The sequence below is a fragment of the Camellia sinensis genome, chromosome 12 (genome assembly GCF_055761805.1).
Source record: "Camellia sinensis isolate YWXY chromosome 12, ASM5576180v1, whole genome shotgun sequence".
NCBI lineage: Eukaryota > Viridiplantae > Streptophyta > Magnoliopsida > Ericales > Theaceae > Camellia > Camellia sinensis.
This window is the reverse complement of record NC_138972.1, coordinates 143,707,707-143,851,885: the sequence shown is the minus strand read 5'-3', so window position 1 is coordinate 143,851,885 and position 144,179 is coordinate 143,707,707. Positions and strand designations below refer to the sequence as shown.

Genomic DNA, 144,179 nt, shown 5'->3' with positions numbered 1-144,179 from the left:
ACAACTGACAGACAACTTTTTGGTCCCTTTGTAACCGTTTTAGTGCTCGCAGCACATTCCGCACGCTCAGGCACCTTGGCTTTTCTAGCCCTATTATCATCATCTACCTTCTCTTGTTCAAACCGCCTCAGTGTAGCTTCTTGTTCAACATCCGCTATATACACTTCGTTCTAATTCTGAGCAAAATTCTTTGCACTGGTGCTCTTCGGCGATACCTCCTGATTCCCGACCCTTCCAGCTGCTGTAGATCCTCTGATTTCTGACTGCCCCTGTTCTGGCTGCTGCTCTTCAACAACATCTGGCTCGTCGCTAAGCCACCCTGTAACCTCTGCTGATCCAGTGAAGTCAAACTAGTTGATGCTCGCATCTCCTGGATCTTTCTCATCAAAGAATTGAAGATCATCGATATCTCCCTCTAATTCTGCCAAGTCCTCAAACCATTGATTGGGCCCATCTCCCTGAACCATGCTGATTTCTGCCCCTACTGGCAACTCTACCCTCGGCTTATACTGATCTGCTGGTATGATGTAACCACTCGGGTTATATGCAAAGCTCCTAGATTTCTCAGACTCTGACTCATTATTCCCATCTTCTCCCAAGGTCTCGCCAGTTCTATCTCCAATGGTCACCGCCACTGGTTTAGGTTGGGTTTGGGAGATGCTCATCATGCACAAGTCTGTACTGTCAGGGATGAACACCTCCGGCTTGGGTAGATGGGAAGGGGTGATGTATATGCTTGGGTCATATGGAATGGCCATGGCTTGGATCAGGTTGATGTGTTTGGGTGGTGGGGCTTGGTTATGTCGTGGGAGGGATTTGTGGTGACATTGGGCTTTAGGGGAGGCGCTATCACCTTGTTGTCAATGAGTTCCTGGATCTCATGACGGAGTCTGAAGCATTGGTCGGTGTCATGACCATGCTGCTGGTGAAAGGCGCAGTATTTGGCTGGGTTGTGGGAAGCAGGAAGGGGATTGGGTAATGGGCGAGATTCCAGAGGTTTCAGATGTCCCTTCTTGATTAGGACCTTCAAGGCCGCGGAAAGAGGCATGTATAATGGGGTAAAAACCCTCTGGCCGCGGGGTGGGTATTTGGCAGGTTGTGGGGTAGTTCCGGATGCACTGGCAAAAGGGTTGGCAGTCTTGGGTGTGGTGGTGACCATGCTAACATCAGAAGGTCGTGCAGTCGCACTGCTACTTGTAGCTGCATTTGATCCTTGAGCAAAAACTCTCTTGGGCTGCTCCCTCTCCTGGTCAATCAGACCCTGTTTCATGGCGTCCTCAATCTGTACCCTAATCTCATGCAGGTCAGCAAAAGTAGGGAGGGGTTAGACGATCATTTTCTGCATCAGCTTAGGTTGGAGGTTGCGCACAACCGTCCGAATTTGATCTTTCTTCGCAGGCCTAGTGGTCATCATCGAGGCTTTAGCCCTCTAACGGGTTACAAAATCGGAGAAGCTCTCCTTCGGCTCTTGTCTGGTTGTCTCAAGATCTCGAGTGGTAATCTCGATCTGTGTATTGTAGGAGTATTGAGCTACAAAGGCCTCAGCCATCTCCTCCCAACTTCTCTTGACAGAGTCCTCCAGCTTAGCGTACCAGATGACCGCGATACCTGACAGGGTCCGGCCAAAGAGGGAAAGAGCTTTTGCAGTCTGGAGAGGCCCATTGCCCGTAGGATATCCGAGAACAACCGTAGATGTACCATGGGGTCTCTAGAACCATCAAAACGGTCTATGTGTGGCATCTTGAACCGATCTGGCAGAGTCACCGCTGAATCAGTATAGCCATTCTCTATGTCTGGAATGGAACTAACACCCTGAGCTTTTTTGAACAACTTCTCAAGCCTACTCATCTTCAGGGCAGTAGGGTCCATCTCAGACTCAAAAGGTGTATCTGTTGAGCCAGCTGGGGTTTTCGAGATCTGCGGTGGAGCTGGAGGCGGAGCCTGCCCTGCCGGGTCGTCCGTATCTTCTTGGACGTTGATCACATCCTCGACTATCGGAACTCTAGGTGGGGGAGGAGATGGATGCGAAGCAGATGCTTCGGCTTGCTGCTGTAGCCTGGCGATTAGCTCTGCCTGTTGGGCCACTACCTCTACTTGGCAGGCGGCCACTTCTGCTTGGCGGGCAGCATCCCGCTGTATGGCTTGCATAGTTTCCTGGAATTGACGCATCATTGCCTCCATGTCGGCCATACTGGACTGATCTGGCTGAACAACTGGTATAGCCCTCTCTGCCGAGAAAACGGAACCCTGAATTCGACTACTCACTGGTGGGGTAGACCAAGACCGCTGTTCTGATAATCACTATTCTGGTGAGCTGCGTCTAACTGACCTTCTCCTATTAACCGGGGTAAGGTAAACAACACTGCTTGTCCTCTACCAGATGCGGATCGCTGAAGTCTGCGACCTCTAACCCAGAGTGCTTGGGGGATATCTGCCTGGTTAGATGCAATTGTACTAAACTACCTAGCAAAAAGATAAATAAAGCATAATAAAAAAATAACTCAAAAAACGGACAGTATAACGGCTTAAAAAAGAGCAACACGTAGTTGGTACTTTGTGAGCTGAACACACTGTTCTCAAACACCGATCACTGCCCCCCAAAATCACTGCCTCAAATCTGATACCCTCAGGTAGAACTGATTCTCAAAACACTGATGCCCTCAAGCCTGATACCTAGACTTGCAAACTGATACATGCATTCCTGTAGAGACACACTCTAAAAGCACATAACAAGCAAGTGAGAGCCAAACACCCCTATGGTGGGGTAGGGTTTCCCTGTCCTAGTTTTGTCAGGAACTAGGGGTTCACTACGCAAGCAAACGGTTTCAAACAACCTACAATTGGGCGAGCAACCTGTCCTAGTTTGGAATGGTCTCTATGGATTCCGATATGCACTAGGTCGAATGGTCAAAAAGGGTGCCCCTGTAAAACCGGGGTTTGTGTGCCCATTGTGGCAGAGCCCGTAACCGGTTAGCCTTATGGCACGCTTTTCCAAGCAAGCCTTCGGCAAACTGTTCAGGAATAGCAGATGGCAAACACGGTGTCCTAGGCGCACCAATGCAAATGCAATGCAAAGAGACACATAAATGTAGACAAAACAACATATCATGAATCCGAGTCAAGTTCTCTAAATCCCCAACAGAGTCGCCAGAAACTGTAGCTCGCCCATTTCCGACCCCGCCTTTTGGAGAGGACGAAGATAGGCCTTCTACAGTTCGGACTCCTATCACGGTTCTGAATCTAATCCCACAAAGTGCAATGTGAGATTGATAAATCACTAAAGAGTCCAAATCCGGCAATTTGTTTTGAAAAATCATTTTTTAAGTTTGAAAAGTGCCAAACATGGACTGCTTTGCCAGATTTTAGAGTCGCTACCTAAATATTTATTTCTGGAAATTTAGGAAACCTTGACTCGTGCCTAAAGGCCACAGATCCGTCGTCACTAAAGTTGCCTAGGCTCGGGAACTTAGATACAAGCGGGAAAGGTCATCAAATGAAAGTACCCCCACTCGCCCGATCCAGAGGATCGACTTCTACTAACATGATATGTTATTTTGAAAACACATGTGTTCTTATTCCGGTTTATAAGTTAGTCTTTATTATGTGATGTACGCAACATACAAGTATAGATCAAGTCGTAGGAATTGGAACAAATTCAACTCGCGATTGACCTCAAAATGATGTGAATTTGCCACTCTCAAGTGTGCTTAGGAAAAAGAGATTTTGCCACCGCAGTTGGCTTTCAGAAAAAGGGTTTGCCACCGCAGTGGGCTTAGTAAAACATGGTTTTGCCACCTCAGTGGGCTTTGAGAAAATGGTTTGCCACCGCAGTGGGCTTAGTAAAAACATGGTTTTGCCACCTCAGTGGACTTTCGGAAAATGGTTTGGTTGAATTTGTCCCAATCCAAACAAAAGACCTCCATCCACAGGCATTCATCCAGTTATATCACATAAGCACATAGCCTCATAGTAGATATGCTAGCACTCACACTCATGCAGGGATGCTAAAGCGTAAAACATACCTAGTACTCCAAGCCAAAACAGAAACTAGTTAGTAATCATGCATGATCCTAGTTCACGTTAAAATGCCTAATGCAATGCATGCAAAATGCAACTAAAATAGGCTCAGCTATTCTAAGATGGCATGTGAAAATGCAACAATGAGCACGTATTCAAGTAGGAATTGAAATACAATGCGACTAGTATGATGTGCCGAGCCCAGTGCATGCAAAACGAATGCATGGATGCAAACATGAAGTATGCTAATTGAAATATGCCCTAATCTAACTAACAACAATAGTTAAATAAAAGGGGAAAAGAAAGACATGCATCACACACACGCACACTTATTACAACACTCGCGTCCACACGGGACGGATTAAAGTCCAATGTCCATGAAAAAATACTAATTATTACAGTCCCAAAAGAATAATTATTACAAATTAACTCAACAAACTGAATTACATAACCCAGAAAAACAAGATGTTGCAGCTCTGCCTTGGATCGGTGAAAGATGTATGTTTGATTGCGTCTTGCGAGGATCCACCATTGTGCCTCACATTGCCTCTGTTTGCATTGTTTTTTATCTCTAAAAACAAGTGCAGACCTCCAGGACACTCCTGCTCCACCTCAGGGAGAAATGGGGAGGTGGTCGGCCAAGAGGAATGGCCATCGACCATCTCTGAGCAACAAAAGGTGGCCGGTCGGCCTTCTATGTGGTCGGTCGGCCACTCCTCTTTGCCGGATCTGCTTTTTGCTGCAATAGAGCACTAACAGAGGCACAATAGCATATTCTCAAGGAAATGTATGTACGACCACACCCTTCATCATGGTTAAGACTCACAGGAGTGTGGTGCTCGACTCTTGGGCCACCAATCACGCATCTCAATGCATGATGGCCAAAGAGGTCGACTTGCATCAATTGATAGAAAAATGAGTGTATGCAAACAATACATGAGACTCAACAAGTTGGCCACCTTATCATGCCTAATCAAAGGTGTCAACAACCTAAAGAACACAGAGCATGCATGCACAATGCAATGCAACAAGCATGCCACAACATGCGATGCAACAAGCTACCACATGCGACAACATATTAAACATATGCCATGCAAGCACCATGAGCATGTCATATTATGCAAACCGTGAACTATTCAACAAGCATGCAACAATGTCATGTGATCAAGGATGCCTCAAAACAGTCCCTAAGCATGCCATAACAATGCCAAAAACATTCTTAAACACAAGTAATACATGCTAGAATGAAAGGGTAAAATGTCAAGTAGGCCAATAAGCATGATTTACACTACAAGTGCAAGAAGCAAATGAGGGATGCTCTAACCAACCCAAGACAGAGCTATAGCATGGCAAAACATGGACAAAATCTTCTCAGAGCTAAGCCAAAATATGCTAGAATGATGGTCTAAACACATGATACATATTAAGGCTAGAGAGAGGATTGCACTACAAGTACATGGAGCATGCAAGAGGTGTCCGAACCAATGCAAAATAGAGTTATGACATGCCAAAATACTACCAAAAACATGCTGAAGAGGAGCCAAATCATGCTAGAGAAACATGTCACTTTGGTGAGCCTCAAGTAGGATTACACTACAAGTATTAGAAGCATGCAAGGGGTGACCAAACCAAGCAAAAATAGGGTCAAGGCAGGTCTAAAAAGTCACAAAAACATGCTCAAACAAGGGCTCAAGAAGATGGAAACACATGCTCATTTGGTGAGCCATTAACACAAACCGGCAAAAGCAAGGGAGGGGGTACAACCCCCACCCATTTGGGACCTCAAAACCCCATCCCCACCACTGAAATTCCTCTGGAATTCAGTAGTTAAAGGGCCAAGAAAAGACCAGCTCGGAGGTCAACAAAAGTGGCCCAAAACAAGGCAAAGTAAAGCTTAAAAGGGGATAGATCACCCCCAACACCAAAATGACCTCAAACAAACATGTTAGGGACTTAAAAACAAGACTTTTTTTTAGTTGAGAGGTAAGTCTAAAACAGCATGCAAATATGGCAAAACAAGCTATGAAAACAAGGCTTAAAAGAGGTCAAAAGCTCACCCTTAAAGCACAGCAGCAACTTTGGGACCAAAAAAGGCTTCAAACCACCCCAAAAATCACCTCCAAGGACCTCAGCTCAATAAAGGGGGTAAAGAACTAGGTGTTTGTGTGCAAAAGTGCAAAGAAAATGTACTTTTGAGCACAAACAAGCCCTAAACCTTAGAGGGAGGCAGAAAATGTAAAGAGAGAGAGAGAGAGAGAGATTTTTTTGCTCAAAGTTCTATATCTCTTTTGTGTTATGTGAGAGAGCTTGATTGATATAGATATGTATTAATCTGTAGCTCCTCAGAACACCCACGTCCAGGTATGGGCTAGGGTATGGCCTAGAATGACAGCTATGCCAGCTGTCTACAGAGATATCTGTTAAAAGCCACACTTGGCCGACCGGCCATCAAAGTGGCCGACCGGCAGTCAAACTGGCCGGCCGGCCATCACATTTGGCCGATTGAACAAGCAAGGTGGCCGGTGGGCAGGAGGCTTGGCCGATGGGCGGGAGGTTTGGTCGACAGGCCATCTCCTTCCCTCAGAAACACATCCACAAGCTCTTGGTCTGCAACCAAGCACAAAACAGAGAAGTTAAGAGATTCTAAGGCAAGGCGCGCAGCCAAGACTTTTCGAAACTCAAAACAAACACAAGCATGGATAATCATCGCGTGTTCAAACGATGACGTCCAAGCCTTGAAGCTGGTCAAAAATGGGGTGTCTACAATTGGGTATCTGGTATTTTGCTTCAAAATTAGAAAATCTAACCTACTCAAGTTTTGCATAATGATGTGTCAATGACATGAAATTACAAGGACAATAGCAAGTGTTTATAGACATTCTATTTGTATATAATTACTCGAATTTTGTTTTGCTATAAGAGCCACAAAACTATGAAAACAAATTTTTATCTTATTTGTGCATGGGTGGAGAGAAGTCAACCGCTTGCTCAAATTCAAGGGAAAAAGTAAGAAATTAACATTGACACATTAGTGAAGAGAACAAGGCAAGTAACGTTGGTAATATGTAGTATAAATAAAAATAAAGTAAAATAATATTGATGATATGATTAATTGTACGTGTTAGGTTTTAGAAATTAACCAAAAGCAAGAATTAATATTATCCATAATGTTGGCCTTAATCAGCTCATATGTTGGAGTAACTCTCCTAAATAATTACTATATAATAATAGTACATTTGTGTTTGTGTGTGTGTGTGTATGTGTGTGTCCCAGGATTGAATGGAGAAAAAGACTCTTCAGATCCATAGAAGTGTCCCCATTGTCTTCTCACAAACATGCAAGTATTCAACACCATCAACCCATCCTGAAGCCTTTATATATTACCCAATTCCCAATCCCCATTTTGGCACTATAGTCTCTCTCTTTCTCCCTCTCATAACCAAGCTTTTGCATGGCTTCATATTGCGAAGAAGAGAATTGCAATGAGAGTAATAGTGGGGTGTTGTTGACATGGGTGGACCTTTGGGTGATAGTTTCATCAAATGGACATGGCAAAGGTAAAGGCAAAGGCAAAAGCAAAAGCAAGGGCAAAGATGGTACTAACCATAATAAATCGATCCTTAGAGGACTCACGGGTTATGGCCCGACCTAGTGAGGTCTTGGCTATTGTGGGTCCTTCTGGTTGTGGCAAGTCCACTCTTCTTGATGCCTTCTCTGGTATTCCCTACTTCTGTTTTCTTATTTACTTATTTTTTTCTTCATCTTAATCTTCTTCTTTTTTTTCACAATGCTATGTATTTAAATAAAAATAAAAATCTAAAACTTTTTGAGAATTTAAAATGTGGAGCTTGAATTTATTATGAATGTAACTCACGCCACATTAAATTTAACATTTGATTTGTATCAATTAAAAATAATTTTAAGTTTTAAATGTGCGAAACATTTTTCAAAATAAAATCTTGTGTTACTAACACAAGTTTAGTTGTCACCAAAACTACCAATCACTAGAAGTGGAGGTGGGCTAGGTTCAGGCCTAATACATAATAACATTGAAATAATTTCTCAAACTCGAGATTCGGCCTATACTTTATTCTTAAGCTTGTTTGAAAAAAAATTAAAAAATTTATGTTTATAACTAATATTGGGTGAAATTTTAAATAATTTGAGTACCTACTTAATGGTTAGTAATTTAAATTTTATAACTAATATTTTTACATGACTAATAATACATAACTTATGTTTCTAAAAAATTTAAAGTTAATGTAACATACACGAAATATGTATATATATATATATTATGTAATATAGTTTGTAACTAGATTGGACATTTTTTTTTTTGATCGGAAGAAATATTTCATTTAAGAAAGTCAAACAACACTTATAAGAGTCCATCTAACCCAAAATTTATACCAAACAACGTGAAAATAAAGCAAGAAGCACTAAGGAAGAAAGCTATGAAAATATTCAGACGTATATTTTGTGCTCGTGCTCGTACTACGAAGCAGAGCCGATCATAAAAGTTTGGCAATAGAGCATGTCCGAGATAAATCATAGATCCCAATCACAATGAGGGCAAGCTTAACAAATCTGCACATATGGACTCTAAGAAACCAAAAACCCAGAAACAGCAAACAAATGGTAGAAAAAAGAAAAGACAAAGGAAACAACTTAAGACTAAAATCAAACAACAAAACAAAAACAAACCCACAACCAAACAAAAACTAGCAGCGGCATCGGCGAATCCAATGATGGAGAACGGTGGGGAAGAGGCGGTGTAGGCACGGATCCGTGAAGGCCATTACCAGAGTGAATGGATGGGAGAGAAAAACACCTCACAAAAGAGGGAGAGGGTGGAAAGCCAAAGCTTCCAAGTTATTGGAAAGCAAAATAAGGAAACGAAACAGCAAAAGAGGGATAGGGGGAGGGGGGAGGAGGCCAGAGGCCACCGGAACCCCGTTCCCCACCGTCGGTGGCCACAAACTCTAAAAACCCTAGGGGAAGAAAAGTTAAGACATAGAAGCTCTCAACCTGGACTTGAAGCACTCTTTTTAGCCCAACTCACATTATAATCTGGCCTAAATATCATCCAATTCAGACATATGAGCTTAATTAAAGTATAATTTCAGACTTTATTCATGTCGGAAAAAAAAAAGATTTTATAAATTCAAAAAAGCTAGGTTCTAGATTTTAACATTCAGAAGTAGAAATAGATATAGATATGTGGTGGATATTGAATTGATGAAGATGGGATCTACCTATCTAAGCCATTAATGTGAAATTTTGGATAATTTCTGAAATTTCATGGCTGGGTCGGTATCATTATTGGCCATGTCCAACTCTAGCCACCATCGCAATGGATGGTGAGTCTGATTTGAGAGAGAGAGAGAGAGAGAGAGAGAGAGAGAGAGAGTGTGCAGCTATAATCCGGTTATTTATAGGTTTCTCTCTCTATTTATTGCAAGAAACAAAAGCTCTTCCTAATTGATAGTACTAGTTTTCTACTATTTTATTAAAAGCTTTGTAGGGAATAAAATTTGTGCTATGATTGTATAAAATGGGTTATGAATCAAATGTAGCCTTTGGCAATGCTTTGATTGATATTAGTGTTAAGTATGGGATTATTGGGTAATGCTCGTCTGATGTTTGATGAATTACCTATGAGAGATGTTGCTTCATGGGTATTCTACTAGTATTACCCTGAGAAAAAGTCAGCACTCAGGAAGGCCACTTCAGTTTGTTTGGGTTCTTTTGGGTGCTGCTTGCTAGGGCTGTTGTTGAGGTGGTGAAGGTGAGGTGAGGCAGGGAAGAGAAGGAACACAAGAAAGATGTTGAAGAGGGTAAAAAATAAAATGTTAGAGACTCTAAAAATTTTGCCAAAAAAATTTGGTAGAACTTTGGGGGTCTCTAGCATTACTTAAGTAAAAATGGGTAATTTATAAAATTTTAACTGGTCACTGAAATCTGCTAGTTCACTTGATGGTTGACTAACAGTTAGGGGACATTTGTTATTTGATTAGAAACAAGTTATCAAAATCGGAATCATAAATTGGTTCATTGAAGCGTTTAGAATTGGTTTGAAGCATTTTGAAAAAACTTTTCTTAGAAAGTATAGACAAAATATGTTTAAATTATAGTTAAAAATATGAAGAAATATTGTGAAAATGTGATTTAATTATTATTTATGTACTAAGAAGTTTTGGTTAACTTAGTTTGTATTGCGATCTAGTTTCCAAAATCCAAACTTTAAAAAGTCCTAAGGATTACATTTAGATACCAATTATAAAAATTAATAATGAAAAATCTACAAACCCAAAAATGTTGTGTATGATGTAGATTCAAATCTAGTCATACCTAAACTAAATCATGTCCAAACATTTCATTTTCTAAGCACTTTAAGTGTATATTTTTTCTTGATATGTAACATTGCTAAATTAATGATGTGTCCAAATTTTTCTAACCCCCTGCCATAGGGATATGGGGCAACAACCATCTTTTAAACACCTCCAACAAGTTGAATAGTCCAAAGCTCTGAAGAGGAAGATCCAATATGTTGCTTTTAGTTAACACTAATGTTATGTATTTAGAAATGAGCCCAAAATTATGATATAAATTAAACTTTGGTGTAATGTGAGTCACACTCAACATGAATTATATCAACACCTTTTAAATTCTGAGTATTTTTCAGGATATGTGACATTAGTGTTTAGTTAATTGATATTTTACTGACATGATTGGTTGCACCCTCCGAGCTATCCTTAGTGAGGATATAGGGGAAGGAATGCAAGACCCCAATAAAATTTTCCATAGTGTTAAAGAAACTAAGGCTCCAATATGGCTAGCTAGCTATAAGTCAGTTGAGAAAAAGTGTTTATTTTCATACCGAGGTCTCGTAAGCAAGCTGTTGTTTACGACCCTTAATTAGAACCTCTCCAGTTTGCCTTGTCTTGGACCCTAACCTCCCTGCAACAACAGATAGGATGATGTGCTCCTTATTAGAAGATGGGGGGAGGGGGGGGAGTAGGAGAAGGGGAAAAACAAATCATATTAAATCAAATAGACTAAGAAAAACAAACTACAGAAATAAACATTCAAATATTGTAGAAATTTAAGAAAACTAACTAGTTGAAAGAACAAAGTCAAAACCTTCTCTCTCTCTCTCTTGTCTCTTTCATTTCATAGTAGATCATTTGGGTATTTGTTTCTTCTTTTTTTTTCCTTTTCTCTATTTAATAAAAGAGCCTAAAATCTATTTAATTATTTGATTCTTTTTATTTTGGTTTCTTGGAAAATCCTTTTACTTATGTTTTCTTTTTTCTTTTTTTTGAATGCTTTTACATATGTTTTCTTGTCACTAGAGTTTTCTATCTAATTTCAAATCCAACATTAACTAATTTCTACTATAAAAGTCTTATCTACCTTTATTGATGAAATGTACAACTTTTACTATCAATTTTTCTATCGTGTACTATTATACTTTCACTTTACATGAAAAATCACATTTTCACAATATTTCTACATATTTTTAAGTACAATTTAAACATATTTTGTCTATACTTTCTAAGAAAAGTTTTTTCAAAATGCTTCAATCCGATTCTAAACGCTTCAACGAACCAATTTAGGATTCCGATTTTGATAACTTGTTTCTAATCAAATAACAAATGTCCCCTAGCTGTTAGTCAACCATCAAGTGAACTAGCAGATTTCAGTGACCAGTTAAAATTTTATAAATTACCCATTTTTACTTAAGTAATGCTAGAGACCCCCAAAGTTTTACCAAATTTTTGGAGTCTCTAACATTTTATTTTTTACCCTTTTCAACATCTTTCCTGTGTCCCTTTTCTTCCCTGCCTCACCTCACCTCACCTCACCTCACCTACCTCAACAACAGCCCTAACAAGCAGCACCCAAATGAACCCAAACAAACTAAAGTGGCCTTCCCGAGTGCTAACTTTTTCTCAGGGTAGTACTAGTAGAATACCCATGAAGCAACATCTCTCATAGGCAATTCATCAAACGCCAGACACTACGCCAAAATTGGGCTTTAGCGGCGGTTTTTTACCGCCGTTAAAGGCTGTAAAACCGCCGTTAAAGCCTTTAACGGCGGTATTAACGGCGGTTTCGCTACCGCCATTTATGCGCGTGTCGGAAAAAGTACAACCGTCATAAAAAGGTAAATTACCGTCGTTAAAAGTCGACCAAAAACGGCGGTTCTTTACCGCCGCAAATAGGTTCAAATTTTTCAAAACATAATTCTTTCTTCTTGCACTCCCCAAGTCTTGAACCCTCAACCTCTCATCCACCCACACCAACCACTCCACCACAGCCACTCTTCATGAAATATATTTCCTAAATAAATATTTAAACATTACTTTTACTTTATTGTAGATGGTCATGTTCAACCCTAGCCGCGCGTGGTCACCACTCACTGGAGCTTCGCCGGAGCTCGGCCGACAAAGACCGCCGTCATTAACGGCGGTAATGAGAGGGCTTTAGCGGCGGTTTCATTACCGCCGTTAAAGGGTCATTACTGGCGGTTTTGTTAACGGCGGTAACGAAAACCGCCATTAAAGATACATTAACGGCAGTATTAACGGCGGTTTCATTACCGCCGTTAATAGTATCTTTAAACGGCGGTAACGAAAACCGCCGTTAAAAAAACCGCCGTTAATGCCCTGTTTTGGGGTAGTGAGACGAGCATTACCCAATAATCTCATACTTAATACTAATATCAATCAAAGCATTGCCAAAGGCTACATTTGATTCATAACCCATTTTATATAATCATAGCACAAATTTTATTCCCTACAAAGCTTTTAATAAAATAGTAGAAAACTTGTACTATCAATTAGGAAGAGTTTTTGTTTCTTGCAATAAATAGAGAGAGAAACATGTAAATAACCGGATTATAGTTACAATCTCACTCTCTCTCAAATCGGACTCACCATACATTGCGATGGCGGCTAGAGTTGGACATGGCCAGTAATGATACCAACCCAGCCACGAAATTTCAGAAATTATCCAAAATTTCACATTAATGGCTCAGATAGGTAGATCCCACCTTCGTCAATTCAATCTCCCCCACATATCTATATCTATTTCTATTTCTGAATATTAAATTCTAGAACCAAGCTTTTTTGAATTTATAAAATCTTTTTTTTTTCCAACTTGAATAAAGTTTGAAATTATACTTTAATTAAGCTCATATGTCTGAATTTCATGATATTTAGGCCGGATTATAATGTGAGTTGGGCTAAAAATAGTGCTTCAAGTCCAAGTTGAGAGCTTCTCTTTCTAAACATTTCTTCCCCTAGGGTTTTTAGAGTTTGCGGCCGTCGGCGGTGGGGGAGGGGACTCCGGCAACCTCCGGCCTCCTCTCCCCTCCCCCTACCCCTCTTTTGCTCTTTCCTTTCCTACTTTGCTTTCCAATAACTTGGAAGCTTTGGCTTTCCACCCTCTCCCTCTTTTGTGAGGTGTTTCTTTCTCCTATCCATTCACTCCGAGAGTGGCCTTCACGGATCCACGCCTTCACCGCCTCTTTCCCGCCATCTTTCTCCATCGTCGGATTCGCCGACGCCGCTGTCGATTTTTGTTTGGTTGTGGGTTTGTTTATGTTTTGTTGTTTGATTTTAGTCTTAAGTTGTTTCCTTTGTCTTTTCTTTTTCCTACTGTTTGTTTGTTGTTTCTGGGTTTGTTTGGTTTGTTAGAGTTCATATGTGTGGATTTGTTAAGTTTGCCCTCATTGTGATTGGAATCTATGATTTATCTTGGACATGCTCTATTGCCGAACTTTTATGATCGGCTCTGCTTCGTAGTACGAGCACGAGCACAAAATATACGTCTGAATATTTTTATAGCTTTCTTCCTTAGTGCTTCTTGCTTTATTTTCACTTTGTTTGGTACAAGTTTTAGGTTAGATGGACCCTTATAAGTGCCGTTTGACTTTCTTAAATGAAATATTTTTTCCGATCAAAAAAGAAAAAAAAAAGTGCAGTCTAGTCACAAACTATATTACATAATATATATATATATATATATATGCATATACATATTTTGTGTATGTTACATTAACTTTAAATTTTTTATAAACATAAGTTATGTATTATTAGTCACGTAAAAATATTAGTTATAAAATTTAAATTACTAATCATTAAATAGGTACTCAAATTATTAAAAATTTCACTCAATTTTAGTTATAAGCATAAATGTTTTATTTTGTTTTCAAACAAGCTTAAGAATAAAGTATAGGCCGAATCTCGAGTTTGAGAAATTATTTCAATGTTATTATGTATTAGGCTTGAACCTAGCCCACCTCCACTCCTAGTGATTGGTAGTTTTGGTGACAACTAAACTTGTGTTAGTAACACAAGATTTTATTTTGAAAAATGTTTCGCACATTTAAAACTTAAAATTATTTTTAATTGATACAAATCAAATGTTAAATTTAATGTGACGTGAGTTACATTCATAATAAATTCAAGCTCCACATTTTAAATTCTCAACAATTTTTAGATTTTTATTTTTATTTAAATACATAGCATTGTGAAAAAAAAAAAAAATTAGGATGAAAAAAATAAGTAAATAAGAAAACAGAAGTAGGGAATACCAGAGAGGGCATCAAGAAGAGTGGACTTGCCATAACCAGAAGGTCCCACAACAGCCAAGACCTCACCAGGTCGGGCATAACCCGTGAGTCCTCTAAGGATCGATTTATTATGGTTAGTACCATCTTTGCCCTTGCTTTTACTTTTACTTTTACTTTTACTTTTGCCTTTGCCTTTTCCTTTGCCGTGTCCATTTGATGAAACTGTCACCCAAAGGTCCATCCATGTCAACAACACCCCACTATTACTCTCATTGCAGTTCTCTTCTTCGCTGTATGAAGCCATGCAAAAGCTTGGTTATGAGAGGGAGAAAGAGAGAGACTATGGGGATTGGGAGTTGGGTAATAAATAAAGGCTTCAGAAGGGGTTGATGGTGTTGAATACTTGCTTGTCTATGATAAGACAATGGGGACACTTCTATGGATCTAAAAAGTTTTTTTCTCCATTCAGTCCTGATATCAATGGTAGAGAGAGAGAGAGACACACACACACACACACACACACAGATGTACTATTATTATATGCTAAGTATTTAGGAGAGTTACTCCAACATATGAGCTGATTAAGGCCAACATTATGGATAATATTAATTCTTGCGTTTGGTTAATTTCTAAAACCTAACACGTACAATTAATCATATCATCAATATTATTTTACTTTATTTTTATTTATACTACATATTACCAACGTTACTTGCCTTGTTCTCTTCTTCACTAATGTGTCAATGTTAATTTCTTACTTTTTCCCTTGAATTTGAGCAAGGGGGTTGACTTCTCTCCACCCATGCATAATTAAGATAAAATTTGTTTTCATAGTTTTGTGGCTCTTATAGCAAAACAAAATTTGAGTAATTATATACAAATAGAATGTCTATGAACACTTGCTATTGTCCTTGTAATTTCATGTCATTGACACATCATTACGCAAAATTTGAGTAGGTTAGATTTTCTAATTCTAAAGCAAAAAACCAGATACCCAACATTTGTTGCTACTCAGGCATCAACTTGCCAAACCTCAAAATGTCATTCATATGACATAAAAGATAGAACTCAAATGACAACAAAAGGCACAATATAACTAAAACAACTCTCAGCATTAGAAACAGTAAACCCCTCTTCAAAAATTTTAAAAAAAAATGCAGGACTGGAGAACACAACCCAAAATTGAGCTTCGTGCATTAATGCTTCACTTCCAGGACTGCTTTATGCAGCAACTGATGGCTTAGGAGCAGCAGAAAGCTTGGATCTCCTCATTGCAAGGCTCTCACTACGTCGTTCCCGCTGCTCCTTCAGCCTGGTGGCAAGGAGTTTGTGGTACTCAGCTACTTCTTCCTTGGCCTTCGCGATTCTCTTCTTTTTCTTGCAATTCTTGCTCGCTTCCTCTGCAAAGTCAGTGGAGTTACCAGTCGCTGTATCTTTGGAGCCTTACTGCACTTCTTTCCTGTCCCAACCACACAAATAAAATCATTGGCATATTTTAGTAACAACAATTTTTTTCAAAAGTAAATATAAATTTTGGAATTTTTATTGATAAATCCCATTTAAAAGTGTTCTAACCCAAGAAGTCCATAAATGAATTTTTTAACCCACTTAGTCTCATTTATCCATATTTTTATTCCATAAATCCTTTTTCTTGATTTACACTATTTTCTTAGACTCTTATGCCCTTATATTTAATATTGATATTTAATGTTAATATTTAATGTTGATATTTAATATTGAGGGAGGAGACAGAAGGGAAAGGATCAAGGCATAGGGAATTTCATACACAAATTAAATAACATTGACGTTATTATTTTATATTATTATATAATGAGAATATATTTTTAATTGACAACACATTAAAAATAATGTAAACATTGTCCCTCATCTGATGTGAATATATTTTTAATTGACAACACATTAAAAATAATGTGAACATTCTCTCTCATCTGATGTGAACCTTAACATCACCTTTATCACAACGTCATCTGATGTAAACATTCACATTCACGTCATCTGATGTAAACATTCACATTCATGTCATCTAATATGAATATTCACGTCATCACATACAGTCATGTTTATATTCAAAGAAAATTGAGGCTTGTGGTTGTGTAATTTGATGCAATGCATGAACCTTAACATCACCATTATCACAACATCATCTGATGTGAACGTTTACATTCATGTCATCTAATGTGAACTTTATCACAACGTCATCTGATGTGAATATTTATATTCACGTTATCTGCACGTCATCTGATGTGAACATTTATATTCACGTCATTTAATGTGAACATTCATGTCATCACGTACAATCAACATTTGGATGCATGGGAACTATCAAAACATAATGACAATCAATAAAGAACCATGTTTAATTTTTTGTGTGTAATATGTATCAATATTAAATAGTGGTGTGTAGTTAATGCATTTTTTTGGAGTAAAAATATGGGGAATAGGAATGGTCATGGGAACGACCAAAACATAATGACAATTAACATTAAATATCAACATTAATGAGGGCAAGAGAGATTGAGGGTGTTTTGGTCTTCTTACCTCAAATAGGACCTAATGGAATAGTCAAAAAGAATATGGGTTAGATGGAATAAAACTCTTAGAAAGGGGATTTATCAAAAAAGCTCCCATAAATTTTTAGTAATATATTGGAAACATGATTGTTAGAGTCTTATGATTCACAATTCGATACGAATTTTCCAACCAAAACGATTTGATCAATGTTGTTGATTGAATCTTAAATTGAGTGCAGCTCTATTTGCATAATACATAAAATGAGGTTACTTTTGAACCCCCTCCCCCCTCCAAAAAAAAAAATCAAAAGAAAAGAAAAGAAAGATCAATTAGTTATATTAATACACATGCTTTAATATGTATATACAAATATACAATTCAGTTATATAAATATTTATTTTACTTTAAATATGACGTGTATTATATATATACAAAACTATATATTATGCTAAATAAATAATTTTAGCAAAACCAATCACAAGAAATCATTATCACCCCAATTTAAATGTTTTAGCTATATTCAATATTTGGAAATAGCACTTAAATGAAGAGCACCAACCAAACACCTTGACCCCTTACACTGAAAAGTAATAGAAATCAGGCAGCAAAATGAAAATGCCACCTCCCCTTTAGCTTTTTGTGTTTAATAACTAAAAAGGCAGGAAACAAGCGACTTTTACCAGATTTTGTAGTAAAGGTCTGGCGGCATGTGTTGACATATTTTCGGACATCATCCTCCTTGGAGAGGTTGAAGAGCTTTCGACTCTTTGATGCCCTCTCTGTACCTCTCATCCTGGGTTTCTCTACATCAGTTAATCCAGGCAGATCATTCTCACTGTTTTTCACTATAACCAAGTTCAAAATAGAGAGGTCCTTGCTGACGATGCAACCCCGAACAGATTTCCTCCTCCGGTCTCCTTTGCGCCTTCCATAACCACGAAAACATGCAGTGCCTGTCCAAATAAACATGACTTGAAATCAACTTGATAGAGCAAATGCTGCATTTGAATACAAGCTTATAGCTTAAATAAAAAGAAGCTTTTGAAGTCCCAAACCACCATAAGTTATGATGAATAAAGCCACCACAACCAAAATAAGAAAAAAAAAATCAATTCATGCATTTTGTGGCAGAAAATCAACCATGATAATGCAGTCATTACTTTTGCTAAGAAGGATTTCCAGCCCAACTAATGATAAAAAATAAAATAAAGATAAAAATAAAAGGCATCACCTGTATATTGTATAGTCACTAAGTCAGTGGGTACAAATTACAATTACTACATCTGATTAAACAAAGTGCCAAAATGCAATGTGGTGTCCAAATCCTACCTCAATGAATTTGGCCAGTTCACTTTTAGACACAAAAAATGGCCCAATTCACCCACCTCTATGAAGCAAGAGACGAACACGACCAGGAGTCAGTACTCCCTGTTTCATGGGGAATCCTTGCTTGTCACAACCACCCATGATCTTGAAAACATAACCCTTGAACTCCTATTGAAAATATATAACAAGGAAAGAAAAAATAAATAAAAACCCATCTTTTCAGCATATAAACATATTGCTAATGATAATTTTTTTTAAGCATATCAAAGAAGATTATCAATAACATAACTCTCCAAGCGAATCACCACTGACCTCTTGTGAGATCCTCTTGTCAAAGAAGGCACGGCTGTTCATTAAAAAGTCAGTCAACTATTTATTTTTATTTTTTTTTGATAAATAAGTTTGTCAACTATTGTTTGTTTCTCAGATATGCAAGCAGAACAGAATGCTTGTCTTGAAAGTCTAAAGATGAAACATAATGTCACGCCCCACTTTTTATTACTCGGAGTCATTACCAAATTCTTTAACTTAATTCAATTTACAATCTACCAGTTTACCAGGCGCTAGCTGGAAGGGTATGGTACCTTAGATTATCAGCGCGTCAGTTCTCCAGGCGCTAGCTGGAAGGGTATGATACCTCTGATTATAAGCGCTGAACACATAAGTGTGTGGAGTCCATCCCCTATCTTCTCACACACACTGGAGTACAACCCCTCTCTTCTCCCCAACCGGTATACAAATATAATGTAATTCAACATTTCATTACATATGATGTTCAATCAACAATGGTGTAATACATACACAACAATTCAACACAACCTTATCATCCTCCACCGATGACCAAAATCTCCAGATGCATGCATATTATACATCTATTAACAGACCCAACTAACATGAGAGTACAAAACTCAGCAACAACATGAACATGGTAGTTAAAGCTATACCCCACACAAGTGTGTTCAACATTCAAGATACAACATTCCAATTCTCTTATACTTGTTTCAAAATACCTTTCCCATTTCACAAAATGAATTCCACTTCCTTTGTTTTCACAAAAATCATTCCTATGGACAAAAGCCATACTTCATTTAAATTCACTACATTCTTTTCAAAGCCATTTCAAACTAATTATGCACATTAAGTCATAAACAATAAATTAGGGTCTTTCCTTCCTCTTTCTCAATATTGACCAAAAAGGCCCAATTAACATCAACAAACAACAATAACCACAATTAAGACTCAAAATACCTAAGTATTTGCCCAAAGATCTAAACCCCTCAATTAATCTATTAAATCAAATAAGAAAATTTAGGGTTTCCTCTCCTTTCAACAACCACAAGCTAATTAACACTCCAATTAGCCCAAACCACAACTAATGATAATAAACCCAAATTCAACAACCAACCCAAGGTTCAGTCCCATGATTTTCACAAATCCAACATGATACAATTTTTATGCAATACAAAAACTACCACATGTCTATCTATAGATGAAGTATTGAAAAGAAACAAGGAGAATCCCTACCTCAAAAGAGAACTCAAAAAGAGATGATGACCCGAAATCCAAGTGCTCCAAATCCACTATTTTTCAGATTAGAATGAAGCCCAAGCCGCCCTCTATCTTACTTACAAAGAACTTAAGATGGATTCACACTAGAAGTAGATGAAAACCTAGAAAGAAGATGAGTTTAGAGAGAGAGAAGTCGGACCTAGGGTTTGGAAACTAGAAGAGGATGAAAAGACCGATCAAAACCCGCTGCTGCCTATTTAAACTAGACAGGCTCGCTCGAGCGAAGACTTCGTCGCTCGAGCGACCAGACATAGGAAAGCCTCGCTCGATCGAAGAAACTCTCACTCGAGCTAAGAAACACTGCTCTCAGGTCTATACTAGACGCAAACGCTCGCTCGAGCGAAGAAACCCTGGCTCGAGCCACCAGACACAAAACTCAACCCTCGCTCGAGCGACCAAACTCTCGCTCGAGCAACCAATCCAAATTCTGGACAGTAACACCTGGTTTCCAAACCCAACCAATCTAAAACAAACCTGCCCAACACATCCGATAACTCAAAAAGAGAAAAAAAAGGATGACAACCACAATTATACATTGAGAGAATCCAGGGAACCTAAGTCCGGATACAACAACCAAAAGGAGAAAGACTGGGGTCGCTATACATAAACTTCCAAAACATCAATTCTCTTTTTGGATTAAGTCTATGTTGCAAAGATCTAGTTATAATATGTATCATCCATACAGCGAGTAGCACCCAACAATATTGAACCCATAATGTGACCTTTAAAATGCTTTTTGTTGGCATTTCATTCAAGATGAAGATACATCTTTACCTTTCATTGTTTGGAAGAATACAATATGCAAAACAAATAAGGAAAAGAAGCATAAGCATCAAGATTAATTATTGACCATTGCAGCCTCTAGTAACATACTTGACAAATGACTGCAAAATCCAGCATATTACAGATACAAAAAATATGTTTTTCTTCTCCACCAAGAACGGAGATAAAAAGTGCATAACATACAGAACGTGAAACCCCTCCATCATATATATATATATATATATATATATATATATATATTATATTCTAAGGCTTCATTTGGTTGTGGCTTAAAAGCCAACTTTATTGGTTAAAAAGTCCATTTTGCTAAAAATGTCTTAGGTCATTTGGCAAACCCATCTCTTGCCAAAAAGCCTACTTTTAACCATACTTAAAACTCTAAAAAGCCATTAGAAAGCCAAAAAAAAAAAAAAAAAAAAAAACAAACAAACAAACAAACAAACAAACAAACAAACAAACAAACCAAACAAACTAGCATTTTAGCATTAGTGTTTTTTTTTTTTTTTTTTTTTTGTGAGCTTATTTTTAGTGAATATGCCAGCTTTTCAACTAACTCCAAAGGAATACTTTTTTGGGTGGTGAATATCTCCAAAATACTGATACTTTAGTCTTCCTTTTTGGCTCCAAAGGAAGACCAGTATCAGTATCTTAACTTAGTAATTATCAAAAATCATAGGACTATCTATACATGCTTAGTAATAATAAAAAATACATGGGTAGACTTGTGCCGGGCCCCTACTGACCTTCCAAAAAGTCGCCATTTAATATTGTAGTTGCTTATTTGACACTAAACTACTACTGTGTTGCATTTGCTTGGGCAACATTACTCATGTATGATGTATTAACACAACACGCTCCCAAGATTCAACACTCACTTTCACATATTAAAATAACATACTTCTAATTAATAAAAGGCTTTAGATTATGCGTGTCTTAATTTTTGAGTTTTGCTGATTTTCTTAATTTTGTTCATGTAAGGGTTTTGACATTATAATCATAATTATATTGAATTTCATTCGCCTTAGGTGTAATTTTGTTAAAATTATAAATACATATATATGATTTAATAAATAAGACCAATTTAGGGGAACAAATGTAGAGTTGATTGTAAATCAAACATGTATCTTATGGATAAACATTGAAGTTTTCATTTTTATTATTACTTTTGGATACTAAACAAAAATTATGAATCATATATATAGCATGAATTTGAAGCTTACAGTTTCTTATCGTCATCGATTTCAAGCTTTTTCTAGCACCCAGTAGGTGGATTCACTATGTTGAACTGCAAGACCAAGAAAAAAAAACACAATTTAAAAAAAAAAAAAGAAAGAAAGAAAAAAAAGAGTGTGGGATAAGGGAAAGCTGAACTGAGTTATGTGAGAAGTGAAATTAGGATTTTTGGAAAATCAATCGAAGAACACCTTCATCTTGGATCGACCCATCTCGTTTTTCGCGATGACTAAGCATAGGCCAGGTATAGGGATAAACTTCGATCGGGTCAGGTATTTGGGTTAACGATCACATCACATCTATATGGGTTTGGTTTTGGCTCCAAATCCGAAAGGGCCCCCAAACAAACGTTTAGAAGGTCCTACCCTATTATGCAGGGATTCTATTTTGCACTTAAAAAGTCATTAAGGTTATATTTGGGATGTTGGTTTGACGTTATTTTAGTTATAAAAAGATAAAATAGGTTAAAAAGTTAACAAAATAAAATGTCACGTCTAAATCATAATTATTTTATTTTTTCTCGCACAAAAGTTAAAAAATTCATCCCAAATGAGACTTTTTAGCCTCAAGCTAAAATAGTCAAAAAAAAAAAATTTAAAAAATTATAAAGTCAATCCACATATCAAACGAATGCTAAGTACGTCTAATTTTTTAATACACCTTATTAGATTATTTAGGATTATAATTTATTCTTAGTACATCTTATTATTTTTTTTCTAAATTATGCTCCAAGGTGCACATAAATAATAAACAAATCAAAAATCCCGAAAAAACATTGGGAGCTCTAAATTAAGAGCTCTAATAGTTCTAATTGGTGTGTCAGTCCCATGTGATGTGATGTTTTGACCTTGATTTTTTTTTTCCCCGCATCATTAGTGCTCTTTTAGAGCTCCAAAATTAGAGGGGGGTATTATTTCTGAAATTACTTTGAAAAGCATGATGCCTCCACAATATCAATTAAGGTTTCATTTGGGAAGATGGGTTGGGTTTGGGGCTATTTTAGTAACAAAAAGACAAAATAGGGTTTTTAGCTAAATAAGACAAAGCATTACGTGCAACCCATAATCATTACATTCTTTCTCTCACAAAAAAGCCAAAAAACCCTTCCCAAACGAGATTTTTTAGGCACAGACTAAAATAGTCAAAAAACCAAAAAGCCAACTCACTTTCCAGACGAACCCTAAATCCATTAATATTAACTGTTGATATGGTAAATGGGGTCAAGGAGGTGAAGCCAAGGTCAGACATTTCAAAATTAAAAATTGAGGATACGTGGATACGGATCCAAATTTGGATACAGGTACGGGGATACATTAAATAGTTATTTTTTTTTAAAATATATTTATTATATGAAGATGAGTTAAAAAAAGTTAAGGAATAACAAATTTGTTAAAAACAATAACAAATAAAAATTATTTTAGGCATAAAATAAATTATATTATATATGATAAAATAAATTATTTTTATTTTAGGCATAAAAATTATATTATTTATGGTATATTATATTATACAATATTTTTTTGAGTGAATAAAATTATATAATAAGAATCCTATTATATATTATTATATTAATATCATTTATAAATAGAATGCAAAGAAGGAGAACAGAAAGAAAGAGAAGACGAAGTCAAAGAAGAAGAGAGAGAGAGTCACACACACACATACACACAGAGACCAAAGGGAAATCGAAGTCCTAGAGTCATTTTATGGGTGGAGTCAACTTCGCGATGTTGGTTTTCAGATCTCGTTCAATTCAGTCTAGTTCGCGACTAGGGTTTACCCTTCGATCTCACTTCGCAACTCGACTTGCTTTGCAAAGGTGAGTTTCAGCCCTCTCTCTCTCTATATATATATATCTCTTTCTCTCTCCATCTCTGAGTTTCAGTCGTATATGCCATCTTTCTTCCTCGTTTGCCGTATCCATTTTCTCCATGCCATATCCTGATTGTATCCCGTACCCATACCCGTGTCGTGTCAACACGGGTACTTCGTTGAATTTGATGAGTCCATGTAACATAGATGCCAAGTTAGGCACCTTCTTCAGATTCACATAAAGTCCTTAGGTTCGTGCCTTTTATTTGGCTCCATTTGTAGGCGTTAGGCTCAAGAAAGGCACGCTTTTTTAGATAATAAAAAAGTATCTTTATCTTTTATTTATTTTTCAATAGCCACTAATGGATATGTTTTATACCATATTTATAGTCTTTATACCAATAATTGTTTTTTTTTTTGGTTTTGTTTTGTTTTGTTTTTGTTTGTATTCTAGGTTCATAAGCTTATGTTTGATTACATGAAATCGATCTTTGTAATACTTAGCTTAATAATATGTTTAAAAAGTTTACAACTAACTTTTTCATTATTGCAATTTGCAAAATGGAAATAGTTATTTGCTTTCATGAATGCCTATACCAAAATTATCAATTGAAAATATTTGCATTTGTGTTGATTTGTCTAACTTTCTTAGTTGAGGTGTCAACAAAATTTCACCTTTTTCTGTTTCGGTACATATTTCAAATTGCTTTCATTTGCAAGCTCTGTTATTAGAATCTTATGATTCACGATTCGATTCGCAATTTTTGTAAAATCTATACGAATCTATGGGTGAATCTATTTTGGAAATGAATCTCTGGTGAATTGCACGGTTCACAATCGATTCACGATTCGATTCACTTTTTACTATTCATACAATTTTTGAAATTATTGTGTCTAACATATTTTTGACTTTTTTTTCCTCCATCTTTTTAGTAAAAATGACATAATGCAACTTCTAATAGCATTTAATACTAAAATAACCAACATATATACATATTTTTTGTTATTTTAGTGAACATTGGGTTTTTAGTGATCAATAGTTGTAATTATTATTACTTTGGAAATTGATAGTTTGTCTATTTGGTTATTATCTTTATTAAGAATGGTTGTCTAAAAAAGAAAAAAGATATGATGGTGATCTTACATAAGAACCTTTGCTAACTTTTTACCTATTAAACTACGTGATTATCATTCAAAATGACGTTTTTATTAATTTAAGTCTAAATATTTCATATTCACAAGATATATAACATCTAAATGTGTAGATATATGTTTTTAAGTAATTTAGAAAAAATGACTGAATCTTTATGATTCACGATTCAATTTGATTCGCTTCGCGATTTGGTACGAGACCATTTTGATTCTTGATAAGAATCCCGATTTGACAACTATGCTTGCAAGTGTATATTTAATATACATTCTTATGTCACGTGCACTTTACTTCTTTCATGCTCACGTTTTATGTTGTGCCTTTCACTTAGGCTTTGGGAGATTTTTGCACCTTAGTGCGTTGTGAGCCTTTAACAACTATGCCCTTACCCCACCCTTCCCCTTTAAATGCCAACGTATTGGAACATTGCGTCTGTGGAGTTTATGAACTAAATATTTCTGTGATCTATGGGAAAACTTTTGTCTTTTATTATATATACAGTTTTGTAGATTTTTCTTTTCATATTGCAAATGTTGTGCTCTCTCTAATGGTAAAAATTAGATTAGGTTTTAGGGTTGTTTTATATAACTTTCTTTGTTTTGATAATTGTGATTCATTCTTGTTATTTACTGTTTCCATCTTGATTTCAATGTTCTCTTTGCAGGATATAGCAAATACAGAGTTGGCTCCAACACATCCAATTCGGCTTGGATTGGCTCTTAACTTCTCTGTGTTTTACTATGAAATTTTGAATTTTCCTAATCGAGCATGCAGCCTTGCAAAACAGGTGAAGGAACATATCTTAGTCTTTATAGATAAAAAGAGGATATTAATAACTGAAATTTTAATTAATCAAGGTTCAATGTTAATTTGGGGAAGGACATGACGAGTTCACTTTTCTTTTGCACATTCTTTGACCTAAATTTAGTGATTAAACCTTCCATTCCAAATCAAACAATAAACTTAGTGATTAAACGCCAAAGAGAAATTAGACCCATAAATATACAGACATGTAAATTGAAATAAGTAGTTTCCTAGTTTTGGATAAAATCAATTATATTATCCCAATTAGAAAACAATGTTATAGCAAACAAAGATAACTCCCAGAGATTCACAACAAAGTTCAAAAAAAAAAAAAAAAAAAAAAAAAAAAAAAAAAAGAACCCATAAAAACATTAATGGTTTTTAGTGGGAGGGAGCACAAAGGGTAAATTTCTCTACAATACAAACTTAGCTACCAAATTTAGCATCAAAATTTCAATGCATCAAAATGAAAGAACGGAATCCACAAATTTGACAAACCAAATCAAATACACTGTAAATGAGAAACAAAATCCACCTATATTTATTATGTATAGCATTATAAATAAATGGGCAGTGAAAAGGTTATAATTTCAACCCCTATTAATGTGGGCCCCATTATTGTTGTTTCTAAGGAAAATAATAATAATAATAATGTGATAATAATTTCAACAATTTTGTTGCCTCAAATGCAAGAGAAGTAACCAAACAGCTAGTTTAAGCATTCTCATGCTAGTAGGGCCTGCAAATGAACAGAGCCGTTCATGAACAAGCCTGAGCTCGGCTTGGTAAGAGCTCGTTCGAACTCAGTTCGTTAATTTTTTTTGCCGTTCGAGCTCGAGCTCGAGCTCGTTCTCGTTAAATTTTTAATAAACAAGTCCAAACAGTCTAAAGCTCGGCTCGTTAGCTGGCTCGTTTAATATTTATTATTTATATATTAAATAATATAAAATTATGTATAAAAAATAAGAGAAATATGCTATTTATATATTAAAAAAATATAAATGTAAAAAATGCTTAGCTATAGATAGTATATTTATATAATAGTGGTAGTAGATATTATTATTTTAGTAAAATATGGACTTTTTTTAGTATGTTTATATATATTGTATATATATAATTGTATAATCAAAGTTTTAATTGTAACTTTAGTCTCACATGCAAGTATTAATTTATAAATTTTTTGGCTCGTTAAGGTTCGTGAACAGGCTCGAGCTCGAGTCGAGCCTAAGCCAACTCGGCTCGAGCTCGGTTCGTTCAATTTTTATTGAGCTCGAGCTCGAGTTCGTTAAAATCTTAATAAACAAGCCCAAACACACTAAAGTTCAGCTCGGCTCGGCTCGGCTCGTTTGCAGCCCTACATGCTAGCATTAATAAATCATTGCTAATTTAATATTCCTTTCATAATCAATTAAGAAAAGCTCCACAATTAGAATACAAAAGAAATTCTATATAGAATATCAAAAAAATCTTGCATATAATATCAAATGAAATCCTATATGAAATATCAAGACAGAGAACAATGAAGACAATTGGTTTCGAGATGACAACTTCTCTCTCTTCCATTTCCGATATGGCTCTCTCTTCTCTCTCATCTTTGTCTTCTCCGATCTGCTGTGTTCATGGGCACGAAAGTGCTTGTTCGGTTGTCTTTTGGAATTGATGGGCCAAAAGAAGTTGCATGGTTTTGAGCATTACCTTAGTCGAAATCGGATAAGTACTTCTCCACCCAAAGTAGATTGGTATGCGTAATAGTTCAATGATAAAATCGAACCAACTTGACTATAAAGTTAATCAAAGATATTTATATCATTTTTTTATTTGAAATATTAGGTAAGTTAATGTCTACATAGTATTTCAAAACTTCTGAATAATTATTAGTATAAAAAGTTAATCGGAGTTACTATTCACTGTATTATGAAATTTTCATTTGGTGAAATTTTTATTTTTATTTTTTTTAACTATAAATGGAAAAAATAGTTGGTATGTACTTTTTCCCCATAATAGTAGGATCAATTTTATTTTTATTTCTCTTCAAAATAAATTTTCACTGGCTCTAACCATCTATCACTATCCACAACTCTTAATAAGCTCGATCGATCTTTAGTGACCCTCTAGTTACTCCCATGACCTTTAGTAACCCTTAGGCTACATTCTCGCACCCTTCTATTCATCTTGTGACCTCTGACCACGTCCTCCAACCACTCGCACTTCTATCCACCCTCTACAACCAATCACTATTTTTAATAACTCACCAAACATGTATATATTTTTTATTTTGTTTTTATTTTCAAAATATTTGTTTCTTATTTCAAGTATAAATAAAGAAATAAATAACATCATAAAAGGAACTCCGAATTAATCTTACTATTGCCAAATTGCAATATCCTCACATGATAATTAGATTTTTGATCATTTGGGCGGTGATTGATTTGGTGGCATTATAGTGAATTGGGTGTTGGCAGAGTCCATTTGGTTTTAATAAAGCAATTTATGTGGCGTAGGAGGTAATTAATCTAGTGAGATTAATGGAAAGTGGGGTGAGTATGTAGTGGTTTGGCAGAGGGAAGAGAGATTGGGATGTCGGTGGGTTTGTGATGATGTGAGAGAAAATAAAGAGATGCAAAGTATTACTAGTAGTAGTGATAGTGATAGTGGTGGTGATGATGTTATGTGTGAAAATAAGGTGACGATAATTTTATAAGTTAAAAATACAGATAAAAAAGTTGAAAAAGAAGTGATTATAAAAAGTTATGTTTATCGAATCGATTTAATTTTTTTTATAAATGATATATATATAAATTACAAACTGAATAATTTGAATCATTCAAACGACATCTGTTGTTAATTTTATGAGCTCCTCAAGTATAAATTTAAACTTAAAATACCCGAGCCAAGTCAAAATCACCATTGTTTTTTGAACAACCATAAGCCCTAAATTTTGGGCCCAATTGGAGCTCCTATTTGACACGTTTTTTTTTTCAGTGGACATCTTCTTTTTGTTTGAAAATTTATTTTTAAATAAAATTATTTAATTTAAAAATTAACTTTCAAATTAAATTATTTGATTTGATTGTATTATTTGTTCAATTTTGATTTTTGAATAAAACACATTATCAACTTTCTAACTAAAAATTAAAAAATTAAATATGTGGACTGATATAATATAATATGTACCCCACCAACACAGGAAATAAATGATGAAAAAGAATAATTAATTAATTCAGTTAAAAAAATTGTCCATTCATTCTTCAACAATATTTCATTCTTTCACTCGCTGCATCTAAACCTTGATCGTGACTATCTCTCATTTGTTGATTGCAACCGATAAATAAAGAGTCACATAAATAACAATCAAATCATTTTAAACATCAAATCGCAGGAACATTCCATATATAATCTATAACATATATAAAAAGAAGGTAAGAGTGGTGTAACGCTGCTACTGGTTTCTTTGTTCAGTGTAAAGCTGATGCTGGTTTGGTGTAATGCCTTGTTTTACATCTACAACCGATTGACCAACCAATCGGAGGCCACCATCTCTCCCTTCTTGAATCTTGCACAAAACGCATGCACCGCTATCACCATTTCAAGAAGACCACAAGCAGCAGGAACCTTCAAGAGGGATAAGCTCATGACACAAGCGATAAGCTCTTTAGGAGTTGAGTGGTACGATCGGTGGAACGATGGAAGATCTTCAAGAGTTGCGTGGGTTTTCAAACTCATCACCGAAACAGAACCTTCAGTATATTTATGGGCATACATACTGAATTGTTGTATGTTCTATGAGCTGGAACAACCTGCAGAAACTGAGGTGTGTCTTCTTCTTTTTGTCCATTATGAAATTATTCCTAATTTGTCTATTTGGGTCTCTATTCTTGATCCTCTCAACTATTTAATTGTGTGTCCATCATGTGCTCGATCATATGCCAAAATGAAACATACACAGACATAGAGAGCGCTTCATCTCTTTTTGGTTTTCATACTATTTTCATTCTTGTTTTGCATATATTCTTTAGTAAAGAATTCTCTTCTTCTTATAAAGCAATCCAAGGAACAAAATTGATATTTCTATGGTTCTATCATTCTTAGTTGATAAGATGGGTAGTTATTAAATCATAAATATCTATATAAATTAGTGAAAGTTGGCAATGGCTCCAAGTTTTGATAAAGCCTTTTATGTATAGCGATCCCAGTTGTCCCTTTACTGTTCTGTTGTATTCCGGACTCGGTTCCGCAAAGTTGGTAGTGGTATCTATCTTGTTGTTGTCCTTTAATCCCACGTGATTGAGTTTTAGGATGTTTTGAGCAGGGTTGTTATAGGTTGGTTAGGCCTTGGTTTCAATTCCTTGTTGTCCAGTTTTTAGGCGATCCGCTCGAGCGGGTCTTCTTGCGCTCGAGCGGGGATTGCACACCTCCAATATTTCGTGTTCCTGCAAAACTTCTGCAGATGTGATTTTTACGCTCGAGCGGGTTTGTTTACGCTCGAGCGGTAGAGCTCAAGCGGGTTTGGTGGCACTCGAGCGGGTGGTACCTTCTGGGTATAAGTTCTAGGAGGAGGAAATTTACGCTCGAGCAGACTGGTTTTTGCGCTCGAGCGGAAGTGCTTTATTCTTGTGTCTTGGGGCTCGAGCGGGCGTTATTGCGCTCGAGCGTGTTCAGATTTTTGTTCTTGGCGCTCGAGCATTGTGTTCTCCGCTCGAGCGGGTCATACGTATATGAGTTATCCGCTGGGTGATTTTAAATCACTTTTTGCTTTTCTTTCTCTCCCCTACTTTTTCTAAAAACCCTTTTTGAGAGCCTCTCTCTAGAAACTCCCTTCTCTCTAGGGTTTGATCTAGTTAGAGTGTCCTTTTTCCCTTCGGCCTTTGTAAAAGTCGTGTTGATCGTCGAGGGCGTCGTTTTGATCCGAAAATCTTGGGCTTTGGAGCATTTTGGTTTTGGTCGCTTCTCCATCCAAGCTCTAACTTCGAGGTAGGGATAACCTACTCCTTCTTGTGAGCTTTGTCTTTAAATTTTAGTATTTTGAGATGTTGGGGTTGGTTTGGTAATTTTGAGAAAGTTTGGGGCTTTTGTGTAAATTTACAAAAGTTGGGGTTTTAGCTATATAAAACCTAGATGCCTGTTTGGCATGGAAAAATGAAATTAATGTTGAAACATTAATGAAAATGGAACCGAAGGGTTGTAATGTTAATTATGGAAAATGCCCTAATTACATTGATTGATTAATTTGTATAATTAATTGTTGGAAATGAGGGATTGATTTAAAAATGTGGAAATTGGAAAGAGAAGGGGTTAAAGGGTGTAGTTGGATCATTTATCACTCACCTAGTTGAAATGTTGATTTTATATCAATTGTTGCATTTATTTTCTGTATAGAAATAACTGCTTTGGGCTATCGGTGGAGGATAGTCTTGATTGTTGTAGACAATGCATGACGATTAGGCAAACTGAAACTAATCATTGGAATGTGTCATTGAGTATGACGGTTGAAAGAATACATTAAATTTATGTGTTGTGTGATGATGTGTATAATTATTGTTTATATGCATTGTGTTGTGTTGGAGCAGATAGGGGATGTACTCCACGGTTTAGGGGAAGATAAGGGATGGACCTCTAAACCGGATGTTGTTGGGAGGAGATAGGGGATGGACTCCATAGATAGAGCTCATATGCTTATCTATTAATGTGTTGGCAGAGCTCATATGCTTGTCATTGGAAGTGTGATAGTGCTCTTATGCATATCTATGGAAGTGATGATATAGCTTGTATGCTTATCTGTTGATGTGTGATATAGCTAGTATGCTTATCTATTATGAAATGGGAAAGTGCATAATATGAGTTATTGTCTCATATGAGTTGTTTGGCCAGGTTCTGAGCCATGGTTATAAATTGAGAATTTAAAAGAAATTGGAAAATGGGTTGTAACATGGACTTGTATGTCATGAAACTGCAAGGTGTGATAAGGGAAAGTATCAGTGTTGGCCATCTATCAACTGCTAATCTTTTAGTCATTGCTTATATTTGGTTTAGTGTATTTCTACTGGGCTGTGGCTCACCCTATATGGGAATATCATTTTCAGGTACAGGTAGCATGCCACCTCCAAGGACGTAGCTTGGGGGGACTAGAGGCAGGCGGACTTTTGTTGTTTTATTTCTTTGATGTATTACATGTATATTCAAGCCAAGGGCTTAATGTGTAAACGAGTTAGCACTCTTTTTTTGTAACCAAGTGTTAACTTGGAAAGCTGTAAGCCTTTAGGGCATTTGCTTTTGTTGTTAACATGTAATACTTTTGCTAATGGAACTCTGATGAATAGAAGAAAGTAGAGCTTTTATATATCAATGCATGTCTCTATTGATGGGTTTAATGTTATTACTTTGAGGGCATTACATTATGTGCAGAAGACAACAACAGTAAGGAATGGGGACTTCAATTTGGGGGCTACAAAAGAGGTTGTTGATTGGATTGGAAAGGTTGGTTCGTGAACCTTCTTTAATGGGTTTCTTTTTTTCTTTTTCTTTTTGATTTTTTATGGATAGTTGTTTTTCTATATGTTTTTGATGATATCAATGACTGGGGCTTTTTGGATTTTCATTTTATTTATTTATTCATTTTATATGAAATTTTTGGGGTTTTCTTCTAATGATGTTTAGTTTCTCTTCTCTTTGTTTTTGAATTAAATGTTGATTAGGGCTATCAGTAAATGTCTATATCTTTTTCAATTTGGGGTGTTCTTCTAATTATGGAGCATATCAAGGAGTTACTTGCCCACATAAATATATATATATATAGAGAGAGAGAGAAAGAGAGGGAGAGAGAACAACAATAAAACATGGGTTGGCAATGATTTGAATGTGAATATAATGATTCCAAAGTTTCAGTTTGGCTCAAGCACATCGACGAATTGGCAACGGCAATGGGAAGTGGAAAAACACAATTTGTGTACAGTGTTCCAGCTTCCCATCAACAAAAGATATAGACATCTAAATAAACTCCAAATTCAATTCCAAACCTATGAAGAATTCTGTCTCTTGTTTTAAAGTAGTTGGTGAAAAGTTTCTAGCAAAGCAACGACCTTCGATGTTAGCTCCAGGACTTTCAATAAGTTGGAATGATGACCATTTCTATTCTGTTGCCCTCTAAACAGAACAGGTGTTCCTGCAAAAATGAAAACATCACTCCAGAAATGGAAAGAAACAAAATCAACCATACAAATTGCAAAATTGTATTATTTTCTCTTTCGCACGTGGCTAACTATATCTATTAATGAAAGTCTAGCTAATAGACAAGTAAGCACAAGAAGACTACTGACATTTTATCAACCGGCGTGGAGAACACAAAAAGAAGAATTAGATGTATTTTAGCCAGCTATAAAAAGGCGGACAAATACAATTAACATAATCTGCAATAGCTAACTCAAAAGTAAAAAAGAGAAGAATCCCACGTAACCGATTTCAGGTTATGTGTGAAAGCAATAAAAAGAAGCCAAAAATCCAATCCAGTCCATTAAACACGTCATAGTTAATGATAGCCCCAACATGTAATTCAAAAACAAAGAGAAGACAAACTAAACATCATTGAAACAATTGAATGGTGAATGAGTGTCAAAAAAAAAAAAAAAAAAAAAGAGATGTTTTGATCATCACCCCAATTTCATTGTTGGATGGAAATGTTTCATGAAGACTTACATCATGTACCTACACCAATGGATATTGATTTTCACAAACTTTCAATACTAACAGATAAAGGCCTTTTCCATTTTTTTTCTCCTTCAACATATGTGTGAAGCACCATAACCATAACACCTACCATGATGATAAAGTGAAATGCTTATGGACCCCAAGCTTGACATGTTCTCATTCGGAAAAAATTTTAAAACAATTAAAAAAAAAACCTGGCTTTACGTGTTCCCAAGGCAAAGGGCAAGATTACTTTTGTTGTACTTGTTTCTTTTATTATTCAATTTGTGTTTGTTGCTGAATTTGCGAGTTTTCCTTTCTTTTGTTCAAAGTGGGTCCTCTACTCTATTAATGATTTTTCTTTCTTGATGAATTTGGAACTGGGTTAGAGTAGTTGTTTTTGTTTTGTCCTTCTTTAATCTTCTTGTTCTTCAAACTTTTGCATTTTTGTTGATTCTTTGAGTTTGGAACCTTTGAAATGAAGCAATGAAAATCAATTGTACACCATCAATTTTCCATATTATAAACTTATATTCAAGCGATATGAAATAATATTATTTGCCAAGATGCAAATAGACCAGTTCAGCATAATATCTAAAATATTATGACATGGGTTGTCTTGATTGGATTGGAAAGGTTGGTTCATGAGTCTTCTTTAATGGCTTTCTTTTCTTCTTTATGTTTTTTTATTTTTTATAGGTATTTATATTTTCTGCATACCTTTAAGCTCCTTTGTATGGATTTGCACTGATTAGATTGTTTTTTGCTTGTTTTCTGAGTGCAATCTTATATAATACTTTGTAGAAAATAATTTTTATTTTTTATTTTTTTTATTTTAAGAATAGAGCTGAATATGTTATGGAGTCGAGGCAAGACCTTAAAACAGGGAAGTAAAATGAATGTGATTTTTGTAGGTTACCAAAGACAGCTAACTATCATTTTCCACGATGACTTCATCATTTCTGAAGACTATATAAGCTCTTATATCTATTTTTTCTCATACGCAATTATTTTAGAAATTCTTGTGGTTAATTTTTGAAAAGATGCCAATTAATCAAATTTAGAATTGTGAATTTCAGGGTACTATATATGGGAAGAGGGTGACAGAACTATCACAACCCAACCCCAGAGCTTTGGGCTGGAATCGCAACTCACTAAATAATTCTAATTGTAACAAATTAAATTATGCCGGCAGAGGCTAAATGGAAGGAAGAAAATAATTAAACAGAAAATTTACTTCATTCTACTATTTCAATAAAAGAAAGTACATCTATAGGGTTTTTATTATTTTATTATTTAATGACCGGCCCTCAGTAACAACAAAAGGAAAAAGAAAAGAAAAACAAAATAACGTAACAGTATCAAATTCTTGTGCGGGTTCCATTACACGAGGACGTACGGCTACCCTACGAGGATTAGAAACTAGTTTTCTACACATAGAAGGCTTTATCAAAACTTGGAGCCATTGCAAACTTTCACTAATTTATATAGATATTTATGATTTAATAACTACCCATCTTATCAACTGAGAATGATAGAACCATAGAAATATCAATTTTGTTCCTTGGATTGCTTTATAAGAAGAAGAGAATTATTTACTAAAGAATGTATGCAAAACAAGAATGAAAAGAGTATGAAAACCAAAAAGAGATGAAGCGCTCTCTGTGTCTGTGTCTGTGTCTGTGTATGTTTCATTTTGGCATATGATCGAGCACATGGTGGACACACAATTAAACAATTGAGAGGATCAAGAATAGAGATCCAAATAGACAAATTAGGAATAATTTCATAATGGACAAAAAGAAGAAGACACACCTCAATTTCTGCAGGTTGTTCCAGCTCATAGAACATACAACAATTCAGTATGTATGCCCATAAATATACTGAAGGTTCTGTTTCGGTGATGAGTTTGAACACCCACGCAACTCTTGAAGATCTTCCATCGTTCCACTAATCGCACCACTCAACTCCTAAAGAGCTTATCGCTTGTGTCATGAGCTTATCCCTTCTTGAATGTTCCTGCTGCTTGTGGTCTTCCTAAAACGGTGATAGTGGTGCATGCGTTTTGTGCAAGATTCAAGAAGGGAGAGATGGTGGCCTCCGATTGGTTGGTCAATCGGTTGTAGATGTAAAACAAGGCATTACACCAAACCAACATCAGCTTTACACTAAACAAAGAAACCAGCAGCAGCGTTACACCACTCTTACCTTCTTTTTATATATGTTATAGATTATATATAGAATGTTCTTGCAATTTGATGTTTAAAATGATTTGATTGTTATTTATGTGACTCTTTATTTATCGGTTGCAATCAACAAATGAGAGATAGTCACGATCAAGGTTTAGATGTAGCGAGTGAAAGAATGAAATATTGTTGAAGAATGAATGGACAGTTTTTTTAACTGAATTAATTAATTATTCTTTTTCATCTTTTCTTTCCTGTGTTGGTGGGGTACATATTATATTATATAAGTCCACATATTTAGTTTTTTAATTTTTAGTTAGAAAGTTGATAATGTGTTTTATTCAAAAATCAAAATCGAACAAATAATACAATCAAATCAAATAATTTAATTTGAAAGTTAATTTTTAAATTAAATAATTTTATTTAAAAGTAAATTTTCAGACAAAAAGAAGATGTCCACTGAAGAAAAAAAAAAAAACGTGTCAAATAGGAGCTCCAATTGGGCCCAAAATTTAGGGCTTATGGTTGTTCAAAAAACAATGGTGATTTTGACTTGACTCGGGTATTTTAAGTTTAAATTTATACTTGAGGAGCCCATAAAATTAACTACAGATGTCATTTGAATGATTCAAATTATTCAGTTTGTAATTTATATATATATATATATATATATATATATATATATCATTTATAAAAAAATTAAATCGATTCGATAAACGTAACCTTTTACAATCACTTCTTTTTCAACTTTTTTATCTGTATTTTTAACTTATAAAATTATCGTCACCTTATTTTCACACATAACATCATCACCACCACTATCACTACTGCTATTAATACTTTGCATCTCTTTATTTTCTCTCACATCATCACAAACCCACTGACATCCCAATCTCTCTTCCCTCTGCCAAACCACTACATACTCACCCCACTTTCCATTCATCTCACTAGATTAATTACCTCCTACGCCACATAAATTGCTTTATTAAAACCAAATGGTCTCTGCCAACACCCAATTCACTATAATGCCACCAAATCAATCACCGCCCAAATGATCAAAAATCTAATTATCATGTGAGGATATTGCAATTTGGCAATAGTAAGATTAATTCGGAGTTCCTTTTATGATGTTGTTATTTATTTCTTTATTTATACTTGAAATAAGAAACAAATATTTTGAAAATAAAAACAAAATAAAAAGAATATACATGTTTGGTGAGTTATTAAAAATAGTGATTGGCTGTAGAGGGTGGGTAGAAGTGTGAGTGGTTGGAGGACGTGGTCAGAGGTCACAAGATGAATAGAAGGGTGCGAGAACGCAGCCTAAGGGTTACTAAAGGTCATGGGAGTAACTAGAGGGTCACTAAAGATCGATCGAGCTTATTAAGAGTTGTGGATAGTGATAGAAGGTTAGAGCTAGTGAAAATTTATTTTGAAAAGAAATAAAAATAAAATTGATCCCACTATTATGGGGAAAAAGTACATACCAACTATTTTTTCCATTTATAGTTAAAAAAAATAAAAATGAAAATTTCATAATACAGTGAATAGTAACTCCGATTAACCTTTTTTATTAATAATTATTCAGAAGTTTTGAAATACTATGTAGACATTAACTTACCTAATATTTCAAAAAAAAAAAATGATATAAATATCTTTGATTAACTTTATAGTCAAGTTGGTTCGATTTTGTCATTGAACTATTACTCAAACCGATCTACTTTGGTGGAGAAGTATTATCCGATTTCAAGGTAATGCTCAAAATCATGCACATCGGATATTTGGTTTGACGGGCGATTTTTAATCGAGTAATCATTTACCAATTCAGTTTTATGACTTTTGTCACTACACCTTGTCTCCTACAAAATCACGTTACCAAACACATAAACGGAATAACAATCTATGGAAAGAGAAAGATAAAGAGATGAATAGATTGCCTTGGAGAAAAAGATAGATGAGACCAATTGACTTTCTTAGGTAAAGTTGAATGAGAGATAGAAAAAAAGTAATTGAAGGAATAAAAAAGAAAGAAAGTAATAAAGGGATAAAAATCTAGGTGAATTAATTGAGAGAGAGGAATTATCATTATATAAAAATAAATAAAAAGACCCAAAGACTCTAATAAAGTCACACATCTGATCAAAAAAGAAAAAAGTCACACATGTTGGTAAAGAAGGAAAAATAATTATAATATTATTCCTCGCCTTGAGCCGCACCCTGGATAATCCCCGTACATATCAACAATGATAGACCCCCTTTTCTGAAATTATGTATAATATTATTCCCCGCCCTGACCCCCACCCTCTCTAATAAAGTCACACATCTGATCAAAAAAGAAAAAAGTCACATATGTTGGTAAATAAGGAAAAATAATTATAATATTATTCCCCGCCCTGAGCCCCACCCTGAATAATCCCCGAATCCCCGTACATATCAACAATGATAGACCCCCTTTTCTGAAATTAGGTATAATATTATTCCCCGCCCTGAGCCCCACCCTCTCTAATAAAGTCACACATCTGATCAAAAAAAAAAATCAAACATGTTGGTAAATAAGGAAAAATAATTATAATATTATTCCCCGCCCTGAGCCCCACCCTCTCTAATAAAGTCACATCTGATCAAAAAAGAAAAAAGTCACATATGTTGGTAAATAAGGAAAAATAATTATAATATTATTCCCCGCCCTGAGCCCCACCCTCTCTAATAAAGTCACATCTGATCAAAAAAAAAAAAAGTCACACATGTTGGTAAATAAGGAAAAATAATTATAATATTATTCCCCGTCCTGAGCCACACCCTGAATAATCCCCGAATCCTCGTACATATCAACAATGATAGACCTCCTTTTGCGAAATAATGTATAATATTATTCCCCACCCTCTCTAATAAAGTCACACATCTGATCAAAAAAGAAAAAAGTCAAATATGTTGGTAAATAAGGAAAAATAATTATAATATTATTCCCCGCCCTGAGCCCCACCCTGAATAATCCCCGAATCCCCGTACATATCAACAATGATAGACCCCCTTTTCCGAAATTATGTATAATATTACTCCCCGCCCTGAGCCCCACCCTGAATAATCCCCGAATCCCCGTACATATCAACAATGATAGACCCCCTTTTCCATAAACCCCCACAACCCCCAAACCACTCATGATGTGTGGGGCCCAAAGGGGGTCTCACTCATTTTCCCTTATATATATATGTTGTTTTTCCTATTCACTCATTCACTTCTCTTTTCTCTCTCTCTCTCTCTCTCTCTCTCTCTCTCTCTCTCTTCCACTGAGCCGAACCTCTTTCACTAAGATCTCTTCCTCCCTCCTCAACATCACTTGCCGCCATCTCCATCATCACCGCCGAACTCCGATACGCATTCCTCCACCAAGCAAATCGGACGATGGCGGTGGAGGGGACAAGATCCATGCGATGACGTCCTCTCTCTCTTCCATTTCCGATATGGCTCTCTCTCTTTTCTCTCATCCACCTCTTAGAAGTGGAACCAAACCTTATCTTAGATCCTGATAAGATAAAGTTGTTTAAACAAATAATAATGCATCAAGGGTGTGAAATACTAAATATGGATGATAGGCACATCTGCATTTGCACCCAGGATCCTGTTTGCAAGGGTTGCCATTTTGGGGGGCAGACTCTTTTGGAAAATAACAAATGGCACGAATGAGAAAGCAGCCAGCTGAGCTGGAAGACCAGGCAAGACATTCGGTGGAATCTCCGGATCACTAGAATTCAAAGAAATTATTGGAGAACCGGCTCGAATATCATCTTTGTCTTCTCCGATCTGTTGTGTTCATGGGCACGAAAGTGCTTGTTCGGTTGTCTGTTGGAATTGATGGGCCGAAAGAAGTTGTACTTGCTGTTAGATCTGAGGATGAATCTATCAGTGATGCTATTGATGAGCCAATCAATAGCATCACTGATAGATTCATCCTCAGAAGTTTCATTGCAACTTCTTTCGGCCCCTCAATTCCAAGAGACAACCGAAAAAGCACTTTCGTGCCTATGAACACAACAGATCATTATTTGTTATATTTTTTTTATTTATAATATATATATCAATTAAAAATAAAAAATAAATTATATAAATAAATTAAAAATATTATCAATAAAAATAATAACTAAGATAAAAATAATAAATATATTTAAAAATAACTATTTAACTCATCTTTATCTAATAAATATATTTTAAAAATAACTATTAATATATATATATATATATATATATATATATATATTACCGCTCCCCGAGACGCTCACAACCTAAGAAACTTCTATCCGCTCACTCTTTCTCGTCTCGCTCCTGTCCTTCCTTCCGCTTCGTGCAACTATGGTCTTGTGGGCTCATACGAAAAAATGTGTACTTCTGGAAGGGCTTGGTCCAAACCGACTTCTATTACATGTGGGCCTTTTATTTTTATATTTGTTTCGAGGATCTTTCTTGTACATATTTATAATGTACTAAAAAAATTATAATTAAAATACAAGGAAAAATGTGTTAAGATTGTTGTGAAGTTTTCTTAAACCTATTATTTGAAGGCATTTGTTATTCTCCGACTTTTAGAATTATGATTTGTTTTAATCTTTTCTTTTCTTGTCTTGTCCTTGCCATTTCTGTCGACAAATTTAAAATCCAAACATAAAAATAAAAATTAAATATTCTAAAATATACCCCTTCCTCAGTCATTGGGCATGTTATTTGCATCTTTATTCATCATTCAAAAGAAGTCCCAGAAAAGTATGAAGTCATTAATAGGTGTCAAGGAAGAAAATTCAAGATTTTCTTTCTAAATTGTTCATTATTTTTTAAAAGACTTTTGCTTAATGAATAAATTATACACGATTTTCCCATAAAACACTAAGTTTACGGACAGCCAATCGACCATCAACATATAAGCAAAACAATAGGCCCACCACAATAAAATATTCCATCCCACCACTATAAAATATTCCATCCCAATCCTTCACTCGCTTGCTTCTTTCCTCTTCGTTTGTTTAAAATACGACACTATCCATCATTCACCAAAACCCAACACCAATTCATTGGTTTAATTTGTTTAAATTACAACTTTGATGGTGATGATACGTTCAATTGGGGGTGATTTCAAACATGAAGATGCATCTGTGCAGTCAGCAGTCATGGGTTTTTTCATTTTATTGGTGTGTTGAAGATTGGGCTAAAGATTCAGCCGCGAACTACTCACATGGGTTGAGGGGGTGATTTGTTGGATATCACCCCATGTGAGGGGTGATTCCTTCACATGTGGGTGCACAAGCTTGCCAACCTACAAAGGTAAGTTGGCCATGTGAAGAACTATCTGAGTGTGAGTGAAAGTGTGAGTGAACAACTATATATAGAGAGGCTAAGGAGAGTTGACAGAGTGTGAGTGTGAGTGTGAGTGAACAACTATCTGAGTGTATTGTTTGTAATTCTTCCATTTCTCTCCATATAGTGAAATCCACTGCCCGTGGACGTAGGCGACTTGCCGAACCACGTTAAATCTCTTGTGTTATTGCTTGTTCGAGTTTCCTGGTGTGCCCCCAATCCACAACAATTGGTATCAAAGCTCGGGTGGTGAAAAATCAAATTTTTTCCAAAAGTGCCTAGATTTCGAAGTGCTCGAAATCAACTTTTGACCATACCAGGAGCAAGAACTCCAAGAGAAGAGTCCAGAAAAGCAAAATCCAAGCCCAGAAGTGGCTCCACGCGCTCTCACGCGCTGTCTGAAGAAGGTGAGTGAAGCCACTGTCCACACGCGCCGCCACGCGCTGTTTGACCACCAGCTCGTCATCACACTCGCACACACGCGCTCTCACGCGTGGCGCAAGGAAGAAGGTGACTGAGTAATGCGCGTGTAATCCACGCGCTAGCCACGTCAGTGCCTCACAGACGCCACGTCAGTGCCACGCAGACGCCACGTCAGCACCCACGTGTCAAACTGTCAACCACGTGTCAGACCACGTCATCGCTGAGCCGTTGACTGCGCCGAGCCGCCGTTGACCGCGCCGCCAAGCCGCCATTGACCGTGCCGCCAAGCCTTCGTTGACCGCGCCGTTGACCGCGCCGTTCCGGAGTAATTATCTGGTGCATCTCAGACGCACCAGATTCTGCAGATCTAAGGCGTCCAAACTGTTTTGGCCTGATCTAAGTCATTCGGAGTTCGTTTTTGACGATCCAATAGTGTTTTCCAACTATTTGGAGTATTCCGGACACATCCGTATAGTCTTTTTTTTGAATTGGAGTTTCTAAAAAAAACAAACAGTTTAATGGCAGAATCAACAGAGACCAGATCAACCGAGTCCAGATCAACCGAGTCCATAAGTAATCCATCGACTACAAGCCACTCTAGGCATTGAACCTCGGTGTCCCATGCTAAGTTCGAGGTAGAAAAGTTTGATGGAAGCAGCAACTTCAGTATGTGGAGATGCGAAGTTAAAGATATGCTTGTCCAGATGAACCTGCACTTCACTCTGGGAGACAAACCAGATGACCTGGACGGGATAGAATGGGAGAAGGTGAATCTCCTGGCCTGTAGTTCCATCCGACTTTGCCTTGCAAAAGAGGAGAAGTACGCCTTCACAGAATATGATATTGCGAAGAAGCTTTGGAAGGCGTTGGAAGATAAGTTCATGACAAAGAGCATTGAGAACCGGCTCTACTTGAAGAATAGGTTGTTTCGTTTCGACTACAAGAAAGGTATTTTGATGAACGAACACCTAAACAATTTCAACAAAATTCTCACCGATTTGAAGAGCTTGGATGATCATATTGGTGATGAAGATAAAGCACTGTTATTGTTGAATTCCTTACCTGACTCATATGATCATCTCACTACCACTTTACTGTACGGTAAAGAAAAGATCAAGTATGCAGATGTTGCAAACGCCTTGGTAAATAATGAGTTCAGAAGGAAAGATAAATCTACAAATAGGGACTCAGCATCCGAGGCATTGACAGTCAGAGGTAGAACAAATAACAAGAGATATACAGGGCGAGAAAAGTCTCGCTCAAAATCCAAAGGGAAATCATCGGATAGAAGACGTCTTGCAAAAGACGAGTGTGCTGCTTGTCGCCAGAAAGGGCATTGGGCAAAAGATTGTCCCAATAAAGACAAGAAAGAAGAAAAGGTAAACGTTGCTCGAGATGGAGATAATGGTGAAGGATCAGCCTTCACAGTTTCATTATATGGCCAGTCTGATTAATGGATTATAGATTCCGGATGTTCCTACCACATGTGTCCGAACAAGCAGTGGTTCTCGAGCTTACGAGAGTTCGATGAAGGAGTTGTGCTGATGGGCAACGACCAAGCTTGCCAGACAAAGGGGATTGGAACAATTCAACTGAAGATACATGATGGAACAATCAGAATTCTTGAAGATGTTCGGTATGTACCAGATCTAGCAAAGAATCTCATCTTAGTGGGAGTTTTAGACTCCAAAGGTTACATAATAACCATGGAATGTGGAGTCATCAAAGTTGTTCGAGGAGCATTTGTTGCAATGAAGGGTACTCGACAGGGAAATTTATATTTTCTAGACGGCTCTACAGTCACAGGGAGAGTGGCTGTCTCCACCAGCTCAGAAGATGATGTATCAGACACTTCCAGACTTTGGCACATGCGCCTAGGGCATGTCGGTGAGAAGGCTTTACAAGGATTGGTAAAGCAAGGCCTATTGAAAGGCGCCAAAACAGGGAAGCTTGAGTTCTGCGAGCATTGTGTACTGGGCAAGCAAACAAGATTCAAGTTTGGTACTGCTATTCATCGTACCAAAGGGATTCTAGACTACGTTCACACCGACGTATGGGGTCCTTCCAAGAATGCTTCGTTGGGAGGTAAACACTACTTTGTGTCATTCATTGATGATTTCTCAAGAAGAGTTTGGATTTACACGATGAAGCACAAAGATGAAGTCTTAGACATCTTTCTTATGTGGAAGAAGATGATTGAGACCTAGACAGGCAGAAAGATCAAGAAGCTCAGATCTGACAATGGTGGGGAATACACATCAGATCCCTTCTTAGAGGTTTGCCAGAATGCAGGGATAGTGAGACATTTCACAGTTCCTGGAACACCGCAGCAAAATGGAGTTGCAGAACGCATGAACCGCACTTTGGTGGAAAAAGTCCGGTGTATGCTGTCACATTCTGGATTGAGCAAGGCATTTTTGGGCGAGGCATTGAACTATGCTCGTCATCTTGTCAACAGACTACCTACTGCAGCACTAGATGGCAAGACTCCCATGGAGGTATGGTTAGGAGTGCCAGCTACTGATTATGATCAGCTACGTATCTTCGGATGTCCAGGTTATTTTCATGTTACAGAATCTAAGTTAGATCCAAGAGCCAAGAAAGCCATCTTCTTGGGCTTTAGTGACGGTGTCAAGGGATACAAACTCTAGTGCCCTGAATCAAAGAAAGTTGTCACCAAAAAAGACGTCACCTTTGATGAGTCTACAATGCTGACATAGCTAAATCCTCAACAGAATGAGGAAGCATCGAAGAAGTCAGTGCAGGTGGAGTTTGAGACTCCAGCAAAGACTAGTCAGCCAATCAACCATCCTGAAAAAGTCTCAGTGGATAGCTTTGAAAAGAGTTCAGATGAAAATGAAGATCCAGAGGCCCCACAACAATCAGAACCCATTGCAATCAGGAAAGGAAAAAGGGTTACTAAGCAACCCGGTTGGATGACCGATATGGTAGCCTATGCACTTCCAATCATTGAAGACAATGTTCCTTGCACTTTCAAAGAAGCCGTGCAGCATGCAGAAAGTGTCAATTGGAAGGAGGCTATGGATGAAGAGATCGGGTCACTTCACAAGAACCAGACTTGGGAGTTGGTGCAACTTGCGAAGGGCAAGAAAGCAATTGGGTGTAAATGGGTTTACACTAAGAAAGAAAGCATCCTAGGCAAAGACAACATCAGATTCAAAGTTAGATTGGTAGCTAAAGGCTATGCTCAGAAGGAAGGAATAGACTAAAATGAGGTATTCTCACCTGTTATGAAGCATACGTCTATTCGTATCTAGTTAGCTTTGGTTGCACAGTTTGATCTCGAGCTCGCCCAACTCGATGTCAAAACTGCCTTTTTACATGGAGATCTTGAAGAGGAGATATACATGTCCCAACCAGATGGTTTCAAAGTTGCTAGAAAAGAGAATTGGGCATGTAAGCTGAACAAATCGTTGTACGGATTGAAGCAATCCCCGAGACAATGGTACAAGAGATTTGATCGGTTCATGATAGAGAAAGAATACACAAGAAGTCAATTTGATCATTGTGTATATTTCCGCAAGCTTCCAGATGGGTTCTTCATCTATTTGCTCTTATATGTAGATGATATGTTAATTGCATCAAAGAGCAATGAGAAGATTGACAAACTCAAGGCACAGTTAGCAAGGGAGTTTAAAATGAAGGATTTGGGAGAAGCACAGAAAATTCTTGGCATGGAGATCAAGAGAGACAGAAAGAAGGGCACGGTTCATCTGACACAAACTCAATACTTGAAAAAGGTGTTAGACAGATTTGGCATAAATGGGAAAACAAAATCTGTGAGTACACCATTGGCCCCTCATTTCAAACTCAGTGCTTCGATGTCCCCACGCACAGAAGAAGAACGGAAGCATATGGCATAAGTTCCATATGCAAATGCAGTTGGTGCATTAATGTATGCTATGGTTTGTACAAGGCCTGACATCTCACATGCTGTGAGTATGGTAAGCAGGTATATGCATGATCCAGGAAAAGATCACTGGCAGGCTGTGAAATGGATCCTAAGGTACATACATGGCACAGTTAATCTGGGATTGAAGTTCAAGAGAGATAACCGACTTGGTCAGAATTTGGGTGGATATGTGGACTCAGATTATGCTGGTGACTTGGACAAACGCCGATCAACAACAGGGTATGTATTTACGCTTGCTAAAGGGCCGGTGAGTTGGAGGTCAACGCTTCAGTCAACGGTGGCTTTGTCTACTACAAAGGCAGAGTACAAGGCAGTGACAGAAGCCTTTAAGGAAGCTATTTGGCCACATGGGTTGATTGAAGACTTGGGTATTGTTTAGAAGCACGTTGAGGTGTACTGTGACAATCAGAGTGCCATTTGCTTGGCAAAGAACCAGGTTCATCATTCTCGAACCAAGCACATTGATGTCCATTTCCATTTTATCCAAGAAATTGTGAATGAAGGGGATATTCTGCTTCAAAAGATTAGTACTGCAGATAATCCGGCCGATATGCTCACAAAAGTGGTTTCTGGGATCAAGTTCTAACACTGTTTGGACTTGGTCAACATCTCTCGGAAATGAGCACCTTCGGGTGCATGGCAATGTTGATCGATCACTATGGGATCAAGTTCCAACACTATTTGGACTTGGTCAACATCTCTCGGAAATGAGCACCTTCGGGTGCATGGCAATGTTGATCGATCACTATGTAAGAGAATTCTCGCCAAGGTGGAGATTTGTTGAAGATTGGGCTAAAGATTCAGCCGCGAACTACTCACATGGGTTGAGGGAGTGATTTGTTGGATATCACCCCATGTGAGGGGTGATTCCTTCACATGTGAGTGCACAAGATATATATATATAAGGGAAAATGAGGAAATATAATATTATTCCCCGCCCTGAGCCCTACCCTCTCTAATAAAGTCACATCTGATCAGAAAAGAAAAAAAGTCACACATGTTGGTAAATAAAGAAAAATAATTATAATATTATTCCCCACCCTCTCTAATAAAGTCACACATCTGATCAAAAAAGAAAAAAGTCACACGTGTTGGTAAATAAGGAAAAACAATTATAATATTATTCCTCGCCCTGAGCCCCACCCTGAATAATCCCCAAATCCCAGTAAATATCAACAATGATAGACCCCTTTTTTCCGAAATTATGTATAATATTATTCCCCACCCTCTCTAATAAAGTTGCACATCTGATCAAAAAAGAAAAAAGTCAAACATGTTGATAAATAAGGAAAAATAATTATAATATTATTCCCTGCCCTGAGCCCCACCCTCTCTAATAAAGTCACACATCTGATCAAAAAAGAAAAAAGTCACATGTTGGTAAATAAGGAAAAATAATTATAATATTATTCCCTGCCCTGAGCCCCACCCTCTCTAATAAAGTCACACATCTGATCAAAAAAGAAAAAAGTTACACATGTTGGTAAATAAGGAAAAATAATTATAATATTATTCCCCACCCTGAGCCCCACCCTAAATAATCCCCGAATCCCTGTACATATCAACAATGATAGACCCCCTTTCCGAAATTATGTATAATATTATTCCCCGCCCTGAGCCCCACCCTGAATAATCCCCGAATCCCCGTACATATCAACAATGATAGACCCCCTTTTCCAAAAACCCCCCACAACCCCCAAACCACTCATGATGTGTGGGGCCCAAAGTGGGTCTCACTCATTTTCCCTTATATATATATTGCTATATGAGTGCGACCTCCCGCAGATGGGGGAATATAGTTGGTGGTTATTGGAGAGTCTGGGAGGTACTTTCTGCCCTCTTGGTTTACATTACTGCTTTTCATTATCTGTACACTGCACACACAGTACACTTTACATTCTGCACTTTGCACTTTGCTCTCAGCATTTTGCATTCCCTGTATATTCTGTATTCACATTCTGCACTCAGCATTCCGTATTCTGATGGCTATTGCCCTGTTTTCCACAGCTATGGGTTTTTGCATATTTTCCCACACTAGCCGCGGAGCTTGAGGTGGAGGTGTAGACACCCCATTTTTGACCGACCTTAAGACTCAGACGTCACTGATTGAGTGCTTAGTGATGTTGCATATTGTGCTCGTTCTGAGGTTGCGGAGTCTCGGCTGCGAGCCTTGTCTCCAAACTTCGGGGCTCTTTTGTACTTTGCCTCGGTTTGTGAACCAGGTTCTGTTTTCTCTGTTTTCTCTTCCCGAGGGGAGGGAGAGGTCTCGAAGACCATCTCTCAGTGGTCGTAGGCTACGTTTCATGGTCGTAGGCCATTTTTCCCGTTTGGAGCGCGGTTTCTGGTTTTTCGGAGCCGACGGCCGTGTGCCTCGGTTCGAGACCGCTTAACCACCTCCGTTTGCTCCAAATTTTGGCATGCATCTTATTTTCTCCCTTTTGAGGGACACTGTGGCTCGAGAGACCAACTTCGTGGTTGAACACCACTTTCGGTGCCTCGGGCTGCGCGCTTCGGCCCCCGAACCTCCATTTTGCATCGGTTTGAGTTCATTTTTGGCAGGGACTTCTGTTTCATTGTTAGGAAGGTCGTAGAAGGGTGAGAGGTCAGCAACTGTTCTGACAACCAGTTTTATTCCTCCATCGCCCTCCGTCGCCCGTTTTTCTCACTTGAAAGCCAATGTTGACCACCCTAAGGCCACTTTTTCTAGCCTTAAACCACATATTTGTGTTGTACACACTTGGGAGACCACCAATATCACATGGCCAGTAATTGTGTTTGACCCTTTTGAACCCCTCTAAAAAGTGGGCTTTTCTCTCTCGTGGTTTACTTTCTCCAGTTTTTGACCACATGGTTGTGTTGTGCACACATGGGAGGCCACCAATCTGGGGTGGCCGACCACTAATACTTCTTGAGCCTTTTCACCCTTGGCTGACCGACCATGGAGAGGGCCGGCCGGCCACCTGCAACTTAAATACCAGGCCGGCCTTGCTCCCCTCCTCTGGTACATTACAAATCTGTATTTTGTTTCCCCCCAGATTGTGTATCCGGGGGGCTGCACTTTTGGGGGGAAATTTGAAATCCGTTTCCCCCTCTTTTTTCCCACACTCTTACCTATATAACCAGCACCCCCAGCTGTGTTTTAAGGGTTAGAAAGTTTGGTTTAAGCCTCCTACATTGTATCTCTCTCTCTCTACACTCCAACCCTCAAAACCTCTCAAATCCTACATCCATTCTACTCCATCTCCAAGCCAACCAATCCACACTCCATTCCAGCAGCTTCAAGGCCATTTTCAGAGGTCAAGGGCTCCCAAACTTGGTCCAAGAGTTGTTGAAGCATTGGTCTTCAAGGGTAAGTCTTCTATCCCTCTCTTTGGCCCTATTTTTGCTCAATATATTAGCTCCTCTTGCTTGCATATTTGGGCTCCGACCCTAACTAAAAATAGTCATGTTTTAATGTCTTTTTCATGATTGATTAAGGGTCCTTCCATGTTTGAGGTCCCTAGCTACCACTTGCTTCTTTACCTCTCTTGTATGCCTCTTTCTTGCATAGTATTTTAGGCTCATTTGTAAACTGTTTTGAGCTTGGTCATAAACTGAAAAGTAGCTTATTTTGAGCCCTTCTTCAACATTGTTGAAGGGATCTTCACTGTTTGAGGCTTCATTTTGTCACTTGCCTCTTCATCCCTCTTTTGGCCTTATTTTTGCATGTTTTGATTAGCCCCTTGTTCTTGTGTTTTTGGGCTTTGGTCCGAACTGTAAATAGCCTTATCTTGACCCCCTATTCATGTTTGATCAAGAGACTTTTGCTGTTTGAAGCTCCCTTTTTTCTCTTTGTGTTTAAACCTCTTTTTAAGCCTTATTTTGCATAGTATTTTAAGCTTGCATGTGCACTGTTTTGGGTTTGGTCACTAACTGTAAAACACTATGTTTTGGGCCCCTCTTAAACTTTGTTGAAAGGCCCTCCTCTTTTTGAGGCCAGAAACCATCACTTGCTTCTTTGTCTCCCTTTTGGCCCATTTCTTGCACAATAGTTTAGCCATACTTGTGTTTGTTTTCGTGGCTTGTTGTAAACTGTAAAGTGCTTCATTTTGAGCCCCTCTTAAACTTTGTTGAAGGGATCTTGGCCATTTAGGGCCAGAAGATGCTACTTGCTTCATTATCTCTCTTTTGGGGCCATTTTCGCATGTTAACTTAGCCCTATTTTTGTTCACTTTTTGGCCTTGATTAAAACTATAAAATTTCTTGTTTTGGGACTATATTGATTCTGTCTTCACACTTCATGTTCAAATAATGCATGCTTTGCATAGCTATAGGTCATTCCATGTACCTAATTTCATGTTTCGGGTCTCATTCCATGTATCGGGTGCCATGTTTCCATGTTCTGGGGCTGTTTTGCATCATATTTTGTTACTGAAATTTGCATGCTAGTATGCCATATTTCATGCCTTGCCATGTCTTGTTAGAGTGGCATTTGGTGCCTTAGGGTCGATCCTCGGTTCGCGCGCACGCGGGCACGCATTTCGAGTTGTCTCATTTTCATCGTATGGCTACTGATGTGAGTGTGGCTGTGGTCCACTCATGTTGGTGTAAGTCCATTGCGCATTGTGTATGCCATTTCATTTTATAGCATTGTGTATGCTAGGTTGTATGTTAGCGCATTGTGTATGCCATGTTACCTCGTGCATCGTGTATGCCATTTCATAGCATTGTGCATGCTAGGTTGTATATTAGTTACATTCATACATGTCATGCATATTGCATTGTGTTTGGGATAGGAGTTAACCCGAGCACGGAAAACGAGGTACGTTTCGTACTCTGAGTGACGGAACGTATCTCAATTCCTGGTCACCGACACTCCGGATTATCCGTGATGAAGTCTAGGCTCTGTTGTGTTTTCATGTGCATTCATTCCATATTGAGTCATGCAATTCGACTCCCCGGCTATCATGCATCGAGATGTGTGATTGGTGGCACGAGGATCGAGGACTACACTCCCTGAAGAGTAGTCATGCATACATATGTGAAAATACTTTGCCATGCCCCTTTGTTGCTCTCTGTTGCAGCAAATCAAAAATCGGCAGCCTTCCGGAGCTTGGCACGCATTCCAAGAAAAATTGTAAACAGAGGCAAACCGAGGCATCGCAAGGGATTTCCGCACAAGGCAAATTCAAGCATGCATCATTCATCATCCGGAACAGAGCTGAGGCGGTCCACGGATTTGCGTGCAATTTATTGCTTTTCTAGATTAGTGTGTTAATTAATTAGGATTTTGTATTTATTCGGGATTGTATTATTTATTCATTTGGGACTGTATTATTCATTCGGACCCTCTGCGCGAGGGCAATGTTGTAATAAGTGTGTGTGATGTATGTCTTCCAACCCCACGTCTTTCTTCCTTTTATTTACCCGCTTATGATGGTTAGATTAGGGCATGTTTCAATTAGCATACAGTATGATAGCATGTTTGCATTCATTCATCTGTTTTGTATGCACCGTGCTTGGCGCATCATACTAACTACATTGTATTTTCAATTCCAAGTTGAATACATGTTAGCTGTAGCATTTCATATGCCATGTTTAGAATAGCCGAGCCTGCTATAGTTGTATTTTTGCATGTGTTGCATTAGGCATTTCTGTATAGTTAGGATCATGCATGGATTTCTAATCAGCTTCTGTTTTGGCTTGGAGTACTCAGTAAGTTTTATGCTTTAGCATCCTTGCATGCGTGTGAGTGACTGCCATGATAGCATGCTCACCATGAGACTAATTGCTTAGGTGATATATCTGCCTGAGTGCCTGTGGGTGAAGGTTGGGTTATTTGGATTGGAACAATTCATCAAATGTGTGTTTTAAGTCCACTAGATAGTGGCAAAATCATGTTTCCTAAGCCTACCTGAGGGTGGCAAATCCACGTCTTAGCCTACTTGCGGGTAGCACCATCAAACCATTTTTCAAACAAACAAACAAACATGAAATGTTTTGTTCTAATTCAGGTGCTCCAGTCTATACTTGAATGTTGTGCGCATCACATAGTAAATCTAGGCTAATAACCGGAATAAGAACGCATAATGTTTTCAAAAATAGATATCATGGTTAGTAGAGGCCGATCTTTGATCGGGCGAGCGGGGGTGCTCACGAAGTGACCTTCCCCAATCGTACCTAAGTTCCCGAGCCGAGGCAACTTTGGTGATGACGGACACGTGGCCTTAGGCAAACAAGTCAGGGTTTCCTAAATTTCTCCAAAATAAAACATTTAGGTGGCGACTCTATATCTGGCAAAGCAGTCCATGTTTGGCACTTCTTTCAAAATCTGTTTTCTCAAAACGATTTGTCGGATTTGGACTCTTTGGTTCAAATTTAGAACCATGACAATTTTAGAGTCCTGAACTGTAGTGACCCCAATGAACAGAACGGGACTCATCCCTCCCGGGGCGTTCGGGGACGTCTATAGTTTCTGGCGACTCTGTTGGGGACTTAGAGAACTTGACTCGAACTCATGATATATGGTGTTGACTACACTTATGTGTTTTTTTGCATTGCAGTTGCATTGGTGCACCTAGGACACCGTGTTTGCTATCTGCTATTCCTGAACGATTTGCCGGAGGCTTGTCTTGTCAAGGCATGACCATAAGGCTGACCGGTTGTGGGCTCTGCCAGTATGGGAACACAAACCTCGATTTTACCGGGGCACCCTTTTGACCATTCGACCTAGTGCATATTCAGAATCCGTAGTGACCATTCCAAGCTAGGACAGGTTGCTTACCCGATCGTAGGTTGTTTGAAACCGCTGCGTGCGTAGTGAAACCCTAGCTCCTGACAAAATAGGACAGGGAAACCCTACCCCAACATAGGGGTGTTTTGACTCTCACTTGTCTGTTATGTGCTTTTAGAGTGCGTCTCTATAGGAATGCATGTATCAGTCTACAAGTTTGGGCATCAGGCCTGCGGGCACCAATTCAGTACTTTGGGATTCAGTTCACCTGAGGGTATCAGTTTACGGGCAGAATTTTGGGCAGAATTCTGTAGGAGGCACAATCATTCAACTCTGCTCATATGGGTTATAGTGAAATCGGGCTGAGATGCTGCATGTTTTCTCTTTTACTAGGTAGTCTGGGAACCATAGCTTTAGAGGGCTCCAATATCCCCTGGGTACACCGAACTTGTGTTGATAGACTTTGTCGGGTCAGAGATTCAGTTCAAAGGCAATCAGTGTTCCTTTACCAGAGGCAGGGTGAAAAGGTCGGTCAGGCACAGACCACCAGTACAGCAGCTACCAGCTCAGTGGTCTTTGAACAGCCAGGTTGAGATTTCGGAGCCTACTGTAGACACAGGTATACCAGTTGCTCAGTTAGATCAGGACAATATGTCAGATCTGGAAGAGATGGTGCGCCAACTCCAAGATAGTATGAAAGCCATGCAGCAAGATGTTGTCCGTCAAGCGGAATTCACCAAGTAACAGGCTGTGGTCATAGCCCAACAGGCAGAGACAATTGCCAGGTTAGAGCAGCAAACTGGAATATCTACTTCACACCAGGCTCCCCCTCCACTAAGAGTTCCCATACTTGGGGAGGCAACCCACGTCCAGGATGATACGGACATTCCAAGCGGGCCAGCTCCGCCCCCGGTGCTACCCTAGCTGTCTAAAACACCCACCAACCTGCCAAACTCCCCCTTTGAGTCCGAGGTGGACCCCACAGCATTGAAGGTGAGCAAGCTTGAAAAGCTGTTCAAGAAATCTCAGGGCGTCAAGTCCATCCCGGACATCGAGGACGGGTATACCGACGCAGCTGTGACGCTGTCGGACAGATTTAAGATGCCATACATCGATCGATTTGATGGATCTGACGATCCCATAGTGCACCTCCGTTTGTTTTCGAACATACTAAGGCCGATGGGCCTCACCAGGCTGTAGAAACTTTCATTATTCGGCCGGACCCTGTCAGGTGTGGCCGCTATCTGGTATGCAAAATTAGAAGACGATGTCAAACGGAACTGGGATGAGATGGCCGAGGCCTTCGTCGCGCAGTACTCCTATAACATGCAAATCGAGGTCATAACCCGTGATCTTGAGACAACAAGGCAAGAGCCTAAGGAGAGTTTTTCTGATTTCGTAGCCCGCTAGAGGGCCAAGGCCTCAATGATGACCCTTAGGCCCACTGACAAAGATCAAATTCGGATGATTGTGCGCAATCTCCAGCCCAAGCTTATGCAGAAAATGATCGTTCTCCCCTTCCCCACCTTTTCAGACTTACATGAGATGGGAGTACAGATCGAGGACGCTATGAAGCAGGGCCTTCTTGACCAGGAGAAAGAGCAGCCCAGGAGGGCATTTTCCCGCAGTTCAAATGCGACCACCAGTGGTGATGCAGCTGCAAGATCTTCTGAAGTGGGCATGGTTACCACCTCCGCATCAAAAACAGCTACCCCATTCACCGGTGCGTCCGGAAGTAGCTCACAAAAAATCAAATACCCACCTCGAGTCAAGAGGGTTTTCACTCCACTTCATATGCCTTTGTCAAAGGCTGTAGAGGTCTTACTCCGAAAAGGACATCTGAAACCGTTGGAACAACGGCCCCTACCCGATCCTATCCCTGCAAAGCATGATCAGACTAAATACTGCGCCTACCATCAACAAACCGGTCATGACACCGACAGTTGCTTTCGTCTGCGCCATGATGTACAAGATCTGTTTGACAACGGGGTCATTATCGCACCAGGTCCTGCAAAGTCTATCGGCACTTGATCAGTGAACTTGCGGGGGATAATGTGATTATGTGATCGGGGAATGAACCAGCTGTGGCTGGCACTCAGTTTACCTCAAATGTGGCATGTGGCACGCACTGTTTTGAGCATTTGTGAATACTGGTTTTTGTAGCTTCTGACTTGGGTGTTGAGTCAGTTCTGTGGTTTTGTTTTGAGTCTGTCTCTTTGTTCTGAGTCGGTCTTTTGATTAAGGGTCTGCCTTGTTGTATCGAGTCAGTCCTGTTTTGTTAGAGTCGGGTGATTCTGGGGGTGTTTCTTCGGATATCACTATTTTGTTTTGTGTTTGTCCTTTTGTTTTCTTTTGAGTCTGTTTCTGTCAGGGAGCCAGTTGTGCCAACAGATTTGAATAAAACAGCAGTGATTTTCACACTCTTGTGTTTATTTCTACCTTACGCCAGTTGTGCCAGAAGGTTTGAATGAAACGGCGGTGCATTCCACCTGCTCTCTTGTGCCTTGAAATTATTGCATTGACCTAAGTTTTTCAAAACTTTTTTCGAACACTACGGTGAAAACAAAGAGGAAGGAATTCCTCGGGATTTGCAAAACTTTGATCAAATTGAGAGAAAGAGAGGCGTGCTAAGCCCTTAATGAATGAAATCATGTTTGTTAACGTGAGTACTGAGAAGGATCCTGGCTTGATCCAGATGAAGATCGGCAAGAATGCCAAACCCCAGAAGGGAGGAAAGAAAAAGACATTGTTGAAGGACAACCGAGTTCCTATCCACAAACACTAGGGGCAAATTCACCCTCCATTGGATGGACTCTTGCATCGTCAGCGAACAACAGCCATTCTCCTGGATTCAGATGACTTCGGGATCTCAAAACCATTTGACATGGACAAAGCTACACTTTTACCCTTGAGAGGCTCGCTGGGCCGAAAACCCGGAAGGGCGACCCAGGCAAAAGTTAGAGCAAGAAAAGAAGAAAAAGAACAAAAAAGAGAAAAGAACAAAAGAACAAAAAAGAAAGATGCAAAGAAAAGAACAAAAAAAAAAGAAAATCAAAAAAGAAATAGAAAAAAAATGAAAAGAATTGAAAAGAAAAGAAGAACATAGCTCGCAAGGTTGAAAACCCGCAAAGGGCGGCCTTGGCAAAAGTTAGAGCGCAAAAGGAGAGGTTAATACCAGAGTGTACCTTAACCCCGAACTACGTAAGGCTTGATTCCCATCTTTGGGATACGTAGGCAACGTCATTCTGAAGTCCAGCCGTAAAACACTTCAAATTCGATTGTGTCCATGTGATGGTTTTGGTCATCTTTGTCTTCTCTGTTTCTGAGAGTCTGGTTGTGTTCGTCGCTCTGAGGACTGACTACAATACGCTGCGGTGCTATCCAAACAAGGGGCAACTTTCCGTTGCCATGCAGTGTCCTTCAGACAAGGGGCAATTTTCCATTGCTATGGCTCCGAGGTTGTGCATCTCAAGAGTAGGTTCCATTCTTGTTGAGCAGTGGTCGTTTGCAAAAATAGTTTTTGAGAATTTTTACTGAAGTTAACTAATCTTCTCGAAAAGTACTCCATTTTTTAATCTTCTCAAAAATAGTCTTCTTTAATGGCTTTCTTTTCTTCTTTATGTTTTTTATTTTTTATAGGTATTTATATTTTCTGCATACCTTTAAGCTCCTATGTATGGATTTGCACTGATTAGATTGTTTTTTGCTTGTTTTCTGAGTGCAATCTTATATAATACTTTGTAGAAAATAATTTTTATTTTTTATTTTTTTTATTTTAAGAATAGAGCTGAATATGTTATGGAGTCGAGGCAAGACCTTAAAACAGGGAAGTAAAATGAATGTGACTTTTGTAGGTTACCAAAGACGGCTAACTATCATTTTCCACGATGACTTCATCATTTCTGAAGACTATATAAGCTCTTATATCTATTTTTTCTCATACGCAATTATTTTAGAAATTCTTGTGGTTAATTTTTGAAAAGATGCCAATTAATCAAATTTAGAATTGTGAATTTCAGGGTACTATATATGGGAAGAGGGTGACAGAACTATCACAACCCAACCCCAGGGCTTTGGGCTGGAATCGCAACTCACTAAATAATTCTAATTGTAACAAATTAAATTATGCCGGCAGAGGCAAAATGGAAGGAAGAAAATAATTAAACAGAAAATTTACTTCATTCTACTATTTCAATAAAAGAAAGTACATCTATAGGGTTTTTATTATTTTATTATTTAATGACCGGCCCTCAGTAACAACAAAAGGAAAAAGAAAAGAAAAACAAAATAACGTAATAGTATCAAATTCTTGTGCGGGTTCCACTACACGAGGACGTACGGCTACCCTACGAGGATTAGAAACTAGTTTTCTACACATGGAAGGCTTTATCAAAACTTGGAGCCATTGCAAACTTTCACTAATTTATATAGATATTTATGATTTAATAACTACCCATCTTATCAACTGAGAATGATAGAACCATAGAAATATCAATTTTGTTCCTTGGATTGCTTTATAAGAAGAAGAGAATTCTTTACTAAAGAATGTATGCAAAACAAGAATGAAAAGAGTATGAAAACCAAAAAGAGATGAAGCGCTCTCTGTGTCTGTGTCTGTGTCTGTGTATGTTTCATTTTGGCATATGATCGAGCACATGGTGGACACACAATTAAACAATTGAGAGGATCAAGAATAGAGATCCAAATAGACAAATTAGGAATAATTTCATAATGGACAAAAAGAAGAAGACACACCTCAATTTCTGCAGGTTGTTCCAGCTCATAGAACATACAACAATTCAGTATGTATGCCCATAAATATACTGAAGGTTCTGTTTCGGTGATGAGTTTGAACACCCACGCAACTCTTGAAGATCTTCCATCGTTCCACTAATCGCACCACTCAACTCCTAAAGAGCTTATCGCTTGTGTCATGAGCTTATCCCTTCTTGAATGTTCCTGCTGCTTGTGGTCTTCCTAAAACGGTGATAGTGGTGCATGCGTTTTGTGCAAGATTCAAGAAGGGAGAGATGGTGGCCTCCGATTGGTTGGTCAATCGGTTGTAGATGTAAAACAAGGCATTACACCAAACCAACATCAGCTTTACACTAAACAAAGAAACCAGCAGCAGCGTTACACCACTCTTACCTTCTTTTTATATATGTTATAGATTATATATAGAATGTTCTTGCAATTTGATGTTTAAAATGATTTGATTGTTATTTATGTGACTCTTTATTTATCGGTTGCAATCAACAAATGAGAGATAGTCACGATCAAGGTTTAGATGTAGCGAGTGAAAGAATGAAATATTGTTGAAGAATGAATGGACAGTTTTTTTAACTGAATTAATTAATTATTCTTTTTCATCTTTTCTTTCCTGTGTTGGTGGGGTACATATTATATTATATAAGTCCACATATTTAGTTTTTTAATTTTTAGTTAGAAAGTTGATAATGTGTTTTATTCAAAAATCAAAATCGAACAAATAATACAATCAAATCAAATAATTTAATTTGAAAGTTAATTTTTAAATTAAATAATTTTATTTAAAAGTAAATTTTCAGACAAAAAGAAGATGTCCACTGAAGAAAAAAAAAAAACATGTCAAATAGGAGCTCCAATTGGGCCCAAAATTTAGGGCTTATGGTTGTTCAAAAAACAATGGTGATTTTGACTTGACTCGGGTATTTTAAGTTTAAATTTATACTTGAGGAGCCCATAAAATTAACTACAGATGTCATTTGAATGATTCAAATTATTCAGTTTGTAATTTATATATATATATATATATATATATCATTTATAAAAAAATTAAATCGATTCGATAAACGTAACCTTTTACAATCACTTCTTTTTCAACTTTTTTATCTGTATTTTTAACTTATAAAATTATCGTCACCTTATTTTCACACATAACATCATCACCACCACTATCACTACTGCTATTAATACTTTGCATCTCTTTATTTTCTCTCACATCATCACAAACCCACTGACATCCCAATCTCTCTTCCCTCTGCCAAACCACTACATACTCACCCCACTTTCCATTCATCTCACTAGATTAATTACCTCCTACGCCACATAAATTGCTTTATTAAAACCAAATGGTCTCTGCCAACACCCAATTCACTATAATGCCACCAAATCAATCACCGCCCAAATGATCAAAAATCTAATTATCATGTGAGGATATTGCAATTTGGCAATAGTAAGATTAATTCGGAGTTCCTTTTATGATGTTGTTATTTATTTCTTTATTTATACTTGAAATAAGAAACAAATATTTTGAAAATAAAAACAAAATAAAAAGAATATACATGTTTGGTGAGTTATTAAAAATAGTGATTGGCTGTAGAGGGTGGGTAGAAGTGTGAGTGGTTGGAGGACGTGGTCAGAGGTCACAAGATGAATAGAAGGGTGCGAGAACGCAGCCTAAGGGTTACTAAAGGTCATGGGAGTAACTAGAGGGTCACTAAAGATCGATCGAGCTTATTAAGAGTTGTGGATAGTGATAGAAGGTTAGAGCTAGTGAAAATTTATTTTGAAAAGAAATAAAAATAAAATTGATCCCACTATTATGGGGAAAAAGTACATACCAACTATTTTTTCCATTTATAGTTAAAAAAAATAAAAATGAAAATTTCATAATACAGTGAATAGTAACTCCGATTAACCTTTTTTATTAATAATTATTCAGAAGTTTTGAAATACTATGTAGACATTAACTTACCTAATATTTCAAAAAAAAAATGATATAAATATCTTTGATTAACTTTATAGTCAAGTTGGTTCGATTTTGTCATTGAACTATTACTCAAACCGATCTACTTTGGTGGAGAAGTATTATCCGATTTCAAGGTAATGCTCAAAATCATGCACATCGGATATTTGGTTTGACGGGCGATTTTTAATCGAGTAATCATTTACCAATTCAGTTTTATGACTTTTGTCACTACACCTTGTCTCCTACAAAATCACGTTACCAAACACATAAACGGAATAACAATCTATGGAAAGAGAAAGATAAAGAGATGAATAGATTGCCTTGGAGAAAAAGATAGATGAGACCAATTGACTTTCTTAGGTAAAGTTGATTGAGAGATAGAAAAAAAGTAATTGAAGGAATAAAAAAGAAAGAAAGTAATAAAGGGATAAAAATCTAGGTGAATTAATTGAGAGAGAGGAATTATCATTATATAAAAATAAATAAAAAGACCCAAAGACTCTAATAAAGTCACACATCTGATCAAAAAAGAAAAAAGTCACACATGTTGGTAAAGAAGGAAAAATAATTATAATATTATTCCTCGCCTTGAGCCGCACCCTGGATAATCCCCGTACATATCAACAATGATAGACCCCCTTTTCTGAAATTATGTATAATATTATTCCCCGCCCTGACCCCCACCCTCTCTAATAAAGTCACACATCTGATCAAAAAAGAAAAAAGTCACACATGTTGGTAAATAAGGAAAAATAATTATAATATTATTCCCCGCCCTGAGCCCCACCCTGAATAATCCCCGAATCCCCGTACATATCAACAATGATAGACCCCCTTTTCTGAAATTAGGTATAATATTATTCCCCGCCCTGAGCCCCACCCTCTCTAATAAAGTCACACATCTGATCAAAAAAAAAAATCAAACATGTTGGTAAATAAGGAAAAATAATTATAATATTATTCCCCGCCCTGAGCCCCACCCTCTCTAATAAAGTCACATCTGATCAAAAAAGAAAAAAGTCACATATGTTGGTAAATAAGGAAAAATAATTATAATATTATTTCCCGCCCTGAGCCCCACCCTCTCTAATAAAGTCACATCTGATCAAAAAAAAAAAAAAGTCACACATGTTGGTAAATAAGGAAAAATAATTATAATATTATTCCCCGTCCTGAGCCACACCCTGAATAATCCCCGAATCCTCGTACATATCAATAATGATAGACCTCCTTTTGCGAAATAATGTATAATATTATTCCCCACCCTCTCTAATAAAGTCACACATCTGATCAAAAAAGAAAAAAGTCAAATATGTTGGTAAATAAGGAAAAATAATTATAATATTATTCCCCGCCCTGAGCCCCACCCTGAATAATCCCCGAATCCCCGTACATATCAACAATGATAGACCCCCTTTTCCGAAATTATGTATAATATTACTCCCCGCCCTGAGCCCCACCCTGAATAATCCCCGAATCCCCGTACATATCAACAATGATAGACCCCCTTTTCCATAAACCCCCACAACCCCCACAACCCCCAAACCACTCATGATGTGTGGGGCCCAAAGGGGGTCTCACTCATTTTCCCTTATATATATATGTTGTTTTTCCTATTCACTCATTCACTTCTCTTTTCTCTCTCTCTCTCTCTCTCTCTCTCTCTCTCTTCCACTGAGCCGAACCTCTTTCACTAAGATCTCTTCCTCCCTCCTCAACATCACTTGCCGCCATCTCCATCATCACCGCCGAACTCCGATACGCATTCCTCCACCAAGCAAATCGGACGATGGCGGTGGAGGGGACAAGATCCATGCGATGACGTCCTCTCTCTCTTCCATTTCCGATATGGCTCTCTCTCTTTTCTCTCATCCACCTCTTAGAAGTGGAACCAAACCTTATCTTAGATCCTGATAAGATAAAGTTGTTTAAACAAATAATAATGCATCAAGGGTGTGAAATACTAAATATGGATGATAGGCACATCTGCATTTGCACCCAGGATCCTGTTTGCAAGGGTTGCCATTTTGGGGGGCAGACTCTTTTGGAAAATAACAAATGGCACGAATGAGAAAGCAGCCAGCTGAGCTGGAAGACCAGGCAAGACATTCGGTGGAATCTCCGGATCACTAGAATTCAAAGAAATTATTGGAGAACCGGCTCGAATATCATCTTTGTCTTCTCCGATCTGTTGTGTTCATGGGCACGAAAGTGCTTGTTCGGTTGTCTGTTGGAATTGATGGGCCGAAAGAAGTTGTACTTGCTGTTAGATCTGAGGATGAATCTATCAGTGATGCTATTGATGAGCCAATCAATAGCATCACTGATAGATTCATCCTCAGAAGTTTCATTGCAACTTCTTTCGGCCCCTCAATTCCAAGAGACAACCGAAAAAGCACTTTCGTGCCTATGAACACAACAGATCATTATTTGTTATATTTTTTTTATTTATAATATATATATCAATTAAAAATAAAAAATAAATTATATAAATAAATTAAAAATATTATCAATAAAAATAATAACTAAGATAAAAATAATAAATATATTTAAAAATAACTATTTAACTCATCTTTATCTAATAAATATATTTTAAAAATAACTATTAATATATATATATATATATATATATATATTACCGCTCCCCGAGACGCTCACAACCTAAGAAACTTCTATCCGCTCACTCTTTCTCGTCTCGCTCCTGTCCTTCCTTCCGCTTCGTGCAACTATGGTCTTGTGGGCTCATACGAAAAAGTGTGTACTTCTGGAAGGGCTTGGTCCAAACCGACTTCTATTACATGTGGGCCTTTTATTTTTATATTTGTTTCGAGGATCTTTCTTGTACATATTTATAATGTACTAAAAAAATTATAATTAAAATACAAGGAAAAATGTGTTAAGATTGTTGTGAAGTTTTCTTAAACCTATTATTTGAAGGCATTTGTTATTCTCCGACTTTTAGAATTATGATTTGTTTTAATCTTTTCTTTTCTTGTCTTGTCCTTGCCATTTCTGTCGACAAATTTAAAATCCAAACATAAAAATAAAAATTAAATATTCTAAAATATACCCCTTCCTCAGTCATTGGGCATGTTATTTGCATCTTTATTCATCATTCAAAAGAAGTCCCAGAAAAGTATGAAGTCATTAATAGGTGTCAAGGAAGAAAATTCAAGATTTTCTTTCTAAATTGTTCATTATTTTTTAAAAGACTTTTGCTTAATGAATAAATTATACACGATTTTCCCATAAAACACTAAGTTTACGGACAGCCAATCGACCATCAACATATAAGCAAAACAATAGGCCCACCACAATAAAATATTCCATCCCACCACTATAAAATATTCCATCCCAATCCTTCACTCGCTTGCTTCTTTCCTCTTCGTTTGTTTAAAATACGACACTATCCATCATTCACCAAAACCCAACACCAATTCATTGGTTTAAAATGATTTGATTGTTATTTATGTGACTCTTTATTTATCGGTTGCAATCAACAAATGAGAGATAGTCACGATCAAGGTTTAGATGTAGCGAGTGAAAGAATGAAATATTGTTGAAGAATGAATGGACAGTTTTTTTAACTGAATTAATTAATTATTCTTTTTCATCATTTCTTTCCTGTGTTGGTGGGGTACATATTATATTATATAAGTCCACATATTTAATTTTTTAATTTTTAGTTAGAAAGTTGATAATGTGTTTTATTCAAAAATCAAAATCGAACAAATAATACAATCAAATCAAATAATTTAATTTGAAAGTTAATTTTTAAATTAAATAATTTTATTTAAAAATAAATTTTCAGACCAAAAGAAGATGTCCACTGGAAAAAAAAAAAGTGTCAAATAGGAGCTCCAATTGGGCCCAAAATTTAGGGCTTATGGTTGTTCAAAAAACAATGGTGATTTTGACTTGGCTCGGGTATTTTAAGTTTAAATTTATACTTGAGGAGCCCATAAAATTAACTACAGATGTCGTTTGAATGATTCAAATTATTCAGTTTGTAATTTATATATATATATATATATATATATATCATTTATAAAAAAATTAAATCGATTCGATAAACGTAACCTTTTACAATCACTTCTTTTTCAACTTTTTTATCTGTATTTTTAACTTATAAAATTATCGTCACCTTATTTTCACACATAACATCATCACCACCACTATCACTACTGCTATTAATACTTTGCATCTCTTTATTTTCTCTCACATCATCACAAACCCACTGACATCCCAATCTCTCTTCCCTCTGCCAAACCACTACATACTCACCCCACTTTCCATTCATCTCACTAGATTAATTACCTCCTACGCCACATAAATTGCTTTATTAAAACCAAATGGTCTCTGCCAACACCCAATTCACTATAATGCCACCAAATCAATCACCGTCCAAATGATCAAAAATCTAATTATCATGTGAGGATATTGCAATTTGGCAATAGTAAGATTAATTCGAAGTTCCTTTTATGATGTTGTTATTTATTTCTTTATTTATACTTGAAATAAGAAACAAATATTTTGAAAATAAAAACAAATAAAAAAAATATACATGTTTGGTGAGTTATTAAAAATAGTGATTGGCTGTAGAGGGTGGGTAGAAGTGTGAGTGGTTGGAGGACGTGGTCAGAGGTCACAAGATGAATAGAAGGGTGCGAGAACGCAGCCTAAGGGTTACTAAATGTCATGGGAGTAACTAGAGGGTCACTAAAGATCGATCGAGCTTATTAAGAGTTGTGGATAGTGATAGATGGTTAGAGCTAGTGAAAATTTATTTTGAAAAGAAATAAAAATAAAATTGATCCCACTATTATGGGGAAAAAGTACATACCAACTATTTTTTCCATTTATAGTTTAAAAAAATAAAAATGAAAATTTCATAATACAGTGAATAGTAACTCCGATTAACCTTTTATATTAATAATTATTCAAAAGTTTTGAAATACTATGTAGACATTAACTTACCTAATATTTCAAAAAAAAAAAATGATATAAATATCTTTGATTAACTTTATAGTCAAGTTGGTTCGATTTTATCATTGAACTATTACTCAAACCAATCTACTTTGGGTGGAGAAGTATTTATCCGATTTCAACTAAGGTAATGCTCAAAACCATGCATATCAGATATTTGGTCTGACCGGCGATTTTTAATCGAGTGATCATTTACCATTTCAGTTTTATGACTTTTGTCACTACACCTTGTCTCCTACAAAATCACGTTACCAAACACATAAACGGAATAACAATCTTTGGAAAGAGAAAGATAAAGAGATGAATAGATTGTCTTGGAGAAAAAGATAGATGAGACCAATTGACTTTCTTAGGTAAAGTTGATTGAGAGATAGAAAAAAAGTAATTGAAGGAATAAAAAAGAAAGAAAGTAATAAAGGGATAAAAATCTAGGTGAATTAATTAAGAGAGAGGAATTATCATTACATAAAAAAAAAATAAAAAGACCCAAAGACTCTCTAATAAAGTCACACATCTGATCAAAAAAAGAAAAAAGTCACACATGTTGGCAAACAAGGAAAAATAATTATAATATTATTCCCCGCCCTGAGCCCCACCCTGAATAATCCCCGTACATATCAACAATGATAGACCCCCTTTTCCGAAATTATGTATAATATTATTCCCCGCCCTGAGCCCCACCCTCTCTAATAAAGTCACACATCTTATCAAAAAAGAAAAAAGTCACACATGTTGGTAAATAAGGAAAAATAATTATAATATTATTCCCCGCCCTGAGCCCCACCCTGAATAATCCCCGAATCCCCGTACATATCAACAATGATAGACCCCCTTTTCTGAAATTATGTACAATATTATTCCCCGCCCTGAGCCCCACCCTCTCTAATAAAGTCACACTTCTGATCCAAAAAAAAAAAAATCAAACATGTTGGTAAATAAGGAAAAATAATTATAATATTATTCGCCGCCCTGAGCCCCACCCTCTCTAATAAAGTCACATCTGATCAAAAAGGAAAAAAGTCACATATGTTGGTAAATAAGGAAAAATAATTATAATATTATTCCCCGCCCTGAGCCCCACCCTCTCTAATAAAGTCACATCTGATCAAAAAAGAAAAAAAGTCACACATGTTGGTAAATAAGGAAAAATAATTATAATATTATTCCCCATCCTGAGCCCCACCCTGAATAATCCCCGAATCCCCGTACATATCAACAATGATAGACCTCCTTTTGCGAAATAATGTATAATATTATTCCCCACCCTCTCTAATAAAGTCACACATCTGATCAAAAAAGAAAAAAGTCAAATATGTTGGTAAATAAGGAAAAATAATTATAATATTATTCCCCGCCCTGAGCCCCACCCTCTCTAATAAAGTCACACATCTGATCAAAAAAGAAAAAAGTCACACATGTTGGTAAATAAGGAAAAATAATTATAATATTATTCCCCGCCCTGAGCCCCACCTGAATAATCCCTGAATCCCCGTACGTATCAACAATGATAGACCCCCTTTTCCGAAATTATGTATAATATTACTCCCCGCCCTGAGCCCCACCCTGAATAATCCCTGAATCCCCGTACATATCAACAATGATAGACCCCCTTTTCCATAAACCCCCACAACCCCCACAACCCCCAAACCACTCATGATGTGTGGGGCCCAAAGGGGGTCTCACTCATTTTCCCTTATATATATATATGTTGTTTTTCCTATTCACTCATTCACTTCTCTTTTCTCTCACTCTCTCTCTCTCTCTCTCTCTCTCTCTCTCTCTCTCTCTCTTCCACTGAGCCAAACCTCTTTCACTAAGATCTCTTCCTCCCTCCTCAACATCACTTGCCGCCATCTCCATCATCACCGCCGAACTCCGATACGCATTCCTCCACCAAGCAAATCGGACGATGGCGGTGGAGGGGACAAGTTCCATGCGATGACGTCCTCTCTCTCTTCCATTTCCGATATGGCTCTCTCTCTTTTCTCTCATCCACCTCTTAGAAGTGGAACCAAACCTTATCTTAGATCCTGATAAGAAAAAGTTGTTTAAACAAATAATAATGCATCAAGGGTGTGAAATACTAAATATGGATGATAGGCACATCTGCATTTGCACCCAGGATCCTGTTCGCAAGGGTTGCCATTTTGGGGGGCAGACTCTTTTGGAAAATAACAAATGGCACGAATGAGAAAGCAGCCAGCTGAGCTGGAAGACCAGGCAAGACATTCGGTGGAATCTCCGGATCAGTAGAATTCAAAGAAATTATTGGAGAACCGGCTCGAATATCATCTTTGTCTTCTCCGATCTGTTGTGTTCATGGGCACGAAAGTGCTTGTTCGGTTGTCTGTTGGAATTGATGGGCCGAAAGAAGTTGTACTTGCTGTTAGATCTGAGGATGAATCTATCAGTGATCAATAGCATCACTGATAGATTCATCCTCAGAAGTTTCATTGCAACTTCTTTCGGCCCCTCAATTCCAAGAGACAACCGAAAAAGCACTTTCGTGCCCATGAACACAACAGATCATTATTTGTTATATTTTTTTTATTTATAATATATATATCAATTAAAAATAAAAAAATAAATTATATAAATAAATTAAAAATATTATCAATAAAAATAATAACTAAGATAAAAATAATAAATATATTTAAAAATAACTATTTAACTCATCTTTATCTAATAAATATATTTTAAAAATAACTATTAATATATATATATATATATATATTACCGCTCCCCGAGACGCTCACAACCTAAGAAACTTCTATCCGCTCACTCTTTCTCGTCTCGCTCTTGTCCTTCCTTCCGCTTCGTGCAACTATGGTCTTGTGGGCACATACGAAAAAATGTGCACTTCTGGAAGGGCTTGGTCCAAACCGACTTCTATTACATGTGGGCCTTTTATTTTTATATTTGTTTCGAGGATCTTTCTTGTACATATTTATAATGTACTAAAAAAATTATAATTAAAATACAAGGAAAAATGTGTTAAGATTGTTGTGAAGTTCTCTTAAACCTATTATTTGAAGGCATTTGTTATTCTCCGACTTTTAGAATTATGATTTGTTTTAATCTTTTCTTTTCTTGTCTTGTCCTTGCCATTTCTGTCGACAAATTTAAAATCCAAACATAAAAATAAAAATTAAATATTCTAAAATATACCCCTTCCTCAGTCATTGGGCATGTTATTTGCATCTTCATTCATCATTCAAAAGAAGTCCCAGAAAAGTATGAAGTCATTAATAGGTGTCAAGGAAGAAAATTCAAGATTTTCTTTCTAAATTTTTCATTATTTTTTAAAAGACTTTTGCTTAATGAATAAATTATACACGATTTTCCCATAAAACACTAAGTTTACGGACAGCCAATCGACCATCAACATATAAGCAAAACAATAGGCCCACCACAATAAAATATTCCATCCCACTACTATAAAATATTCCATCCCAATCCTTCACTCACTTGCTCCTTTCCTCTTCGTTTGTTTAAAATACGACACTATCCATCATTCACCAAAACCCAACACCAATTCATTGGTTTAATTTGTTTAAATTACAACTTTGATGGTGATGATACGTTCAATTGGGGGTGATTTCAAACATGAAGATGCATCTGTGCAGTCAACAGTCATGGGTTTTTTCATTTTATTGGTGTGTTGAAGATTGGGCTAAAGATTCAGCCGCGAACTACTCACATGGGTTGAGGGGGTGATTTGTTGGATATCACCCCATGTGAGGGGTGATTCCTTCACATGTGGGTGCACAAGTTGGCCATGTGAAGAAAGCCACCGAAAGGAGAAGAAGTGGGCTGGTAGCCAGCTCACTTGAAAGCCTCTCCACCTGCATCTGTAATGTGTATATATAGAGAGGCTAAGGAGAGTTGACAGAGTGTGAGTGTGAGTGTGAGTGAACAACTATCTGAATGTATTGTTTGTAATTCTTCCATTTCTCTCCATATAGTGAAATCCACTGCCCGTGGACGTAGGCGACTTGCCGAACCACGTTAAATCTCTTGTGTTATTGCTTGTTTGAGTTTCCTGGTGTGCCCCCAATCCACAACAATTGGTATCAAAGCTCGGGTGGTGAAAAATCAAATTTTTTCCAAAAGTGCCTAGATTTCGAAGTGCTCGAAATCAACTTTTGACCATACCAGGAGCAAGAACTCCAAGAGAAGAGTCCAGAAAAGCAAAATCCAAGCCCAGAAGTGGCTCCACGCGCTCTCACGCGCCGTCTGAAGAAGGAGAGTGAAGCCACTGTCCACACGCGCCGCCACGCGCTGTTTGACCACCAGCTCGTCATCACACTCGCATACACGCGCTCTCACGCGCGGCGCAAGGAAGAAGGCGACTGAGTAATGCGCGTGTAATCCACGCGCCAGCCACGTCAGTGCCACACAGACGCCACGTCAGTGCCACGCAGACGCCACGTCAGCACCCACGTGTCAAACTGTCAACCACGTGTCAGACCACGTCATCGCTGAGCCGTTGACTGCGCCGAGCCGCCGTTGACCGCACCGCCAAGCCGCCATTGACCGTGCCGCCAAGCCTTCATTGACCGCGCCGTTGACCACGCCGTTCCGGAGTAATTATCTGGTGCATCTCAGACGCACCAGATTCTGCAGATCTAAGGCGTCCAAACTGTTTTGGCCTGATCTAAGTCATTCGGAGTTCGTTTTTGACGATCCAATAGTGTTTTCCAACTATTTGGAGTATTCCGGACACATCCGTATAGTCTTTTTTTTGAATCGAAGTTTCTAAAAAAAACAAACAGTTTAATGGCAGAATCAACAGAGACCAGATCAACCGAGTCCAGATCAACCGAGTCCATAAGTAATCCATCGACTACAAGCCACTCTAGGCATTGGACCTCGGTGTCCCATGCTAAGTTCGAGGTAGAAAAGTTTGATGGAAGCAGCAACTTCAGTATGTGGAGATGCGAAGTTAAAGATATGCTTGTCCAGATGAACCTGCACTTCACTCTGGAAGACAAACCAAATGACCTGGACGGGATAGAATGGGAGAAGGTGAATCTCCTGGCCTGTAGTTTCATCCGACTTTGCCTTGCAAAAGAGGAGAAGTATGCCTTCACAGAATATGATATTACGAAGAAGCTTTGGAAGGCGTTGGAAGATAAGTTCATGACAAAGAGCATTGAGAACCGGCTCTACTTGAAGAAGAGGTTGTTTCGTTTCGACTACAAGAAAGGTATTTTGATGAACGAACACCTAAACAATTTCAACAAAATTCTCACCGATTTGAAGAGCTTGGATGATCATATTGGTGATGAAGATAAAGCACTGTTATTGTTGAATTCTGTACCTGACTCATATGATCATCTCACTACCACTTTACGTACGGTAAAGAAAAGATCAAGTATGCAGATGTTGCAAACGCCTTGGTAAATAATGAGTTCAGAAGGAAAGATAAATCTGCAAATAGGGACTCAGCATCCGAGGCATTGACAGTCAGAGGTAGAACAAATAACAAGAGATATACAGGGCGAGAAAAGTCTCGCTCAAAATCCAGAGGGAAATCATCGGATAGAAGACGTCTTGCAAAAGACGAGTGTGCTGCTTGTCGCCAGAAAGGGCATTGGGCAAAAGATTGTCCCAATAAAGACAAGAAAGAAGAAAAGGTAAACGTTGCTCAAGATGGAGATAATGGTGAAGGATCAGCCTTCACAGTTTCATCATATGGCCAGTCTGATGAATGGATTATAGATTCCGGATGTTCCTACCACATGTGTCCGAACAAGCAGTGGTTCTCGAGCTTACAAGAGTTCGATGGAGGAGTTGTGCTGATGGGCAACGACCAAGCTTGCCAGACAATGGGGATTGGAACAATTCGACTGAAGATACATGATGGAACAATCAGAATTCTTGAAGATGTTCGGTATGTACCAGATCTAGCAAAGAATCTCATCTTAGTGGGAGTTTTAGACTCCAAAGGTTACATAATAACCATGGAATGTGGAGTCATCAAAGTTGTTCGAGGAGCATTTGTTGCAATGAAGGGTACTCGACAGGGAAATTTATATTTCCTAGACGGCTCTACAGTCACAGGGAGAGTGGCTGTCTCCACCAGCTCAGAAGATGATGTATCAGACACTTCCAGACTTTGGCACATGCGCCTAGGGCATGTCGGTGAGAAGGCTTTACAAGGATTGGTAAAGCAAGGCCTATTGAAAGGCGCCAAAACAGGGAAGCTTGAGTTCTGCGAGCATTGTGTACTGGGCAAGCAAACAAGATTCAAGTTTGGTACTGCTATTCATCGTACCAAAGGGATTCTAGACTACGTTCACACCGACGTATGGGGTCCTTCCAAGAATGCTTCGTTGGGAGGTAAACACTACTTTGTGTCATTCATTGATGATTTCTCAAGAAGAGTTTGGATTTACACAATGAAGCACAAAGATGAAGTCTTAGACATCTTTCTTATGTGGAAGAAGATGATTGAGACCTAGACAGGCAGAAAGATCAAGAAGCTCAGATCTGACAATGGTGGGGAATACACATCAGATCCCTTCTTAGAGGTTTGCCAGAATGCAGAGATAGTGAGACATTTCACAGTTCCTGGAACACCGCAGCAAAATGGAGTTGCAGAACGCATGAACCGCACTTTGGTGGAGAAAGTCCGGTGTATGCTGTCACATTCTGGATTGAGCAAGGCATTTTTGGGCGAGGCATTGAACTATGCTCGTCATCTTGTCAACAGACTACCTACTGCAGCACTAGATGGCAAGACTCCCATGGAGGTATGGTTAGGAGTGCCAGCTACTGATTATGATCAGCTACGTATCTTCGGATGTCCAGGTTATTTTCATGTTACAGAATCTAAGTTAGATCCAAGAGCCAAGAAAGCCATCTTCTTGGGCTTTAGTGACGGTGTCAAGGGATACAAACTCTAGTGCCCTGAATCAAAGAAAGTTGTCACCAAAAAAGACGTCACCTTTGATGAGTCTACAATGCTGACATAGCTAAATCCTCAACAGAATGAGGAAGCATCGAAGAAGTCAGTGCAGGTGGAGTTTGAGACTCCAGCAAAGACTAGTCAGCCAATCAACCATCCTGAAAAAGTCTCAGTGGATAGCTTTGAAAAGAGTTCAGATGAAAATGAAGATCCAGAGGCCCCACAACAATCAGAACCCATTGCAATCAGGAAAGGAAAAAGGGTTACTAAGCAACTCGGTTGGATGACCGATATGGTAGCCTATGCACTTCCAATCATTGAAGACAATGTTCCTTGTACTTTCAAAGAAGCCGTGCAGCATGCAGAAAGTGTCAATTGGAAGGAGGCTATGGATGAAGAGATCGGGTCACTTCACAAGAACCAGACTTGGGAGTTGGTGCAACTTGCGAAGGGCAAGAAAGCAATTGGGTGTAAATGGGTTTACACTAAGAAAGAAAGCATCCTAGGCAAAGACAACATCAGATTCAAAGCTAGATTGGTAGCTAAAGGCTATGCTCAGAAGGAAGGAATAGACTACAATGAGGTATTCTCACCTGTTATGAAGCATACGTCTATTCGTATCTAGTTAGCTTTGGTTGCACAGTTTGATCTCGAGCTCGCCCAACTCGATGTCAAAACTGCCTTTTTACATGGAGATCTTGAAAAGGAGATATACATGTCCCAACCAGATGGTTTCAAAGTTGCTAGAAAAGAGAATTAGGCTTGTAAGCTGAACAAATCGTTGTACGGATTGAAGCAATCCCCGAGACAATGGTACAAGAGATTTGATCGGTTCATGATAGAGAAAGAATACACAAGAAGTCAATTTGATCATTGTGTATATTTCCGCAAGCTTCCAGATGGGTTCTTCATCTATTTGCTCTTATATGTAGATGATATGTTAATTGCATCAAAGAGCAATGAGGAGATTGACAAACTCAAGGCACAGTTAGCAAGGGAGTTTGAAATGAAGGATTTGGGAGAAGCAAAGAAAATTCTTGGCATGGAGATCAAGAGAGACAGAAAGAAGGGCACGGTTCATCTGACACAAACTCAATACCTGAAAAAAGTGTTAGACAGATTTGGCATAAATGGGAAAACAAAAGCTATGAGTACACCATTGGCCCCTCATTTCAAACTCAGTGCTTCGATGTCTCCACGCACAGAAGAAAAACGGAAGCATATGGCACAAGTTCCATATACAAATGCAGTTGGTGCATTAATGTATGCTATGGTTTGTACAAGGCCTGACATCTCACATGCTGTGAGTATGGTAAGCAGGTATATGCATGATCTAGGAAAAGATCACTGGCAGGCTGTGAAATGGATCCTAAGGTACATACATGGCACAGTTAATCTGGGATTGAAGTTCAAGAGAGATAACCGACTTGGTCAGAATTTGGGTGGATATGTGGACTCAGATTATGCTGGTGACTTGGACAAACGCCGATCAACAACAGGGTATGTATTTACGCTTGCTAAAGGGCCGGTGAGTTGGAGGTCAACGCTTCAGTCAACGGTGGCTTTGTCTACTACAAAGGCAGAGTACAAGGCAATGACATAAGCCTTTAAGGAAGCTATTTGGCCACATGGGTTGATTGAAGACTTGGGTATTGTTTAGAAGCACGTTGAGGTGTACTGTGACAATCAGAGTGCCATTTGTTTGGCAAAGAACCAGGTTCATCATTCTCGAACCAAGCACATTGATGTCCATTTCCATTTCATCCGAGAAATTGTGAATCAAGGGGATATTCTGCTTCAAAAGATTAGTACTGCAGATAATCCGGCCGATATGCTCACAAAAGTGGTTTCTGGGATCAAGTTCCAACACTGTTTGGACTTGGTCAACATCTCTCGGAAATGAGCACCTTCGGGTGCATGGCAATGTTGATCGATCACTATGTTGGATAAGAGAATTCTCGCGAAGGTGGAGATTTGTTGAAGATTGGGCTAAAGATTCAACCGCGAACTACTCACATGGGTTGAGGGGGTGATTTGTTGGATATCACCCCATGTGAGGGGTGATTCCTTCACATGTGAGTGCACAAGCTTGCCAACCTACAAAGGTAAGTTGGCCATGTGAAGAAAGCCACCGAAAGGAGAAGAAGTGGGCTGGTAGCGAGCTCACTTGAAAGCCTCTCCACCTGCATCTGTAATGTGTATATATAGAGAGGCTAAGGAGAGTTGATAGAGTGTGAGTGTGAGTGAACAACTATCTGAGTGTATTGTTTGTAATTCTTCCATTTCTCTCCATATAGTGAAATCCACTGCCCGTGGACGTAGGCGACTTGCCGAACCACGTTAAATCTCTTGTGTTATTGCTTGTTTGAGTTTCCTGGTGTGGCCCGGATCCACAACATGGTGTCCATCAATGGCCATGAAGAATTTAGGTAGGGAATAATGTCACAACTTGGAAATTTTATCAAATAACTACAAATTTGATTCTAGATTGGTGTAAAATTTTGTAGAAATGTCTATAATTCGGTAGATAATTGTAAACATTTTCCATCATAAAGTGGTGGAAGAATCTAGATAGCGTTCATACTACTAGATCATTGATATTTGTAAATGTCTAGACTATTTGTAAACGTCTATAAATATGGGAGGCAATCATTTGATTATGATGGAAGAATCTAGATTGTTTCCACACCATATGTGAGGCATCATTTGGCCAAACTAACAAAGCAATTCTAAACTTGTGAATTCTATTAAAGTGTTTTTCTTTTGTGTACTCTTACTTTCAACTCAAACTCTACCTTCTTGTGATTTTACTACTCTCAATTCAAACTCTCTCTATCCACTTCTAACTCAAACTCTATACTATCTTGAAAGTCCATTAGGGGCAAGTATCTTCTAACTCAAACTCTATGCTATCTTGAAAGTCCATTAGGGGGTGAGTATCAAACCATGGCCCTTCATGGCCTAGTACACATATATTCACCTGTTTCTAGGATTCTCAAATCTGTTCACCTTAACTATGTTAGTTCCTTTTATAGTATATGTTTGTGTTCATATTTATTTTTTTTGCTCTTGATTATTGAGAAGATTGAAGAGAAAGAGATTTAAGATTTGGAATCGATAACTAACTAATAGCATCCTCAATAATTTAAGATTGCACGCAAGTAATTATTATTAATTTTGTACCCTAGTAGATGTGGCAGTTTTGAGGACTGATAGTTTTCTTTGCCATGTTTGAACAGCTTGTTACATAGACCTTCCTGACGTGTTTAGAGTGGGCTTTGTCATGGCGCTTATTAATGCTATAATCTGGGGCGTTGTTGGGGTTTCTGGTTTTTCTTGGGCCTATATTGATTCTTGACGATTTTCATGTAAATTAAAATAAATTTTCCTCCTATTGTACGATGTCCTTCTGTCTCGGGGCCGAAGCATTACTTTCAAAGAAAATTTTCCAATTTGTAGCTTTAACTTAACATTCAGAGGAGCTCATTTTCGACAGTATTCTAGTGAAATAATTCTCATTAAAATTTGAAAGATACATTATTTACTTTTTTTTATTTTTTATTTTTTTGGGGGGCGAATCAAATTTTTAACAAATTGTTGAAGATATATTTTGTGTCAAGTCTGTTTGGATACTTAAGCTTTAGCGGCATTGTTAGGTTGGTTCTTCCTATATATGGCCTTATTTGTTATTGCAGTAGTAATGAGATGATCATGGTGACTAATGTAGCAATGCTCTTGTACATTGTTAATGGAGATTTGATAAAAGTAGTTAATAAAAGGTTGAATTTCTTATTTGTGTAAAAGTCGCCCCCCCCTCTCTCTCTCTCTCTCTCTCTAAGACTAGTCAAAGTGGGGCAACTCTAAAGGAGTGAGTTGAGTAGTTTTGATGATCCCTCAACTCTAGCAGCCAACCCACAAGTCCATGGTGATTTCGCACGGGATCATGGGTTGCTCGAGCATTCCATAACCATGGCACCAACCCCGAAGGAGTCCCTAGTCCTTGCTTCCAACCTAGACAGGCCATACAATGTCAAAGTGCCATTTCAGAGTTGGAGCCTTGGCAAGGTAATATGACTATCGAGTGGGCAAGGTGAAGATGAGGCACATGGTGCGCAAGTGGGAAGTTACAAAGCGAAGATAGTGAGGCAACCCAATGGTCAGGAAGCGGGTGTTGTGAGGTGAGTAGATGGTCGCGGAATAAGAATGGTGCATAGCACTTGGGGAAGGGAAGGTTCATGAACCAATGTGAAGTGCTCAAGTGAGCATCTTCCAAGACAAGGCTTATGCCTTAAGGCTGTGGGGTCCACTCCTTACTGGTCGTATGACCAGTCGAAGAAATTCAAATACCTATATAATGTAAGAAATAGTAAAATTATAGGTAATGCTAAGGAATAGAATAAAAAAATTAACACGAGTTGAGATAGAGGGAAGGCATAGTAGTGTGTAGTTTGATAGAAATTGCAGGCGTATACAAAGCATACTACAAAACAATATTCATGTAACCAAGCCCAAAGAGTTGCGACAAGCATATGTTGAGTTAAGCAAGTAAACAATACACAAATCTTTCAAATGTTGCACAATACAACTAAAAGATCACCTAGTAGATAACCATAATATACAAATTCAACAAAGTGCTTGATGTCATCAACTAGATCTAACAAATAACAAATAGAAAAGCAAAAGCATACCAAGTAAGTAAAAATGTACTCCAGTATGACCAACTCCAAAACAAAGAGATTCCTTCATTATATTGACCAATTATTGTCTGCATAGAAAAAATGAGATGGTTATATTACCCCATAATAATAAATAAGCATGGTCACTTTGCAAATGTTGCTCACTCTAGTTCAGGATATTCAAATTTCTTCTAGGACATTTTAATTGTACAAACCATTTAATGTGACCAATTAGAAAATTCTAATCTTAATATATAAAAAAAAAAACTCCATATAAAACGCAATTACTTGAGCAATGAAACAACCCACTGACTCATTTTACAGTCTGTGTGTGACCCATTTTACAGTACATGTAAAACAACTCTAAAAATTACCAACTGCTCTTAACAACTAAAATGTAATAAACACTGATAATAAAACCATCCCATATCATACTAACCTATAAAAGACATAATTAGGACTCAAATTAAGCCTAAAATTCATTACAAAACAACATGGAAAGCATGTTCCATGTGTTATTCCTAATTTGCCCCTTTTCTTTGTACCATGCTGCACATCATGTTCCATCAATATTAATTGCAACTATCTGACTCTTCAATTTGGGCCTCATATATAACTAAATGCATCTTAGCTCCCAATAAATCCCAACAAATTAACTGAATACCAAATTAGAATATATGTTTGAGGAGAGTTTAAATGAAAATGACCTAACAACATAATACCAATACCTAGATAAGAACATAACATGTAGCTTAAAATTGATATCAAGTGCATTATCAAATAGTCAAGTTTGCAGATTTGTGGACAACAAAGGAATTAGTTAAGCCTACTCAACTCACAACTACATTACTAAAATATAATTTAAGCCTTTCTTCAACATTCTAAGATTGCCAATAGTTTTAAATATCATATCTACTGCATGTTGTCCATATGTATGACAAATACAAATAGATTCATAAACAATTCAATTTACATAACATGAAACATTCTGAAAATTAGAATACATCATAAGATAAAATAGCGAAGAAAGCAAACCGAAGCCTGCACGGAAGCAGTTTCCTTAAAACAGATTTCGCTGCCTCACGGGTCGAGTGCTTGAGGAATTCCAGCGTCTGTCTCCCAGCTACGGCAGAAGCACTCTCTATCTAGCTTAGCGAACAGAAATTGTGGCAGCACTCTCTCACTATAGGAATTTTCTGGCAAACCGGCTTGTGAAATGGAAGGAAAAATTTGTGTGTAGAGACTAGACAGGAGGGTCTCAGTTTATACATGTATAGGGGAGAGAGGAGGAGCCTCCAGCCTTTATGGTTGGTCAAATGCACCATTAACCTGCCTTTATGGCTGGTCACTAATGCACCATTAACCTCTACAATAATGTAGGAGTTACAAACAAATTATGCACAATAATCCCACTACCTTTTTCATGAAGTTAACTTCATGAGGCTATTTCTCATTCAATTCTCAATGGTTTTTGGTCATCCTTTTTTGTGGTGTAAAGATCTCATTGCAAAATATCTAGACCCACTTGGACCCAACTCAATAGATGGTTGGGACCCACTTTAATATTTAATTAAAGTCACCAAAAATCTATTTTTTCCAACAATCCCCCACATGAATAAAAATTGACCGAATGACTCAACAAACGGACACCGATCAATAATAATGACTCGGAGAGAGAGTACAACGGACTAACCCCGACATCAGAGAAGGTAGCTTTTGGCTTTGAACCTCTCCCAGTGAAAACCTATCGAGTTTACTGGCTAATCAGTGAATATGACATCTTGAACTGCTCTGCTGTTTATGTAAACTGAGACAATAGATCTCACACGGGAATTACTCCTACCACCATTTTGTTCTCACTGGTGTGCCCTGTATGGCCCCGAGCACTAGCCTGGTTCAGTGAGTGGTTTCAAAGAATTTTGGCCTTCCCAATTCTTCTAAAAGCGGCCCCACTTTACACTCACATAGGTGACCTACATAAGGTATTTCTCTATACCACGGTTGACTATTCACAACACTTAGGTCATTAAAAGCATCAGCTTAACCTCCCACCCCACAGGGTATCACTATATAAAGGAATAGGTAGGAGGATTACCTCCATAGTGACTCATCCGTTACACGCAATTAGGTTGTCCCTTTGAACCTAGATCTTGGGATCTCCAGTCAACTAGGTTGGGTTTTCCATTCCGGTAACATCACTAAAGGCCTTAACCCCATTCCTCTTGACGACGTTTCTATTAACTCTCGAGTTAACCTTTTGGTTAGCGGATCCGCAATGTCGTCCGTAGACTTTACATAGTCTAGAGAGACAACTTCATTAGAAAGTAATTGTCGTATGGAATTATGTCTACGACGGATATGTCTAGACTTTCCATTATACATATGACTCTGTGCCCGTCCAATCGCCGATTGGCTATCACAATGAATACAGATAGCAGGCACAGGCCTCGGCCAACATGGAATATCCTTAACGAACTGGCGAAGCCATTCAGCTTCTTCAGTTGCTTTATCCAAAGCAATAAACTCAAATTCCATCGTTGATCTCAATATACACATTTGCTTGGAAGATTTCCAAGATACGACTGCCCCTTCGAGGGTAAATGCATAACCACTGGTAGATTTGGAGTCCTTTATATCAGATATCCAATTAGCATCAATATACCCTTCTAGTACCGCTGGGTATCTGGTATAATACAGCCCATAATCCCGGGTGTAGCGTAGATAACCTAACACCCGCGCAATGCCTCTCCAACGAGTGGCATTTGGATTACTCATGTATCTACTAAGCCTACTAACAGAGTAGGCTATATCCGGCCTTGTACAACTCATCAGATACATCAAACTTCCAATGACCCGAGAATATTTTAGCTGAGAGCTTCTCTCACCATTATTCTTGGTCAAATGTAGACTTACGTCTACCAGTGTCCTAGACACACTTGTATATGATTTATCAAATTTTTCAAGTATCTTCTCGACATAATGAGATTGAGAAATTACAATACCATAAGCTGTTTTGGTAATCTTAACACCCAGAATTACATCTGTCAGGCCAATATCTTTCATGTCAAACTTGAATTTTAACACTCTCTTGGTAGTTCTAATCATTTCATCATTACTACCTATAATGAGCATATCATCAACATATAGACACAAAATGACATAACCTCTGTCAGTGTCTTTGACATAAACACACTTGTCACATTCGTTGATTCTAAACCCACTTGACAATAGTGCGTTGTCAAACTTCTCATGCCATTGTTCAGGCGCTTGCTTCAAATCATATAATGATTTGACAAGTTTGCAGACTTTCTTGCTTTGTCCTGGAGCTGAAAACCCTTCAGGTTGCTCCATGTAGATTTCTTCATTCAAATCTCCATTTAAGAAAGCTGTTTTTACATCCATCTGGTGTATCTCCAGATTGCGCAAAGCTGCTATCGCAATCACCATATGAATGGATGTTATCCTAGTTACAGGTGAATACGTATCAAAGTAATCCAGGCCTTCTCGTTGCTTGTACCCTTTGATAACGAGCCTAGCCTTATACTTATCAATTGACCCATCGGCCTTTATCTTCCTTTTATAAATCCACTTGTAGCGTAAAGGCTTACTACCTGGAGGTAAATCCACCAACTCCCAGGTGTGGTTCTGTAAGATGGAGTCAATCTCACTCTTAATTTCTTGAAGTCACAACTTCACAGAAAATTCAAGGTTCTCCCTCTCACATGTAAGTCAAGAAGTCCCTCTCACATGTAAGTCAAGAAGTCCGAACCAAAGGACTTTGCAATCCGAACCCTTTTACTCTTTCTTGGCTTATCTACTTCATTAGCTTGATCATTGACTTGATCATCTATATGATCATCTATGTGATCATTGTCACCTTCAACCTCTTTCATGGAACTCGGAACCCCTTCTTGGAGACAATGCAGTTTTGGATTCCATGATAGTATTCTTATGTATATCTGGAACAATAGATTTTACACACAAGAAAACGATATGCACTATTATATTGTGCATAACCGTCGAATACAAAGTCAACGGAATTTTTTTGGCTTATCTTAACCCTCTTAGGTTTAGGTATTACCACCTTTTGCGTAACACCCCCCACATTTGTAGAATTTATACAAAGGCTTTTGGCCTTTTCCAAAAATTCATACAGGGTCTTTAAACAATTCCTTGTATCACACTGATTATGAGACTCTCATAATCATATCACAGAAAACATATTCTCAGACCGTCATTAATCGAATTAGGTCTTTCTTGAATTCAAGGCACCAAAACAAGTTTGGTCCAACATATCACTCTGAAGCCAATAGTCTTACTACTAGGAAACACAAATCTAGTGTTCAATAGTCCACTATTCGGAACTTCATAACATGGCCAGTAGTCTTATCACTAGGAATCACTAATTTCTCAACATGTGGTCAGTAGACTTTCTACTACTAGGAATCATGATGTCTTAACCTGTGATCAGTAGTCACTTTACTACTTGGAATCACAACGTCCTGACATAGGATCAATACTCTTTCATTACTAGGAATCATCATGTCTTGACATATGATCAGTAATCTATTCATTACCAGGAACCACAATCTCATAACTGTGTGGCCATTGGTCTAACACCTTCTCGAAACTACCAGTTTTCTATCTTTGTGATCAGTGATCTTATACTCACTATGAGCCACTAAATTAAGAATATATTTGGAATTTCAAAAAATATATTCACCCACTCCATCGGGTTGTCTCATCTTTGCTTTCAAGCAAAGTTATATATCAATCATGTATACTATAATTGACACAAGGATAACATACTAATTGCCTCTGATAAATTCAAAGATATTATTATGCAATCTTATAATTTCCCTTAATCACACTTAATCTCTCTAGATCTTCCTTTAAGAACCTCGCAAGGCTTAAGGTTGTCAAGTAGAACAACATTTCTGTTTTCACCTCTTGAAACCATTTCCGAAAAATCACAACAGAATTTCACTTTCTATATTTTCATAAATTAAACTTAACACTAGAAAATCCCACAGTTGGAAATTTAATTCAAAACTAGTCTCACCACTTAACCTAGAATCGAACATGGTCAGGAATGTTCCCAGGAAGACTGGAGGGGTCACATCGATCCCACTTAAAACCCAGTTAACCTTTTGACAAAACTTTCAAGAGCATGTTGACTCCTAGTCCGTGAGAAACAATTTTTAGAATTAAATTTTCCAAGGGATAAACCAAGTTATAACAAACCAATTCCCAAGCAAATAAAATTTGCTACCAAAATTACACCGCTCATAAAAGTTAACCGGTACTCCCGAAACTGAGCCCATTATTCCTGAATAAAAATCAGAAATGTTTTAGCTAATGCTAAAATGTGGTTTCTTTTCTCAAAATCAAAACACTTTGGAACTAATCAGATTATAAACCAAATACTTTGGAAGTAATCAGATTATAACCAAAGATTTTCTCCAAACTTGGTTTACGACCACTTTGGGAATAAAAAGATTTAAACCCAAAGATTTTCTCTAACCACAAAGGTTTGAAACCAAATCCATCTTAGTTGTCATTTCTGAACAAATAAGAAATACTCTTTAGCCAAGGTTAACCACTTTGGTTTCTATTACAGAAAACCAAACCACTTTGGGAATAATTAATCCCAAAGATTTTCTCTAAACCCGAAGATTTATAATTTCTTTCTTTTCCCCTTTCCTTTCACTATAGTGAAACTATTACAAACTAGATATTAAAATTACTACAAATTGAAATGCAACTATTACAATTAAAAAATTGTCCAAATATGCAAAATCGGAATTCACAGTTGCACCTGGAATGGTCTGTTTACCCAGAATATTTAGGGGTCAAAACATAACTTCATAAACTTCCAAAGGCTAAATTGCAAATACCATAAGCTCCAATGATCAAATGACGTGTTGCTGACTGGTTTGCCACATGTCACTGACATGGCTGCTTACTAGGCTACTGACATCATATCTGAATCATGATGATGTCATCATTTGATAACAAAAACTAGCAAACTTTCCAATAACCGTGTGGGCTCATCCGGACTCCATTTGAGACGTTCTTTATATCGTTGGACAGCTTATAACGAGACGAATCTCCTGAAATTCTCAAAACAAACATTCTAACACTTCGTTTTTTTTCCCAAAATGTAATTAATCGCATTAAATCGAAATAGTTACCAAACTTTCAAAACAATATATGGAATAAATCCAAAATAAGACTCAACAGTAAAGTGAATATTTCAATTCACAGATATGTCCAAAAAACCTAAAAATCCAATCTTGTTCCTTATTCCACGCAAATTTAATCCTGTTCAAATCGCAAATTAGTATTTTTTGTTTTACAGTCCCAAATCCGATTCATGTGGATTTGTATTTTTGTTTCCAATTTTGTTCTTCCTGTAAAGAAAGTTAGTAGAAAAACACAACAAAATATAAAACAAATAATCTAAAGAAACTATAAAAGCAATAAATTAATTAAATAGCAAAACTAATTATGCTAGACAAGTTATAAAATTTATGACTCCCAAATAAATTACAAACTTTTGTAACTCTAAAATTAAATTAAAATTAATGTACAAGAGTTATAGAAAAATTATTACACCATTAAAATATAAATAAATGTAGCCAAGTTACAAAAAAAAAATTTAATAACTCCAAAATTAAATTTACAATTAATTTACACAATAAATATATAAATAAATTTGAACAATTAACATGCAAGAGTTCCATATAAAACTAAAACCTCAAAATTAAATTCATAATTTAATTTATACATTAACTATATAAACAAGTTACAAAAATTTGATAACTCCAAAACTTTAAACTGCAAAATTAATAGACTAGAGTTGCAAAGAATTTAATTTACACTAGTCATACAAGTGATTCTAACAATGCAAATATTCTAGAAAATATTTAACATGTCCAAAATTGCAACACTCGGAAGTATGCAAATTATATTATAAAATTAAAAACATGCAAATCATGATAAAATTATAAATTATGAGCATGCATTATACAGAACTATATACTACTCATATAATAAAATTATACTAGAACAAATAAAAACCAAATTCTACACAAATGCTAGAGATCTAGAAATAAAAGCAGTCTAATTAAACTTTGCATATATTAATCCACTTTCATAAAAACCAATGAACTAAAAACCAATTTTGGCTTTACAAGAATAAACCACTAGCATCCTAATCCTAAAAAAACCAGAACCAAGAACAAGCATATAAATATTTATATTAATTTAATATCATATTCATGCCTTTGAAACCAGTTTTAGTTGTTTTTTAAAACCCGGCCACACATCCTAATTATGAAGGTCATAGAAGCTACAGTTACCCTTACAAATGCTCCAGAAAATAGCATGCATATATGGTCTTTTCTTTTTTGTCCTGTTTTATTTTATTTTTTTTCCAATGACATAACATGAACCATTCAAACAGTGAGTAATTCCAAACCAGAAACAGTTTCAATTTGATTCAGTATTATGAACAGGCAGTGCACAAAATTTTTGAGGAACAAACATAATATTAAAGCAAACATGATAATGACCATCTACTCATGAAATAGCAGGTTTATGTATGCTACGAAATCTGCAGTGATGAACCACGTTCTGTATTTTTTTTTATTTAAAACAAATGACTACTAGCAGCAACTATTACATATGAATCTATGCATTAATTTGAAGGAATATAAAATCTGTTTTAAGCTTGTTGTCCATGTGTATGATAAATACAAATAGATTCATAAACAATTCAATTTACATAACATGAAACATGCTGAAAATTACAATACATCATAAGATAAAATAGCGAAGAAAGCAAACCGAAGCCTGCACGGAAGCAGTTTCCTTAAAACAGATTTCGCCGCCTCACGGGTCGAGTGCTTGAGGAATTCCGGCGTCTGTCTCCCAGGATACGACGGTCAAAAACCAGCTACGGCAGAAGCACTCTCTGTCTAGCTTAGCAAACAGAAATTGTGACAGCACTCTCTCACTATAGGAATTTTCTGGCAAACCGACTTGTGAAATGGAAGGAAAAATTTGTGTAGAGACTAGACAGGAGGGTCTCAATTTATACATGTATAGGGGAGAGAGGAGGAGCCTCCAGCCTTTATGGCTGGTCAAATGCACCATTAACCTGCCTTTATGGCTGGTCACTAATGGTCACTAACACACCATTAACCTCTGCAATAATGCAGGAGTTACAAACAAATTATGCACAATAATCCCACTACCTTTTTTATGAAGTTAAAGGCAATTTCTCATTCAATTCTTAATGATTTTTGGTCATCCTTTTTTGTGGTGTAAAGATCTCATTGCAAAATATCTAGACCTACTTGGACCCAACTCAATAGATGGTTGGGACCCACTTTTATATTTAATTAAACTCACCAAAAACCCATTTTTTCCAACACTGCCAAGCTATCGCTAATTAGTGAAATGAATTATGATCTAATAATGTATTGATTAAGGAATATTTTAGAGAAAGAGAGAGAGAGAGAGAGTACCGTCCAAATGTCGGCGGGGACGAGGATGATGATGGAGAGAGAGCAGAACCAGGTGTATCCAACCGTGAAAAGGACGTATCAAGGCACATATGGTCCAGCAAAGTATTTCAGAGTTAAAAGCACCATGCCCAGCGTTAGAGGCATCGATATCAGATAGAACACCACATCATTCTCTCTCTCTCTCTCTCTCTCTATTCTCTCCTTCCCTCTCTCTCTCTCTGTGTTCCTCAGGCAAGGGAAATTGAAGAATTGCAGCTGGGGTTAGGTTTTGAAGAAGAAGAAGAAAGCTTTAGCGTAAATGTGAATCAATTTGTGAAGAGAGAGAGAGAGAGAGAGAGAGAGGGATACCAGACCCGGTCAAGTGGAGCTCCAATTGCTGCTTTATTACTCTTTCTTTAAAGGAAAATGTTGTTGGTGCTAAATTTTTTATCAAACAAATGATTAAAGTTTCGTTTGGCAAGTGATTTTTTCATTTAAAAAGTTATTAAAAGAATTTAAAAGTTAATAATCTATATCAAAAAGTTTTTAAAAAAAAAATTTACTTTTTGTACATATTTTCGTAAAAAGACAAAAAATTATTCTAAACATATTAATTTTTTTATATCATATTTTAACTAAAAAGTCAAAAAATTACTAAAAAAATTTGTTCTCAAACGAGGCCTCTCATATAGGTGTCGGGTATCTTAGCATTACTCTTCTTTAAATTGGCCCCCACTGGCTTGAAAAAAATTGAATAGCTGGACTAATTATTTAGTAGGTCGAGAATTAATTACGTTTTTTTATTAAATATTATTTAAAAATTTATTAATTATTACTTTTTAACAGTAGCTTAAAAATTCTGTTAAAAAAATATTAGTAATTATAAATTTTAGTGACAATTTAAAAAAACATCGCAAAAAAAAGTTACTAATTTTAAACTTTTAGCGATAATTTGAAATTTTTGTCACAAAAAATCACTAATTGCAAGTTCTAATTACAATTTATAAAAATCGTAACAGAACAAAATCACTAATTATCAATTTGTAGCAATATATGTAAAAAATTGTCACAAAAAATTATTTTTAATAGTGATTTTACTATAATTTATTTTCAATAAGACTTATTGGGAATTAAGTCAACTATTATGACTTGTTAGTAATTTACCCAAAAAATTGTTATAATTTGAGAAAATAAAATAAATAAGAAAAATTACAACAACCAACAAAAAAAAAATCTAGATTTTATAAAACTTTAACTACTTTTTTTATTGTTTTAGTTTAAACTTTAAATTTTTAAAAAGACATCAATTTATAACCATCATTAAAGTAACAGTGTTACCTTAGACAATTTAATTAATTTTACAGGATTACTTTAGACAATTTAATTATTTTTTTGCCGATAGTGTTGATTTTACAGGATTACTTTAGACAATTTAATTATTTTTTGTCCATAGTGTTGATTGGCATGGCGTTAGTGGCTACGGACTAGGAAAAGATAGAGAGGGGGTGGCAGTGACTTCTGGAAGGGGAAGAGTATCAATGGATTGCTAACAAGGTTGGAGGGATGATAGTGGATTGGGATAGAGGATGAGTGGTGATGGACAACGGTATAGTTAAGTTGTATGTCAATAATGATTAAGGAAAAAATAGTTAAATTGTTTATATTGCCTATTTTTCATTAGTTATTACTAACAAATATAAATGAATGATTAGAATTAATACTATATTAAAAATTAAAGGTATATATTGAATCAATTAAAAAATTAGAATTCGATTTGTGGACCAAAGTCAAACCTTGAATTTTTTTTCCTCCCAAATAAATAATTTTGTTTTCTCACTATTATGTTTACATGAGTAAAAAACAAAAATATATGACATGAATGCCACTTATATACAATGGTAAATAGTTAACGAGTCTAACAGTACAGTTCTGTCCACAAATCACATAAAGGTTATGTGATCATTTACAAACGTTAAAAGAATAGACCGTACATGGCCCAAACTACAAGAGGTAAAGTGAAGTTTGCTCAAAAAAAATTTCACCCATATTTTTACTTTTTAAATATATTAAGATTAAGTGAAGCCAAAGATTAAAAAAAGCTGATTAAAACATTTTTAAAAAATCATTAAAAATATAAAAATCTAAATCAAAAACTAAGAGAAAACTGTTTCTAAAAATTGCAAACCAAACCGGATTTAGGCACTAATCATTAAACCACAAAAGTAAACACTCGTGCTCTCAAATTAAAAAACAATAATCACATCAAATCCTAGAGGCTCCAAACCAAATAGATAGAGGGTCCAAACAACTTCTCCAGTCAAAAACAAACAGAGGAGAAGTGGAATACTAGAATGAAAACGAATCAGTTTACTGCTTCTCCTCTTCGTGGTTGGGTGCTTCTTTGATCTCCTCTGCTCCATCATCCTATAAATAGGTCCAGTAATGCATGAGTTAAAACAATACATTGATACATAACCAAAAAGAATGAAATGTAAAAGGTACTAAACCTGCATGTCTGAGGTCCACAAAGTCAGATTATCACGAAGGAGTTGCATTATCAAAGTGCTGTCCTTGTACGAATCCTCTCCCAGTGTGTCCAACTCTGCAATGGCTTCATCAAAAGCCTGATGGAAATCGGATTACAATTAGAAACAGGCACTAGTTACTAATAAATTAAAAATAACTCATTCATTAACCAACTATAACAATAGAACTATCAAGAGGGCACCACAATTATGCTTGTAAGGAGCATTCGTCTAATTACTCTTTTTTGGGGCAGTTTCTCATTTGCTCACTAGTTTGGTTCATTAAAAAGAAGACTTCTGGTTCTTAAAGAGCCCCAGACAAAAGTCGCACAACAATGTTAGTTATACCCTAGGCCCACATTCATGAAATGAATCTAGTTAACTAGAATGAAGTACGGATTATAAAGTACAAATATGGCTACTTTTTAGCAGAGGACCCATATGTTGTCCCCGTATTTGGTAAGCATCTGAATTATACAAAAAGGGTCGCGATAAAATTCAGATCAAAGAATGTGCAAAAGAAAAGTGAACTCGTCATGTCCTTCCCCAAATTAACATTGAACCTTGATTAACAAAAATTTCAGTTATTAATATCCTCTTTTTATCTATAGAGACTAAGATATGTTCCTTTACCTGTTTTGCAAGGCTGCATGCTCGATCAGGAGAATTCAAAATTTCATAGTAAAATACAGAGAAGTTAAGAGCCAATCCAAGCCGAATTGGATGTGTTGGAGCCAACTCTGTATTTGCTATATCCTGCAAAGAGAACATTGAAATCAAGATGGAAACAGTAAATAACAAGAATGAATCACAATTATCAAAACAAAGAAAGTTATATAAAACAACCCTAAAACCTAATCTAACTTTTACCGTTAGAGAGAGCACAACATTTGCAATATAAAAAGAAAAATCTACAAAACTGCATATATAATAAAAGACAAAAGTTTTCCCATAGATCACAGAAATGTGTAGTTCATAAACTCCACAGACGCCATGCGCCAATACGTTGGCATTTAAAGGGGAAGGGTGGGGTAAGGGCATAGTTGTTAAAGGCTCACGGCGCACTAAGGTGAGAAAATCTCCCAAAGCCTAAGCGAAAGGCACAACATAAAATGTGAGCATGAAAGAAGTAAAGTGCATGTGACATAAGAATGTATATTATACATGCACTTGCAAGCATAGTTGTCAAATCGGGATTCGTATCGGGAATCAAAATGGTCTCGTACCAAATCGCGAAGCGAATCGAATCGAATCGTGAATTATAAAGATTCAGTCATTTTTTTTTAAATTACTTAAAAACATATATCTACACATTTAAATGTTATATATATCTTGTGAATATGAAATATTTAGACTTAAATTAATAAAAATGTTATTTTGAATGATAATCACATGGTTTAATAGGTAAAAAGTTAACAAATGTTATTATGTAAGGTCACCATCATATCATTTTTTTTTTTTTAGACAACCATTCTTAATAAAAATAATAACCAAATGGACAAACTATCAATTTCCAAAATAACAATAATTAACAACGGTATTGATCACTAAAAACCCCATGATCACTAAAATAACAACAAATTATGTATATATGTTGGTTATTTTAGTATTAAACGCTATTAGAAGTTGCATTATGTCATTTTTACTAAAAAGATGGAGGAAAAAAAAGTCGAAAATATGCCGGACACAATAATTTCAAAAATTGTATGAATAGTAAAAAGTGAATCGAATCGTGAATCGATTGTGAATCGTGCAACTCACTAGAGATTCACTTCCAAAATAGATTCACCCATAGATTCATATAGATTTTACAAAAATTGTGAATCGAATCGTGAATCATAAGATTCTGATAACGGAGCTTGCAAGTGAAAGCATTTTGAGATATGTAACCGAAACAGAAAAAGGAGAAATTTTGTTGACACATCAACTAAGAAAGTTAGACAAATCAACACAAATGTAAATATTTTGAATTGATAATTTTGGTATAGGCATTCACGAAAGCAAATAACCATTTCCATTTTGCAAATTGCAATAATGAAAAAGTTAGTTGTAAACTTTTTAAACATATTATTAAGCTAAGCATTTTACAAAGATCTATTTCATATAATCAAACATAAGCTTATGAACCTAGAATACAAAAACAAAAACAAAACAAAAACAAAACCAAAAAAAAAAAAAAAAAATTATTGGTATAAAGACTGTAAATATGGTATAAAACATATCCATTAGTGGCTATTGAAAAATAAATAAAAGATAAAGATACTTTTATATTATCTAAAAAAGTGTGCCTTTCTTGAGCCTAAAGCCTACAAATGGAGCCAAATAAAAGGCACGAACCTAAGGACTTTATGTGAATCTGAAGAAGGTGTCTAACTTGGCATCTATGTTACACGGACTCATCAGATTCGACGAAGTACCCATGTTGACACGACACGACACGATACGGGTATGGGTACGAGATACAGTCAGGATACGGCATGGAGAAAATGGATATGGCAAACGAGGAAGAAAGATGGTATATACGGCTGAAACTCAGAGATGGAGAGAGAAAGTGATAGAGAGGGAGAGAGAGGGCTGAAACTCACCTTTGCGAAGCATGTCGAGACACAAAGCAAGATCGAAGGGTAAACCCTAGTCGCGAACTAGACTGAATCGAAGGAGATCTGAAAACCAACATCGCGAAGTTGAATCCACCCAGAAAATGACTCTAGGACTTCGATTTCCCTTTGTTCTGTGTGTGTGTGTGTCTCTCTCTCTCTCTCTCTCTCTATCACCTTCTTTGACTTCGTCTTCTCCTCCTCTCTGTTCTCTTTCTCTGCATTCTATTTATAAATGATACTAATATAATAATATATAATAGTATTCTTATTATATAATATTATTCACTCAAAAAAAATATTGTATAATATAATATACCATAAATAATATAATTTTTATGTCTAAAATAAATAAATAAAATTTATTTTATCATATATAATATAATTTATTTTATACCTAAAATAATTTTTATTTGTTATTTATATTTTATTTGTTATTTTTTTAACAAATTTGTTATTCCTTTTTTTAAACCATCTTCATATAATAAATATATTTTAAAAAAAATAACTATTTAACGTATTCCCATACCCGTATCCAAATTTAGATCCATATCCACGTATCCTCAATTTTTAATTTTGAAATGTCCGACCTCTACATACACCCGCACCCGATACCTGCACCCGAGTCCATGTAACGTAGCTTGGCATAGAATAAGGCACTTTCTTTGATGCTTGCTAAGTAAGAGGGCATTTTTTGGATCCTAAGCATGCCTTTAGTGGTTAGTAGTGGATAGGATTTAGTTTTTTATTTTTATTTTATATATATATATAATTCTTATCCTAATGTTTCTAACAAAATATGAATTTCTTATCCCAATGTTTCCAACAAAATATGAATTTATTTAATTTCTATAGTGAAAAAAGATCCATATAACTAACCCCACCTAAATAGGTCTAAGACTTCGTTTCATATGATTTGGTTACCCTAATGTTCATATTCAAATTAAATTTTCAATTGAGCAGGTCAGTAGCACCAGCAATCAAAATGATTTGTGCTATATAGACACTTAAAATGTGTTGTGTAGTGTAACTATGTCATGCTTGGTCCTTGATTGTCAAACAAAAGGGGAGATCAGGTTCCTAGTTCACTTGGATACCTTTCAATGCCTAATATATAAACACTCTTCGTATTTACACTTCAAAGATCAAATCAAATCCTGTGCCTATCATTTTAAGATGAATTCGACATTCAGACATACATGACAATCTGACATGAGACGAGATTTATTTCAAAGCATCGAGGTTATTTGGTGGTCTTGGAGCAATGTTCTACACCATCCTTCACATAACACTCATCATCTTGTATATATAAAAAACACACACACACACAAAAGTCGTGAGTCCGTCTATTTTAGCCAACAAAAATCAAGTCAAGGCACCACAAGTAGGGGTGTGCATAATGTTGGACAATCTTCACTGTATTTAAAAGATTAAATTATGTTGTGTACAAAACAACAACAAGAATAAAAGAAATAGAGAAAATGAGAGAATTTGTTTGATTACAAAAATCAAACTCGAAATAATAATAAATAAATAAAACCACAGATTTTATTTTGTTACAAAAACAAAAATAAAATCTGATTAAATAAACAAATAAAAATAGAATAAAATTAAACAACTTACTTGGTTAATTTATTTGAATAACTTTTCTGATCAAGTCCAGTGTTTAACACTGTGTCCTTAAGACAGATTCGTCCTCTCCACGGTGCTTTCAGAATTCGGACGTCTATCTCCCAGGATGAAATGATCTACCACAAACAATAGCAGCACTACTAATTGTTTGCCTTACGAACACACTAAGTGTTTACACTCTTTCTTTCGGAAATAAAATGCAGCAAGATGAAGAATATAAATAGCAGAAGTGAAATACGAAATTTCTGAATGGAAAACATCAAATGAGGGTGGTCCTATTTATAGATGTGAAGGTGGCTCTTGGTTTTGAATTGAACAGGTATGTGGCTCTTGGTTTTGAATTGAACAGGTATGATACCTGTTGGTTTTGAATTCAAACAGATAGCAAAACGGGAAGGGCTCTGTTTGGATGAGCAATAAATCCAAAACCGTTTAATTCTGTTTGAAAACGGGAAGGGCTCTGTTTGGATAAGTAATAAATCCAAAACAGTTTAATTCTGTTTGAAAACGGGAAGGGCCCTGTTTGGATGAACAAAAAATCCAAACCAATTTAATTTGAATTCTGGATTTTATTTTAATAAAAAATAAAATTAAATTCAAATGTTTTTGGCCCAAAAAGATTAGAAGCCCAACCCAACCACACACCACGCACCCGCGCCCAAGCCCAGGCCGCCCGATCGGACGGACGGCGACGGCGGCGCGCGCGCGTGTGTGGTGATTTTTGGGTCCAATGGGTCTAGCCCATTTTGTCCATAACCTCTCCCTCTAAAACACTTGGGTACCCCTTGGGGCACACCCCAAGTATCTCACCCTAAGCCTTAGAAACCCTTTCAAAACTTCCTACCAAATCAATGTGGGACAAGCCAATTACAACCTTAAGGAATTTCCACCAAAACTTCATTTCCATGGAGCACACTTTGGCTTCAATTTCCCATTCATTCGGTAATGGTTTTGAGCAACCAAATATACCACGTGAATCACAACGCGGCATAGAACGCGTTACCACTTTGACCCGAGTAAATCGACACTCGGGGCCCACCTAAAAAATAGACCGAACTTAGGAAAAAATTCTGGTTTTATCCATAATTTTATAACCATTTCCAACAATCCTCCACATGAATGGAATTTGATGACAACGGAAATGCAACAATATGCAGACTTTAACGAAATAGTATAAGTTGAAAATATCTTGCATCAGGATAGGTAGTTTTCGGCTTTGAACCTTCCCTAGCGATAACCTATCGGACTTACTGGCTAACCAATGGACGCGATGCCTTGAATTGTTCAGCCGTTTGTGTAAGCCAAGACAATAGGTTTCACACAAAATATCTTCTAACACATCGTGGTTCTCACTGTTGTGTTCATTTTGGCCTTGAACGCACCTGGTTTTCATAAGTGTTTCTAGAGAATTTAGCCTCTTCATTCTCATAGAACCGGCCCCAGTTCAACACTCATATAGGTGATTCTTATTGTGAGTATCTCCTTATACTCGTCTTGATTTTATACCTTAATCAAGATATAAGTAATCATTAAAAGCAAAGCTTATCCTTATACCCCTGCAGACAACATATGTTGCAGATATCACTCTCATCATAGGAATGAGTAGGAAATTTAATCCCTTGGTGATTTCTGGCTAGCCATACATAACTTAGTTGTCCCTTTGAACTTAGTTCTTGGGATCTCCAGTCATATAAGTAGGGTTACCATTATGACGACTCTTATGTAATAGGCTTTAATCCCATCCCCTTCGATGAACTATACACTAGCTCTTTTGTCAAACCTTTTGTTAACGGATCCGCAATATTCTCTTTAGATTTTATATAATCTATTGAGATTATTCCATTTGACAATAATTGCCTTACGGTATTATGTCGACGACGAATATGTCGTGACTTACCGTTATACATGTGATTCTGTGCCCTGCCTATTGCAGATTGACTATCACAATGAATGCAAATAGCTGGCACAGGTTTTGGCCACATTGGAATGTCTTCTAAGAAGTGACGAAGCCATTCTGCTTCTTCACCTGCTTTGTCTAAAGCAATGAACTCGGATTCCATTGTGGATCGTGCGATGCAAGTTTGTTTCGTGGACTTCCAAGAAACAGCAGCGCCTCCTAGAGTAAAGACATATCCACTTGTGGATTTTGAATCTTTAGTATCCGATATCCAATTGGCATCACAATAACCTTCGAGTACTGCTGGATATCGAGTAAAGTTCAAACCATGATCACGAGTAAATCTTAGATATCTAAGAACTCGAATGATCGCTTTCCAATGGTCTTCTCCAGGGTTACTAGTGTGCCTACTCAATTTACTGATAGCATAAGCTATATCAGGACGAGTACAATTCATTAGGTACATTAGGCTTCCAATGATTTGGGAGTATTTTAACTGAGACACTGCATCACCTTTATTTTTCGATAAATAAAGACTGATGTCTACAGGTGTTCTAGCTAAATTCAAATCATCCTTGATAAATTTATCAAGAATTTTCTCAATATAATGAGATTGAGATAATGCATATCCGTCAGATGTTTTAGTAATTTTCATTCCTAATATAACATCTGCGACCCCATATCTTTCATATCAAATCTTTTGTTAAGCATCTGCTTAGTTGATTTGATCATGTTTTGACTGCTTCCAATGATAAGCATGTCATCCACATAAAGACAAACTATGACATATCCTTGGTCAGTGTTTTTAACATAGATGCATTTGTCACATTCGTTTATCTTAAACCCATTAGTAAGCATTGCATGATCAAATTTTTCATGCCATTGCTTAGGTGCTTGTTTTAATCCATAAAGGGATTTTACAAGTCGACAAACTTTCTTTTCTTGCCCTGATACTACAAACCCTTCGGGTTGTTCCATATAGATCTCTTCATTTAGATCACCGTTTAAGAAAGCTGTCTTAACATCCATTTGATGTATTTCTAAATTAAACAACGCTGCTATAGAAATAAGCATGCGAATGGATGTTATTCTTGTCACAGGGAAATATGTGTCAAAATAGTCCAGACTTTCCTTTTGTCTGTAACCTTTAACAACAAGTCTTGCTTTATACTTGTCAATTGAACCATCTGCTTTCATTTTTCTCTTGAATATCCATTTATATCCAAGAGGTTTAGAACCTGGTGGAAGATCCACCAATTTCCAAGTATGATTTTGCATAATGGATTCAATTTCATTATTAACAGCCTCTTTCCACAAAGGTGCTTCAGGACCTGTCATTGCTGCCTTAAAGCTTTGCGGTTCATTTTCTAACAAGTATGTCAGAAAATCTGGACCAAAGGATTTTGATGTTCTTGCTCTCTTACTTCGTCTAGGTTCATCATTAGTTAAATCCTGTTGGTCAAGACTATTACTAGTCTCTTGTGTTTGATTGTCATTAGTCTCTTGACTTTGTGTACAATCATAAGTTCTTTTCTGTGAACTTAATTCCTGTCCTTTCTTGTAAGGAAAGACATGTTCAAAAAACACAGCATTCCTTGACTCTATAATAGTGTTCACATTTATATCAGGTATATCTGATTTATAAGTCAGAAACCGATATGCACTACTATTCTGAGCATAACCAATAAACACACAATCTACTGTTTTTGGTCCAATCTTAGTCTTTTTAGGAACAGGTACTTCTACTTTTGCCAAACACCCCCAAACTTTTAAGTATTTGTAGGAAGGTGGTCGACCTTTCCACAATTCATAAGGAATGCTTTTGGTTTTCTTGTGAGGTATTCTATTAAGAACATAATTAGCAGACAATATTACTTCCCCCCACAAGTTCTGTGGTAAACCTGAACTTAGTAGCATGGCATTCATCATTTCTTTTAGGGTTCTATTCTTCCTTTCAGCAATTCCATTTTGCTGTGGAGAATAAGGGGCTGTAGTTTGGTGAATAATGCCATGTTGTGCACAAAATTCATTTAATGGTGCATCATATTCACCACCCCTATCACTTCTAACCATTTTAATGGTTTTACCAAGTTGATTTTCAACTTCTCTTTTGTAGAGTTTAAACATTTCTAAGGCTTCATCTTTACTTCTAAGTAAATAAACATAACAATATCTTGTGCAATCATCGATAAATGTTATGAAATACTTTTTGCCTCCTCTAGTTTGAATAAATTTTAAATCACATACATCAGTATGAATTAATTCTAGAGGTTCGATTTTCCTTTCAACCGATTTAAATGGAGCCTTAGTTAGTTTCGCTTCTATACAAATTTCACATTTATGATTAGGATTAATTTCAAACTTTGGTATATAATCTAAACCAATTAATCTACGCAAAGCATCAAAATTCACATGTCCTAATCTACCATGCCATAAATTTGACTCAAGAATAGAAACAAAAGATGTGTTATTCTTATTCATAGCAACTTTCGGTACAACTGTCATTACATTCAACTTAAAGAGACCATCACTCATGTATCCCTTACCAACATACATACCACTCTTTGTTAATACAAATTTATCAGACTCAAATACAAGCCTAAAACCATTTTTACTTAACAAAGACCCAGAAACTAAATTCTTCCGGATGTCAGGTACATGCAGTACGTTGTTGAGGGTCAGTTATTTCCTTGATGTCATCTTCAAGATCACTTTCCCTTGTCCAGCCACAGTAGAAGTAGAAGAATTTCCCATGAAAAGTTGTTCACCATTTGCTGCCTCATTGTAGGTAGTGAACATCTTCTTGTCCGCACATATATGACGAGTTGCTCCAGTGTCAACCCACCACTCTTTGGGATTTCCAACCAAGTTAGCCTCAGACACCACAGCAGAGAGGTTGATGTCATTCACTCCGTCAGAGATGTAATCCAATTCTGTTACATTGGCCTGATTGGTGGTCTTCTTACTTGTACTTCCATGATTCTTTTTAGGGCGGCGGCAGTCAGAAGCTCGATGTCCAGTTTTGCCACAGTTATAGCATTTTCCTTTGAACTTTGTAGAGACCCTAATTTTTGTAATTACCATTAAATCTCTAACCTTCAGTTTATTTCAATAAAGCCCTTGAATTTTTATTTAATTGTGTTTTAAACCCTAAAATCAGAAAGCATTGCGGAATAATTCAACTAAACCCTAATCGATCCCGGTAGATTAATAATCACCTTTAAAACCATATTATTAGTTATTAGACCCTATCATTAGATATTAATCACTCTAAAATTTTAATTCCCGATAATGCCGTTTTTGCTCGGTTTCTCGCATTTGTTTGCGCTTTAATTTAACGGGACCCGAATTTATTATTTTAACTATTTTCTAATGTTAGTATATTAATAACATATATCAAGGTTTCATAAATTTAGACTTGGTCCCTATACACTTTTATTTTATTTCATTCCAACCCTTAATTGTAATATCTTATTAATTAATGTACTTGTATTATATTATGTTTATAAATACAAATATCTCATACAAATATCATATATATATATATATATATATATATATGTATGTCTTGGAGCCCAAGTTGTTGACCATGTGATGGATAATAAGGGCCATAATTGCAACTTTGACAATTTGCACTTAGGGAACTTAGTCCCCAAGAAACCTTCCCAATCTTTTCTTTATATATATCTATATATGCACACTTCTCCCCCCTCATTATATACATTTTCAGCCATCTACTAGAGGAGTGAGAGAGAGTGATCTTGGAAAAAAAAGAGAGAGGGAGAGAGTGAGAGAGAAGAAGAGGAGAAGAAAAGGAAGAATTGTGTTAGTCTTGTACAACAAAGGTAAACATACAACACCTCTTCTCTCAAGTTCTCTTACCACTTGTTTTTCCCCTCCTAATACATGCTCTTTGTATATATATGTTGTAGTCTAGGCCTACACTCTTGTATAAGTGTGTATTAATCAGGAAATGGTATGCTTCACTTTCTTTCTTAAATTTCCAGCAGCAAATCTTTTCCCTCTCTTGAATTTATTTTCCCACCAAAACTCCATAAACTCAAAATCTGTTTTTATGGTACAATATTTGGTATGTCTAGAGTATGTGGTAATTTTTTGTAGGTCCTAAGGATGCGTTTTTATAACCTAAACAAATTTTCTAAGTTTGATACTCACAGAACCAGAAAAACAGTCAACTTTATCTATTTTTAGAAAATTCCAGAAAAATAATCTTGAGCCCAATTTTATGTCAAAATCTTAATCTTGGTGTTATATTTTAACTAAAATTTTTTTGAGCTCAAGAGAGCGAGGGGTTTGAGAGAAAAACCGATTTGCGTAACGGTCAACGAATCTGGACAGATCTTGGTAATTCTGAATTATCTTAAAATCTAAAATACCTATCCTACTTTCGTAAATTGAGTTTGAAACTAGACTTATTTATCTACCAACTCACATGAGGCCAGATACTTAGGGCCAATAAAAGTATTTTTTTTAAAATTATTTTCGAACTGGTTCAAAATCTGGAAATCTGGAAATTTGTGTTAATATGCTCTTATTTGGTTTGCAGCTCTTATATTCTATGTTTCTTGAATGTCTTAGTCTTGATATGTAATTTGTGATAAATTGTAAATTTTCTTTACCATGAATAAACTACTTCTTGTTTAGTTTGGATTCATAATTATACTGACCATGCTTTGCTATGACTGAGAACATAACGCACTTAATAAAGGGGAAATCAAATGGGATGGTAATGGGTTACGACCATTGCATTAAATTTTATGAGATAATGAACGATTGATTCAAGAGTATGATATAATGGAATGTATTCCATTTTTGTGAAGTCTTGCGCAAGTGTGTTTCCGAACCCTAACATGGCACGGAAGGTATTCTGGCTGCTTAACGGAAATGGGAGGCATAAGGGTGGCAGTGAGGGTCTCACACAAGGGGAGTATCCCTGGAAGCCCGTTTCCTTGGGGCAGACCGTGATGTCACCACTTGGGTATGTAACCTAGGTGCGTGGGCATCATTGGTAATTGTGCGGTAAGTGACGCACTGGTGGTCATGCGGTAAGCGACGCATTGGTATTGTATTAACCAAGGGGGAGTCCGAATTGCCCGTGGCCAGTGTTAGTGGTTGGGTAGGAACGGCATTCCACGGGGAGTTGCCTAGAACTAACTAAAATTGACTATTATTCATGAGAATTGAAATTTAATTATAAACTCTGCTTAATTATTGCTTTCATTGTATGTTATGATCATGCCGTTATGTTCTTGTGTATTTGGAATGGGAAAGGGGTCGGGGTGTGTGTGTTTACTGGGCATTCCAAGCTCATGGCGTTTTATGCCAGGTGAAGGCGAGTTTTACACCAAGAACTGAATCCCTAAAAGCTTTGTGGAACCGTGGCTACCTTAGAAATTAGATTGTATATTTCCTGTATTTTGGATAATCTTTTGTATCAAGGAACCGATATGTATTTAAAGACTTGAAGAATTTTATCTGTAACTATTATTAATATTTTATTTTAGTGTAATTATTTGCATTTTGTGCTTAAAAATGATGTGTACCCTCTAGTTAAACCCGGTGCATCGTTGTATTATATTATCAAAATTTGGGGCGTCACAAACTTCTTGCTACTATCGCCTTGTTTAGGACCATCTCCAGTAAACTTTCTCTTTTTGTTATGTGGTTTATGAACTTGTTCAACCACATTTGCCTTGGACTCAATGGGATTTTTCCCATTCCTCTTTTCAGCCTTTCGGTTATCTTCTTCAATTCTTAATCTTACAATCAATTCATCCATAGTCATCTCTTTGCGTTTATGTTTTAAATAATTTTTGAAATCTTTCCAAGCCGGTGGTAACTTTTCCACTAAAGCAGCGACTTGGAATGACTCGCTAAGAGACATACCTTCTGAATGAATATCATGCAAAATTATTTGAAAACTTTGAACTTGAGATATTACCGTTTGGGAGTCTACCATAACAAAGTCCAGAAATTTACCGACGACAAATTTCTTCGTGCCGGCATCTTCTGTCTTGTATTTCTTCTCCAAAGAATCCCACAATTCTTTTGCTGTTTTCAGAGGACTGTATACATTATACAGCATATTGTCAAGGCCATTTAGGATGTAGTTTCTGCACAGGAAATCTGAATGTTTCCAAGCATCTACAGCGGCAACAACTTGCCGATCACTTTCACCCTCTTTAAGTGCTGGAGCCTCTTCATGGAGAAACCGGGCCAAATTAAGAGTTGTAAGATAGAACAGCATCTTCTGCTGCCATCTCTTAAACTCAGTACCGTTAAATTTTTCCGGTTTTTCTCCATGATTGATTGGTACATGAACATGGTTCTGGATAGGGACCGATGTAGGTGTAACAATAGGAGTACCACTGCCAGATGCAGTTTCAGTTGTAGTAGCCATAATCTCTGATTACAAAAATCAGAAAATATTAAAACACAAATTAATTTTCTAGTTACTAAAACCAGAAAATAATTATAATAACAAAATAATTTTATTTTCCTTGTTACTAAAACTAGAAAAATAAAATATAACAAGAATTTTCTGTAATACCAAATAATATTCTGAATTGTTAATGACACCAGTATCGTACTACTAGTTGTTGTCAAAGAAAAGAGACAGTATATTACTACAATCTGTCAAATAGCATAAATCACTATTTGTTTTTCCAACCAGAATATTAATTTGAAAACACAGAAAATTAAATACAATGAAGATACCCAAAAAGGAATCTGTCTTAAGATTGTTGGACAATCTTCACTATATTTAAAAGATTAAATTCTGTTGTGTACAAAACAACAACAAGAATAAAAGAAATAGAGAAAATGAGAGAATTTGTTTGATTACAAAAATCAAACTCGAAATAATAATAAATAAATAAAACCACAGATTTTATTTTGTTACAAAAACAAAAATAAAATCTGATTAAATAAACAAATAAAAACAGAATAAAATTAAACAACTTACTTGGTTAATTTATTTGAATAACTTTTCTGATCAAGTCCAGTGTTTAACACTGTGTCCTTAAGACAGATTCGTCCTCTCCACGGTGCTTTCAGAATTCGGACGTCTATCTCCCAGGATGAAATGATCTACCACAAACAATAGCAGCACTACTAATTGTTTGCCTTACGAACACACTAAGTGTTTACACTCTTTCTTTCGGAAATAAAATGCAGCAAGATGAAGAATATAACTAGCAGAAGTGAAATACGAAATTTCTGAATGGAAAACATCAAATGAGGGTGGTCCTATTTATAGATGTGAAGGTGGCTCTTGGTTTTGAATTGAACAGGTATGTGGCTCTTGGTTTTGAATTGAACAAGTATGATACCTGTTGGTTTTGAATTCAAACAGATAGCAAAACGGGAAGGGCTCTGTTTGGATGAGCAATAAATCCAAAACCGTTTAATTCTATTTGAAAACGGGAAGGGCTCTGTTTGGATGAGCAATAAATCCAAAACAGTTTAATTCTGTTTGAAAACGGGAAGGGCCCTGTTTGGATGAACAAAAAATCCAAACCAATTTAATTTGAATTCTGGATTTTATTTTAATAAAAAATAAAATTAAATTCAAATGTTTTTGGCCCAAAAAGATTAGAAGCCCAACCCAACCACACACCACGCACCCGCGCCCAGCCCAACCCAACCCGCCCGACCGGACGGCGGCTGCGGCGCGCGCGCGTGTGTGGTGATTTTTGGGTCCAATGGGTCTAGCCCATTTTGTCCATAACCTCTCCCTCTAAAACACTTGGGTACCCCTTGGGGCACACTCCAAGTATCTCACCCTAAGCCTTATAAACCCTTTCAAAACTTCCCACCAAATCAATGTGGGACAAGCCAATTACAACCTTAAGGAATCTCCACCAAAACTCCATTTCCATGGAGCACACTTTGGCTTCAATTTCCCATTCATTCGGTAATGGTTTTGAGCAACCAAATATACCACGTGAATCACAACGCGGCATAGAACGCGTTACCACTTTGACTCGAGTAAATCGACACTCGGGGCCCACCTAAAAAATAGACCGAACTTAGGAAAAAATTCTGGTTTTATCCAGAATTTTATAACCATTTCCAACACATAATACCGCCGAAACCGCCAAAACCGCACCGAACCGCACCGCCAAGGCAAATTCGTTATTATTTGTCAATCGAACCGCCGGTTTTTGGTAAGAAAAATGGCAAATTCTAGTGACACTTTTATCAATCCGCCAGTTTCTATTTTTCTTCCAAACCGCACCGACCCACACCGCTACTAAATCATGTTTTATAAGATTCTAAAAATTCTTTTTTACTTAAGTTTGCGTGTTGTTCTATACCTTAGAATATAGTATTACATTACTGCTCAAGGGGAATTCAAGATGTCAGTAATCAAAAATAAAGTTGGATTCCAATTCACTTTTCAAGATGCTTAACATCACGGTATCTCTCGTCTTTTCAAGATTCTAATTGTTGGCACTTTATAGTGGTGGGTTGTCTTGGGTCAGCGGATCGGACACGTCAGTATGATGTTAACGTTTGCGTTGACCGAACCCTTGACGAGGGCAAAGATAGTGTTTGGTTTAATTTTTAAAATATGATTTGAATAAAAAAAATTAAAAACTTTAGAATGTGTTTAGAATGATTTAAATAAATGTATTTTTTATAAGTAAAGAAGTAATATAACTTAAATAAGTATATTTATCTAAATAAATACACTTATATAGGTTATACTAAACATTCCTTACTTAGTTAATTAGTTTTTAAAATACAATTCAAAACTTAATTTTCTCTTTTTTCTCTCCTTTTTATTATTATTAATAAATCAATTTTTTTTCTTTTTTCTCTTATCTTTCGTTCTCTCACATTCTATACATCAATCAATTAAATTTTCTCTCACATACCATCTATTCAACTAAAAATAAATTTAAAAAAAAAACTACAAATCACAAAAAAAATATTTTCAAAACTCAACCAAACAAATTTTCAACTTTTAAAATAGGGTAAATTACACACCCCTGAAGTTTCTAATTTCATAATAAATAGGTCATTTATTAATAAATCATCAAGTTAATTAACATTTTTTAATAATGTTAAAATTTTATTTCAATTAATAATTCATGTAATTTTATTATTGTATAGATGAACAGTTAGAAATTTCACTTTTTCAATTAATTCTGTTAAATAAAAAATTCTGACAGAGAGGTAAATCGAACAAAGCCTATGTCAATGTGTGCTGATCCAATAATGTATTGCCATTTTTGCCATTATTTTATTTATGTTTTAAGTCATGTAATTGTAAGGTCCTTCATTATTAATTGGACACACCGATAACATGAAATTCTTAAAATATAGCATAATTGCTTATGACATGGAGTATAGACCATCCAACTTGATAAATCATTTGGGTTTGACGGATTTATTTTGGGTCTGATCTTAGTCATTTGAACTATTCATTTTTTAACATATGTTTTAACCAAATTTATTTAAAAAAAATAAACGACGTTTATAATTTCAAATATAATTTTTTTAACTTTTTAAATTTAAATGTGATTTAAATATATAGTTTTCAATTTTTAATTATCTTAATTTTTATATGGATATTTTCCTCAACGAATATTAAAAAGTGAACGATTCGAATTATCGAGGTCAAGCTTCAAAATGAGCCTATTAAACTCAGGCGTTCTCTCAAATTGAGATGACTAACTTGATAGAATCTTTAAAAAGTACAATAAATAAAATACATTTTCACATATTTTTTATTTATTAAGTTTGTTTTATTTATAAATACCTTCACATTTTTTTTTTACTTTTTAATCGCATTTAAATTATGTACATTTAAAAAAATTAACAAAAATATAAAACAAATTCACTAAATATAACAAACACACACAAAAATAAATAAATAAATAAAATAAAAAATAAAAAATTCAAAACCAAAGAGTTTTGTCATTTCAATATAACAATTGAATTATTTTAATTAATATATATATTTTGTGGGCTGCATAAGCATAATAGGGGTGATTCTAATTGCACCCAAATAATAATTTAGTATACTCAACGAAAATTTGGAAATTTGAGTTTCTATTATACCTTAATGTAAATTTTCTATTATACCTTAATGGAAATTTGAGTTTCTATTATACCTTAATGTAAAATAAAACATTTTTTTTTTCTTATTGTACACCCAAATCACTTGTAGGTAATTTTCATATTCAACTATCTTCATCTTTTTTCTCAAATTTTAATGATTTTCTCTTCTTATTCCTCCTAACTCTAGAACTCTAATCCGCCACACAAAAGTCACCGTTATCATAAACATCGTTCTTTTTGTTTTATTATCATTTACAAATTGAAAAAAAATTGAACAATAAATAAAACATATATATTTTTTGGTTAGAACGGCATCGAAGATATTATAGATAGTCGAAACACAACACCACCCTCAATCCTCAGAGAGCCCAACAACCACGAAGGAGGGACACTCTCCCAAGTACAGCACACACTTTTATTAATGCCAAACTTAGCCATCAAATGAGCAACCTTATTCCCAACCCCTATGCCATAACACATATGGTCACATTTCTAACTGAAACAAATCATGAATAAGCATACTGTAGCTCGACTTTTTCGATGCCTTCCTTTCAGAAGTCGAAATAAGCCCTACAGTTCGGACTCCTGTCACGGTTCTGAATCTAATCTCACAAAGTGCAATGTGAAACTGATAAACACCAAAGAGTCCAATCCGGCAAATCATTTTGGAAAAACAGTTTTTAAATCAAATAATGTCAAAATTGGACTGCTTTGCTAGATTACAGAGTCGCTACCTAAATATTTTATTTCTGGGAATTTAGGGAATCCAAGACTCGTGTCAAAGGCCATATGTCCGTCATCACCAAAGTTGCCTCGTCTCGGGGACTTAAGTACGAGCGGGGAAGGTCATGGATTGAGCACCCCGCTCGCCCGATCAAATGATCGGCCTCTACTAAGCATGATATGTTATTTTATAAACATTGTGTGTTCTTATCCGGTTATTAATCTAACTTTACTACGTGAGACACATGTAAGCAAGTATAGACTAAATCACAAGAATTGGAACGAATTCAACTCACGGTTGTTTTTGTTTGAAAATAGTTTGAATTTGCCACTCTCAAGTGGGCTTAGAAAAATGGATTTGCCACCTCGGCGAGCTTAAAACATGATTTGCCACTTCGCAAGTGGGCTTTAAAAAACTCACATTTGTTGAATTGTCTCAATTCAAGCAACAAGCCTTCATCCACAAACATTCAAACAGGTATATCAAATAAGCAGTTAGTCTCATGGCAAGCATGCAAACATGGCAACACTCACACTCATGCAAGTATGCTAAAGCAAGAAAAACTTACACAGTACTCCAAGCTAAGAATAAAAAAGAGTTGGGAAAAATATACATGATTCCTAATTGATACAAAAATGCCTAATGCAACACATGCAAAATGTAACTAAGTAGGCTCGGCTACTAATGAAATGATTTGGAACAATTTGATAGCATGCTTTGAAACACGTATTCAAAGAAGTATTTAAATTACAATGCAGTTTGAATGATGAACCGAGCCCCGGTGTATGCTGTCACGACCCAAACCCGCCCCTATAGGTTTAGTGTCATAACCGGCCAGTAATCCGAAGATTACCTACGGCCTCAGAAACAAAATTCAAAATATTTAAATATAATTGGGGCTTGAAACGGAAGCAAAACAAATATAATAATGCCCATTGAGTTGTGCGTACATGATTAACTATAGTAATTAAAACATTTTTAATACACTTTAATATATACATGTACGAAGGCATATCTTATAACATATCTTACACACTTCATGAAGGACTTTTAATAAAATACAAGGATTAACCTAAGCTTGACAAAACAAAACAAAGCCTCTACACAAGGCACTCTTGGGTGGCTTGACAAAGAGGTGGACTCTTGGGCAGACTCTAAAGTTGATCCTCCAATTGCTCATCTACACCTACATATATAAAAATAAAGAGTGAGCTAACGCCCAGTGAATAATATCAAAATAAAAGGGTTGGGTGAATGAGTCCCTTTTTATAACTGAGATAACACATTCAAACAATAGCTAATATTTAGCAAAACAAGCCCAATAGCTCGGAACGACCTCGGGTCCAATATATGTAACTGAACGGCCTTAGGTCCACTATATGACAGAACGACTTTAAGCTCAACATATGTCAGAACGGCCTTAGGCCCATGATGGCCATTTAATCAATGCAATTGCATATTGCTTATCAAACTTATCAGAGACTCGGAACGACCTTAGGTCCAACTTATTTCTAAATGGTCTCGAGCCAATCACATTATAGTACTGTATAATGGCCAATCAATTTGTCTTATCAGAATTCTAGAACGACCTTAGGTCCACTCAGAAATTTAGAACCATTTTGGGTTCTCTTAACAGATATCCAGAACGACCTCAGGCCCAACTTATTATATATTTGGAACGGCCTTAGGCCCAAATCATTCATGCAGAACGACCTTAGGTCCATTCTGCATGTTTGTGATCGGTAACCCATTCACATTTATTATATCAAGTGTACAGAAAATCTTACCACATAAAAACAGTCAGGAAAAATAGAATATATTAGAAAATATCTTTATTAAGATATTACTCACAGTGTTCAGATGTCTGGTTCACCCTTGTAGTTGACCGTACACAATTCACAATACACATAGAAATTGGGTCACAACATAATTCATTCTGTTATTAACTTGTTTAATTCTCTTTGGCTTCTTTCTTGCTCTTTTAATTTATTTATAATGCTTAATATATGCCTAAGAGTGCTTGGAAATAAAAGAGAACGAAAACCGAAACATGAAACACCTTTTTAAAATTTTCTAAACAGGGCTCTTCACTCGAGCGCAACATTGGTCGCTCGGCGGACCCTTTAGTCTACAAAAATACTGGTTACTTGAATTCCACACTTAAGCACCCATTTATTCGCTCGAGCGATGATGACTAATATTGGGCTTTCAAAGTTAAAAAGTTGAGCTTCCACATTCCAATTCAATACTTGGGGTCGCGCACAACTTTCTTAAAACCATATAATCTCTTTTAACTATCAAGAAAACATGATTAACTTCTAACCATTTACATCCAAACTTTTTTAATTCAAGATTAAACTCCAAATTTCCATAAACTTGAGCTTACAAAACTTTCCTTTTTCTCTCCATTATGTGAAATCAATCCTTCAAAGACAACAAAAATCAAACCTACAAAATGGTCAATTCTAATTTAATTTCTACAATTGAATTTAATTCAATTCCTTCTTCCTTTCACTAATTCCTTTTCAATTACATAAAATTGACTCTTAACTCTTTTCTATTTTCCTTTAAATCATGAAATTGGAGTTATGAAACTTTGCATGTATGGAATTAAGATCAAAACTAAATAATTTTAATTAGAATTGCTCTAATTTGGATTCTTCTTAATTTATTCATATAACACCGTCATATTTCACAATCTTCCATTTATTATTGTTCACACTCATCTTAACCCAACATAGACTTAATTTCATAAATTTAATGTTAATTGAAGTATTCTTCATTTTCAAAACCTAAATTTCATAACTAGAGTTAAGCATAAATTTGGGCTTTTAGTTTTGAGGTACAAAATCACTTTCTAACTACACAATAAAGTTCTTAAATCTTCACTTCCTTATCTTATCACAATTTCCATATCATCCATGTCATTAACAATTTCTTCCTCCAAATTTTGTTTCATATTATCACATGATTTAAAATATCAACAATACAAGTTCAATCGCAACTTTTACATAATTTCCAAACACTTCCAAAATTCAATTAAACTTGCATATATATGAAATTCAACCTCTCAATGTCATGATTCTACTTTCAATTTAGGAAAAATCATTAATTATCATTATGAGTCAACGTAGGGTTTTCAAGAAAAGTCAAGACTTTCAAGAGAAATTAAAAGTTCTCACATCACTACTTTTTATTCCAACTTTCCCATTGATTATATTCCTAAGGTTCATAATCCACAATCTTAACCCAACAATTGAGCCCCAACACTTCAAACCCTAAGCCCCAAATCTCATGAAATTGTAACACTACATGCTAAAAAATGTAGATTTTGTATTTATATAATCAAAATACCACAAATCTATCTATTAATGCAAGTATTGAAGAAGAACTAGGACACCTACCTCAAGAATCAAGCAAAAGAGCAAAACTTTGATGAGATTCCTTCACAAATCCAAACTTCAATCGGTTGAAAAGTGAGATCTTCATGCATTCTTCACTTTTTGTAAGGGGTCTTGCCTAGATCTTTGAAAAATTGGAGGTATTTGGGCCAAAATCTCTAGGGTTTTCGGACTAAGGGTGAGAGGGATGAAGAGAGAAGATGAAGGTGTGAAGAATGATCTAGAAAACTACTTTTAAGCTTGCTGAATTCACGTAGTCCGCTCGAGCGTACCTGCTTCCAGCACAGATACCAAAACTGGAAATGGGTGTAACTCTCTTATCCGAGCTCCGTTTTAGGTCGTTCTTGTGTCCAAATTGAAGCCCCGGAAACAAGCTTTCCAATGGTTCTAGCCACACACCCAAATTCAAAGTATGGAAAAAGAAAAAGGCAAAAGAGTGATGGCTGTTCACAAGAAAATTATTTGAATCAAAATTATTGGTTTGCTCTTACTTTACCATTATGTTACCACTTCGATCATCATCCAAAATGGAACAAGGAGACTCCAAATACACTAATAAAAAAAAGTCAAGGGCAATCTCACTTTCTACGCTTGAGCGACACTTCCAGCGCTTGAGCGACCCGCTTGCAAACACACGAGATACTGGAAGTAACAATTCTATGCCCGAGCGCCACTTCTTACGCTCAAGCGGTCACCTGGATGGACTATCACAATCTCTCCCCCTTAGAATTATTAGAGCTCTTAATTTAGAGCTCTCAATATTTTTTCAGGATTTTTGATGTGTTTATTATTTATGTGTACCTTAAAGGATAATTTAGAAAAAATAATAAGATGTACTAAGAATAAATTATAATCCTAAATAATCTAATAAAGTGTATTAAAAAATTAGACGTACTTAGCATTCGTTTGAGATGTGGATTGACTTTTTAGTTTTTTTAATTTTTTTTAGACTATTTTAGCCTGGGGCTAAAAAGTCTCGTTTGGGATGAATTTTTTAACTTTTGTGAGAGAAAAAATAAAATAATTATGATTTAGACGTGGCATTTTATTTTATTAACTTTTTAACCTATTTTATCTTTTTATAACTAAAATAGTCTCAAACCAACATCCCAAATATAACCTTAATGACTTTTTAAGTGCAAAATAAAATCCCCGCATAATAGGGTAGGACCTTTTAAAAGTTTGTTTAGGGGTCCTTTCGGATTTGGAGCCGAAACCAAACCCATATAGATGTGATGTGATCGTTAACCCAAATACCCGACCCGATCCAAGTTTATCCCTATACCTGTCCTATGCTTCGTCACTGCGGAAAACGAGAGGGTCGATCCAAGATGAAGGTGTTCTTCGATCGATTTTCCAAAAATCCTAATTTCACTTCTCACATAACTCAGTTCAGCTTTCCCTTATCGCACACTTTTTTTTTTTTTCTTCTTTTTTTAAATTTTTTTTTTTGTCTTTGTCTTACAGTTCAACATAGCAAATCCACCTATTGGGTGTCAGAAAAATCTTGAAATCGATGACGATCAAAAACTGTAAGCTTCAAATTAATGCTATATATATATGATTCATAATTTTTGTTTAGTATCCAAAAGTAATAATAAAAATAAAAACTTCAATGTTTATCCATAAGATACATGTTTGATTTACAATCGACTCTACATTTGCTCCCCTAAATTGGTCTTATTTATTAAATCGTATATATGTATTTATAATTTTAACAAAATTACAACCAAACAAGAAAGAGAGAAATCATAATCATAATCATTTATTTTCTTTTATTTCTTACTTATCCAAACAAAAAGAAGAAAAATTACAATCATTTCTTTTATTTTTTTTTCCAAGGTAATCATTTCTTTTCTTTTCTATCTAGGTTCCCAAACATAGTGTAAGAGCTTCACTGACACTCAACCCATATGACAAACCCAACGTACTCTTCCCCAACCACTTCACAAAATACGTAGCAATCCTATCCCCCAACCCAGTCTTCACAAACCCACGAGCGAAGAAAAACGAAATCACAATCAACCAAATCACCTCATTCGTTAAAGCACTAAAAGTAGTCGAAAAAAGTCAGGGTTTTTGTCAAAATCGATGTGGTGAGTCCCAAAAAGCCCAAGCACCAACAGGCAAAGGACTTAGCACAAGCCCAGCAATTGTTGAGAGAAAAATTGCAAGCAATTACCAAGCTTGCAGCAAAACTTCAGGGGGTTTGGGGACGAAGAATCGAAGGATTAGGCCTACTGCGAGAGAGATTACGAGCGGGACGATCTTAGCACCTTGAGGGTTTGGTTCGGTGGTGGTGGTGGTGGTGGTGGTGGTGGGGGGGGGGGGGAGACGAAGAGGCTTGGATTGGTTTGAGGGTGTTGGTGGGTTTTGGGAGAGGATTGAAGAGGAGGTGATTGTGGGATTGGAGAGAGAGAGGAGGGGAAAGACGGAGGAGAGAGGCGGAGGAGAGAGGAACGGAGGGTGGGTTTGGGAGAAATGTAGGAATGGTGGGAATTGGAGAGAGAAGAAGGGCGGGAACGGAGGTGTAAGGATATGCTCGAGGAGGGCGAGAAGGAGGATGTGCTGGTGCGATATGGAGAGTAGGTGCGAAGCTCTCCATTGAAGAGAGCGAGAGAGAGAGTGATTGAATGATCGTAACAGAGGAAGAAGAAGGGGAGAGAGACAGTGATTAAATGATCAGCGAAAATTACAAGGATCGTAAAGAGGGGTGGTAGTGTTTGTTTCGAGGCAAATTATTAAATATTTTCAGAATACTGCGTATCTGTATTTTTTAATTAATTTTTATTTAATATTTTCTACTTCTTCCGTTTTAAAATAATGATTCTTTTTGAAAAATTTAATTTTTTTTAATAGTGTAATTATTACATTTTTAAAAAAATTAATTTTTTAAAACGATAGTGCTACATGGACCAATTAGTGCACTAACTAATGTATCAACACTAGTTATGACATTATTATTAACTCTACTCATTAATCACATTGTAAATACCAAAAATCTCTTAAATTATGTCACACCATCAATTGATATACTAATTAGTACATATAATATTATTTTTTTTCAAATTATCCTTTGATAGTATATTTTTTAGAGAATATCAATATCATAATTGTACTTTTTATGTTGTTAATGTATTTAACAGAAAGGCAAAATAAGAAATTTATATTATTTTTGTATTTGACTTTTGAAAAGGGATAAATATTTTGGGACAATAAAAAATAAAATAAATGACTAATATTTTGAGACGAAAGGAATATTATATTCTCCAATCACTTAACATAATATTTCACCTACTCATTTTCTTTATTAATCATAATATTATAAAATAATACGTGTTCCTGCTCTAAAATTAGTGAATAATCACCCTTATTTCGATATGGAAGAGACGGATATATTGATTGAATTTTTTTAATGTATAAATTGCACTTTACCACTTATATGGGTCCCGTTTGAAAATTAAATTATTTTAATTTATTTTTAAATTTTTTATAAAAAAAATATATATAAAAAGTAAAGAGGCTGATTTAATAATTTATAATGATTTTTAATTTTTTAGTTATAAACTTACCTCCTAAATGGGGTATTATTTTTTTATTTTGATCCTTAAACTTTTTCATTTTAGTCTTTCATTTTTATGCTTTTTTAAATTTACTTTAAAAATTGGTTTATATCTAAAATTAGGTAAAAAAAATGACACATTAACATTTATGTAGCATAAATTTTTTTTTTTAAATTAAAAAAAAAACTAAAAGTTTGACTCATATAACAAAATAAATCTTGAATTTTTGATTTTAACAAATTAAACTCTAAAGTTTTGATTTATTTTCAATATAATTGACAAAAATGATATTTTATCATTAAACTTAACGAGAAATTGTAGTTTAGTACACCTACATTTTAAGTCTTTAAACATAAATTATCTAATAGGTTCAATTAATGATATGTTATAATTAGAAATATATATTTATTTAACTCCTTACTATTACTTAAACACAGCTTGATTGGACGAACTGGATAAGAGGGATTAGAATCCAGCGGGCTTGAATTCTGGGACTGTGAATCCCGCAGGCTATTTGGTTGTATTGGATGTGTATCCTGTGTTTGTTTTCTCGTGGAATTAGATGTCTCGAAATGACTATTTTTAGTGAATTGAATGTTTGGTTGGACGGACTAGATAAGGATAAATGTTCAAAAGACTATTTTATCCTTGTAATTTTTAATTTATATTTTTATTTAATATATAATTTTAAATTTGTAATCTATATAATTTATAATTTAACAACACTAAAAAATTTTAATTTATAAGGCCATAATTTATAATTTATTATTTTTAATTAAATTAAATTTATAATTTATAATTTATAATTTTTATTTTTATTTAATATATAATTTTAAATTAACAACACTAAAAAAGTAATTTTATTTAATATATAAATTTAATTTTTTAACACCACGGACTCGTTTGGAAACAGACTATTTTAGTAATTTTTTAACTTTTTGGTTGAAATATGAGGTAAAAAAAAACTATTATGTTTGGGATAACTTTTTGACTCTTTACGAAAAGAAGTGCAAAAAATAGAGAGAAAATGAAATCTTTGACTTTTTGATATTGGTTATTGGCTTTTTGGTTTTTTTAATAACTTTTTAACTTTTAGGCTAAAACAGTCACTCGCCAAACAAAGCCAAAAAACTTAATTTATGACGCCATAAATTTTAATTTATTATTTTTAATTAAATTAAATTTATATTTTATATTTTTTTTATTTAATATATAATTTTAAATTAACAACACTAAAAAAACTAATTTATAAATGTTCAAAAGACTATTTTACCCTTTTCTAATTGTTTACTAAATAATAGCATGAAGGTAAAATGGACATTTCACACATTAGTCCCATAGGATACCAATCCCATGGAAATAATCCCACCTCCCCCTAGGATTGTTTAATCCCACATATAGGAGATAAGGTGTCCAGCTGGATTTCATGTTCGGCGGACTAAAAAAAAAGACAAACGCTGGATATAAGACTTCTAGGGTGTGTTTGATTGGACGGACTGGAAAAGGGAGGATTAGAATCCATCGGACTTGAGTCATAGGACTGTGAATCCCCCGGACTATTTAGTCGGATTGGATATGTATCCTGTGTTTGCTTTTTCATGGGATTAGATGTCTGGATAGGACTATTTTCAGTGAATCCAACGTTTGGTTGGACGGACTGGATAGGATAAATGAACAAAAGACTATTTTACCCTTTTTCAATTTTTTACTAAGTAATAGCAATATTAAACATATCTTTAATATTTTAATTATTTTTAGTAAACATTAAACATACTAATGGTTAAATTTTGTTTAAAGATATTTAAACATACTAATATTGATAAAAAAATTGACTGGTATAGATTATTTTTATTTAAACAAATAAAAATTTATTGTTAAAATTAAACATACTAATGGTTAAATGTTTAAATTTTTATTTAAACAATTAACATTGAAATTATTTTGATGTACAGATTATGTTTAAACAATTAACAAATGTTGATGTAATTAACAATTAACAAATGTAGATGTAATCAAATGTTGACGTATTAAAACATAATTTAATAGATGTTAAATAAATATACATGTTGATGTACAGATGTTGAAATAATTTAATAAACATGTTGATGTACAAATGTTTAAATGTTTAAATAAAACATAATTTAAATAAATGAAATTATTTATTGTTGAAATTAAACATTTAATTGTTTAAATAAAACATCTATTAAAACATCTATTAAATTTAAATAATGAAATTAAATAAAACATAAACAAAATTTTAAAATAAAACATCAATAAAATATCTATAAAAAATTATTTTAAAAAATTAAATAAATAAAACATTAATAAAAAGTTAAATAAAATTATTTTATTTTTAAATTGAGACATTTAAATTTTATTAAACATAATACATAATTAAATAATAGAGGGTCAAAATTGTCATTTTCGCATCTAATCCAAACAGTGATTAGTCCCCCAAAACAATCCCACCCCCCAGGACAGGATAGTCCCCCATATGGGGGATATGGAATCCGGCCGGACATGGAGTCCGCCGGACTAAAAAAAAATCAAACGACGAATAAGGAGGGAGGCCAGACATGGAGTCCAAATAGTGGATAGTCCCCCCCTTATCCCCCAATCAAAAACACCCCTAATAGATTACAATCCGAACAGTAAACAGTCTCCTCCTAATCCCCCAATCAAATGCACCCAAAATTTCAAGAAACAAGATAATTACTCCATGTTACATATTACGGTTTCATGCTAGTTTGTATAATATAGATAGATAGAAGTATAGATAGATGAGAACAGAATAATCAAATGAAACCCAGACCAATCAAGAGTCTCTTATTCCTTTCTGGTTTTGATTTTGGTTTTGGTTTGATCACATATCTTAATATATTATTATATATTAAAAAATCAAAGACAGAGAGAGAGCTTTGTGAATTTTGTTTAATTTAAAATCCTACAAGTATATGTAATTAAATATTTACTTAGTATAACAATCATATCTAATAATTTTGAGTTAACCATAAGAGATTCTCTATTCCTAAATTCATGTATCTTGTCACAATAATCAGTAGATTATGCATTGAGATCCTCACATGATTCACTAATTGAGATGCACTTGGTGTTGGCATATTGATTACTAACCACTTGACAAACTATTTCTTATATCCTGTAATTCTATGATGATTGTGAATTGTGAAAATCGAAGTAACCGTCCACATAGTCCTAATTCTTGGATCATCCATGTAAATCTTTATAATCTTTGTGCATCCTCACAGCAACCAACCACATCTATCTCTACTAAATTAGTCCCATGATTCCCATTTGTCACATGCAACACACATTCAAAACAAACCAAGAATTAGAAACACAGCAAAAATGTATTTATATGTTTGAAATACAAGTCCTGAATTTATTAGATTTCCAGATGCAAATCTAACATTATGGCCTCTTTTCTGCAGAATTGCTTCGAAAAATAAGTAATGCTATTGAAACTAGATAGGTACTTTATTCCACGGAAACACGAATTTCCTCTTAATGTGTACTTTACACTTTGCAAAAGAATTGCGTACATCTTTTCCCGAATTTTCACCTGAATTTCGATCATATTCTGTAGTACATGGGTTGTTGAATTTCATCGATGATTATGAAAGAATCAATCTTATATCTAGCTTCAGAACAATGGAATTTTGAAATGGTTACCATTCCATAATGTAAACTAGCCCATCTGGGTAACTTGTCTCTGTGCGAATCGGGGAAGCAAGGTTAAATGTCAGGTACAATATCAGGTCTTACTGTCAGAGCTCAGTTTACCATTTCCACTGATGAGATCACTGAATTCTACACCATACACGTGTTCCATTTTCGCATGTTTTGTCTCCAAGTATCTTTTGTTTTCCGTTGTAATGGGTGTCAGGAGGGGGACTCTCCCTGCAACTGCCAAACCATAACCCTTGAGCCCAATGTATTTTGCGGGGTTGTTTGTCATCAACTTCATTGTTCGAACCGCAAGATTTCTTAGTATCTGCAATGTTAAAGGATACAAAAATAATTAAATAATAGTATATATGATATCCAAAACTATTCTGCAAGGAAGCAATGGAGAAAGAAGCTTTACTCTTCTAATAGATCTGTAACCCAGGTGAATAGTATAATATACAAAATTTTTAACTCTTGATCCCAAACTGATACTTCCGCGAATGGTGACAGATGATTAAAATGAAGTTTTTTTTTTCTTCTTTAAATTAAATAATTATTTAAATCCATTTAGTAACCTGAAATTCCCTTGATTCTATGCCCTAATGAGGTCATAGGATAGTTGAAGAAGATTAAAGATAGTCATCATACTTGCCAAGTACTGACTGTAATCTCTAGGACCTAAAGCTGCATATGCCATGCACCTTATGGTGTTACTTATACAAGCCAGGTGCAATTTAATGCTCCGTTTGTTTCTGCAGGAATATTTGGTTGCAACCTTGAAACTAATGTGCTTGTAGTTGTATTAATGGGGCTGGAGGAGGTGGTGGTGTTGGGGTGGAAAGATTTTAGTCAGAAAATTGTTTTTCCACCTTTCAGAAGTGAGAAGAAAAAATTGAAAAAATCACAAATAAACTTGTTCTCTATTGACCATAGCAATAGGGTTAAAATTGCAAAGAGACCAACCATGGCATAGCATAGATTGCTATTAAGTGTGCAAAATACGGGGCATTTGGATACCACATAAATATAAAAAATCTAATATTGTTTTCAAAAGCACCACAAATAATCACAGGAAAACTAATTCCAAAAAGAAAACAAAAAATCACCTTAAATGAAGCCACCTACACTCGCATTCACTATACCTGTGCACCAATGCCATACTCTCTTGAATCAACAGGCGAACCGAGCTCCAGTGTCACGTCCATCATCCTGCAAATTACACGAAGCTTGTGGCCCAAACCAATGCCCCTCCCTTCATGGCCACGAAGATATACCAACACACCCTTGCCAGCAGCCTCAATCTGTTGCATTGCAAGTGCCAGCTGGTTCCCACAGTGACATCTGGCCGATCCACAGTCACAAGGATATCCTGCCCATCCCCAATGTCGCCCTGTTGACATCAAAAATCTTGTTAAAATTGCTCCTAAATGGTTAGGAAACTTGTTTTATTTCTTTTCTTTGCCCATGAGGTTTCAAAGCACATAACAAATATCCCCCTTTTTTAGTCAACCGTTAGGTCAACTAAAAATGTTTGATGATGTCAGCAGTTTTATTTTTCAAAATACCCATTTTACACTCACAATGTCTTATTCTCTCTATATACTAGCACCAATCTTCCCTCTCTTTACCGCACTACCACATCATCATGTTGCAAGGTAACTAACTAAAAAAAATTTAAAATAAAATCATGTTGTAGGGGTTGTGCTCGAGTAGAGGTTGACATTTTCTAATGGACATGCCAAAAAATACCCACAAAATGTGCAAAAATTAAAGCCAGTTCAGTTCTCTGTTCCAAGTCACTGTTCAAAAGTTTATTTGAAAAATAAAAGCAGCTACTGAAGCAATACAAAAAGCTAGAATCATATTTGGGTAAACAATCAACCAATAAAATACCCAAAACACACACATATTTGGGCAAACAATCAACAAATAAAATACCCAAAGATTGTCAGAGGTGATGGCTAGAAATTGTGGCGTAGAAAACAAGATGTGACACAGAAGTAGGACCAGGAGCAAAATTGCAAAAACACTTGTTCTTCAGAGTTGGGATATGTGGTGGGGAAGGGTGGCTGAGGCTGTGTGTACAGAGAGGGGTTTGGGTGGAGGGAGGAGGAAGGAGATGAGGGTAGTACTAGTAGGATAATTTTCTTTTGGTATTTGAGAGTAATCAGGTAATTTTAATTTCCTATAAACTTTGTTAAAAGACAAACTCTGGTAGGGGGGATTGTAATTTCTCAAACTAGAAGGGAGAATCTGTAGTTTCCATAAATCTTAGGAGTGGTATGTATAATTTACTCGAAGGGAAAATACCAAATCTGTTTAGACTTGACACAAATATAAGCTCTCAGCTTTGCTTACTACAAACATAACTGGAACATTTTTTCATCACCTAACTTGAAAAACAGAATCTCTTATGGCCAAGCAACAAGAAGACAATTTACAAAAGAATTTGAGCAAAGAGCAACCATGAGCATGAGTGCTCTTGAATAGTCTACTACTGATTACTATACCCTCAATATATGTTAATTTTGAGTTGCAATATAAACAAAATCAAAGTAACTGAAATTACGCTTGTTGAGTTGAGCGCCAATGAGATACAAAAATTGTTTGAAATAGATAATATTTCAGAAGTCACAAATATTTCTCACCTTGACCATTGCAATATGCTCAATCCCATCTAAGAACGACCTATAACAGTAGGCTGTGAAAGGCCCCCACATAGTAGGTATCCTTACAGCAGAAGAACGTTCCACTAATTTATCTCTCTTCCTCCTATATCTGTCAATTGTAATCCATATTTGAAGAGTCAGTGCATTTTACAATCTGATGCTATCACAATCTACATTTGAAAAAAAAAAACTGCTGAAAATTATTCAACTCTCAGAGAAAAATCTAAAATGTTTTCTTGTCAGGAGAACTAACAAAATCTTGCGCGTTGCAACTTTAAGTTACAATGCACTTGTGCCAACAATCTGTTTACCTTTTATGGATCTCTAATTTTTCAACAAGTAAATTTGATTAAAAAGAGGAACCAAAGAAGGCACAATCTTTGTATGCAGGATATATAAAACTCATCTATACATCCCTGCAGATCATCTAAAAATCCACAGAATTAACAAAACCAAATAATTTATCTTTGGTGAAGGTTTGGTGTTGGTGATCGTGGTTGCGGTTGCGGTGGTGGTGTTAAGGTGGTGGTAGTAATAAGGTGGCAGTGGCATGATGGTGGTGATAGCAGCTACAGCGGTGGCGGCGGCGGCCAACAGACACTATTTTAAGATTATTCCTTGATGGAATAGAACGCCTATTCTTTAACTTTGAGACAGAAATAGGTATTCTCATTTTTTATTGAAATAATGAATAGTTATTCCAATGAAATGGCTATTCCCACTTGCATAAGCCATAACAAGAAGACAAAGGGAATGCAAAGCTAGAATGGGCATTCTATTTCAGCCAATTCTAGCATATCAAACGTGCACCTAGTCTCTTAGAAGGGCCAAATCACCCAAACTTCAGACAAAAACAGTATACATGATACTACTCTAAAGATTCCAATGATATACGTATTGCAATTCAGATTATTTTTGTACAAAATTTGATGATAAGAACTAAAATTTACAATAGCAAAGTTATTGTAGGATCCCATAGATTAGGAATTCCTTTAATTTGTTTTCCAAAGCATCAAAACACATTAAACATCCACTATGACAAAGTCAATTACAAAGAATGGAGCCATCAGCATAAGATATATGAAAAAGATGCTATTTCATGAAATCCTGTGAATGACAACTTTTACATGCTTGCCATCAACATGTACATCCAACCCCTAAAACAAAATTGAAAAATAAAAATTAAAAAATGAAGCCTTAATAACCAATGATTGTAAGAAATATGAAAATAATGCTATTTTATGAAGTCCTATGAATGAAGTTTTTTACATGTAATAAACTAATTTAGATGGCTTTGAGAAGGCAATTTGTTTGTCACTAAGAACATATCAAACACTTTCCAGGATTGTTTTTAGATGTGGAAAACAACATGGAAATTTTGCAATATGATTGCTTGCCTACTTTAAAAGGAATAATTGGTTGCGGTCAGGTTTTTTGCACTTTTCCCTAAGAAGTAATTGCATAATATTCAATTAACAAGAATGTCTTTCTTTATGCCACGAAAAAAATTATAAAAGACAATAAAATATGTGAACATTGATGAAGTAATTACATCACCGATACTTACAAATGAGGAAAAGTAATACAGAAATACCCTCCCAAGAGATGATATTATGATTTATAATGTACCTGATTAGATCAGCAATGGATATGATTTTCAAATTATGTGACTGCACAAATTGCTGAAGCATTGGTAATCTAGCCATGGAACCATCATCATTTACAATCTCACATAGAACTGCAACAGGGTCTAACCCAGCTAGCATAGCGAGATCAACAGATGCTTCTGTATGTCCAGCTCTTTTTAGAACACCACCCTCTCTGTATTTCAATGGAAATATATGGCCTGGGCGGTTGAAATCCTCGGGCTTTGAATCTTTGGATGCAAGAGCCAATATTGTCGTTGCTCTATCATGAGCTGACACCCCTGTCGTTGTACCTTCTTTTGCATCCTGCAGAAGCATAATTTACAAATGCATTGATTATCAGTATCCCATCTCATGTGAGAGGGTTGTGTCCAATTTCTTTATTGGTTTATGTGCAAGTGGAAGAATTGCTAAACAAATGATTTCTAAAGCAAGTCCACATCACAAGTTGATTTTTTTTAATAATATTTCAATATTTGAATTTATTTCAACTTTCAAGTGAGAATGAGAAATTGGCATAATTTTTTTAAAAAATGCAAGTCCTTAAAAACTGAAACTGAGACCAAAAAAAAAAATTGAATAAAAATTCCATAGTAGCGTCAATTTTGTCAAGAAGTAAAACAACTGCATACCACTGAGACTGTGAATGCAGTACAAAGTTTCTCTTCATTATCCTTCCGGGCAACCATCAAAGGAAGTTCCAATCTCTCAAGGTCTTCTCCTTTCATGCTAACACAAACAATTCCAGTTCCATGCTTGACAAAAAAAGCCATAGCTTCCGGTGTAACCATCGATGCCGCCATTATTAAATCTCCTTCATTTTCTCTATCTTCGTCATCTACAACCACTACCATCTGCAATATAACTCCAAATTAATATTTAAAAACACATGGGTTGTGTGTGTGTGTGTGTGTGTGTGATAGGGAGGAACCCTTCAATTTTTATGACATATGAAAATTAAAGAAACAACCAGCCAACCTTTCCCTGGCGAATATCTTCAATTGCCTCTGGGATGGAAGAGAAAGCTTTTGTGGGGTAGTCTAGAACAAATTCATCATTATCAATAGGAAAACCGAAAGTTGCAGGAGTGGTTTCTGCTCCAAGTGTTCCAAATGCTATTGCATCAGGCTGTATCTCAATCCCAGCTGGCTAAAATACATCTAATTCTTCTTTTTGTGTTCTCCACGCCTGTTGATAAAATGTCAGTAGTCTTCTTGTGCTTACTTGTCTATTAGCTAGACTTTCATTAATAGATATAGTTAGCCACGTGTGAAAGAGAAAATAATACAATTTTGCAATTTGTATGGTTGATTTTGTTTCTTTCCATTTCTGGAGTGATGTTTTCATTTTTGCAGGAACACCTGTTCTGTTTAGAGGGCAGCAGAATAGAAATGGTCATCATTCCAACTTATTGAAAGTCCTGGAGCTAACATCGAAGGTCGTTGCTTTGCTAGAAACTTTTCACCAACTACTTCAAAACAAGAGAGACAGAATTCTTCATAGGTTTGGAATTGAATTTGAAGTTTATTTAGATGTCTATATCTTTTGTTGATGGGAAGCTGGAACACTGTACACAAACTGTGTTTTTCCACTTCCCATTGCCGCTGCCAATTTGTCGATGTGCTTGAGCCAAACTGAAACTTTGGAATCATTATATTCACATTCAAATCATTGCCAACCCATGTTTTATTGTTGTTCTCTCTCCCTCTCTCTCTCTCTATCTATATATATATATATATATATATTTATGTGGGCAAGTAACTCCTTGATATGCTCCATAATTAGAAGAACACCCCAAATAGAAAAAGATATAGACATTTACTGAAAGCCCCAATCAACATTTAATTCAAAAACAAAGAGAAGAGAAACTAAACATCATTAGAAGAAAACCCCAAAAATTTCATATAAAACGAATAAATAAATAAAATGAAAATCCAAAAAGCCCCAGTCATTGATATCATCAAAAACATATAGAAAAACAACTATCCATAAAAAATCAAAAAGAAAAAGAAAAAAAGAAACCCATTAAAGAAGGTTCACGAACCAACCTTTCCAATCCAATCAACAACCTCTTTTGTAGCCCCCAAATTGAAGTCCCCATTCCTTACTGTTGTTGTCTTCTGCACATAGAAGGCTTTATCAAAACTTGGAGCCATTGCAAACTTTCACTAATTTATATAGATATTTATGATTTAATAACTACCCATCGTATCAACTGAGAATGATAGAACCATAGAAATATCAATTTTGTTCCTTGGATTGCTTTATAAGAAGAGAATTCTTTACTAAAGAATGTATGCAAAACAAGAATGAAAAGAGTATGAAAACCAAAAAGAGATGAAGCGCTCTCTGTGTCTGTGTATGTTTCATTTTGGCATATGATCGAGCACATGGTGGACACACAATTAAACAGTTGAGAGGATCAGGAATAGACCCAAATAGACAAATTAGGAATAATTTCATAATGGACAAAAAGAAGAAGACACACCTCAGTTTCTGCAGGTTGTTCCAGCTCATAGAACATACAACAATCCAGTATGTATGCCCATAAATATACTGAAGGTTCTGTTTCGGTGATGAGTTTGAAAACCCGCGCAACTCTTGAAGATCTTCCATCGTTCCACCGATCGCACCACTCAACTCCTAAAGAGCTTATCGCTTGTGTCATGAGCTTATCCCTTCTTGAAGGTTCCTGCTGCTTGTGGTCTTCCTGAAACGGTGATAGCGGTGCATGCGTTCTGTGCAAGATTCAAGAAGGGAGAGATGGTGGCCTCCGATTGGTTGGTCAATCGGTTGTAGATGTAAAACAAGGCATTACACCAAACCAGCAGCAGCTTTACACTAAACAAAGAAACCAGCAGCAGCGTTACACCACTCTTACCTTCTTTTTATATATGTTATAGATTATATATGGAATGTTCCTGCGATTTGATGTTTAAAATGATTTGATTGTTATTTATGTGACTCTTTATTTATCGGTTGCAATCAACAAATGAGAGATAGTCACGATCAAGGTTTAGATGTAGCGAGTGAAAGAATGAAATATTGTTGAAGAATGAATGGACAGTTTTTTTAACTGAATTAATTAATTATTCTTTTTCATCATTTCTTTCCTGTGTTGGTGGGGTACATATTATATTATATCAGTCCACATTTTTAATTTTTTAATTTTCAGTTAGAAAGTTGATAATGTGTTTTATTCAAAAATCAAAATCGAACAAATAATACAATCAAATCAAATAATTTAATTTGAAAGTTAATTTTTAAATTAAATAATTTTATTTAAAAATAAATTTTCAAACAAAAAGAAGATGTCCACTGAAAAAAAACGTGTCAAATAGGAGCTCCAATTGGGCCCAAAATTTAGGGCTTATGGTTGTTCAAAAAACAATGGTGATTTTGACTTGGCTCGGGTATTTTAAGTTTAAATTTATACTTGAGGAGCTCATAAAATTAACTACAGACGTCGTTTGAATGATTCAAATTATTCAGTTTGTAATTTATATATATATCATTTATAAAAAAATTAAATCGATTCGATAAACGTAACTTTTTTTAATCACTTCTTTTTCAACTTTTTTATCTGTATTTTTAACTTATAAAATTATCGTCACCTTATTTTCACACATAACATCATCACCACCACTATCACTACTACTATTAATACTTTGCATCTCTTTATTTTCTCTCACATCATCACAAACCCACCGACATCCCAATCTCTCTTCCCTCTGCCAAACCACTACATACTCACCCCACTTTCCATTCATCTCACTCGATTAATTACCTCCTACGCCACATAAATTGCTTTATTAAAACCAAATGGTCTCTGCCAACACCCAATTCACTATAATGCCACCAAATCAATCACCGCCCAAATGATCAAAAATCTAATTATCATGTGAGGATATTGCAATTTGGCAATAGTAAGATTAATTCGGAGTTCCTTTTATGATGTTGTTATTTATTTCTTTATTTATACTTGAAATAAGAAACAAATATTTTGAAAATAAAAAAAAATATACATGTTTGGTGAGTTATTAAAAATAGTGATTGGCTGTAGAGGGTGGATAGAAGTGTGAGTGGTTGGAGGACGTGGTCAGAGGTCACAAGATGAATAGAAGGGTGCGAGAACGCAGCCTAAGGGTTACTAAAGGTCATGGGAGTAACTAGAGGGTCACCAAAGATCGATCGAGCTTATTAAGAGTTGTGGATAGTGATAGATGGTTAGAGCTAGTGAAAATTTATTTTGAAAAGAAAAAAAAATAAAATTGAACCCACCATTATGGGGGAAAAGTACATACCAACTATTTTTTCCATTTATAGTTAAAAAAAATAAAAATGAAAGTTTCAACAAATGAAAATTTCAGAATACAGTGAATAGTAACTCCGATTAACTTTTTATACTAATAATTATTCAGAAGTTTTGAAATACTATGTAGACATTAACTTACCTAATATTTCAAATAAAAAAATGATATAAATATCTTTGATTAACTTTATAGTCAAGTTGGTTCGATTTTATCATTGAACTATTACTCAAACCAATCTACTTTGGGTGGAGAAGTATTTATCCGATTTCAACTAAGGTAATGCTCAAAACCATGCATATCAGATATTTGGTCTGACCGGCGATTTTTAATCGAGTGATCATTTACCATTTCAGTTTTATGACTTTTGTCACTACACCTTGTCTCCTACAAAATCACGTTACCAAACACATAAACGGAATAACAATCTTTGGAAAGAGAAAGATAAAGAGATGAATAGATTGTCTTGGAGAAAAAGATAGATGAGACCAATTGACTTTCTTAGGTAAAGTTGATTGAGAGATAGAAAAAAAGTAATTGAAGGAATAAAAAAGAAAGAAAGTAATAAAGGGATAAAAATCTAGGTGAATTAATTGAGAGAGAGGAATTATCATTACATAAAAAAAAATAAAAAGACCCAAAGACTCTCTAATAAAGTCACACATCTGATCAAAAAAGAAAAAAGTCACACATGTTGGCAAACAAGGAAAAATAATTATAATATTATTCCCCGCCCTGAGCCCCACCCTGAATAATCCCCGAATCACCGTACATATCAACAATGATATACCCCTTTTTCCAAAATTATGTATAATATTATTCCCTGCCCTGAGCCCCACCCTCTCTAATAAAGTCACACATCTGATCAAAAAAGAAAAAAGTCAAATATGTTGGTAAATAAGAAAAAATAATTATAATATTATTCCCCGCCCTGAGCCCCACCCTCTCTAACAAAGTCACACATCTGATCAAAAAAGAAAAAAGTCACACATGTTGGTAAATAAGGAAAAATAATTATAATATTATTCCCCGCCTTGAGCCCCACCCTGAATAATCCCCGAATCCCTGTACATATCAACAATGATAGACCCCCTTTTCCGAAATTATGTATAATATTATTCCCCGACCTGAGCCCCACCCTCTCTAATAAAGTCACATCTGATCAAAAAAGAAAAAAGTCACACATGTTGGTAAATAAGGAAAAATAATTATAATATTATTCCTCGCCCTGAGCCGCACCCTCTCTAATAAAGTCACACATCTGATCAAAAAAGAAAAAAGTCACACATGTTGGTAAATAAAGAAAAATAATTATAATATTATTCTCCGCCCTGAGCACCACCCTCTCTAATAAAGTCACACATCTGATCAAAAAAGAAAAAAGTCACATGTTGGTAAATAAGGAAAAATAATTATAATATTATTTCCCGCCCTGAGCCCCACCCTGAATAATCCCCGAATCCCCGTACATATCAACAATGATAAACCCCCTTTTCCGAAATTATGTATAATATTATTCCCCGCCCTGAACCCCACCCTCTCTAATAAAGTCACACATCTGATCAAAAAAGAAAAAAGTCAAACATCTTGGTAAACAAGAAAAAATAATTATAATATTATTCCCCGCCCTGAGCCCCACCCTCTCTAATAAAGTCACATCTGATCAAAAAAGAAAAAAGTCACACATGTTGGTAAATAAGGAAAAATAATTATAATATTATTCCCCGCCCTGAGCCCCACCCTCTCTAATAAAGTCACATCTGATCAAAAAAGAAAAAAAGTCACACATGTTGGTAAATAAGGAAAAATAATTATAATATTATTCCCCGCCCTGAACCCCACCCTCTCTAATAAAGTCACACATCTGATCAAAAAAGAAAAAAGTCACACATGTTGGTAAATAAGGAAAAATAATTATAATATTATTCCCCGCCCTGAGCCCCACCCTGAATAATCCCCGAATCCCCGTACATATCAACAATGATAGACCCCCTTTTCCGAAATTATGTATAATATTATTCCCCACCCTCTCTAATAAAGTCACGCATCTGATCAAAAAAGAAAAAAGTCAAGCATGTTGGTAAATAAGGAAAAATAATTATAATATTATTCCCCGCCCTGAGCCCCACCCTCTCTAATAAAGTCACATATCTTATCAAAAAAGAAAAAAGTCACACATGTTGGTAAATAAGGAAAAATAATTATAATATTATTCCCCGCCCGCCCCACCCTCTCTAATAAAGTCACATCTGATCAAAAAAGAAAAAAGTCACACATGTTGGTAAATAAGGAAACATAATTATAATATTATTCCCCGCCCTGAGCCCTACCCTCTCTAATAAAGTCACATCTGATCAAAAAAGAAAAAAAGTCACACATGTTGGTAAATAAAGAAAAATAATTATAATATTATTCCCCGCCCTGAGCCCCACCCTCTCTAATAGTCACACATCTGATCAAAAAAGAAAAAAAGTCACACATGCTGGTAAATAAGGAAAAATAATTATAATATTATTCCCTGCCCTGAGCCCCACCCTGAATAATCCCCGAATCCCCGTACATATCAACAATGATAGACCCCCTTTTCCGAAATTATGTATAATATTATTCCCCACCCTCTCTAATAAAGTCACACATCTGATCAAAAAAGAAAAAAGTCAAACATGTTGATAAATAAGGAAAAATAATTATAATATTATTCCCCGCCCTGAGCCCCACCCTCTCTAATAAAGTCACATCTGATCAAAAAAGAAAAAAGTCACACATGTTGGTAAATAAGGAAAAATAATTATAATATTATTCCCCGCCCTGAGCCCCACCCTGAATAATCCCCAAATCCCTGTACATATCAACAATGATAGACCCCCTTTCCGAAATTATGTATAATATTATTCCCCGCCTTGAGCCCCATCCTGAATAATCCCCGAATCCCCGTACATATCAACAATGATAGACCCCCTTTTCCAAAAACCCCCACAACCCCCAAACCACTCATGATGTGTGGGGCTCAAAGTGGGTCTCACTCATTTTCCCTTATATATATATCTTGTTTTTCCTATTCACTCATTCACTTCTCTTCTCTCTCTCTCTCTCTCTCTCTCTCTCTCTCTTACCACTGAGCCAAACCTCTTTCACTAAGATCTCTTCCTCCCTAAATATAGATGATGGGCACATCTGCATTTGCACCCAGGATCCTGTTCGCAAGGGTTGCCATTTTGGGGGCAGATGCTTTTGGAAAATAACAAATGGCACGAATGAGAAAGCAGCCAGCTGAGTTGGAAGACCAGGCAAGACATCCGGTGGAATCTCTGGATCAGTAGAATTCAAAGAAATCGTTGGAGAACCGGCTCGAATATCATCTTTGTCTTCTCCGATCTGTTGTGTTCATGGGCACGAAAGTGCTTGTTCGGTTGTCTGTTGGAATTGATGGGCCGAAAGAAGTTGCAATGAAACTTCTGAGGATGAATCTATCAGTAATGTTATTGTTGCTGTTAGATCTGAGGATAAATCTATCAGTGATGCTATTAATAGCATCACTGATAGCATTACTGATAGATTTATCCTCAGAAGTTTCATTGCAACTTCTTTCGGCCCCTCAATTCCAAGAGACAACCGAACAAGCATTTTCGTGCCCATGAACACAACAGATCGTTATTTGTTATATTTTCTTATTTATAATATATATATATATATATATCAATTAAAAATAAAAAAATAAATTATATAAATAAATTAAAAATATTATCAATAAAAATAATACCTAAGATAAAAATAATAAATATATTTAAAAATAACTATTTAACTCATCTTTATCTAATAAATATATTTTAAAAATAACTATTAATATATATATATATATATATTACCGCTCCCCGAGATGCTCCCAACCTAAGAAACTTCTATCGGCTCACTCTTCCTCGCTCCCGCTCCTGCCCTTGCTCCCGCTTCGTGCAACTATGGTCTTGAGGGCTCATGCGAAAAAATGTGCACTTCTGGAAGGGCTTGGTCCAAACCGACTTCTATTACATGTGGGCCTTTTATTTTTATATTTGTTTGAGGATCTTTCTTGTACATATTTATAATTTTCTTTTAATGTACTAAAAAAATTATAATTAAAATACAAGGAAAAATATGTTAAGATTGTTGTGAAGTTTTCTTAAACCTATTATTTGAAGGCATTTGTTATTCTCCGACTTTTAGAATTATGATTTGTTTTAATCTTTTCTTTTCTTGTCTTGTCCTTGCCATTTCTGTCCACAAATTTAAAATCCAAAAATAAAAATAAAAATTAAATATTCTAAAATATACCCCTTCCTCAGTCATTGGGCATGTTATTTGCATCTTCATTCATCATTCAAAAGAAGTCCCAGAAAAGTATGAAGTCATTAATAGGTGTCAAGGAAGGAAAATCAAGATTTTCTTTCTAAATTGTTCATTATTTTAAAAGACTTTTGCTTAATGAATAAATTATACATGATTTTCCCATAAAACACTAAAGTTTACGGACAGCCAATCGACCATCAACATATAAGCATCTGAATTATACAAAAAGGGTCGCGATAAAATTCAGATCAAAGAATGTGCAAAAGAAAAGTGAACTCGTCATGTCCTTCCCCAAATTAACATTGAACCTTGATTAACAAAAATTTCAGTTATTAATATCCTCTTTTTATCTATAGAGACTAAGATATGTTCCTTTACCTGTTTTGCAAGGCTGCATGCTCGATCAGGAGAATTCAAAATTTCATAGTAAAATACAGAGAAGTTAAGAGCCAATCCAAGCCGAATTGGATGTGTTGGAGCCAACTCTGTATTTGCTATATCCTGCAAAGAGAACATTGAAATCAAGATGGAAACAGTAAATAACAAGAATGAATCACAATTATCAAAACAAAGAAAGTTATATAAAACAACCCTAAAACCTAATCTAACTTTTACCGTTAGAGAGAGCACAACATTTGCAATATAAAAAGAAAAATCTACAAAACTGCATATATAATAAAAGACAAAAGTTTTCCCATAGATCACAGAAATGTTTAGTTCATAAACGCCACAGACGCCATGTGCCAATACGTTGGCATTAAAAGGGGAAGGGTGGGGTAAGGGCATAGTTGTTAAAGGCTCACGGCGCACTAAGGTGAGAAAATCTCCCAAAGCCTAAGCGAAAGGCACAACATAAAATGTGAGCATGAAAGAAGTAAAGTGCATGTGACATAAGAATGTATATTAAATATGCACTTGCAAGCATAGTTGTCAAATCGGGATTCGTATCGGGAATCGAAATGGTCTCGTACCAAATCGCGAAGCGAATCGAATCGAATCGTGAATCATAAAGATTCAGTCATTTTTTTAAACATTACTTAAAAACATATATCTACACATTTAAATGTTATATATATCTTGTGAATATGAAATATTTAGACTTAAATTAATAAAAATGTTATTTTAAATGATAATCACATAGTTTAATAAGTAAAAAGTTAACAAAGGTTATTATGTAAGGTCACCATCATATCTTTTTTTTTTTTTTTTTAGACAACCATTCTTCATAAAGATAATAACCAAATGGACAAACTATCAATTTCCAAAGTAACAATAATTAACAACGGTATTGATCACTAAAAACCCCATAATCACTAAAATAACAACAAATTATGTATATATGTTGGTTATTTTAGTATTAAACGCTATTAGAAGTTGCATTATGCCATTTTTACTAAAAAGATGGAGGAAAAAAAAGTCGAAAATATGCCGGACACAATAATTTCAAAAATTGTATGAATAGTAAAAAGTGAATCGAATCGTGAATCGATTGTGAATCGTGCAACTCACTAGAGATTCACTTCCAAAATAGATTCACCCATAGATTCATATAGATTTTACAAAAATTGTGAATCGAATCGTGAATCATAAGATTCTAATAACAGAGCTTGCAAGTGAGAGCATTTTAAAATATGTAACCGAAACAGAAAAAGAAGAAATTTTGTTGACACATCAACTAAGAAAGTTAGACAAATCAACACAAATGTAATTATTTTGAATTGATAATTTTGGTATAGGCATTCACGAAAGCAAATAACTATTTCCATTTTGCAAATTGCAATAATGAAAAAGTTAGTTGTAAACTTTTTAAACATATTATTAAGCTAAGCATTACAAAGATCTATTTCATATAATCAAACATAAGCTTACGAACCTAGAATACAAAAACAAAAACAAAAACAAAAACAAACCAAAAAAAAAAAAAAAAATTATTGGTATAAAGACTGTAAATATGGTATAAAACATATCCATTAGTGGCTATTGAAAAATAAATTAAAGATAAAGATACTTTTTATTATCTAAAAAAGCGTGCCTTTCTTGAGCCTAAAGCCTACAAATGGAGCCAAATAAAAGGCACGAACCTAAGGACTTTATATGAATCTGAAGAATGTGTCTAACTTGGCATCTATGTTACACGGACTCATTAGATTCGACGAAGTACCCATGTTGACACGACACGACACGATACGGGTATGGGTACGAGATACAGTCAAGATACGGCATGGAGAAAATGGATATGGCAAACGAGGAAGAAATATGGTATATACGGCTGAAACTCAGAGATGGAGAGAGAGAGATAGAGAGAGAGAGACGAGGGCTGAAACTCACCTTTGCGAAGCATGTCGAGTCGCGAAGCAAGATCGAAGGGTAAACCGTGGTCGCGAACTAGACTGAATTGAAGGAGATCTGAAAACCAACATCGCGAAGTTGATTCCACCCAGAAAATGACTCTAGGGCTTCGATTTCCCTTTGTTCTGTGTGTGTGTGTCTCTCTCTCTCTTCTTCTTTGACTTCGTCTTCTCTTCCTCTTTGTTCTCTTTCTCTGCATTCTATTTATAAATGATACTAATATAATAATATATAATAGTATTCGTATTATATAATATTATTCATTCAAAAAAAATATTGTATAATATAATATATCATAAATAATATAATTTTTATGTCTAAAATAAATAAAAAAAATTATTTTATCATGTATAATATAATTTATTTTATGCCTAAAATAATTTTTATTTGTTATTTATATTTCATTTGTTTTTTTTTTTTAACAAATTTGTTATTCCTTGTTTTTTAACAAATTTGTTATTCCTTTTTTTTAACTCATCTTCATATAATAAATATATTTAAAAAAAATAACTATTTAACGTATTCCCATACCCGTATCCAAATTTGGATCCATATCCACGTATCCTCAATTTTTAATTTTGAAATGTCCGACCTCTACATACACACCCGCACCCGAATCTGTGTAACGTAGCTTGGCATAAAATAAGGCACTTTCTTCGATGCTTGCTAAGTAAGAGGGCATTTTTTGGATCCTAAGCATGCCTTTAGTGGTTAGTAGTGGATAGGATTTAGTTTTTTTTTTTTTATATATATATATAATTCTTATCCTAATGTTTCAAACAAAATATGAATTTCTTATCCCAATGTTTCTAACAAAATATGAATTTATTTAATTTCTATAGTGAAAAAAGATCCATATAACTAACCCCACCTAAATAGGTCTAAGACTTCGTTTCATATGATTTGGTTACCCTAATGTTCATATTCAAATTAAATTTTCAATTGAGCAGGTCAGTGGCACCAGCAATCAAAATGATTTGTGCTATATAGACACTTAAAATGTGTTGTGTAGTGTAACTATGTCATGCTTGGTCCTTGATTGTCAAACAAAAGGGGAGATCAGGTTCCTAGTTCACTTGGATACCTTTCAATGCCTAATATATAAACACTCTTCGTATTTACACTTCAAAGATCAAATCAAATCCTGTGCCTATCATTTTAAGATGAATTCGACATTCAGACATACATGACAATCTGACATGAGACGAGATTTATTTCAAAGCATCGAGGGTATTTGGTGGTCTTGGAGCAATGTTCTACACCATCCAAGGCCACCGTATAATTTTTCCTACAGACTCTTTTCAATTCCTAATATGTGTACAATCAAATCAAAACCCATGTCCTGCCATTTGACAATGAGATGAATTTGACAGTCAGACGTACACCAGCATGGCATCACTGACATGGGACCAGATTTATTTCAAAACATCTCACAACTCAGGCTGACCTAACAATTATTGCAAGATCAATATTGCAATATTGACACAAAGGGAGACAGCTACATAACGCAAACAAAAATATTCCAATCATACCAAAATAAGCCATGAATGCAAACCAAAATCTAACAACACAATCCAAATTCCAACACCAAGCATCTAACAATCCATAGTGTTTCTTCATCATAGCAGAAAGTAACACACACCACTTTCATAAAACTTGCAATATAAATAAAAAGGCCATAAAAACAAAATGCCTCTCACCAAACCCCAAATTAATTAACATTTAACAGAAACATAAATCAATAAAACCCTAATCTCTCCTAACCATCGCAAAAATTCACCTTGAAGAAAACCTAAAAAAATCAAATTGAAGTACAATAACAATAAAACAACCCTAATTTCTCTCAATCACAACAAAACTCATGCAAACAACGGATCAAAATGCAATCAAATCACAAACCTGCGCTGCCTTATAGGCATTGAGAGTGTTTTCAGCGGCCTCCATCCTCTTACCACCGGTCTTAAACTCCGCCAAATACCTATGATAATCCCCCTTCATCTTCAAATAAAACACCTTCGAATCTCCAGACATAGCCGAAGGAATCAACATCGAGTCAAGCAATTTCAGAATACCGTCGCAGATCGATGAAAGCTAGGACTCGATCTTGGTCCGATACTCCTTGATCGTTGCGACATGGTCGGCATTGCAGCGAGACTCCTCCTTCTGCCCGATCGAAGATATGATCCGCCACGAGGCGCGGCGGGCTCCGATGACGTTCTTGTAGGCGACGGAGAGGAGGTTGCGCTCCTCGACGGTCAGCTCCTCGGAATCGCAGACGGCGGCGGAGACTTTCTCCATGAATTCGACCATCTCTTCGTAGCGCTCTGCTTGCTTGGCGAGTTTGGCCATATAAACGTTGTCTTCGCGTGGGGTTGGGGTCACCATTGGAGGGGGATTTGGATGAGATCTGCGAATGGAAAAAAAGGGGATTTGATTTGAATGAAGGAAAAACGAAAGAGAAGAGGAGTTGGAGGAGAGAGACAGATATTGGCTACAATACAATCTAACTGTTGGTACTTTACAGTGGTGGGACGTCTTGGGTCAGGGGATCGGAAACGTCAGTATGATGTTAACGTGACCGAACCCTTGAGGGGGGCAGAGATAGTGTTTGGTTTAATTTTTAAAATATGATTTGAATAAAAAAAAATTAAAAAATTTAGAACTTCTCTCCTTTTTATTATTATTAATAAATCAATATTTTTTTTTCTTTTTTCTCTTATCTTTCATTCTCTTACCTTCTATACATCAATCAATTAAATTTTCTCTCACATACCATCTATTCAACTAAAAATAAATTTTAAAAAAAAAACTACAAATCACAAAAAAAATATTTTCAAAACTCATAACCAAACAAATTTTTAACTTTTAAAATAGGATAAATTACACACAAGTTTCTAATTTCATAATAAATAAGTCATTTATTAATAAATCATCAAGTTAATTAACATTTTTTAATAATGTTAAAATTTTATTTCAATTAATAATTCATATAATTTTATTATTGTATAGATAAACAGTTAGAAATTTCACTTTTTCAATTAATTCTGTTAAATAAAAAATTCTGACAGAGAGATAAATCGAACGAAGCCTATGTCAATGTGTGCTGATCCAATAATATATTGCCATTTTCGCCATTATTTTATTTATGTTTTAAGTCATGTAATTGTGAGGCCCTTCGTTATTAATTGGACACACCAATAACATGAAATTCTTAAAATATAGCATAATTGCTTATGACATGGAGTATAGACTATCCAACTCGATAAATCATTTGGGTTTGACGGATTTATTTTGGGTCTGATCTTAGTCATTCGAACTATTCACTTTTTAACATATGTTTTAACCAAATGTATTTTAAAAAAATGAACGACGTTTATAATTTCAAATATAATTTTTTTAACATTTAAAATATAAATGTGATTTAAATATATAGTTTTCAATTTTTAATTATCTTAATTTTTATATGGATATTTTCCTCAACGAATATTAAAAAGTGAACGATTCGAATTATCGAGGTCAAGCTTCAAAAATGAGCCGATTAAACTCAGGCGTTCTCTCAAATTGAGATAACTAACTTGATAGAATCTTTAAAAAGTACAATAAATAAATAAATAAAATACATTTTCACATATTTTTTATTTATTAAGTTTGTTTTATTTATAAATACCTTCACATTTTTTTTTACTTTTTAATCGCATTTAAATTATGTACATTTAAAAAAATTAACAAAAATATAAAACAAATTCACTAAATATAACAAACACACACACAAAAAAATAAAAAATAAAAATAAAAATAAAAAATTCAAAACCAAAGAGTTTTGTCATTTCAATATAACAATTGAATTGTTTTTAATTAATATATATATTTTGTGGGTTGCATAAGCATAATAGGGGTGATTCTATTTGCACCCAAATAATAATTTAGTTTACTCAACGAAAATTTGGAAATTTGAGTTTCTATTATACCTTAATGTAAATTTACTAAGAAGGACAATACACATTAAATTCTAAAATAAAACATTTTTTTTTTTTCTTATTGTACACCCAAATCACTTGTAAGTAATTTTCATATTCAACTATCTTCATCTTTTTTCTCAAATTTTAATGATTTTCTCTTCGTATTCCTCCTAACTCTAGAACTCTAATCCGCCACACAAAAGTCACCGTTATCATAAACATCATTCTTTTTGTTTTATTATCATTTACAAATTGAAAAAAAATCGAACAATAAATAAAATATATATATTTTTTGGTTAGAACGATATCGAAGATATTATAGATAGTCGAAACACAACACCACCCTCAATCCTCAGAGAGCCCAACAACCACGTAGGAGGGACACCCTCCCAAGTACAGCACACACTTTCATTAATGCCAAACTTAGCCATCAAATGAGTAACCTTATTCCCAACCCTTCTGCCATAACACATCTGGTCACACTTCTAACTGAAACAAATCATGAATAAGCATACTGTAGCTCGACTTTTTCGATGCCTTCCTTTCGGAAATCGAAATAAGCCCTACAGTTCGGACTCCTGTCACGGTTCTAAATCTAATCTCACAAAGTGCAATGTGAAACTGATAAACACCAAAGAGTCCAATTCGGCAAATCATTTTTGAAAAACAGTTTTTAAATCAAATAATGTCAAAATTGGATTGCTTTGTTAGATTATAGAGTCGCCACCTAAATATTTTATTTCTGAGAATTTAGGGAATCCAAGACTCGTGCCGAAGGCCACATGTCCGTCATCACCAAAGTTGCCTCGTCTCGGGAACCTAAGTACGAGCGGGGAAGGTCATGGATTGAGCGCCCCGCTCGCCCGATCAAATGATCGGCCTCTACTAAGCATGATATGTTGTTTTATAAACATTGTGTGTTCTTATCCGGTTATTAATCTAACTTTACTACGTGAGACGCGTGCAAGCAAGTATAGACTAAATCACAAGAATTGGAACGAATTCAACTCACGATTGCTTTTGTTTGAAAATAGTTTGAATTTGCCACTCTCAAGTGGGCTTAGAAAAATGGATTTGCCACCTCGGTGGGCTTAAAACATGATTTGCCACTTCGCAAGTGGGCTTTAAAAAACTCACATTTGTTGAATTGTCCCAATTCAAGCAACAAGCCTTCATCCACAGGCATTCAAACAGGTATATCAAATAAGCAATTAGCCTCATGGCAAGCATGCAAACATGGCAACACTCACACTCATGCAAGTATGCTAATTCAAGAAAAACTTACATAGTACTCCAAGCTAAGAATAAAAAAGAGTTGGGAAAAATATACATGATTCCTAATTGATACAAAAAATGTCTAATGCAACACATGCAAATGCAACTAAGTAGGCTCAGCTACTAATGAAATGATTTGGAACAATTTGATAGCATGCTTTGAAACACGTATTCAAAGAAGTATTTAAATTACAATGCAGTTTGAATGATGAACCGAGCTCCGGTGTATGCTGTCACGACCCAAACCCACCCCTGTAGGTTTAGTGTCGTAACCGGCCAGTAATCCAAAAATTACCTACGGCCTCAGAAACAAAATTCAAAATATTTAAATATAATTAGGGCTTGAAGTGGAAGCAAAACAAATATAATAATGTCCATTGAGCTACAATACAATCTATGGCCTCGTTTGGGAACAGGCTATTTTAGTACTTTTTTGGTTTTTTGGCTAAAAAATGAGGTAAAAAAACTAGTATCTTTGGGATAACTTTTTGACTTTTTATCAAAAGATGTGCAAAAAGTAGAAAGAAAAAAGAATCTTTGACTTTTTGGTATAGGTTGTTAGCTTTTTGACTAAAATAGTAACTTTTTGACTTTTAGACTAAAATAGCCTCTTCCCGAACGAGGCTTAATTGTTGGTACTTTACAGTGGTGGGATGTCTTGGGTCAGGGGATCGGACACGTCAGTATGATGTTAACATTTGCGTTGACCGAACCCCTGACGGGGGCAGAAATAGTGCTTGGTTTAATTTTTAAAATATGATTTGAATCAAAAAAATTAAAAAGTTTAGAGCGTGTTTAGAATGATTTAAATAAATGTATTTTTTTATTTTTTATGAAAAATATATAAAAGAGTAAAGAGGTAATATAACTCAAATAAGTATATTTATCTAAATAAATACACTTATATAGTTATACTAAACATTCCTTACGTAGTTAATTAGTTTTTAAAATACAATTCAAAACTTAATTTTCTCTTTTTTCTCTCCTTTTTATTATTATTAATAAATCAATTTTTTTTTCTTTTTTCTCTTATCTTTCGTTCTCTCACATTCTATACATCAATCAATTAAATTTTCTCTCACATACCATCTATTCAACTAAAAATAAATTTAAAAAAAAAACTACAAATCACAAAAAAAATATTTTCAAAACTCATAACCAAACAAATTTTCAACTTTTAAAATAGGGTAAATTACACACTCCTGAAGTTTATAATTTCATAATAAATATGTCATTTATTAATAAATCATCAAGTTAATTAACATTTTTTAATAATATTAAATTTTTATTTCAATTAATAATTCATATAATTTTATTATTGTATAGATGAACAGTTAGAAATTTTACTTTTTCAATTAATTCTGTTAAATAAAGAATTCTAACAGAGAGGTAAATCGAACGAAGCCTATGTCAATGTGTGCTGATCCAATAATGTATTGCCATTTTTGCCATTATTTCATTTATGTTTTAAGTCATGTAATGGTGAGATCCTTCGTTATTAATTGGACACACCGATAACATGAAATTCATAAAATATAGCATAATTGCTCATGACATGGAGTATAGACTATCCAACTTGATAAATCATTTGGGTTTGACGGATTTATTTTGGGTCTGATCTTAGTTATTCGAACTATTCATTTTTTAATATATGTTTTAACCAAATTTATTTTAAAAAAATGAACGACGTTTATAATTTCAAATATAATTTTTTTAACTTTTAAAATATAAATGTGATTTAAATATATAGTTTTCAATTTTTAATTATCTTAATTTTTATATAGATATTTTCCTCAACGAATGTTAAAAAGTGAACGATTCGAATTATTGAGGTCAAGCTTCAAAATGAGCCTATTAAACTCAGGCGTTCTCTCAAATTGAGATGACTAACTTGATAGAATCTTTAAAAAGTACAATAAATAAATAAATAAAATACATTTTCATATATTTTTTATTTATTAAGTTTGTTTTATTTATAAATACCTTCACATTTTTTTTTTTACTTTTTAATCGCATTTAAATTATGTACATTTAAAAAAATTAACAAAAATATAAAACAAATTCACTAAATATAACAAACACACACAAAAAAATATATATATATTTAAATTTTTTTTTAAAAATTCAAACCAAAGAGTTTTGTCATTTCAATATAACAATTGAATTATTTTAATTAATATATATATTTTGTGGGCTGCATAAGCATAATAGGGGTGATTCTATTTGCACCCAAATAATAATTTAGTTTACTCAACGAAAATTTGGAAATTTGAGTTTCTATTATACCTTAATGTAAATTTTACTAAGAAGGAAAATACACATTAAATTCTAAAATAAAACATTTTTTTCTTATTGTACACCCAAATCACTTGTAGGTAATTTTCATATTCAACTATCTTCATCTTTTTTCTCAAATTTTAATGATTTTCTCTTCTTATTCCTCCTAACTCTAGAACTCTAATCCGCCACACAAAAGTCACCGTTATCATAAACATCATTCTTTTTGTTTTATTATCATTTACAAATTGAAAAAAAAATCGAACAATAAATAAAATATATATGTTTTTTGGTTAGAACGATATCGAAGATATTATAGATAGTCAAAACACAACACCACCCTCAATCCTCAGAGAGCCCAACAACCACGAAGGAGGGACACCCTCCCAAGTACAGCACACCCTTTTATTAATGCCAAACTTAGCCATCAAATGAGCAACCTTATTCCCAACCCTTCTACCATAACACATCTGGTCACTTTTCTAACTGAAACAAATCATGAATAAGCATACTGTAGCTCGACTTTTTCAATGCCTTCCTTTCGGAAGTCGAAATAAGCCCTACAATTCGGACTCCTGTCACGGTTCTGAATCTAATCTCACAAAGTGCAATGTGAAACTGATAAACACCAAATAGTCCAATTTGGCAAATCATTTTGGAAAAACAGTTTTTAAATCAAATAATGTCAAAATTGGATTGCTTTGCTAGATTACAAAGTCGCCACCTAAATATTTTATTTCTGAAAATTTAGGGAATCCAAGACTCGTGCCAAAGGCCACATGTCCGTTATCACCAAAGTTGCCTCGGCTCAGGAACTTAAGTACGAGCGGGGAAGGTCATGGATTGAGCACCCCGCTCGCCCGATCAAATGATTGGCCTCTACTAAGCATGATATGTTGTTTTATAAACATTGTGTATTCTTATCCGGTTATGAATCTAACTTTACTACGTGAGACGCGTGCGAGCAAGTATAGACTAAATCACAAGAATTGGAACGAATTCAACTCACGGTTGTTTTTGTTTGAAAATAGTTTGAATTTTCCACTCTCAAGTGGGCTTAAAAAAATGGATTTGCCACCTCGGTGGGCTTAAAACATGATTTGCCACTTCGCAAGTGGGCTTTAAAAAACTCACATTTGTTGAATTGTCCCAATTCAAGCAACAAGCCTTCATCCACAAGCATTCAAACAGGTATATCAAATAAGCAGTTAGTCTCATGGCAAGCATGCAAACATGGCAACACTCACACTCATGCAAGTTTGCTAAAGCAAGAAAAACTTACATAGTACTCCAAGCTAAGAGTAAAAAGAGTTGGGAAAAATATACATGATTCCTAATTGATACAAAAATGCCTAATGCAACACATGCAAAATGCAACTAAGTAGGCTCGGCTACTAATGAAATGATTTGCAACAATTTGATAGCATGCTTTGAAACACGTATTCAAAGAAGTATTAAATTGCAATGCAGTTTGAATGATGAACTGAGCCCCGGTGTGTGCTGTCACAACCCAAACCCGCTCCTATAGGTTTAGTGTCGTAACCGGCCAGTAATCCGAAGATTACCTACGGCCTCAGAAACAAAATTCAAAATATTTAAATATAATTGGGGCCTGAAGTGGAAGCAAAACAAATATAATAATGTCCATTGAGTTGTGCGTACATGATTAACTGTAGTAATTAAAACATTTTTAACACACTTTAATATATACATGTACGAAGGCATATCTTATAACATATCTTACACAGTTCATGAAGGACTTTTAATAAAATACAAGGATTAACCTAAGCTTGACAAAACAAAACAAAGCCTCTACACAAGGCACTCTTGGGTGGCTTGACAAAGAGGTGGACTTCTGGGCAGACTCAAAAGTTGATCCTCCAATTACTCATCTACACCTACATATATATAAATAAAGAGTGAGCTAACGCCCAGTGAATAATATCAAAATAAAGGGGTTGGGTGAATGAGTCCTTTTTTATAACTGAGATAACACATTCATACAATAGCTAATATTTAGCAAAACGACCTTAGGCCCAATAGCTCGGAACGACCTCGGGTCCAATATATGTAACTAACGGCCTTAGGTCCACTATATGACAGAACGGCTTTAAGCCCAACATATGCCAGAACGGCCTTAGGCCCATGATGGCCATTTAATCAATGCAATTGCATATTGCTTATCAAACTTATCAGAGACTCGGAACGACCTTAGGTCCAACTTATTTCTGAATGGCCTCGAGCTAATCACATTACAGTACTGTATAATGGCCAATCAATTTGTCTTCTCAGAATTCTAGAACGACCTTAGGTCCACTTAGAAATTTAGAACCATTTTGGGTTCTCTTAACAAATATCCACAACGACCTCAGGCCCAACTTATTATATATTTGGAACGGCCTTAGGCCCAAATCATTCATACAGAATGACCTTAGGTCCATCCTGCATGTTTGTGATCAGTAACCCATTCACATTTATTATATCAAGTGTACAGAAAATCTTACCACAAAAAAACAGTCAGGAAAAATATAATATATTTGAAAATATCTTTATTAAGATATTACTCATAGTGTTCAGATATCTGGTTCACCCTTGTAGTTGACCCTACACAATTCACAATACACATAGAAATCGGGTCACAATATAATTCATTCCGTTATTAACTTGTTTAATTCTCTTAGGCTTCTTTCTTGCTCTTTTAATTCATTTATAATGCTTAATGTATGCCTAAGAGTGCTTGGAAATAAAAGAGAATGAAAACCGAAACATGAAACACCTTTTTAAAATTTTCTAAAACAGGGCTCTTCGCTCGAGCGCAACATTGGTCGCTCGAGCGAACCCTTTAGTCTACAAAAATACTGGTTGCTTGAATTCCACGCTCGAGCGCCAACTTCTTCGCTCGAGCGATGATGACTAATTTTGGGCTTTCAAAGTTAAAAAGTTGAGCTTTCACATTCCAATTCAATACTTGGGGTCGCGTACAACTTTCTTAAAACCATATAATCTCTTTTAACTATCAAGAAAACATGATTAATTTCTAACCATTTACATCCAAACTTTTTTAATTCAAGATTAAGCTCCAAATTTCCATAAACTTGAGCTTACAAAACTTTCCTTTTTCTCTCCATTATGTGAAATCAATCCTTCAAAGACAACAAAAATAAAACCTACAAAATGGTCAATTCTAATTTAATTTCTACAATTGAATTTAATTCAATTCCTTCATCTTTTCACTAATTCCTTTTAAATTACATAAAATTGACTCTTAACTCTTTTCTATTTTCCTTTAAATCATGAAATTGGAGTTATGAAACTTTGCATGTATGGAATTAAGTTCAAAACTAAATAATTTTAATTAGAATTGTTCTAATTTGGATTCTTCTTAATTTCTTCATATAACACCGTCATATTTCACAATCTTCCATTTATTATTGTTCACACTCATCTTAACCCAACATAGACTTAATTTCATAAATTTAATGTTAATTGAAGTATTCTTCATTTTCAAAAACTAAATTTCATAACTAGAGTTAAGCATAAATTTGGGCTTTTAGTTTTGAGGTACAAAATCACTTTCTAACTACACAATAAAGTTCTTAAATCTTCACTTCCTCATCTTATCACAATTTCCATGTCATCCATATCATTAACAATTTCTTCCCCCAAATTTTGTTTCATATTATCACATGATTTAAAATATCAACAATACGAGTTCAATCGCAACTTTTACATAATTTCCAATCACTTCCAAAATTCAATTAAACTTGCATATATATAAAATTCAACCTCTCAATTTCATGATTCTACTTTCAATTTAGGGAAAATCATTAATTATCATTATGAGTCAACTTAGGGTTTTCAAGAAAAGTCAAGACTTTCAAGAAAAATTAAAACTTCTCACATCACTATTTTTTATTCCAACTTTCCCATTGATTATATTCCTAAGGTTCATAATCCACAATCTTAACCCAATAATTGAACCCCAACACTTCAAACCCTAAGCCCTAAATCTCATGAAATTGTAACACTACATGCTAAAAAATGTAGATTTTGTATTTATATAATCAAAATACCACAAATCTATCTATTAATGCAAGTATTGAAGAAGATTAGGACACCTACCTCAAGAATCAAGCAAAAGAGCAAAGCTTTGATGAGATTCCTTCACAAATCTAAACTTCAATCGGTTGAAAAGTGAGATCTTCATGCATTCTTCACTTTTTTTAAGGGGTCTTGCCTAGATCTTTGAAAAATTGGAGGTATTTGGGCCAAAATCTCTAGGGTTTACGGACTAAGGGTGAGAAGGAAGAAGAGAGAAGATGAAGGTGTGAAGAATGATCTAGAAAACTACTTTTAAGCTTGTTAAATTCGCGCAGTCTGCTCGAGCGTCTCTTTCCACGCTCGAGCGTACCTGCTTCCAGCACAGATACCAAAAATGGAAATGGGTGTAACTCTCTTATCCGAACTCCGTTTTAGGTCGTTCTTGTGTCCAAATTGAAGCCCCGGAAACAAGCTTTCCAATGGTTCTAGCCACACACCCAAATTCAAAGTGTGGAAAAAGAAAAGGGCAAAAGAGTGATGGATATTCACAAGAAAATTATCTAAATCAAAATTCTTGGTTTGCTCTTACTTTACCATTATGTTACCACTTCTATCATCATCCAAAATGGAACACGGAGACTCCAAATACCCTAAAAAAAAGTCAAGGGCAATCTCACTTTCTACGCTTGAGCGACACTTCCAACGCTTGAGCGGCTCGCCTGCAAATACACGAGATACTGGGAGCAACAATTCTACGCTCGAGCGCCACTTCTTGCGCTCGAGTGGTCACCTGGACGGACTATCTTAATCTCTCCCCCTTAGAGAATTTCATCCCAGAAATAGCATCCGTTCTCAAAACAATAACAAAACATAGCAACAATCCCCAATCTAATAATAAGGCATGACATCAACAATATATATATATATATGTAGACACCCCATTTTTGACCGACCTTAAGACTCAGACGTCACTGATTGAGCGCTTGGTGATGTTGCATAATGTGCTCATTCAGAAGTTTCAGAGTTGCGGCCGTGAGCCCTGCTTCCGGACTTCCGAACCCTCTTTTGTACTTTGCCTCGGTTTGTGAACCAGGCTCGGTTTTCTTTGTTTCTTTTCCTGAGGGAAGGGAGAGGTCCCGTAGACCATCTCTCAGTGGCTGTGGGCTACATTTGGTGGCCGTAGGCCATTTTGCCCATTTCGGAGTCCGGTTTCCGATTTTTCGGGATCGTTGGCCGTGTGCCTCGGTTTGGGACCGCCTAACCATCTCCGTTTGTTCTGATTTTTTGGCATACTTCCTATTTTCTCCCTTTTGAGGGACACTGGGGTCTGAGAAACCCACTTCGTGGCCGGATGCCACTTTCGGTGCTTAACAGCCCATTTTCGGGACCTCGAACTGCGCGTTTTGGCCCCCGAACATTCGTTTTGCAACGGTTTTCGTTTATTTTTGGCAGGTACCTCTGTTTTATCACTGGGAAGTTCACTGAAGGGTGGGAGGCTAGTAATTGTTACAACAACCAGTTGAACATCCTCCGACGCCCTCCGGCGCCCGTTTTTTCACACTTCCGGGCTAATGTTGAACACCTTGGGCCCACTTTCTTGAACTTTGAACCACATATTTGTGATGTACACACTTGAGAGGACCCTAAAAGTTCATGGCCGGCCAGTAATTCCACCTGACCCTTTTGAACCCCTCCTTCCGGGCTAATGTTGAACACCTTGGGCCCACTTTCTTGAACTTTGAACCACATATTTGTGATGTACACACATGGGAGGATCCTAAAAGTTGGTGGCCGGCCAGTAATTCAACTTGACCCTTTTGAACCCCTCTTTCCGAGCTAATGTTGAACACCCTTGAGCCACTTTCTTGGACTTTTAACCACAGGGTTGTGTTGAGGACACATGGGAGGACACCATCATGTGGTGGCCGGCCACTAAATCTGCTTGACCCTTTTGACCCCTAGCCGGCCGACTAGGGGGTGTGGCCGGCCGGCCACCTGGAGCCAAAATACTTGGCCGGCCGAGATCCTTGCACTGTTCACTTTACAGCTGTATAGCTTTATCCCCCAGAAAATATCAATATCCGGGGGATATTTTGTGGGGGAAAGTTGGCCTCCTTTTCCCCCACCTTTACACCCCCTTTTTGGCCCTTATAACCAGCAAGCTATATCACATTTAGGGGTTGGAAAAAATTGTCTTCAAGCCTCAAGATCCATATCTCCCTCCATCCTTCTTATTTTCCTAAAAATCCTTAAGTCCTACACCTTGTTTTCTTCATCACCACCAAGCTCTACCATCACCACTTCATTTCCAGCAACAAGGAGGGCTTCTCAAAGGCTAAAGGAACTGCAAATTGGTCCAAGAAGCAACAAAAGACTTGTCTCCAAGGGTGAGTTGCCATTTTCTCTTTTTTGAGCTTTTCTTTGCAATATTTCTTAGCCTCTCCTTCTTATACATTTGAGCTCCGACCAAAACTGAAAGTACCCTTTTTTTGAGCTCATTTTCATGTCTCATTAAGGGCTCAACCCTGTTTGAGCCCTCCATCTTGCACTTGCTTCATTATCCCTCTAAAATGTCATTTTCTTGCATGATATTTTTAGCTTGTGTGTGATTTATTTTGGAGCATGTTGTAAACTGATAATAGGCTTATTTTGAGCCCCTCTTCAACATTGAAGAAGGGCTCAACACTGTTTGGGACCTCCATGCTATACTTGCCTTTATACTCCCCTTTTGGTCCCATTTTTGCATGCAATGGCAGCCTATTGTACTTTTGTTTTTGGCCATTTTACAGTTCTGAAAATAGTCTTATTTTGGCCCATTATTCATTTTTCATTTAGGGCCTTTCATGATTTGGGACCTCCATATGCCACTTCATGTTGTATCTCTCTTTTGGTCCCCATTCTTGCATGCTTTGTTAGCCTATCATGCTTTTATTTTTGGCCATTTTAAAGTTCTAAAAATAGTCTTATTTTGGCCCACTCTTCATGTTTTATTAAGGGTCTTTGGTCGTTTGTGGAATATTTTGTATACTTTGTGTTATAGCCACTTTTGAGCCTCATTTTGCATTGCATTTCTAGCATGTTTTTATACTGTTTTGGCCTTTTTACAGTTCTGCAAATAGTCATATTTTTGGTCCCTCTTCAATGTTGTAGAAGGGAATTTTTCAGTTTGGGCTGTGCATATACCACTTGCCTCTTTGGCCACCTTTTGGTCCTTTTTCTTGCATAGGGGTGCAGCCATACCTGTGTTTGTTTTTGGGGTTTTTACAGTTCTGGAAAGCATCATATTTTGGGCCCCTCTTCAATGTTGT

General features: G+C 35.8%; 1 protein-coding gene, 1 long non-coding RNA gene and 3 pseudogenes across 4 annotated transcripts; all 5 read right to left on the bottom strand.

The window, feature by feature from the left end:
* Positions 1-15,820: 15,820 nt before the first annotated feature.
* LOC145804290 (small ribosomal subunit protein eS6-like) lies at positions 15,821-18,673 on the bottom strand (annotated as a pseudogene).
* A 38,168-nt stretch (positions 18,674-56,841) lies between these two features.
* Positions 56,842-84,307, bottom strand: LOC145804845 (uncharacterized). The gene is made up of 3 exons (XR_014347397.1): positions 83,926-84,307; positions 75,404-75,480; positions 56,842-57,194 (listed from the first exon to the last, which is right to left on the bottom strand). It is a non-coding gene; the product is annotated as an uncharacterized LOC145804845 (long non-coding RNA).
* A 1,764-nt stretch (positions 84,308-86,071) lies between these two features.
* Positions 86,072-113,961, bottom strand: LOC114259655 (14-3-3-like protein C). Its single transcript, XM_082897342.1, has 5 exons — positions 113,830-113,961; positions 89,015-89,071; positions 87,063-87,185; positions 86,412-86,528; positions 86,072-86,328 (listed from the first exon to the last, which is right to left on the bottom strand). Exons 1-5 carry the CDS (start codon positions 113,959-113,961, stop codon positions 86,272-86,274), a joined length of 486 nt encoding a protein of 161 aa, XP_082753468.1. The 3' UTR covers positions 86,072-86,271.
* Positions 113,807-121,178, bottom strand: LOC114259657 (bifunctional riboflavin biosynthesis protein RIBA 1, chloroplastic-like; annotated as a pseudogene). Its single transcript, XR_014347398.1, has 8 exons — positions 120,826-121,178; positions 120,386-120,454; positions 119,316-119,525; positions 118,970-119,191; positions 118,321-118,643; positions 116,671-116,800; positions 115,165-115,412; positions 113,807-114,347 (listed from the first exon to the last, which is right to left on the bottom strand). The product of XR_014347398.1 is annotated as a bifunctional riboflavin biosynthesis protein RIBA 1, chloroplastic-like (transcript).
* Positions 121,179-127,347: 6,169 nt separating this feature from the next.
* On the bottom strand, positions 127,348-131,826 carry LOC145788708 (14-3-3-like protein 16R pseudogene; annotated as a pseudogene). Its single transcript, XR_014347399.1, has 2 exons — positions 131,219-131,826; positions 127,348-127,471 (listed from the first exon to the last, which is right to left on the bottom strand). The product of XR_014347399.1 is annotated as a 14-3-3-like protein 16R pseudogene (transcript).
* Positions 131,827-144,179: the final 12,353 nt, after the last annotated feature.

Bases quoted from the DNA above. Each gene is read 5' to 3' on its own strand.
- LOC114259655 (XM_082897342.1), bottom strand. From the start codon at position 113,961: ATGAAATTCAACAACCCATGTACTACAGAATATGATCGAAATTCAGGT. The intron at 89,072-113,829 runs GTACCTATCTAG...GATTCAGTCTAG, and splicing joins TCGTGTTTCCGTGGAATAAA to TTCGCGACTAGGGTTTACCC. The intron at 86,529-87,062 runs GTAAAGGAACAT...GATTTCCATCAG, and splicing joins CATGCAGCCTTGCAAAACAG to GCTTTTGATGAAGCCATTGC.